Source organism: Topomyia yanbarensis, chromosome 1 (assembly GCF_030247195.1).
Source record: "Topomyia yanbarensis strain Yona2022 chromosome 1, ASM3024719v1, whole genome shotgun sequence".
In the NCBI taxonomy this organism is placed as follows: Eukaryota; Metazoa; Arthropoda; class Insecta; order Diptera; family Culicidae; genus Topomyia; species Topomyia yanbarensis.
Window position 1 is genome coordinate 185,878,397 of NC_080670.1, and position 121,557 is coordinate 185,999,953.

At 39.0% G+C, this 121,557-nt stretch overlaps 6 protein-coding genes across 8 annotated transcripts in view; 5 read left to right on the plus strand and 1 right to left on the minus strand.

The window, feature by feature from the left end:
- The window catches only part of LOC131684370 (uncharacterized), a 3,434-nt gene extending 1,429 nt beyond the window's left edge, over positions 1 to 2,005 (plus strand). The window contains exons 3-4 of one of the 2 annotated variants that reach the window (XM_058967197.1): positions 366 to 538; positions 835 to 2,005. In XM_058967197.1, the coding sequence (XP_058823180.1) occupies positions 366 to 538; positions 835 to 957 (296 nt within the window). In that variant the 3' untranslated portion in view covers positions 958 to 2,005. Of the gene's footprint in view, positions 1 to 365; positions 550 to 834 lie in introns of both variants that reach the window. The other variant, XM_058967206.1, reaches the window with a different exon arrangement.
- Positions 2,006 to 22,170: 20,165 nt separating this feature from the next.
- On the plus strand, positions 22,171 to 80,477 carry LOC131684360 (corticotropin-releasing factor-binding protein). Of its 2 annotated transcripts, none has more exons than XM_058967175.1 (6): positions 22,171 to 22,680; positions 23,619 to 23,966; positions 59,369 to 59,435; positions 70,311 to 70,751; positions 70,819 to 70,970; positions 79,885 to 80,477. In XM_058967175.1, exons 2-6 carry the CDS (start codon positions 23,910 to 23,912, stop codon positions 80,149 to 80,151), a joined length of 984 nt encoding a protein of 327 aa, XP_058823158.1. In that variant the 5' UTR covers positions 22,171 to 22,680; positions 23,619 to 23,909; the 3' UTR covers positions 80,152 to 80,477. The 2 variants fall into 2 exon arrangements, with proteins under 2 accessions (XP_058823158.1, XP_058823167.1); XM_058967184.1 differs by having other exon boundaries at positions 23,641 to 23,966.
- LOC131684307 (sphingomyelin phosphodiesterase-like) lies at positions 80,358 to 82,590 on the minus strand. Its single transcript, XM_058967049.1, has 3 exons — positions 82,390 to 82,590; positions 80,885 to 82,329; positions 80,358 to 80,826 (listed from the first exon to the last, which is right to left on the minus strand). The coding sequence occupies exons 1-3, from the start codon at positions 82,502 to 82,504 to the stop codon at positions 80,491 to 80,493; spliced, it is 1,896 nt and encodes a 631-aa protein (XP_058823032.1). The 5' UTR covers positions 82,505 to 82,590; the 3' UTR covers positions 80,358 to 80,490.
- Positions 82,591 to 97,003: 14,413 nt separating this feature from the next.
- On the plus strand, positions 97,004 to 99,201 carry LOC131684318 (sphingomyelin phosphodiesterase 1-like). Its single transcript, XM_058967074.1, has 3 exons — positions 97,004 to 97,250; positions 97,319 to 98,763; positions 98,820 to 99,201. Exons 1-3 carry the CDS (start codon positions 97,160 to 97,162, stop codon positions 99,162 to 99,164), a joined length of 1,881 nt encoding a protein of 626 aa, XP_058823057.1. The 5' UTR covers positions 97,004 to 97,159; the 3' UTR covers positions 99,165 to 99,201.
- Positions 99,202 to 102,021: 2,820 nt separating this feature from the next.
- LOC131684353 (trypsin beta-like) lies at positions 102,022 to 103,585 on the plus strand. The gene is made up of 3 exons (XM_058967161.1): positions 102,022 to 102,273; positions 102,332 to 102,735; positions 102,798 to 103,585. Exons 1-3 carry the CDS (start codon positions 102,234 to 102,236, stop codon positions 103,431 to 103,433), a joined length of 1,080 nt encoding a protein of 359 aa, XP_058823144.1. The 5' UTR covers positions 102,022 to 102,233; the 3' UTR covers positions 103,434 to 103,585.
- Positions 103,586 to 113,345: 9,760 nt separating this feature from the next.
- On the plus strand, positions 113,346 to 115,776 carry LOC131684298 (sphingomyelin phosphodiesterase-like). Its single transcript, XM_058967036.1, has 3 exons — positions 113,346 to 113,565; positions 113,923 to 115,355; positions 115,413 to 115,776. The coding sequence occupies exons 1-3, from the start codon at positions 113,451 to 113,453 to the stop codon at positions 115,770 to 115,772; spliced, it is 1,908 nt and encodes a 635-aa protein (XP_058823019.1). The 5' UTR covers positions 113,346 to 113,450; the 3' UTR covers positions 115,773 to 115,776.
- Positions 115,777 to 121,557: the final 5,781 nt, after the last annotated feature.

Sequence of the window (121,557 nt, forward strand, 5' to 3'; positions counted from 1 at the left end):
TGATATTGATTCCTTGTTGTCCGATTCCGTGAGAGACAGTTGCCTGGATGTTAATTATCGTCTGGAAAATGAAAATTTTAATTATTACCATAGAAGCAATTGACGTCACTGTACACTACCTGATGGTATGAGAGATTGACAATGATACGATTTCGTAATCTCCTGATTATTACCCCTATATCAGTGATTCAGACTTGTACCCAATTCCGATGCTTCCTTTACTGATTGATCTCGCCATCTCACATTTCACCCTGCTAGAGGTGGAAAATGCAGAACCGGGATGCGGTCATAATGTGAAATCCAAGTTTATTGCCTTCTCACGTTTCCCCACCATACCATACATTCATTCCTATATACATTTTCAGGCCGCCATCGGCATCGCCGGCAACAGATGATACCGATGATGATTTTCGGCGTAACGGTGTTCGGAATGTTTGTCATTCCGATGGGATTCCAATTTCTGGCGGCACTCAGCGGCAAGGCATTTCTGATGGCGAAACTGGCTCTGCTGCTGGCATCGATCAACGGACTAAAAAGGGTAAGACTTCCGTAAGTATATGTATGCAGGGGTAAGACCGGAGACGTCGTCTTATTGCATCTTGACGCTGGGGGCGCGCACTCATACCGAGCACCCGCGTTTCTTGTGAAGTGTGAACACTATTGCCGGTTCCAATAAAATTACGATTTCTGACAGAAATTTGATTATTGGGAACACTTCAAACAACTGGCATTTTCATCAATATTTGTTGGATTGACTTTCATATTGGCTGACATACAGATTTAATTTAGCTTGGGTGTTCGGTTCAACTAGCAATTGATATGATTGTTTTACAGGTAGCGTCAACTGGCGTTCACTACGGACTGTACGCCGATCCGCACCATTTGCCACACGCGCCGGCCGTATTCTACGACCGCGATTCCAACTTTGGTCCTCGCAATTTGCCACCGATAGAATAGCAGCTAAGCAGTAACCGTAGAAGCAAACGTAGCCAGATCGAGAAAAGATTTTTTAAGCTATCCAGTTCATCCGATAGTGAACAGCAGCACCCGCAAACAACCGCGATGACCGCACCTACTCCTGCTCCGGAGTTTTATCAGCTGTGGGGTCAAGGACAAAACTTACCTCCACTGCCTGGACCACCACATCCACTCTACTATCCACACCAACCGAATGGTTTCTATCCCGGACTGGTGCCACCTGCCGGACCTCCAGGACCACCTATTTGGACACCTCTAACGCAATATCTAGCTCTTATGTCCAATGCAGCGACGGCCAGTTTCCACATGTACATGAACTTTGTGCGGAGCATCTATGTCAGTTGTCGACACTTTATGTCCGATCTGTTTTGGTCCAACGTGAGAACTTTGATGCCTTATTTTGCATCGCCGTGGATTATGCGTTGGTATAATGGGGGTTACCCGGGTCGATTGCCAGCTGGGGCTTCGCCGCCTCATGCTCCGGTTCCGTTTAATGAGCAGTATGGTTATTATCAACCGGGAATTCTGACCGGTGCCGTTGCCCGGAATGGGGTTGTTGAAGAGATAGGACATTCGAAAGCTTTTTTAGCCTCTGAGAGTCAACAAACGCCAGCAACGAAAGTGTTTTGAATCAAAAACCAAGAATAATTGGATCGTTTTAATTTTGCTAGGTTAGGTCGCAGTGATATGTTGGAAGGTTAATATTTCAGTAAAAAAGACCTAGTTGCATAAATTTTATTTAATATCGGGAACCTCTTTGAATTAGAATAATCCAGTAGTTCGTGGATCATCAAGTATAAGTCAGATAAATAGTATCAACACAGATACATTTTGTGGAGTAAACATGTAAAAGAAATATTGAAAACTGCGACATCAATTAGATAGTATTTTCTCGTAGAAATTTGACGTAATGGTAGTGTAATAACCTATTGATAAATGCGAAGTATCGGTGTTTATAGTGCCCGAATTTGTTGTACTGCATTAGGATCGATTCCTTAGGTATAAATAGTGATGCAAGTTAGGTATACTGGATTGTTTTAGTTTGCTAGTTTACAAGAAAAAAATCATTTAAATGTAGAAACATATCGTCTATCGAGAATTAAATATTTAAAACGTATTTGACAGTTTTTGGTTATCATTAAAATATCGTTTCCGAAACATGTCCTCGATCCCGAAGTTTTGAAGTTGAATACTTCTAACGTTTCACTACAGGGGCCCCGCTCTGAAAATTTCAACAGCATCTTATCTTTGAAAATGAACCACCATGGTTATGCAACTATTTTTCTCGATATTATTTCATTGCAAATAAGTAGTAGCCTTCATTCTAGTATTATATGTCTTATCGTATGTAATTTAATTGTGTATAACTAATTCAAATTGCATTTAATGTGCGTGGGAAATGCGCATGGTCTTGTTTGAGTGGAATAATGACTGTTCAATCATGTACAGGAAAACTGCTAGTTGCGTACTTTTGCCTAACCATGCTCTAAAGAATTTGATCAGTATTTCTTACCGACTTCATTTTACAGTTCAGTTTGCCCCGATTCTGTATCAATTCGTTCTTTTGCATAGCACTCGTTAAATGTACCGTAAAGACAATAAATGAATGGCTGGCGTCCAAAAGGGGCTAACTCACATTTTTTCCGTAATTGACATTTTTACCTTATTTTAATAGTTTAAAGTAATCCACGTGGAATGTTCAGTTGAGGAATTTGAAAATAATTTTTAGATTATTTGCTATTATAATAGCAGTTAATTAGCAGTCAAAGTTGACCAAGGAGGTAACCCCAGTACTAGCTGGCGTCCAAAAGGGGCTACCCCACATGGTGTCTTATGTTTTCTGAGGTTTTTATGATTTTTTGATTCCACCATTTTTTTCTATTTTTTATGAAAATGCAAAATGCACTTACATATCACAGATAAGTATTTCGGGTATGACTCGTCGTCGTAGACGAAATACGTATCTGTGATATGAAACCGCATTTTGCATTTTCATAAAAAAAAATTAAAAAAATAGTGGTATTAAACGGAAGAAATCATAAAAAAGTGTTTAATCATTCCAATCATTCCACTAAGTCGCTCAAAAACAGTGCTTTTTTAAAGAAAAAGTAGTATATCGATTCGCCATCAGTAAATGTGATGCTGTAGTTCACATATCGGTGATATAAAACTGATTTTCGTTGGATTGCATTATAAGTTGACGTTTCGGCCTAGACAGTCGTTCCTGAAGGTGAGTGCCGTTCACATATTTGCTATGTATGGCTATTTTCTATCTAATATAATACATGGATCATTCCACGTCAGATTTACAACCAAAATTTTGATTTGTTCCAAAAAATTTTCTTGCATTCTTTAGCTAAAAATATATGACACGTATTTTTTGTTTTTGCTGAATATGATATTTTTTCCAAGTTATTAGTTTTTGAACTTTTGAAGTTTAATAAATTGAACATTTTTCAATCACTGATAACTCGGAAACGATTCGATATATGGAAAAAAATATTCAATAAAAAAAGTTGCATTTTCAAATGAGCTTACCAAAAAAAATCGCGTAAAAATATTTTTGTTATATCTATCTATCTATATTCTATACATATTCCTATTCATATATATATATATATATATATATATATATATATATATATATATATATATATATATATATATATATATATATATATATATATATATATATATATATATATATATATATATATATATATATATATATATATATATATATATATATATATATATATATATATATATATATATATATATATATATATATATATATATATATATATATATATATATATATATATATATATATATATATATATATATATATATATATATATATATATATATATATATATATATATATATATATATATATATATATATATATATATATATTCCTAAACGGCTTAACCGATTGCCGTAAAAATTGATACGTAGTAGGCATTTGTTATGGAGCGTGTTTGTGTGCTATTGGTTGGGGATTATCTGTTCGTCAGATGGCGCTACGAAACAAATTGTGTTTTCCTCCTATTTCGTTGAAAATCGCAGCAACGCGCGATGGGTATTAGCTGGTAGCTTATAAAATTTGCAATTATTGGAAACAAATTGATTTTTTTAAAAGTTGGGCCAAATTTTTTTTACATATTTTTTTCTTAATATATTAAGAATCATGTTAAAAAGATTATATAAAAATTTGGGAGGGGATATTAAAATACTTTGCGAGATATTACAATTATAAACTTAAAACAAGGCAATTTTACACTAAACGCCCAGTTTTAAACCTGTTAAAATTGAAATATCTCGTAAAATACTTCAAGTTCCATTCTAAAATTTTCAAATAATCTTCCTTGTATACTTATGTTATCAAAAAAATTGTTTTCAGGGCAGCTTAAAAAAATTTTTTTTGCTTCTAACACACCACCAAAAAATGTTGAATTTGTAGAATTCAGATTTACGTTAGATTTACAACTACTATTTTAATACCCTCCAAGTTTTTTGCATTCTTTAGCTAAAGGTTATTGACATGAATTTTAGGCTTTGGTTAAATTTGATATGTTTTTCAAGTTATGAGTTTTGGAACTTTATAAAATATTTAAATTTTATAAATTTAATTAAACTGAACATTTTTCAATCCTTGATGACTTAGAAACTATTAGATTAGTGGAAAAAGCATTAAACACTAAAAGTCGCGTTTTCGCATGATTTCACAGGATTTTTTTAAAATATTTGTTTTTTATGTAATTTATGTATTCTGCAAATGTTAGAAGCTAAAAAAATTTTAGGGCCACGCCAAAGAAAAAACATTTTTTAGCCTTTTCAAATAATTTATAATTATATCGAGAAGATTGTGTGAAAATTTCAGAATGGAACTCGAAGTATTTTACGAGATATTTCAATTATAACAGGCCTATCACTGGCGTTTAGTGTAAAATTACCTTGTTTCAAGTTTACAATTGCAATATCTCGCAAAGTATTTTGATATCCACTCCCAAATCTTTTTAACATGATTCTTAATATTTTAAATTTAATATTTTAAATTTGGTTCAACTTTAAAAAAATTCAATTTGTTTTAAATAATTGCAAATTTCATAAGCTACATAACAAAAAATAATTTTTATGTAAATTTTTTCGGTAAGCTCATGTGAAAACGCAACTTTTTTTATTTAATATTTTTTCCATATATCGAATCGCTTCCGAGTTATCAGTGATTGAAAAATGTTCAATTTATTAAACTTCAAAAGTTCAAAAACTAATAACTTGAAAAAAATATCATATTCAGCAAAAACAAAAAAATTCGTGTCAATTACTTCTAGCTAAAGAATGCAAGAAATTTTTTTGGAAGGAATCGAAATTTTGGTTGTAAATCTGACGTGGAATGACCCATATATCGTACACGAATGTATATTGTTGAGCTTAATTTTTCGAAAATTCCAGTGCCAGTGTCAAGGGATCAAGAGAAAAATGGTACATTGTGGTCGAAAAGTTAAAAAAAGTTTTTTTTTTTCGAGAGTTGTCCTACTGGAGCTGTAGAGCTAGGTTCTCGGAAGGGCTCCCCGTCAGAATCACATACTACAATTTGCAGACGAGACAGGCAATGTCGCCCAATAAAACACTGCAATAGGCCAATTGTAGCGGGCCGTGATTCTGAATGTGATATTCTTTGTACGCTTCAGGCATGTGCGGGCGTAGGGACTCGGAATCGCGTGTATCATCGCGAAGGGCTCGAATATTTGTACGTTAACGTGCTCGATCGCGTGTGCGTTTGTATGTCGCGTGTGCTAACGTGTAACTTCGCGTGCATAAATTCTATTTCATAACCGTGTGCCTTTCGCATATTCGCGTGTGTTCTAGAATGATCGCGCGCGGACCGTGAATCTGATACTTAATTTTTTGTGTACGGTTCAGATTCCAGAAGGAAGTGGGTTCTTCCATATCATTAGAGTTCCCAATCATGTCGTCGTAGAACGCGTGGTCTAGTGGATATGAGCTTTATTTTTTTTTTTTTGATTGGTCCAACTGAATGTATGGACCTAAATTGCTATAATGAAGGTTAAAGATTTCCGGACGTGACCGATTCATGATCGCGCGCGTTTGCAGGTTCGCGTTTGTAACTTCGTAAGTACTAAAACGTTCACACAATTGCCGGAGTGTTATCAAGTTTACGCGATCGCGGGCATAGGTGTGTGTAGATGATCGCGAAGGGCTTAAGCGTTCGTATGTTGACGTGTTTGTCGCGTGTGCTCGCGTGTATGTGACTTCGAGTGTATAAATTCGATTTTGAAACCCTGCGGCGATTTATATATTCGCGGACCGTCATTCTGATCTTTAGTTTTCGGTGTACGGATCACATTCTGACAGGGAGAGAGTTACCCCATATCACTAGAGTTTCCGGTCATGTCGCCATGGAACGTTTTGTCTAGTGGATATGGTAGTTATTTTTCAATTTTATTACTTTTTTAATAATTAACAAGGACCTAGAATGTTTGTACCGAGGATAGATACTTCCGGACGATCCCGATTCATGATGGCGCGAGCGCGGGAGTTTGTAGGTTGACACTTGAGATCGTGTTGGTAAGTTTATGAGTGCTGAGATTTTCACCTTATCACCGGGGTGTAATCATGTTTGCGAGTTCGTAAGCTGCTTGGAAAATCGCGAGGGGCTCTAACGTTTGTGCGCTGACGTGATTTTGTAACGTGTGTTCTTGAATGGTTGCGCGAACCGTGAGTCTGATATTAAATTTTCAGTGCGCGGTTTGAATTCTGGCAGAGAGTGGGATCGTTTATATCGATAGGGTTCCCGGTCATGTCGCCATGAGACGTGTTGTCTAATAGGTAAGGGCGTATTTTCTTAATTGGTCCAGCTGAAGGCATGGACCTAGGCTTCTAGGATCAAGGATAGACTTTCGGACGTGACCGATTCGTAATCGCGTGCACGATGGCATTTTTGTAGGTTCTCGCTGAGACCGCGTTTGAGAATGTGTGAGTGTTAAGACGTTCACTATAACCATCGTTGTTGTTTCAGCTGAAGGCGGGTGTAGAATGGCAGTATAGGACTCGAAAAGAAGAAATAAAAGACAATATATGAGAGACGTAATAGATTAGATAGGTACAAGATACAGCTGAAGTTATGATCATCACATGAGACATACATTAGTACTTCAAACACTACTAATACTTGAATAGCCAATCACCACACATAGCACATCCTTTCTCAATTATCTATTTGTTACTGGTTGATTGTTGGTTATGAGCTGGTGAATAGAGGAAAGGTATAGAACAGACAAAAGGCTCATATCAGCCCTCCCGGCCTCCTCGACACACCACTATCGAGGCGTATTGTAATCAACATCTTGAAGCGGGCTTCTTATATAAATCAAATCCTCAGTAGTCATAATGTTTGGTGGATTATTAACATGAGAACTAATTAACCTCTAGTAGTAGAACTTGGTGCAAATAAAAACTAAAAAGAGCGAAGGTTCTTATATTTAGATAACTCTATTGAATATATAGTGGCTTGATGATGTTTACAATACCGTCAATCCCATCAACCTGCGATAGGGGTCGAAAAGTTAAAAAAAAGTGGAATCAATTATTATCTTTCTTTATAGAGTTATGGTGTCTTCGCAAAAGATGCTGTAGCGCTTTATTTGGTTCAAGCATACTAGTTCGAAATTCAGTCGATATGGTGGCGCTGCTATCAACATTTTAATAAAGCTAGATAGAAATGTAGTGTCTTCAAAAAAGTTGTAGGTCCTATTATTTTAAATAGATTTTCTAAAGATGCAAATTTTGTAGGTAATGTATGTTTCGAGATAGAGCATGATTTGGTTAAAAAAATTATTTACAGATTATGTACTTGCGTGTATGCGCTACTTGTAGAACCTACAAGGTTAGTATCTTCAGAAGATATACTTATATTTACCTGACATACAACTTTATCGAAGACACCATCTTTCTGTCTCGTTCTATTAAAAAGTTAATAACAGCGCCGCCCTAGCGACTGAATTCCGAACTAACATGAAAAGATCCAACAAAGCGCTAGATGCCATGCAATAACTTCACCAAAGACACCATAACTCTAAAACGAAAGATAAGGAAAAGTCGTGTGAATTGTGGGTTACCCCCTTTTGGAGTACCCCCGGGGTTATACCCTCGAACTACGAAAATGCTCATGAATTGAAAGGTAGTTCATGTAATGATCTTATTTTTTCTAGACGCCATGGGTCCATAAACTACTAATAAAATTGTGTATTTTTACGATAAAAACAATGTTAATTTGGAAATGCGGAAGTTTTCCATTTCCTGTAAAAATATGCATTAGCCCCTTTTGGACGCCAGCCATTCAGTTGGCGATAAACAATTTTCAGAATGGGGCACACGATGGACATTCGGAAAGGGGTACATGGTACAAAAAAGGCTGAAAACCACTGATTTAGAATGTCAGGAAAAAGTTTCTCCATGTGTCACTTGTGACAGAGTACCCCTCTCTTTATCTCAACGTGAACCTTTTAATGGGTTGCATGTTTTTCTTTACCAAGAAGCTTTCTGTATCGGTAAAATTATTAAACGTTATCAGTATAAGATTGCGTGTATGATGTAGATGTATGTAAGACATTTCCGTAAGCTCAAGCTCCACTGGCATCTTTATCAACTATTCCACCTCGCGTACTGTAGGTCTAAGTTATGCGTGAAATCAATAGCGCTTGTGTTCCTCCGTAATGGGCGCACATTATTTTTGTCATTTCACGCTCAGTGAAGTGGAACGGGACGTTGCTATTTCTACAGTGTATTTTAATACATTTTTAGCTTTTGGTCTGTACAAGATAAAAAAACGCAGACTGAGCCTCTGGTAAGGTTAAAGTGAATTGTTCTTCTCTACCCAAATGGCTGGTTCCTCAAGCTCGTATACGAATTCTATGGAACCTTTTCGAAGAACTAACTACGCACAGTGGTCTAGAACTGCGAATAGCGGGCCAAAAGTAATTATTTCGTGAAATTTGCATTTGGGGTGTGTTGGGGTGACTTTAAGAAAGTTTCAGCGTAAAAAAGTCCCCATTCTTGGTGTTGACATATCAATAGTTAATCCACCTAGTAGTGGCATCTAAATTCAAATGTTTAAAAATGTTCATATTCAGAATTGGTGTCCTCGGCAAAGTTGTAGGAATGTTACACCAAAAACTTTGCTGACGACACTAAGAGTCCTCCGTCAATTTTCGTGGAAAAATTCTAAAACAATCATATTTTTCAAAACTACTGGGTTGAAACGTTCTACAAAATGATTCAAAATATTTCTGCAAATAAATTTAATGATATAAATGATATAGTACGTGAAATATAAAATATTGATTAAGTGGCAAAAAAATTGTATGTCACGTAAGTACTATTTGCAACAATTCCTCACCACCTCCTACTACGAAAAAAATAGGTTCAGAAAATTTGACTGTAAAAACGAGTATCTGCGCTTCGATATCTATTATTTTTTGCGTTTTGGGATAGATATATCTCGCTTGGATGAATTTATAGATAGAATATGTCTACAGTGAAGTTACTCAAAATAAACTCACTGATACTAAAAATAAACTATTATATAAGAAGGCAAAAGAAAAAAAATGGAAAAATTTATTCTAACAATAGGAGCTCTATCTTAAGAAAAATTAAGGAATCTACCCTAAAAGAAATGCAACGCAAGTTGATGACACTTTATCCCAAACTGACATCAAAACAAGGTAGTGTGTTCAGAAAAGTTGTGTAATCTGCTGGTATCTAAAACTTTCATGAATAAACCAAAGTGAGAGATACAAGGTGTAGAGAAAACGTTGAAAAACTGATTTGAATGTACTCCTTCAAACAATTTTTTTAGTTGTCCTACCGAAGCTGTAGAACTGGATTCTAGCAAGGGTTTCCTGTCAGAATCAATCACTACAGTTGCAGACGAGACGAGACACGTTATCCACTTAAAACCCAGCTGAAGGACAAATGCAACGGGCCGTGATTCTGATTGGGACATTCCGACGTGCAGGCGTAGTGACTTTACGATCGCATGGGCCCGAACGTTTTTTTTGTTCGCGCTTGAGATGACGCTGGGCAGACTATAAGTGCGTTTTCGTGTTTGCAACAGAGCTTAAAAAAATTGCCATCCCTGCGTCAATTTGAAAGAGAGAAACAAAATTCAATTCATGCCCACCATGATGAAATACGGATAAGAATTTAATCGAAATTCTGAAATAGATTCCATTGGAATGCTAAGCAAAATTTCGATCAGAATCCTGGAATGCATCCAAACAGAATCCTGAGAAGCATATCATCATTATCCGAAGAGAGTGCCAGAAACCGACCGAGCAAAGTAGGTATGGTGGCATTATTTTTTGAAAGTTGTTCAACTGGAGCTGTAGAGCTAGGTTCTCGGAAGGGCTCTCCGACAGAATCACACACTACAATTGCAGAGAAGACAGACAATGGCGCCCACTAAAACACTACTTTAGGCCAATTGTGGCGGACCGTGATTCTGTATGTGATATTCATTGTAGGTTCAGTTATGTGCGGTAGTAGGGACTTCGCGATCGCGTGTATTATCGCGAAGGGCTCGAACATTTGTACGTTAACGTGTTCGATCGCGTTTCGTTTCGTTCTTGACGGTGCCGCTAAATATTATCTGGTATTTCTATTTTATTTATTAACGTTAATTAGTTTTCAGGAAATTTGAACGTTCACTATGTTTTAGAAAATCAAAGATGTCTTTTTGGACACAGATCTTTTTAAAAAAAGAACACAGTATTCAGGCACAGTATTTTAACGCGTAATTGGAAACAGTATACTAAGATTAGGTGACATGTGCTTTCAGGCCCCTTAAAAAAAGATAGCGACAGAGAGAGAATGTTAAAGGTAGATATTTAATTTATTTGAAGTAAATAAAAGAGTAGTGTCTATGCAGTCTCTTTCCAATTATACTTATAGATTGTAATTTATTTCGGTTGGACTTCTCTTTCCGGAGATATGAATTGATGGGCCCTATACAAGCCAATGCCATGAAAAATACTACTAATTGTGACTGCCACTGAAACTTTAATTGAAGCGTTCTTAGCATAGAGCAACCATGGGTAACTGAAACTTTCGCTATAGGTTAGAAAAAACAATATACTTGCATCCTGCGAGTCGAGAGTTTGTTTGCCGGATGTATCATATCAAATCATCACAAAACAGGCATTTTGATTTTTCAAATGACAAATTTGAACAAAGGTTTCATTCAATAGAGATACGAAGAGTTTGAAAAGCACGTGGAATGCCTCTTTTCAAAAATTTTATCTTCAAACTTCCATATTACCCAGTTAAGTCAAATATTTTTTTATGAAATGCGCAAGGATTTTCTTAACTCTAGTATATATAAACGCGCAGTATAAAACTGAATTAAATTAGAGTTGATTTAGTTTTCGATTTTTTGATCACATGCCTTCCCATAGTGCAACGTTTCGAAGGTCATCTTCAAAGGGGAGGAAAATTTGAGCATTATGTAGTTATGTATACTAAAATGAAAAAAAAACTATTTTCAGGCCTGAAAGCGACGGAATTCCCGTACTAAAACTCTAATCGAAGGCCCTACTTTTCAATTACTATTTGATTCAATGTGTTAAACAAAGATGGCAGCAGTTGCTCTTTTAACCAACGGCTTCAAATGAATAGGGTGACAAAAGAAAAAGTGTGAAAATAGCATCATTGCATATTTTTCAATCAATTACATCCCTAGTTGGGAGAAAATTTCATAAAAAACTTTCATCTGAGTGACGCTGATTGGATGCTGCTCATATTAATTTTTTTGTTAAGTTGCAAGCACGAATAACCTTCCCCGCACAGTTGATCAACTAAATTTCATCCCTTCACTATCTCCCAACTGAAAAGTAGCGTTTTGCTTGCAAGGTTTATTTCCGGATTAATGTGCAACTTTTGAACTATGGCTTAAATGAAAATTTGGCCAAAACTTTCCCCTTCGGTTTTACGGCCGGAGTATTGCAAGCGTTGTCTTTTAGCATCGTTTAAAATGCTTAGTTATTGTTCTGCACTTTGGATGGGAAACCAAAGTTGGAACAAGTCAGCATCCAAGCTTTATACTCGATAATGGAATCCGCCTAGCGTGTCTTGCAAATTTTCGCAGCATCATGAAATTAATAGATCTAAACGATAGTAGGAAAAACTCTTCCAGATAGCGAAGCCAAGTATTTTTAATTTATATCTGGCGTTTTCGAACGAAAAACTGTGAAAATCTGGCATGCAGAAGATACAAAAACTACTTTCTTGCTTGCAAGCGATATGATGTTAGATTGGTTGATTCTGGGGAATTCGTCTTATTTTATCTAAGAACTCATTATCTCGTGGATATTACATGAATATTTCTATAGCATACACATTTCTGCTCCCAGAAGTAGTCAGAGCACATGAATGAAAGTAAAACGATGTTTAGTCGCCGTTATATATACTGTTTGGATCTAGAAGCATTTCATTAAGTTTTTCTTTATTTTTTGACTTTGGTGAACCACCACCGTGTCCGGACTTCGCACTGTAAATAAGTGTCCCCCAAAAATCCAGCAAACCATTTGCGCTCTGAGACAATGGTAAAATTGCTCAATTTTCCAAATATATAGTAAATACCATACCAGGTGTAACGTTTTTGAATGGACTCGGTTTCCAGCTACTCCCGAAACAGCTTTTGATCTTTTGCAGGAGAGTTTCTTAAACCACAGGAAATCCTGTGCTTTCCATTTCGGTCAACCATTGACAAATCTTCTTTTCCTCTTTCGGTAGAAGCACCGTTGGGCATCCCTTGGGAATTTTGTTACTCAGCTTTTCCCACAGGACGGTAATCAACAGTAAAAAATAATATTCTAAACAGGTCCGTAGCCAGAACTTTGTTTCGGGAGGGGCTAAAAAAACTATTACAACGATGTATTAGTTTTTATGGCTTGAGATAACTAGAATCTAAATAAAACTGAATAAAGAAACTGAATAAAATTTTAAAAAAAAACCTTTAAACGATAATAGAAACTATAAATCCTAAAAATACTACTATCTGGAACAGGAAAAACTATAGTACATCGACGAATTATTGATTTTGAATTTGGTTTTTATTATTTATTGACAAGTTACAATTTACTCTAGTTACAACAATGGATAGTCGAGAGTTCGAAGTATTTATGGGTTAACCGAATATGACAATCCTTGAGGGTGCTAGAAAATGCATTGTATTCTATAGTACACGTTTATAAGGTGTATAGGACACCAAATCGAAATGAGTAGAAACATATCCAGGAAACGTTCAAATGAAGAGACTGTCGAAATTTCCTCTAAATCTTCTGATCTGGCAGGCAATTTGTAGATGCGGAGAAACAACTCAATTCGTCTTGTCTTGATCTGGCGTCTTGCCCCTATTATCAGTACTGTGGCATTAAGCGGCATTTGGAGTTAATTATTTTTTTTGATATTTTCAATTTATTAAATGAAACTAAATTTAAGACTGACTCTGGCCTGGCGGATCAGAGGGTAAGGCGATGGTCTCATAAGTCACTCGTCATACGTTCGTGCCCCAGCTAGGAAGGATTGTTAGCTATCAGTAGAATAGTAGCACTAGCTCGGCAATTGTCCTGTGCATTACGAATAGGCTAGGAAGTCTGTTGAAATAGAAAGTCAAGCTCCGCTACGGAATGTAGTAACAAGGCTTTGCATTGCTTTTTTACATACCAGACTTTTGTGTACTTTTACACAATACGTTCGGCGATTCAGACTAGTGAGAGGAACTATTTATTTATCGATTTAAATATTCAGATTTTTGCAGATTCAAAATTTTTATTAAATTGATATTGATCACTGAACTTAGGAATTAATAACATTACAGACTGTTTTTTTAGGCAAGAAGAATTTTTAGATCACTGAAACAATAGTAAAAGGCAGAACATTAATTTTAATTGTAATATTCAACTGGGAATGCATGTATTCGAAACAGCCCCGCTATTTTCTCTACAAAGCAAGAATAAGAACTTGATAAGATTATCCAGCAAATCATATATTTAGACGATTTAAGCTTGTAGGCCTCCCGGTATATTTACCAACAACAATATTTATTTCGGAAAATATGGAACTTTGGACAATGCAATATGCAGATTTCAATGAACTAGTCTACTATCCAGAATTTAATCTACTAGTGGAAAATGCCCAGAAACTGCTTACAAATCGAAATAAAATCATTTGACACTGATTACTGATACCTTCGATTTAACATAAAATGTGTTAAATGTATCATTGATGATACCACCAAAATAACTAGAAACTATAAATATGGATGATCTCAATAATTTCAACATCACTTGCATCCGACACATGGAAGAGAACGCATCGCACTTACTTCCTCTTTGCCGATGAGCATTTCTTTGATATTTCACTATTTTTTTAAATTACTGAAATTTATCCGATTCCTGTGAAACTTTTGTCAGCAGTGTATATTGCCATCTTTCTAGTTCCTTCTAGCAGAATGGATTTGCTATGATGATTTCCGTCAAATTTTCAATATCTTCAATCCTTCGAACAAATATAGATATGACACTCATCTGTTCAGTAACTGGTTTGTTTTAAGATTACAGAATATAGTCCTAGATGTTTTTTTTCTACAATCATTATAATAATTGGAAGAGAAGTTCATCTACTTGCGGTTTCGGAAACAGTTTCAATTAAACTTGTTCCACATAACGCATCGAAGATGCTTTCGAATGTCTTTTTATTCGAACCAAAATGAGAGGAGGATAAGAGCGCAATTCCGAAATCAATTGATAGATTCTAGTTTGCTTCTCTTTTTGCCCATTTTATTCCACAACGAACAAAACCAGAACCAGAGAGATTCTCAAATACTGAAGACATAAAATCCAAACTACTAATCCCAGATTCAACCAGCCCCAACATTTTAGTCGCTCTACATGATTGCCTTTTGATGTACGTTCGCTGCATCGTCGCGTCATGGACATTGATTGGAAATCATCATAGAAAGTGACAAAAATGCTGGTTGCAAATTAATGATCATTATGATTGATTGACTTGAGTGTCAATAAAAATACTATTGCATTAAAATGGCGCGAAAACAAAAACTGTTTTCTCGGCTATATTGTTCTCAGCAAATTACATTTTTTTTGTTTTTTATGCTTGAGTGTGTTGCCTGGTGTTTATACTAGGCGTACTAATACGCTTATAAAACTAACTTTTTAGAGTTTTGGTGCTCAATTCTCTGGAAAATTTCTTCTACTTTTTATCATTTATTTGACACAATTCAGTGCTTTAGCGAAACGGCTCCGTGGGTCTTTTATACATTTCCGTCATATAAACAATAAAAATATTAACACGTGTTTTAGTAGTTATCCGGCAGATCTCGAGCGAGCGACTAGACATTACGCGTGGAAACCTACCTGTTTACGAGGCGAGGATATATTTTCTTTTCACTAGTTGAGTCTGTACACAGAAAAAAATGTTAATAAAAATAAGAGTTTTTCACTCTTAGCAAAATACAACTAACGCATACTCTTAGTTTGAAAATGAAACTTTTATGTTGATTAAAAGGAAAACTTTTATTTTGATTATTATTCTTGATTAATTTAAAAGTTTTACTTTCAACCTAACAGTACGCGTTAATTGTTTTTTGCGAAGAACGAAACACTCTTACCAATTTTTTTTCCTGTGTGTGGGGAGTCGTTCATTTCTATCTCGTACACTTCCGTGCCACCATCGTGGTTGCTGGCTGTATGTTCGCGAACACTTGATTTCCTCCTTGCTTCTTGTATTTACCGGTCACGAGTGTAAATTTCCTCAATTATGGTGTTGGCTGTTGATGTTGAGGTACTTGACGCAGCTTTCAATGTTGTCAATATTACCTGAACAGCTGCCACAAATTTGGAAATTGCTTGTGGTTCAGGTATTGGTTTTGGAGACTGTAGATGTGCAAAGAATTTTTGCACGTGTTCTTTATAATCAATTCCATTTCGTTCAAATGTGGCAATGGCGCAAGTAAGTAATGCCAGATCTTGTAGCTGAACATTGATTTTCTCATCGTCCATATACATGAGGATCTTGGTTATAGCATTGTCACACTCAATCACGTTAAAACATGGTAGATCTCGATAAAGGCGACATCCGTAACCCTACGGCAAGAATTAAATTAAACTATTTCTTCACAGCAAAAAAATATGAAAATTAACTTCAGCGTATTTCCTGATATCGCAGAAAAACTATTCGTGTAATTATGTTTCACGAATAAATTTACGCTATATATCGTGCACATAAAATGACCCCTGAGAATCATGCAAATCTGTATGTTCCTATGGAAATTTATATTATTCTGCTCGAGACCTGCGCGCTATTCATTCAAATTTCAGATAAAATATCTTAATTTTACACGATTTTATACGAAACGGTGTTGAGAAGAGAGAAAGACTAACTGCGTCACACATGCATGCACGAGCCGCAACTCAATGCACTTGGATCGTCCACGCTCAAGCGAAGCTTATGTACGCCACTTTGCAGTCACGTTATGTGTCGCTTTAGCCTAGTCCATAAGGGGGTGTCTCTGGTGAGTCAATGATTGTCGGTTCAAGTCTTGGTATTATTAAATGGATTTTTTTTGATGTCGATATCGTCACCAATACATACGTAAGATCTTTATAGTACGATTTGTGGCCAATGTAAAATTAATCACTCGCATAATTTTACACTATTGGTCGCGTTCCCTTTATGTGCAGTATAGTTAGCATAATTTTACATGAATTTTTTTATCTGTGTTTTTTCCTCGGACATGGCACACAATATAAAAGTAACTGTTTTTGTCGTTCGCATCTCACTGGACCAGACAGAAGCAGGAAGCACATTGAATGTCGCGAACGTTATCTTTGGTGGTTCGAAATAGAAATCTTTTTCAACATTTTCTCATTAATTTGTTCGAATCAATCGAGATACAAAATTGTCCCGGAAAAACATGGGTTTTCTTAAGTTCATTTTTGAAAAATTTCGGGGGCAGATGTCGTCCCCAATGCCCCCCCCCCTCTCCCTCCTCTGGCTATGTGCCTGATTCCACAATTCTTGATGGCACGATTAGTCGACTTTTCTCTGCTGTTAACCGACTCTAAATATTTCAACTCTAATAATTGAATAGTACCATTTTTTAGAATAAGTATTATTTTAAAATGCCGCGGTTTTTGTTTCCACAACCCTGTTACACTCCTCCAAATTGAATTAACTATCTTCCAACTCTATTTTCACATACATGAAGGCGATATTACACCAGTAAGTACATACATTCAAAACCAATCATTGGCAGCGTAAAAGCATACACCCAGGTTTTTTTACGCGGTTTTTTTTCGCGAGGTTTTTTACGAAGTTTTTTTTACGCGGATTTTCCAATTAACGCGGTTTTTTTACGCAGATTTTCCAACTAACGCGGTTTTTTTTACGCGGAATTTCCAATTAACGCGGTTTTTTACTCAGATTTTTCAACTAACGCGGTTTTTTTTTACGCGGATTTTCCAATTAACGCGGTTTTGCAAAAATATTCTAAGTCCTTTTGAAAGCAAAAGACTTAGAAGATTTTTGGAAAGATGGAAGAGACGGGTTTGGAAGAGTCCTTATGGCCCGCACCCCACTAATATGGGTATTTTCGGAATGGACTTGAAGAGTAGGTGCTAGAAATTTATGTATGACGCCATTTTGAATTCCAAGATGGCGACTTCCGGGTTAGCCACATTCACTATAACCCAGTCAATATGAGTGTTTTTGGAATGATCTTAACGAGTAGGTGCCAAAAATTTATTTTTGGCGCCATTTTTAAATCCTAGATGGCGATTTCGCCATCTAGGATTTAAATTCGCTATAACCCAATCAATATTGGTATTTTTGGAAGTTGAAGTTGTAGTACAAATAGTTTCAATTAAACAGTTGGATTTACTTAAATTTAAGCAATATGTTTAATTTGAATAAATTCAAACCCCCAACTCACACCACATACGTCTCTTTCTTCTCTCTCTTCCATTCTCACCGCACTTTCCTGGATGAACACATAAAAATATTTTACATTTTGCTGGTTTATGATTAGACCTTATATTTGAGGATGATTGGGTTACAGAGAATTTCGCTAAACCGGAAATCGCCATCTTGGATTTCAAAATGGCGTCAAAAATCAATTTCTTTCTTTCGCCATCTTTGATTTAAAAATGACGCCAAAAATCAATTTCTGGCACCTAGTCCTCAAGACCATTCCAAAAACATCCATATTGTGTTGAGTTATAGCGAATTTTGCTAAACCGGAAGTCGCCATCTTAGATTTCAAAATGGCGTCAATGATCAATTTCTGGCACCTACTCTTCAATAACATTCCGAAAATACCCATATTGTTGGGGTGTGGGCCATAAGGAGTCTTCCACACGCGTCTCTTCCATCTTTCCGAAAATCTTCTAAGTCTTTTGCATTCAAAAGGACTTATTTTTTTGCAAAAACCGCGTTAATTTCGAAATGCGCGAAAAAAACTTTCAAACATATTCTAAGTTTTTTTACGCGGATTCTCGAATTAACGCGGTTTTTTAACGCGGATTTTCCAAACAACGCGGTTTTTTACGCGGTTCGTATCCCCCGCGTGAAAAAACCTGGGTGTACCTATGTAATAGAAGATTTCGTACTACAAATATTATTTATGGTTTAACAACTTTGGTAGTTATAAAGCAAATAAAACTGGCGTTGGCGGTGAAACATGATGAAGAGTTATGTTCTACCATAGACCATGCGGTAAACTTGGGTGCAATGCCCAACTCCTACTTAGCAGAAGGCAAAGTCACATTTCCTTTCAATTATGTCCATATGAGCCTGCCTAGTCCTAGTTTTCCGTTCTAAGTTTGTAACTGATTCGCTCTAGAATACCTATCCGTCTTTCAATTTCATTGCTTTCATTTCTCTTAGTCTCAAATTTGCCGAAAATAGCCAACAAAATCGATACAGTAGAACCTTGCGGTAATTAAAACATAGTAACATAACAAAGCAAATAAAACGACAGTTATAAATTGGTTTCTTTCTCCGCGCACTATTGAAACTACCGAAATACCTAAAACAACTATCTTTGTATGTCAAATATACAACCGATGTCGCAATTTTTTACACTAATTACTAGAACAAGATTGGAGACAATAAGAACGAAAAAAACTGTCACCTTTTACGTCAACAATTAAGCTAGAATATTTTTATACTCATGAAAAATTTGATTAACATGACAATCAATAATATAGAGCATGCACTACTTCAAAGTATATGAAAGTATTCAATACAGTGAGAACAATAAATTTAATTGATTTAATTGATTTATTAACCCAATGAATATGACAATGAAACATGTTCTTAGTGCTGATAAGACTGCTGCAAATTGGTAACTGGCTTCTGATTCTTCACGCAATTTGTCAATTCTCAACCCTCATACTCATGATTCAACAGTCATTATTTCACTCAGACAAAACCATGCGTGTTCCCCAAGCACATTAAATGCCCAGTGGGTTAGTTTCCTAGTTAGTCAAATAAACACTAAAAAAGCAAAGAAATTAGTTTGCTCAGTCTAAATGTCAGCTCGATTGGTATCAACCGGCGGATACGTATTTCTTTACAATGCCATCAAATCAAATAACACTTAAAATTACATACGATAAAATATATGCAATTGTAAATGCAATGAAGACCCGATTTTATCAGCCCACGATTTGATCAGCCTCATATGAAAATTGATAGTTGGTAGTTTGATGGGCTCTAGCAGACGAACCAACACTATGCTATATTTCCTCCTTGGGAGAAAAAAAAATAGATAAACAACAAGATTTCTCCCTAGGGCGAAAATTTTAGGTGAAACCACTTTGTTAAGTTAAGATTTGTGCCCTTTATGTCCAAAGCGTGGTTTCACCAAAAAAATTCGCCCTAGGGAGAAATCTTGGTGTTTATCCATTTTTTTTCTCCCAAGGAGGAAATATAGCATAGTGCTTTCGTATTGGAATGCTAAGCCAAGACAAGTTTCGGCTTCACTGTGTCTCATAAACAGAACTTCTGCTCGGACGGGACATCACGTTTGACTAGTCATTAAAAAAATAGTATTTGGTAAACACCAAAGACGATGCTTTAGATATAAAGACACACGGAGAGAAAAACAGTGAATTTGGCTGCACGGTTTAACACGTTGTTTTGTCTGCTAGTTTTGGCAACCAGGAGTGTTATGTAAACAGCGAGTGACTTGTTGTTTCAATGAATGCTTGACGAATTTCTTTTGAGAAATATTTCGCAAAATACTCAATCATGCAACTCGAAAATGCATCGATTCACGTAACTGAGCCTGTGTAAATGTGTTTCGTTGCACTAGAGAGAATATCGAAAATACAGTTGATGAGTTATAGCGATATTGTCGCATAGTTGGCCCTTTGCGGATGCCATTCAATATTAATATTTATGACGAATATCACGATAATATGAGAAAACTAGTCGGTAAGTTTATAATGTTCAGACTTTGCATCTACCGCTGAGAAACTAGAAATCGATCAATGGCTTTGTAATGTTGAAAATGTGTTTAAATTTACTCGTATTAATTTGTATCATAAAAGTTATTTAGTATGTATGTATGTATGTAAAGTTTACACTCGTCGTATGTAAACATAATTACATGAATTTCTTTATATTTCATTCTCAATACTCCCCACGAGTTACTTCCTAAATCCGTCATATTTGTTTGCATTGCCCGTTAAGTGTCGTCTACTGGGTAGGCTATTTGTTTCAGGATGTTTTTACTGAGGTATATCATTCTTTCTTCTTAGTACAACTGGGTACCCAGCTGAAAAACCAAAACTAACATATTCCCCTATGACAGAGACCACACCGTCGTCTGTAAAGTGCGTTAGCGATTCACAAGATTTGAATCAATGACTTTCACGTAAAAATCCTGAGCCCTGGGAGAGACCCATGTAGTTAAATCGTTATGTTATCAAATCGTCATAAAGAAAATTCACGACTGTTTTGGACAACAAATTTAGCCACAAATTGTTTTAAATCGGCGAAAACCCAAGCTGGTACAGTTTTTCTGAACGAACGATGAATCAAAAATCTTCTTAAATATTCAAAAGACTTCATTGCTATCTGCTCTTTGCTAGCAAAGGTCATTGGAATTTCCGTTCACATCAACGCTAGACAATCGCTCGCCCCTTCCCCTTCATCGGCCTATGCAAGTTGTGATCGGAGGCTGGTTTTCCTGCTTTTGAAATAATAAATTCTTCCAAAATTCAGCAAAATTCTTCAACAAGTCTGATTTGATTCTGTCTAGTCTGAGGTATCATTACTGTACGACGATAGAGCAACAACTCCCCTATCGAAAACTGTGATCGGTTCGCGATGTCGCGGGAAGACTCGATCCGTTATTAGGAGTCTAGAAATAGCTTCTTGGCGAGATCGCTTTGAACCCATTGCTTCGTTTACCTATACGACGGGTCCCGAAGAATGCCCATCAATGTTTCTCTCGTTAACCCGTCACCAAACCGGTGCCAATAATTGGAACCGTTGTTTTGGGTTCGATTGGAACCTTTCGGCTTCAGTCTTCGCGCACTTCTATATAATCATCTCTGGTAAAAACTATTTTATTTACATCTTGCGTCATATACACTCTAAAAATTTCATTAAGATTTGAGCAGGAAATTGTCAAATTGATATTACTGATAATTTAGCCATAATTTCCAACAAAAAACCTTTCCACCGAAGTAGCCAATTCGAGACGTCTTTGGATGCATTCCCCCGCAAAATTATCTGGAAGCACTTTCCACCGACGAAACCGGCGGAAAAACCTAGTCATTTCCTCCCTATACAATATTGCCCTATCACATAGTACACGATAACGTAAAACCGAACGAACGAACGAACGAACGCATTCAGCCCCCTGTTTTTCCAACCCCGTTCCACCGATTGAGACGGGATGGAGTGAGCTGTGCATTCGTCGGTCGCGCGCGGTTCGTTCGCTTTTCGGCGAAGGTTGGTAGGTGGCTCCGCTCGGCGGTCGGGTAAGGATCCATTCCATTCCAAACAGCAGTCCAGCAGCCAACCGAGACAGAGGACACTTGCTGCGTGCGGTGGTGTAATATAAAAACCGGAGACCCAACGGCAGATACCGTCATTCCTCGTGCTTCTGCTAGGGGTTGATGTTGATGCACGTGGTCCTAACTAACCAACTAACTGGAAGAAGGAAGTGAATCGCAGTGTGTCGTCAGTGGTGCATTTTGCCCAGTGCAGTCGCGTTGTTGGCGGACTTGAACGGTGGTCTCGTAAGATTGGTTTGGAAAATCGTTTTGCAGAAGGATTAAAAGTGAAGGCGGCAGATTATGTCCTGTGATAAGATTGCGCGGAAAAGATTTTGAAATTATTTTTCACCGGCTCCAGTAAACTCAGAGCGGGGGAGAGTAGTTAGTAGTGAAACGTGATGAATGGGAAGAACGGTGATAGCAAAACCATTTCCGACGACGCTGCCCTTTGTTGACTTTGTTAATTAATTCTGTGAAAAAGGACGGTTTGGAGCAACAAGTGGCGTGGCGGTTTGATGGACCGCGAGTTTAAGTGGCGAAACTCAGGATTGGTTATTGTGTGAAGCGATAATTGTGTTGGACAGAGGTTCGTTTCGAGTTTAATAGATTCATGTTCTGACGCCAATCTGTTTTTGAGTACCGGAATGCTTTAATTGCGATAAGTGTTTCTTGTTTGATTTCTCCAAAAGTCAATCGTGCGTTGATGAGAACTATATTCTACAGATGTTACTCAAGACTTGCAAGACTTGAATTTGCGTTTCGACTTCGTCTCGTCAGAATCCGACACTAACTTAGTGACAGAACTAAGCTAGCGCCTGATTGACACAATTTGTGTTTCTAAGCAAACCGCTAGTAATGTGATGTGATGTCCTGCAAGAAAAGGAGTTCATTTTCAGATGATGGGAAACTAAAGAAAAATCGAAACCTTTGGTTTGGCTTAGCAAGCCATTCATTAGTTTCTCTTCAGCTTAAAATGAGCTTCTTTTTCTTGCGGGACATCACGCCTGACTACGGGTTTGCTCATCAGGAACACAAATTCCGTCTCCGTTTTTTGGAGCTAGCGTCAATGCGGTGCTAGCTTAGTCCTGGCACTAAGTTAGTGTCGGATTCTGATGAGACGAAGTCGAAACGCAAATTCCATAACCAATTTAGTTATAGGTTTTGTGTTTTTCACACGCAAAGATGGTTTTAAACAATTTTCTCCCTAATGGAGAAAAAAAAAATAGTTTTTACCAAAATTATTCTCCACTAAGGAGAAATCAAGCATAGTTCTAGATTTGATTGTATATTTCAAAATTGTATATTCAAAACTCACATCGATTCCATTATTTAGAATTTAGTCAGTTTAATTCTTGAAAAATAGAAATTCTACTCGACGATGCTGATACAAAAGGCCAAAAATTCAATTACCCAGGATCAGATTCTCATTAACTTAAAAAATCGAGAAACACTTATCGAAAACATCGAAAGCTCAGTACCAGATTGCAGATCAACCTACAGAATAAAAACAAGCTATTATTACAGTCATCAAAATTCCACTCACAAGCCGAAACCAGCTCAATTAATTTGAACAACCGGTGGTCAAGTTCCTAAATCAACAAAGCCCCGCCAAATCCGTAATATATTTGGTGTAAAAACACATAGCATCATCAGTGCACAAATAATAGTGATAAAACAATTCCGCGAGAAAGCCGCTAGCAGGGCAAAGTTAAACAATCCCGTGCACTTCTCGGACGGCAAAACTCCGTCATCGAATCCAGACTTCTCATCCTATTCGTGCTCAGTGCTATAACCGTGTGATAGCAAGGCAACGCCATGAAAGGAGTCCTGGCACTGTGCCTTCACGTGATGGTACTCAGCTTTCAAGCAAAGGTAAGAAGGATTATGTTTGCTTTTGTGCCTCTCAGCTCCGGAGGGGGGGGAGTCGACCCCCTTTCGGGCCATAAATTATGCTTCTGTTGGGCAGCAGTGCGGCATTTAGCAACGATTAGGCGGTGGGAATGAGAGCAAATGTTAAGTGTCGTCTACCGGGTGGGCTATTTGTTTTTACTGAGATATATCATTCTTTCGTGGGTGTTTTGTAATTTTGATGGGATTTGTTTTGTTCAACAAAAGTTTTTCGTGCAACTGTTTTGGTAAATTTAAGAATTTGCGTTTTGGCCTAGTCTCATCAGTATCGCGGCAGACCGACTTGGCTGCTAGATGCACACTTAATTCAAAAATAGAAACACTACTTGTGTTCCCAATCAAACAACTTGTTACAAATGATGTCCCGTAAGTACAGAAATTCTGTTTGCTTCTCATAGAAACGGTGAAAACGGAACTAGGTTTCGGCTATCAGCTAATGCGTATATTTCCCCACGAAAAGAAGGAGAAAATTGGATTCAACCATTTCGTTCTAAAACTAACACATTACCTTATGATAGAGACCACGCCGTCTGCAGGACCGTCTTAAGACCATTGGGGGCCCCTGGGTACTATTGAGCTAAGCCGTCAACAGATTCAGAGTAACATTCCGTGAATTAGAGTAAGCGTCACATCACAGAGATGAAATCAGTATATCGTATTTTACTTCAAGAGATTTCTGTCTATAAATTAGCATAACTAGAAAATATATAGCTAAGCAAACGTAAGGAAATTCAACTTACATATCGCAAGAATTCGAAATTATCCCATTGCAAACTTAGAAACGATTCGGGGCAGCAAACGCCACGTTTTCGAGAGCATCTGATATTTACCGGCAGAGATAAATTTAATATCGCGGCAAAGTACAAACAAACAATAAATCGAAATTGTCCAAGATTTGTTGGTCTGGCAAGCAATCTGCAGCTGAGGGATTCCATGAGAAACCGGCCGACCGCAAAATATGACCATCGTCGATTCGAACGAAACTTTGCAGGTGTGTTCGCTGTATGAATCTTCATTATATTCTCTGGCAATTGGAATATTTTGATACAAGATTAATTTTTCAAAAGGGCGTAAACGTTTCTACGTGCATGAATTTCAAAATTTTTTTGTTCGATTACTGTATTTTATACACCAAAACTATCTGAGAACAACTTACAGGGAATGAATATTTCTGTCCGAAAAATATACACTATAAAAAAGTTGTGTCATTTTTCAAAAAAAAACAAAAATTTATGATAAAAATTTAAATTGCGAAAAAAACCCATTTTTTTAAATTTTTTATATTTTGTTACCAAAAACCTAAAGAGAAAAGAAACATTTTGATTGTGATTGCATGATGGAGAAAAAATCGGTAAAAAAGTTTTTCTAACAATAACTTCGTACATGTTTTTAAATTTCATGCTAATTGACATACAAAATTGTAATTCTATTACAAAATATAATTCTAAGCAACATTCAAAATCAAAATGCATTTAACAAAAATCTTCCAAAATGCGATAGTTTTCGAGATATTTGAAATTTTGCTACTTCAAAAACAATTAATTCGTGTAATTATGCTCTTTTTAAAAGTTATTCGCGTTACCCCATCAAAAAATGTCAAAAATTGAATGTTTATCGTTTTAAAGACGTAAAAGTAACCTTTTTAGTGTATTTGGATCATGGAGAAGCTTTCAATAAAAAAGTTTTCCTAACAACAACTTTTGACATTTTTTTATAATTCTTACTATTTGCAGTCAAAAATACAATTTTCTTTTTGAATATGATTCTAAACGCCCTTTTAAATCGAAATGCTCTTAACAAAAATTTTCTAAAATGTAGTAGTTCTCGAGATATTTTAACTATTGTTTTAACAACACAATTATTTTGTTTTAATACGACCTTTTCATAAGTTAGTCGCATTTCTTCATCAACAATAATAGGTTTTTCAAAAGGCCCATAAACTTTCGTGCAACTTTCTCTTTGACATCAAGGTGATATTGTAAACCATTTGAAAGTTATATGAAAGCAACCAAAATATATTTCAACCATAGGGTCTGTTGATTAAACTATATAGTAGGGTGTCCCAAAATGACATCATGTTAAAAAAGTCATCGGGCTCACTTCTTAAATGAAAGGTTAGGGTATTAGGACCACTTTCTTCTTCGGAGTGAGTTTGCTAAAACGCTTTCTACTGGTGGCGACTTTTGATTTTTTGAAAAATGGGCCGATTTTGGATAAAATTTCAATTTTATGCCTGTTGAAGTGGTCCTGAACTGTCTTAGATTTTTTTTCAGAATTTTTTATTTTTTTTGGAGATCTAAACGGAGAAGTTTGGTTAGTTAGTTTGCACCAATTTTGAATTATAAGAGCGGTAGAGCCATTAAAACTTAGTAAAAAGTGAAATTTTTGGTGCTTTTCAGTATTTTTTCTTCAAAACTGGGTATCTACAAAATTTGAAAAGTACAGAAAACACTTTATATAGTTGAGCCGAATTCAGGAGCGTAATTTTGCTGAAGAAAGTGTATAGCTACGGTCAATGGGGCATAAGTTATTTAAGTTTTTGTTAAATAACCTTTTGGCATTTTATGATATTTCGTCGCTGTTGTGCTATCTTATGACAAGCGCCATTTTGTACATTTCGAGAAAAACGATTTATAAAGTTTGAGATTGAATATCTTGAAACTTATAAATGGTATAAACAATTCAAAGAAGACAAATGATGCTTCTATCTATTATGCATTAATCACTCAAATATTACGAAAATCGGTTAACTACATTGCGAGTTTACTTTAAAAATGTAAACAAAGGTCGGTCTCACACGTGTCATAGGTATTGTATTGATGACAAAATTTGTATGGCGTGTCATAATCGTGCATGGAAAATTTTCCATAGAAAAAAATCATCAATTATTAATTTTTATTCATATCTTTGGCTTCATTTGGTCTATAAACAATCGGTGAGATGCATTTTGAAGGAAATGAGTCAGAGAATCTAGAAAAAATAGCTATTTTTGGTTACAGTGTTGCCAAATATGCTATATTTCCAGTTTAAAACTTAAATTGCATTTTTCTCACAGTTCGTGCATTTTTGTTTCGAAAATGATTATTCCATTGTGTTTATCAGATAGTTATACATATAAAAACATCTCATACATAAAAATAATTAGAGCCAATCCCCAGAAACAGTCACTTGAAGCAAAAAATTAAAAATTTCTCAGCACGTTTCTCGCTATATCTCAGTAACCAAGCAGAATGTCAAAATTCTGTAAACGCCACTTTGTAGAGATTTTTTAAACAAGTAATGTGGCATATCTAACTCAGTTTACCCTAAAATGGCGTTTGTCATAAGATAGCACAACAGCGACGATTTATAAAAAATAACACTGTTCTACAAAATAAAACAACTTTAGTGGACTTAGTCCGCATATTATTTTTTGGAAAATAGAAGGAAAATGATGAAAAATGGCGTTTTTCGCTTGTCTCTAGTACATCAGAATCGGTTTTTATGAGCATTTGACGATTTTTTTTAAAATTATTTTCTATACTAATAGTCACCTATCGGGTTTGAAAATCACTAAAATTAAACAAATGTGTCGAGTTAATGGCAAGTTATGGCGTATATTTGAAGGCTGAATTGATTAACGTACTTACATTTTGTATATAAAGTCTTATTTTTATGTTAGGAACTTTGAAGTGGAGAAAAAAGCAGAAGAGTGAGATAAGTGTTGAAAAACTGATATTTACTGTTTAAATCACAAAATTCCGAAATAGTCAAATTTGGGGTAAATATCCTCGAAAAAGTTTTGCAACAGAATACAGCGCATCTTCTGACACAATCGTTTTGTTGAAGATGCCTCCTAGAAGTAATTATGGAGAATTAACTCTTCTTCAGAGACTTGGCGTCATTAGCAAAGTTATTATTTTTATAATTTAAGTTACAAAAAAAATCATCAGATGCTCATTAAACCTCGTCCTGACATACTAAAGACGTACAGAAAACGTCATTTTTCATAATTTTCCTTCTATTTTTCGAAAAACAATGTGTGGTCAAAGCACATTTGAACTGATTTACTTTTTGGAACAGCATTATTTTTGATAAATTGCTAAAAATGTCAAAGGTTATCTAACAAAAACTTAAATAACTCATATCTCATTAGCCGTAGCTATACACTTTCTTCAGCAAAATTACGCTCCTGAATTCGGCTCAACTATATAAAGTGTTTTCTGTACTTTTCAAATTTTGTAGATACCCAGTTTTGAAGAAAAAATACTGAAAAACACCAAAAATTTCAGTTTTAATGGCTCTACCGCTCTTATAATTCAAAATTGGTGCAAACTAACTAACCAAACTTCTCCGTTTGGATCTCCAGAAAAATAAAAAATGCTGAAAAAAAATCTAAGACAGTTCAGGACCACTTCAACAGGCATAAATTTGAAATTTTATCCAAAATCGGCCCATTTTTCAAAAAATCAAAATTCGCCACCAGTAGGAAACGTTTTAGCAAACTCACTCCGAAGAAGAAAGTGGTCTCAATACCCTTACCTTTCATTTAAGAAGTGAGCCCGATGACTTTTTTAACATGATGCCATTTTGGGACACCCTACTATATAGCTGAATCATATGTTGGTTGTTTTCATGTAACTTTAAAATGTTTCACAATATCGCCTTGATGTCAAAGAGAAAGTTGCAGCTAAGTTTACGTGCTTTTTGAAAAACCTATTATTGTTGATGGAGAAACGCGACTAACTTATGAAAAGGTCGTAATAAAACAAAATAATTGTGTTGTTAAAACAAAAGTTAAAATATCTCGAGAACTACCACATTTTAGAAATTTTTTGTTAAGAGCATTTCGATTTAAAATGGCGTTTAGAATCATATTCAAAAAGAAAATTGTATTTTTGACTGCAAATAGTAAGAATTATAAAAAAATGTCAAAAGTTGTTGTTAGGAAAACTTTTTTATTGAAAGCTTCTCCAGGATCCAAATACACTAAAAAGGTTACTTTTACGTCTTTAAAACGATAAACATTAAATTTTTGACATTTTTTGATGGGGTAACGCGAATAACTTTTAAAAAGAGCATAATTACACGAATTAATTGTTTTTGAAGGAGCAAAATTTCAAATATTTCGAAAACTATCGCATTTTGGAAGATTTTTGTTAAATGCATTTTGATTTTAAATGGTGCTTAGAATTATATTCTGTAATAGAATTACAATTTTGTATGTCTATTAGTATGAAATTTAAAAACATGTACGAAGTTATTGTTACGAAAACTTTTTTACCGATTTTTTCTCCATCATGCAATCACATTTAAAATGTTTCTTTTCTCTTTAGGTTTTTGGTAACAAAATATAAAAAATTTAAAAAAATGGTTTTTTTTGCAATTTAAATTTTTATTATAAATTTTTGTTTTTTTGAAAAATGACACAACATTTTTTTCAGTGTATATTTTTTTCAGACAGAAGTATTCATTCCCTGTAACTCGTTCTCAGATAGTTTTGCTGTATAAAATACAGTAATCGAACAAAAAAAATATTGAAATTCATGCACGTAGAAACGTTTACGCCCTTTTGAAAAGTTGCTCTTGAGTCAAAATAATCTTATTACCTGTGGAAAATATTTAGTCTTGCATGACGGTGAAACGTGTAAAGTTTCATTGGAATCTAAGATGGTCGGTCACGATTCTAAAGATTTTCGTGGAATTCCTAACTGTCTATAAATTAGCATAACCAGAAAATATATAGCTAAGCAAACGTAAGGAAATTCAACTCACATATCGTAAGAATTCGAAATTATCCCATTGCAAACTTAGAAACGATTCGGGGCAGCGAACGCCACGTTTTCGAGAGCATCTGATATTTACTGTCAGAGATAAATTTAAAATCGCGGCAAAGTATAAACAATAAATCGAAATTGTCCAAGATTTTTTGATCTGGCAAGCAATCTGCAGCTGCGGCAAACGAAGGTCTTGTCACAATCGGGATTATGAACCAGGGAAGGGAATTTATCACAAAGAGTGCCTTCAAAAACATAGACTATCTCTTTTAGACAAGACTGTGTTTTAATTTTTTTTGCCTGATTTGACATCGTGCCGCCGTTATGCAAAATCAATTTTAGAGTTGTATAGAGTCATCAAGATAAATTTTGTGATCAAAGACTGCAATACATCAAACTGCCCGGAACTTCAGTCTATTTACTACTAGAAGATACTAGGCAATTACGAAGCTGCCGCTAAAAAATCAGATGCAGTTAAAAATTAAATAAAAATGTAACGAGAAAGCCTGGAGAGAAGTGTATGTGCCGAGGATTCGTTTCGTCTGTTCCAATTGACCATGCACGACAATATGGCTGACATAACACAATAACAATCGCCGAAAACCAAGTAACAATATACCAATAACATTCAATTTTTAAAAATATACCTCAATTATGTTTCGACACGAATATGTATTTAAACGAATGAATTTTAAAAAAATCCTTAGGAGCTTATAAAAGTTCATAACATATTGAATGTGAGCAGTGCCACGTTTCTGATGTGATGAAACTGGACATAATGTGGCTTTGAAATCAATTATTATTGCTTTGGCGAGTCCGCTTCAGATGATTTAGAATCAGGATGATTCAAAGCTTGACGTTTCTTGCTGCAAAATAGGGAATAACAATAACTTTCGTTGTTGAAGTACCTGTCGTCGTAATTTGTCTTTGCGTTTGACATTAATTTGGTTTAACCAAAACTGAAATCACCAGCTCAGCGCTGCCAACAGCTACTATGATTTTAGGCGCATATCATCGCGGGACCCCTAAAACCCCGAGGATTCTGGCCCAGGCCCAGTGTGCCCATGCGTAGAGACGGTACCGGTCGTCTGTAAGGTGTGTTAGCGAACCACAAGATTTGTATCCATGTCCTTCACGTAAAAATCCTGATCCCTGGGAAAGACCCATGTAGCTAAATTGTTATGTTATCAAATCGTCATGCAGAAAATGCACGATCTTTTCGGACAACAAATTTGACAAAAAAAAATGTTTTAAATCGGCGAAAACCCATGCTGGTACAGTTCCTCAGAACGATCGTTAGATCAAAAATCTTATTTAGGACTGGTGGTATCCAACGGGGAAAAACGATCGGAAATGGTGAGTGAAGCTAAGCAATCATGTGAAAAAAAAATTCCCCACCCAGAGGCGAGACTCGAACTCGCAACCTTTGAGACTCCAGCCCAATGCACTAACCCTTATGCTATCCCTGGGTATGGTGACTTCCCAGAAAGAACATATGGTTATCCCACTGGCGACGGTGATCGTACCCTGCCTGCAAAGCGAGGAATCACACACAACGGCAGCTGATCACCCCAACACATTTGATCTATTTAATTTCCCCGCTAGATACCAAGGCCCGGGTTTTTATAATCGTCTGATGTCTAATTTTAGTTCATTACCCATCGTACTTCGGTGGGTGACAGAGCTAATGAAGACTGTCGATTTCTGGTCCCTTGCCCAGTGAACAGAGGTATGACGGGAGCGAACCCGCCCGTTCGAATTAAACTAATAATTCAATTTTTTGGTCTTTTGGCTTAAGTGCCAATACCTTATTTAGGACTGGTGGTATCCAACGGGGAAAAGCATTGGGCCGGAGTCTCAAAGGTTGCGAGTTCGAGTCTCGCCTCTGGGTGGGGAATTTTTTTCACATGATTGCTTAGCTTCACTCACCATTTCCGATCGTTTTTCCCCGTTGGATACCACCAGTCCTAAATGAGGTATTGGCACTTAAGCCAAAAGACCAAAAAAATTGAATTATTAGTTCAAAAATCTTCTTAAATATTCAAAAGACACTGTTGCTATCTGCTCTTTGCTAGCAAAGGTCATTGGAATTTCCGTTCACATCAACGCTAGACAATCGCTCGTCACTTTCCGTTCATCGGCCAATACAAGTTGTGATCGGAGGTTCCTGCCAAATTCAGCAAAATTCCTGTTCCTGCCAAATTCAGCAAAATTCTTCCAACTTCCTGCCAAATTCAGCAAAATTCTTCAACAAGTTGAATTTGATTCTGTCTAGCCTAAGGTATTGTTGTTGTATGACAAGAGAGCAAGAACTCCCCTATCGAAAACTGTGATCGGTTCGCGATGTCGCGGGAAGACTCGATCCGTTAGGAGCCTAGACATACCTTCTTGGCGGGATCGCTTTGAACCCACTGCTTCGTTTACCTATACGACGGGTCCCGAAGAAAGCTCATCAATGTTTCTCTCGTTAACCCGTCACCAAACCGGTGCCAATAATTGCATTAATGTATTTCATCAAGCTGTTTATTTATATTTCTAGCGACGCAAACTTCCTTCAGCTTTCAGTGTGAGAAACCGTCTGCGGATGTTCGCACCAAGTACAGCAAACTGAACTTGATTCGTGGCGTCAAGCACTTGTACTCTTCTGTCGGAGCATGCTTTCGAGTTTATGCGAGTTTTCGGATATCGCTGTCACGTAGCTTTTCCGTTTGAGTATCATGATATATCGTGTGATGTCCTGAATCGTTAGCGATTAAAATTATGGTAGGTAGAGGTCACTACTTTAAAAATTAGGGATGTAGCAATGGTCGCCATTTGATATATCAAATGCTCATTTGCAGTACAGCAATCCGTGTCATTCCATCCGTTTTTAAAATTGTCAAAATTACATTGCAAAAGATGTTGGATCAAAGTAAATTTATTGTTATCGTGAAGAGAAGCCCAAACCATGTCGTGGGAATTGAGGTTTCCGAAGGCAAACTGATTCCATCGAAACAGCATCTCAAACAGTTTAAATAAAATTTTGAAATACGGATCGAATGACACGAATGTCTGCAAGGAATGACCTGCTTTAAAAAAGTTCTCACACTAGAAACCGAAGCTAAAAAAACACTGCACACGAGACCAGGACACACGCCACAAAAAATATTCGCTATGGTTTTTGTGCTACCTATTCCATCGGAATAGGTAGCTTAAAGCTCGTACAAGTTGGATTTTAGTAAATCATGCACCAACCTGTTAGGACAACACAGTACACAAGAAATTCTTCAAGTGATGGCAAAAAAACCGGAAAATAAAAAGAATAGCGATCACCCACCGGAATAAGTTGTCAGAACAACGAAAAATTACCTTTTAAGAAACATGGTAAGTCAATCAACAAAAAAATGTATTCTAAACTCAATTATCCACAGTATTTTGAAGAAAAATAACGTGATTTATCATAAATGTAAGTGAGCACCAAAATAAACAGCGAAACAACTCGAAAAATACCAATTTGCTGCAATACACTACACCGTAAACACTTTTCAAATGAAAAATTCATCATTTTGAATGATGAATCGTGCTTAACGTGCTTAAACATGCATAACGAACCATAAAATAAATGGAAACGAAAGTTAATACACTGACAACATTGAACATCAGACGATGATAAATGCGCCGAAAATTTTTCGAAGGTGTAATTTAGTGTAGTTTGGGCAACCATTACTGATACGGGCTTCCAGTGCCTCTGATCTGGGTAAACAAAGCTAACACACGGTCGATGCAGATGTTTGTATCAGTAAATTTAAGCAATTCATCATGCGCCGAAATTGAAACAATTCATCAAAAAATATCACGCACGTGAAGAAATTAGGCTTCGGCCCGATCTTCCAAGCAGTCATGATGCGAAAAAAAACAAAAGATTGGCTGAATAGACAAAATACCATTTGTGCCGAAAAAGGGCAATGCTCCAAACGTGCCAAAATAACGTCACATTGAAAATTTCTCGATCATTATTTTTTTTAATTCGTTTATTTGGCACGGCTCAAGGCGTTAGCTTCACGGATCCGTGGGTCTTTTATATATTTACATGATGTAAACAATAAAAATAACAAACAATTAATTTGTGTTTCGAATTCATCTCGTCAGTAACTAGCACTATCTGGGTGTCTAGTTAGACGATGTATCTGAACTAGTACCCAAATTAGCACACTTCCCGGGACATCACTCGGGACATGTGGCTTTAGGCGTTCACATATGTCGTGTGAACTGTTTGGAATTTTTTGTGTCTAACTAGTGCTAATTTGGGTACTAGTTCAGATACATCGTCTAACTAGACACCCAGATGGTGCTAGTTACTGACGAGATGAATTCGAAACACAAAAAATACAAAACTTAATTAAAATTAGGTCTTGTGCCCTTAACGCGCAAAACGGTTTAGTCCAATTTTTATTGCAAACAATTAATGCTAAGATCGATCCCGTACGCGCGACATGCCAGTTTGTGGTACTTGACGCGGCTTTTGCAGTTGTCATTATTGCTTGAACAGCAGCCACAAATTTGGCAACCGTTTTTGGCTCAGGGAATGATATTGGAGACTGAGTGTTGGTATTTCTTTCTGTAGATGAGCTTTTCTTAGCGGTTTCTGGGCAGGGTTGTCCGTAATGTGCCGTTTGTTCACAGAACTGGCACGTGTTAGTTTGTCCTTGATATGTGCATAGAGTTCGTTGTATAACGGTATCACCCACTTCTGTTGTGTACTGCAGGGTAAGGTAGGAGGGAATGGGTTGGTCTACCCGCATTCTCACCACAAAAACACCATTTGAAATACCTGGAAAGCAGTTCCTCCACGTATCCTCCGTAATTGATTCCACTTCTCCGAAATACGACATGAATCTTTTAATGGCCACTTTGCAAGTACGTGGTGCCAAATCATGTAATTTAACTTCCACGTTTCCGTTATCCATATACACAGGGATCTTGATTTTTGCGGTGTCACAATCCAGAACGTGTTTCAAGTTGTTTTGCAAAATGAATCTTTTTGCCTAGGCGAATTTGTTGAACGTTATCAGCACCGCGCGGGTCTGACGTGTTCCAACTGAATGAAACTGACGTCTGAAAACCGAAGCTGCATTTTCTCCTTCAGCAAATGTTCCACATCATAAATACTCGGTCTTATGCGGAAAGACCGGTAGTCAATGGCCACCGTGTTGGCCCGAAGAATCACATTTTGCTGTCGAGACTCAGTCATCTTGATAGAATAATAGTAACGGTTCCCTTTGTTCTTCAGACAAAGCACACAAGAAAAAAGCAACTGCTTGCGCTGGCTTGGGTAGCAGCAGAGAGCACACTGGTATTGTGACTGATGCCTTTGGTGGTTGAGAATAGACTGCAATTTCTCGATTATTATCAAGTGTATGGTTTTGGTGACCACACCATCGATTTCTACTGTCCGAATAGGTACGTATACGTGATATTGCTTCGTAAAATTATCACACAGCCTGGTCGAGGTCATTCACTATAGCACGTATCTTGGTAGACATCCGCAGAGTCTATTTGAACCAGCTGGATTTTTTTTTCGTAATCGATTTTTCTAATCAAGCGAAGATTAGAAGAAATCGATATCATATTGGTCCAAAATCTAATTCGAGGGGTTCATAGCACACTGCATAAAATCAATTAATGATTTCGAAATGGCGTACCCTAGAATTTAATCTAAAACCTTTCCGAACACATGTTGGTCCTGTACTGGCTTCGGATTCATTTTGTAAAAAGACTTAATGTTTTGGTGCCCTGGAAACGGTAGGGTACTCTTTGTTGGAACTCACTGTTTTTGAATCCTTATGACGCCTCAGGATTTACAAAAAATGTTCACTCTGATGGTTCAACATTGGACTCAACAAGAAGTATCCGAGCAAAAAGTTTTTCGGAAAGGACAGGTGGTGAGCCTTCTAATAAAGCGCCTAAAATCAACCTTATGCAGCTAGTACGCAGTACATGATGTAAGATCATGCGTAGACCAATTTTCAGTCTGTTTTCAATAGAAATCCACCCCAAAATCTTCTCAAGCTTGCCGCCCCGTTTCTTATTAGCTTCTTACGAAAGATGCCTGAGTTGTCCACTATATGGATTTGTGGCAGTTCATGACGCGCTGCACAAACACGTGAACAGATGGACAAACCTTGTCCAGAAAAAGTCTCTTCTTTGCTATAGTTGCAGCCATAGAAGCAGTCACCTCAATACTTCACCAGGTCTTTGTACTTCAGACACGGCTCGGTGAACACCGTCGATTTCCACTGCAGGATTGGGCATGTATACGTGCTACTGCTTCGCGAAATGATCACAGAAAACAATTTTGTTTTGCTTTGGTCGAATTCATGTGCTTTAATGCGTATCTTGTTTGCCCGAGAACCTGTTACCTGGGTTACAGCAGTTTACTGACAATATTGTATGATTTTGAGTTTGTCCAGAAGTAGACATCTCTAGAATTTCTTAGACCAACCGGCAGCTCAAAAAAGCCAGAGATCTAACGGATCTACATTGTCTGAAGTCACTGTATGGTTCAATCGTGCATACAGTATTAGAAAATTCGTCGGATGTGGAATCTAAGAATTGAGCGGTTTATTCGACTTGCCTATCTAGGCGTCTATCGTGACATCATCCTTTGAATCTGCCTTTGTATTCCGATAGATGTCGACTGATTGGTTTAGAAATCCTTGAACAAAGGTCGCAAGATACAATAAGCAACCTTCGTCGTTAAATTTCCTATTGTTGCTTGGTTTTTGTACAACAAGTACGATGACAATACAAGCAAAATTTCACCGAACTCAGTACGAATATTATCAACTAATGAGCGTTGAAGAGTCTGTAAGTTCCTACCTAAATGATTTCAAATCACTCCTTCAAAAACCAAATAATCAAAAAATTAATATTGCTAAATGATCAATTTCTGTGCACATTTATCGCAGAAAACAATCTAGAATTTGCTGCGCACTTTGTACTGTAGCCAGATAAAGCTTTTCTTCGGGAGCATGCAGACACGGGATTTCTACATGGGTGTATGCAGGATCAATTTTTGAAGTAGAACATTTGAGTGGTTCAATGCGGGGTTCCCGTTTCAAAATTTCTACTAATTCCGTAGAATGATCAATTAGTGCAAATAACGAAAATAATGGATTTTGTGAAAACAATCATTATTTGCACCATGATGGTCCGTTTTATTCGACCGATAGTGCTAGCGTCATTAGTACGGCCCCTTTGTCGTCAAATGAACTGCGATACACGTATAACTCGTGATCCAGAAAAAAATTCACCAGTTTGCTTTTTGACGCCATTGCAGCTGCAGCATGGAATCAGTTGCCCGTTAAACACAGATCGCTCGTTGGTTGGTCAAAGCCGTCGATATAGGGGGCATCTGAGACTCAGTCAAATACGTGAAGTTATGAAAAGAAGTACATTTGTATCATTCGTCGTTCACCTGCCAAACGAGCAACATCCGTACGGTACGATAAGTGGTTAACTGTTGTGTGTCCGATGCGGTACCCGGGTACATTCTTAAGTTTCAATTAATGAAATTGCCATGTTTTATCCATAGCTGGAAATTGAAACTTTGTGGCATCTTAGAACTTCACTAAGTCAAGCTTTTGGGTAAATAATAGTGTTGATATAGAAAGGGGGACTGAGGAGGGGCTCCGGATTTTTTACTACGTAACAGGCCGACATGGGTACCCGGGTACCCACAAAACTGAAATGCCAATAACTAAGGTAATTTCCAACCGATTTTGATACTTTTAGGTGTTTTGGATTCAGGAACTCATCCCCTTTTAGACTTGGTAAAAATTAATCGGGTTCCGGTGAATCCGGATTTCCGGAAGCATGTTCCAGTGCTGGGATACTATTTGTGAATTTCAATGCAACACCGGCAACCGGCATACCGCATGTGCGTACCAAAATTCTTGGAATTGCATCTGTAGGCTGTATCTCGTGGTTTTGGAACCATTTAGTGATTTGACCCCGGAACGGTTACTCCGGAGCAGGTTCCCGCGAGGCCGTGAGTGACCATTCCATTACAATACTATTTTTCAAATTGCCATAAGGTCCCGTAACAATAAATAACAGACTTCCGAGACAATTTGAAGAGTTTTGATACTCATATTGCAAGGACATTATTAAAATTTACAAATCATACCCTAGTACTGGAACATTATTCCAGAAAATCCGGATTACCAAGAACCAGATCCATTCATCCGGTTCAATTTTTTCGAATCAAATAGTGGACGAGTTCCTGAATCCAAAAATCTAAAAGTGTCTAAATCGGTTAAAGGAAGCCATAGTTATTAGCATATCAATTTGTGGGTACCCTCGTTGGCCTGAGGTGTTTTTTGTTGGACACATAACGGGTAAACACCATTAACCATGTTCGAGTTTGCACTCGTTTATAGTTTGCTAAGCTTATCACAGGCGCGATTTGAAACGAACGAGTAGTAATGCTATGCCATGGCTCGAATCGTGTTCACTCGATGATTTGTAAAATGAAGTGGGTAGGGTGGGGTTGGATTGAGATCGGCACACTGCAGGGTGTGACGTGTGTGTGCTGCTTGTTAGTTGGCGTTGGAAAAATAATTTATGTTTATGCTTGTGTGTGCGTTGGACTGGTAATTCTCATATCAAAATGCTTTTGGCGGTTTGAGGATACCTAAGGTAATGACCTGTTTCACGTTTCATATTACGGAGGCGTTTATATAATTTATTTTCTGTAGGTATTTCTAAAGCACGGGCGAACTCAATTGCATTTGTGCTTACTTAAAGGCGGGGCTACTTGGAGATTTGGGTGGGTGAGGAGATTGAGTTATGTTAGAGCAGGGACCAAGTTTTTATTTTCATCATAGGTTCGTGAGCATTAGTTTTTATACCGATCAAATTCACTGAATGCGATGGTATTTTTTTAAGAATTTGATATTACACGATTGAGATTTTTGTGCACAAAATTTGAAAAAAAAAATCATGCCAAACGATATACTTAGAGTTTTTGATGACAACTTAGCGCACAAGTTAGAAGGGAAAACCTTAAATGTATTCTACTTCATTGCGGTTATGTCTCTGACATTTTCAACCCATTTTTTTGTTGTCGTCTTCCATCTAGCACAACTTTTTACTGATTATATCAAACTTTTTCTTTTCCCACCGAAACACGTGTATTTTCCAAGCAAATCGCTTCTAAAACTTTCCAAATCTAACCACTAGAATAGACCATTTTTACAGAATAAATCAAAAATGTCCGAATTCTAAGTGCTACATGTTTTAACATTAATGTCTCCTTAAATTGTTTTAAGCCGATTTGGGCACCCTACTAAATGTACCGACCTTAACTGTACATATCTTATGCATATGATGAAATAATTATTTACCATGATTTTTCCATCCTGATGCATCCCGGTTCGATTATATATTCTCCGATCATCGATGTTGAAATCCATTTATTATTGCAAGAAAAACAACGCACACACACACGCGCGCGCGAAAAGAAAATAATCTCTCATTTCCTGCTGTGAAGCCCAGATTCATCGGTATCAATTAACGGAAATCCAGGCAGAAGTAAGCCTTTCCGGCTGCCGCCATCCATTGAGGAGTGCACAGGCACACGTTCGACACTGTTGTTGCTGGCTGTCCAGTAGACACTGACTGGTGAATATTGATGAAGGTCGCTCACGGGAAATTATGCCTCCGCATGATTTAGTGGAAACGCATGGTGATCGGTTCAGTTGCAGGAATTCGTTCCCAGTCGTCGCGAGATTTTTTACTGGGGTTGGATCGTGAATATTTGCCAATGTACCATTATTTCGATTAAGGTGGGTATTCCATTTCGACACATGTACTCAAAATCACTTTTTGGCTGATGGAATTAATGTCAACTGAACATCAATACACAGAGATCAAGGCCAACTTCGGTTTTCGGTTTAGAGAATAGTTCCCCAGTTTTATCAAAATCAACTTCTCAAACAATTCTCGACCATGCTAACTAAAAGGGCGTAAAAGTCAAACTGTCAAAATTTATTTTGAGGGACTTTCCGGGCAAACAGTTATTAACCCTTTCATGCCCAACTTTTTTCTTGTGCAAGTAGGGTTTCAAAACTATTTTTTAATTGAAAACGGTGGGGTCAAGAAATACGATAAGCCCTTTTTCATAAAGATAGATGCTTTCCCTGCAGTGCTAGAAGCTGCTCATTTTTTACCTTCCAATGCTCAATGCACTTCTCCTAGAATATTTACAACAGTCCAATTGCGTGGAAAACGTAGCCAAAGGTAGTCTAAATTGATGAGTTTTATTAGTTTTTAATAATATTGCAACATAACGAAGATATATGAAAAAATCATTTTCCGTCGTCAACGTAAACTGTCTCTGGCAACACTGCTTCATCGGAATCCAATCAGACTAATTGCAATAACTTCAGTTCTAGAGCAGATCATTGTAACTGTTAATACTCAAATGAAAGACAACAGTCACGTTTATTAGCGTTACTTGTTTTTGTGAGAAAATATTGCCTCAATCAAAAGTTATAGCTGTTTAAGAACGTTGTTGTCCACAAACAACATGGGCATGAATGGGTTAGTGCAAAGATTTTTCACATAACTTTTTTCCTTTAAAGTGCCCAACTTGAAATTTTGACGGTAGGTAGGGAACATAATTACCTATTTTGGAACACAATTTCATCCAAATCAAAGATGGTTTTTTTTTGTAAATCGACTTCAAATTTTTAAAATCGATTTTTTTCAGTGTAGGAGTCGATGCAGAACTCTTTCAATATTTTTATTCAAAAATATGACTAATTTTGTGAAAATCACTCCTACAATATTTTTTTGCAGGATTTATCATTTTTAGACCATAGCCATTTGAAAAAAAAGGTAAAAAGAATGTCTAGGACATAACCGGAGTGTCGTGGCTACTCGTTTGACTTGTAATTCAAATTGAATGATACTCAACGAAATATGTGCGAATGTTTCAAGTTATTCTTTATAATAATTATGGTGGTTCTGAAAAGAGCCTTTGTTGTTGGCATCTGCGTTGATAGGGGATGTGCTGGATTCTAAGCACATTCATTGTTCATGAAATGTTAAAATCTCTCGAAACAACCATCGGAATATTTTTCCTAGCGTACAGAAATGAATCACGCTTAGCGAAAAACAAGGAGCGGGTAATGTCCGGGACATAACCGCGATGATCATATTCTTAAAATTCTGCTTGTATCTCTTTCAAATGGCTAAATTTTACGCACTAAGTTCGATTCACCGGGCTCAGCGACATTTTTCCGTTTGTTAATCTATTCAGTAAAACAATTTCATTACCGAGTTCTCCGCATTGAATACAGGTCAATAATTTCATATAATGATTTCAACAAGCAGACAATGTACTTGTATGACAGGTGGGAGTGTTTTGAAGTGGTTTTAGTGGATGTAACAACATAAAATCGTGTATTGGACATTTTACAATGATTCTACTCAACTCTGCAAAACCACGGGGTTGGCAGCAGAGGGTTAAGTTGTTTGGAAGAGATGACAGTTATTATATGATAACTAAAAATATAAAATTATTCTATAAATTGCAGAGTTATTGCCGTGTTAACCTGAAAATTTGTCATTTCATTCATATAGGAACAATCATTGAAATTATGTCAATTTATGCTTTGCAAGATTTGGTATAACTTCTGTTATATATAACCCCTGGTTATGTCATATACATTACCAACCCATCTTTTCCATTATGCTTTCGTTCTGATAAGGACGGTTTGTAGATAACTATGGTGATACAAGACGAGAATCTTTTGAAACGATTTAAACCTTGTCGGCGATTTGTTTCTACTGCGTACATACATATGAACATTCCCCTTTCGCAGCTCACACCGAATGAGTACGCTTTGCAACAAGGCGTTCCTATTCATTAACTTTTCGGTGCAGATGGAAGGCCATCCTTTTGTGCGATAAATGAAAATATTTTAATCATTCGTTTTGGTGTAGCTTTCGCTTAGTGGCAGAGTTGCCACATTCACTGATTTTCTTGGAAGGATTTGCAAAAACCTTCGGGTTTGTAGATTAATTTGAAAAATATTTTCTTATATAATTATTTTTAATTATACAAATTAATACAAGGAACTTCCTAATAAAATTCTTTTTCCATTATATATTCATCCTAAGGACGGTTTGCATATAACTATGACACAAATCCATCCACAATTAACAGCGCTAACGGAAAATAAGCACCACTAATTCTTTACAAGTATTTTGTTAATCCTAAAAAGGACTGTTGGCAACATTAGAGACGCGTGAATTTACTTATCTTCTTCGGGCAACTTTCTTGGTAGGTTTGGCGGCCTTCTTTGGCTTTGGAGCGTTCGGCTTGTTCGCTGCAGCCTTCGATGTTTTGGTGGCATTTTTAGTGGCAGTTGCTACCGCCTTTTCAGTGACTGCGTTTCTTAGCAGCAGCCTTTGGCTTTTTGGCCTTCTCGCCGCCACCACCTCCACCAACGTTTTTCTTCTTCTCTCCAGTGGTAGCTGATTTGATTGGTCGTCCGATGCAGCTTCTCACGACCTAACATCTAGCACGCACGTCCGTTATGTACTGCGTCTTACATACGTCTGGCTTTGAGAAAAGCTGCGACACCCCTATTTATAGGTTTTATCATTAATGTTCATTTTCATTTAAAGCAGTTTTTGAACTATTTAAACAAATTGTATATAGCAAACAACGTGTCGGTGGCAAGCGTTGAATGTTTTCCTTCTGATTTATGAAACAAGATTACCAATCCGTTTAGTAAAAGGAAAGTTATTAAGGTTCAAAATGTACGTAACGCTTTCGCTAATATGCACTACTATCGCTTTCTCGCTCGTTCTCGTGCGATCATGAGCCTTTCCTTTCCGTCCGCCTCTAATGGCATAACCAAAACTAATATGCCGGCTTTCCCCACCAACTGCTCTCGTCAAGCAACCCAATACGAATAATCATAGGAACAAACATGTAGTGGACCTATATTTAAAATTTTTCATCAATTTATTGTTCGGTTGGTGCACCATATTGACGGCTCTGCGCGGGATGGACTGAAAATTTTCACTTTTCCGAGTCTTTTTCGAAAGATTTTTCAAATCACTATTTTTCCGTTGATAATAAATGTCCTACATATTCCAAAATTTAATACAACATTGGTACAAATATTTTCGACAAAATCCCGCAGAAATTGATTAAATCCATTCGGTACAACAAAAGATATAAGGGTTCAAAATCTTACATCATTTTTCTTCCGAAATTTTGAAAAGGGGCCCCTATATTGAAAGGTAAGTCGTTAGTCACGACAAAAAAAGTTTGACCCTTTTCAAAAGACAGTTTAGATCATTTTTTGGAAAAAAAAAACAAAGTATGCAAAAGAGCTTTTCATGACAAAATCTTCATGTACAAAAAGTTTCAAAAAAAATCTGAGTGGGTGCTGCCAACTCTGAATACGATTTTGCGTGAAATTCGTCATAATTCAAACGAATTTAAAATTCTTGGAGGAGAAATATTTCGGCAAAAACAATTTTTTCTCCACAAAGGAAAAAATTGATAAAAACTACCTTTGCGCGTAAAGGGCACTAAACCTATAACAAAATCAGTTATAAAGGTGCGTTCCGAGTTTCTCTCATCAGAATCCGTCACTAACTTAGTGACAGGGCTAAGAATTAAAAATTTTCAATTTTTAAGACTAATGCTTTACAGCTACCTATGCACGTGGGTTCAACCGCTTCTCAGCAAGTGTAATATGTTAGGGGCTGTACTGTTAAGTCTTCCTTTTCACTAGATATTTATACACGCTCCACACAATAGCTATTTATTTCTGGTTTTTTTTCTATAACAGGTATCTAGCACAACAAGATCCATTGAAATACTGGCTGAGGTCAGCTTCAATGCCTGAATCTGGTCAGTGGGTAGCATATGGACGCTGATTCGGTGATGGATGTGTTGTATATCTATTGCGAGAAGCACCGCGAAAAGCATGTTCGGTTCGACATCAACGTTGCCCACTGCAGTGGGCGGTTCAGATTGAATGGCATTGAACAACTGCTTTGCATCATACTATGTTGTATGATTTCGAAGTGAAAGCAGTAATGAATATTAAAGGTGGTTTTAGTTAGAAAACAAATTGAGACTCTCATATGAAGGGAGAGGAGTTGAAAAATATTTATGATTAAATTTATGATATAACAACTTTAATAAAATTATTAACGTAGGACACGAAATTAGTGACGAAATTATGACAATATTAATTAAAAAGGTCTGATCTAATAATGTATTTATGTTCCATAAAATCAAAAATAACCAACTCTGATAAAATGATTAAGGAATTTGCGTTTCGATTTCGTCTCATCAGTATCCGACACTAATTTAGAACCGAGCTAAACTAACGCCGGATAGAGCTTACATCAGTCCGGCTCTAAGTTAGTGTTAAATTCAGATGAGACGAAGTTGAAACGTGGATTCCATTACTATTTTAGATACAGTTGTGGTGTACAAAACAGGTTTTATCCAATTTTCGCTTTAGAGGAAGTTGTTGAAATATCCTAGAAAAAAAATTAGTTTTCATACAAATTTGTCTTCTAAACATAGTGAAACTTTGATAAGTAAATGTATAACTCCGTTAAGTATGGCTTTCTTGGTGGTATTCGACGGGGAAAACAGATCAAAATGGTGAATTAAACGGAAGTAATTCTGTGAAAAAATTCCCCCAGAGACAAGATTCGAACGTGCAACCCTTGGGACTCCGGTCCAATGCACAAACCCTTATGCTATGCGTGGGCTATGATGCCGTCCCAGGAAATGCCTCTAGAGAGAGAGAGAGAGAGAGATCACACACAACCATAGCTGCTACCCAACACATAAAATATTAGCGCTTGCGTCAAAAACCAAAAAAATGAATTGTCTGTTAAATAATTTTCTGTGATTTTTTGTTTGGTTGCGCATTGAAATATTGGCAATGTTTACCTTAATGTGTGATTTCGTTGCCAGATAATAAAAAAATTAAGGATCAATTAAAGTAGAGTACAAAAAATAGATACATTCTGTCATATTTTGAAAAAAAAAAACTACTAGAATATTCGGTAGACTAGGAATACAAAGTTACAAAAAGAAAAGCCTTGATATTACATTCGGTTGCAGAACCTATGTTTCCACAGACTTCTCAAGCGATTTCTAATATACAGGGCAATTGCAGGGCTTGTGCTATGTTTCTGCTAAATCCTAAAGACCTACTAAAGCCTGATTTGGGCTCCAACACACGACAAGTAACTTATGACACCAGCTCCTTACCTTGTACACCGCCAAACAAGGATACTTAATTACAAGAAATTAAATCTTCAATGACCAAAAATTCTCGAATGAAACACAACCGAATTTCTTCCTGAACTTTCAGTGGGGAAACTTTTATTATTGATTGAATACTAATCTAGTCTAGTCGGCACATATACAGCCAATACATAGAGGGGTCCTGGAAAATTACAGATGTTCGCCTACAATTTTTCTTATCAATATTAATGTGTGTGGCACAAATGAAACAACCATTAAAGCAGCCAGGCCAACAATGCAGCGTACAATGTAGAAGATGATTCAAAATTATACAGCAATTAAATTATTCATTTGAAGAATTCAATCATCGAACCATTTTGAACCTTGAATAAGGAAGAAACGTGGACAACCGTACCAACCGTTTTGATAAATCGTTGGGAGTGACTTAGCTAAAAAGGTGGTTAATGACACTCCTTTGGTCCTGGGATGGGACAGAGGTATTTAGACCTGTCCTGGCTAATACGCCTAGGTTGTAGCGTCTTTATTCGCTCTCTGAAATAAAGAAAAAAAATCGGAACGAGCTCACCAATAAATGAAGGGTCCAACATAATCTATCTCCAATAGCTACCCACTGGTATTGTGATAAGATACTTCGTCCGGGGAAACTTCAGAAAAAGAACCACCGGTACTGACAGATTTGCTGGATCCGACTGGAGCTTATGTGTTTATTTTATTATTGATTGAATACGTTCAATAGCTCCACTAGAACCGAAATCAGTTGAAATGTCATAATATAATTTATCTGGTGGAAAAATTGCTCGCCGGAACCGCTCTCTGGTACGCGTGGGAGTATTAATTGTTCCTATTCACTTGCGTCTGAATAATAGCTCTCGAATATATTATGTGACGGTCGATAATAATCTGATTATTGGGCGATAAGATAGTACTGTTTTCACCGTACTTTACCCGAACTAACAGCTGTTCTGTGCGACTCAAAATATTAAACGTTAATCAATATTGGTTTGTATTTCTTTTTTCGTTCATCTTATTTAAATCCAAAGCAGACCTATTATCAAATAGAAATTCAGTAGAACTAAAATAATTTTGGACTGCATTTTCAGTATAATATGAACATAGTGTAACATCTGGAAGGAGTTGCTTATCTTCTGTCCCGGCTCGTCACATCGTGTAATTAGGTATACCTAATATGTCTATCTATGATTACGATGTGACACCTGATACTTCGTACGAACTAATTAACTGACAATCCACTTTTGTTCTCTATTGATGGCAGCAAACAATATTCCATAACGAGTGTGGGTAAAGGGTGAGCACAAAATTATTAACGGCACTTTAAACTGGCTGTAACTTTTTCCCACTCTGCAGAACTTAACCAAATTGTACACTGTGCAGTTAACATCCTGTGAATTGAGTAATTATTGTTTACGGCCAAGGTGGTAGGGAGTTAAATGGAGACATGAAGTGTGGTGGAAATTTACACGCTCAATTGTAAAATTATAGGTCGGATATCATCCATATGTCAAAGTTGACCTCCAAAAAATATCAGAACATGAATTTTACATCAGAAAAGATAAATAAATAAGCCTTCTTCATCGTTATCGCACATCGTCAGATGATGTCCTCGTTTACTTTTTGTATTAGCGAAGTACGATTGTATTTTCGTTTTCATTGATGGTGCTGGTGGTTCTAGTTGTTGGTTTTGAGGTGCTAGACGCAGCCGTTGCCAAATGGGCACAGGTGGGACAACCGAAAATGGTTTAGCTGACGATTGTGACAACTATGAGCTGGTTTTAATTTTACTCGCTGTTTCTTAGCAGTACTTGTGCACGGTTTTCCGTGATGTGCCGTCAGTTTATAGTTCTGACGCGTGGTGGTTGTAACGAATCAAAATAATTAGTCTCATTTAAATGTGATAAATCAGTTATTATCAACCGAGGTGTGTTCACTCCCAGAGAATTAGATTACTTCAAGGGTGAATTATGAAGGATAAACTTTAACATTTCCTTCAGAAATTTGTATTTATATATTGTTTTAGTGTATAAAGAATTAAAATGCTGGCAAAATCTGGTCGGTTTACCAACTACGCTATGGCCTAGGGTTACTAATCTCGATCCTTTTTAACGAGTACCGGTTCTACGCTACTGAAGCTCTCAGTACCGGAAGTATCGTTAAAATATTGGTACTGGAATATTTTTGTAAAAAAACTAAATAACACCAGAGCGAAATAAAATCTTCACAAATTTACTTTTATTGGTAATGAGCCATACACAAAAGGCCCAGCTTTTTCCGGGGATTTTCGAAACCCTACCCCCTAGTTGCATTTCGAAATACAAATTTCGAGCCTAACCCATTGGAAATAATTTATCTTCTGCCAAGACCCCTCTCCCCAAACGACAGAGAGTTTCTCCTATCTTTTTGTATGATACTCTTAAATACATTGCTTAGAAATTTATTGAATGCGGTTTTCAACATTTAAAATTGTATATAAAAACCGTCCTTTTGAGGACAAAAACATTGTTAGAAATTTGCAAGGATTTTTTTATTTCGTGGCATTTGATGATATGTTTGTTTTTAGTTGACTGCCCCATAATTGCTGCAATTTTGCTGCTAATGATTCTGAGGTGTCCATGCTTTGATTTTCTAAGACAAAAAAAGAATACTGCTACCAAACGTTTAAAGTTCAATAACTAAGAAGGTGAATTTTAGTCTATCTACGCTAGAATCTTTTTCTGCTGGAGGAACCGTATCGAATAAAATCAATTTCCATATCTTTGTTGCTTATCCACTGCACAAACAGTACAGTATCGTTCCTACGGCTGCGCAGTGAAATCAGAAAACCGCAGAATTGAAACATGCCTCTACTGCGTGATTTACCATTGTGACTGGCTGTATATCGATTAGCACCGCGCACTAGCTTAGAGTTTCTTAAAGGAATCATGTCGAAATAACGAGAAGTGGAATGCATTATTTGACGAAACTTTTCCCATGTATTTCCAACAGTTTACATCGTGAGAATCCAGATGACGGAACATGTTCCTTTTGATCTAACTTTCATGCAATCAAACAACGCCGATCACATACTCAGGTCAGATCGCTATGTGCCCTATTCGGATAGAACTTAGGTATTATGTCGGCGTTCGTTCTTTTATAGGTTAATATTTAACGTTACGCACGAAACGTGGTCTGAGCAATTCTTGATATCAGGTAGGAACGGATTGCTCAAGCTAGCTATATATTCTCATCGCACTAATACTTTCGAGAACACCTGGAAAAGTACTTTCTGATACTTGAATCAAGATACGCAAGGTGAAGTATTTCATCTTAACCAAAAACCTACGCGATATGTATTCCGAAATAGAGATACAAAACCGTGATCAACATTTACTATGGGATAGCCGAGGAATTTAAGGACGTAATTGTGCCTACTTTGATCTCTGAAAAAGCCTTCGACCGAACAAAGTATGTACGCTACCATTCGATTAGAGTTGGTTGTCATTTACAGCTGCCAAACCAGGGCGACGTTAGCTGACAAAGAAGCCCTTAATGTTTCGGGGTATGTGAGCCGTTGTGAACGTCACGTTGCACTAGGATGACGGATGAATATGAGGAAAGCGTGTGAATCGACAACAGTTGATTCGACGACCAGCCAACGCGTTCGCACTGTGAAAGTTGGGCGACTGCGGTTTGCTGGGCATGTCGTCAGAATGCCGGACGTTGACCCTGTAACAATGGTTCTCAAAACTAAGCCGATAGATACGCATCGAGCATGGTGGATCAACTAAGTGGTTATTGCATTACACCTCGATAGGGGTGCATCGAGGAAACCGAGAGGGCTTATGGGCCTTTTATGTTTTTTTTTAATTTTTCATAGCCCTAACTAATGATGGAAAAGTAGAAACCTGTTAGTGTTATTGTAGTAATAGTTGTAGTTTTTACTAGTAATGGACAATTGTTCTGTGCTAGTTGTATGTCTAGCTGTGCATATGTTCGTCTGAGTATTTGTGACAGCTGGATCAGGGAATGGATGCATAACTGGCGTATATGATAAAATAGTGGGTAATCCTTCCTAGAAATTGTTGGTCGCTTTTTACCGGTGTTCAATTCGTGCATTCGATTCGATTCCTTCGGGAAGATCGGGTTGGATAAATTAAGGTACGATTAATTTACCAACGCATGTGAATCATCCATTCCCGGTCAGCATAGGATGAAAAAATTCTACCATTATGCAATTGTCGTTAATGGTAAATTTGCCGCATTTAGACGACATCAAGTAGTTTTATTGCATGTTACACGTGTTCTTTTCTTCGAATTCATTAGTCTGTTTTTGGTGTACTTCTAGTAGTTTGCTTTTCCACTACTCATGTATACCAAAAATAATATCGATCAATTTATACACTTCTAATTAATCATTTTGCATTTTTTCATTACTCGGCAAGTTATGTTTCCCTTTATTAGGAGAGACCGGGGATAATTGGCGGTGTTTTTAGCTTTCATTTTTTACTGCTTAGATGTACGTAGATCTTGCAAAATAGATCACTTGGCATGAAAGGGCAGACTGTTGCCAACGCATCTGAATTTTATCAAAATGTTTGATGATTTGTCCCCATTTTTAGAGACAAAAATATGTGACGCGGAAAACCCGCCGACTTACCCCGACAGCGCTATAATAGAAACGGAGAAAAAGGGATTCCGCCAACTTACCACAACCGCTACCTAGCCTCGGGCTCCCCTACCAGCAATCTTAAATTAGATTTATACTAACACTCACTAACACATTCAATTGTATATTCTCTCATATACACTCACAATCTCTCCCATTCCAAACGTACAAACGCTTGTGGCCTTCGTGATAATACAAACCAGATCACTAACGCGAACATCCAATTGCGATCATTCTTACATACTTACGCCCACGACCTCGCCAACATTATAGCATCCCGATAGTTAAGTGAACGTTAAAGCGCCTATAAATTTACATGAGCCGGTTACGTCCGAAAGTCTCTACCCTCGGTCCTAGCAGCCTAAACTAATGTCTTTAGTTGGACCAATTAAAAAAATGACGCTCATATTCACTAGACAACACGTTGGAAATACACTAAACAATGAACACGTACACTTAAAATTAAACATCAGATTCACAGTTCGCACTACCATTCAAGATCACGCGAATATGCGAATGGTCACGTGGTTATAAAATCAAATCGATCCATGCAAAGCTACATAGACGCTACCGCAAGTAACAAACACGTTAACATACAAATGCTCGAGCACTTCGCGATCCACGCACACCTACACCAGCCACCTCGCAAACTCCTGGTGACAAAATGAATGTTGTAGCATTTATAAATTTACAAACGCGGTCCCAAGAGTGAACCTACAAACGCCCGTGTTCGCGCGATCATGAATCGGTTGCGTCCGAAAGTCCCTACTCGACCCTAGCAAGTAACAGCCTAGGTGCATGCCTTCAGTTGGACTAATAAAAAATGACGCTCGTATCTACTAGACAATATTTTCCATGATGACAAGACTGATATGGAAGAACTCACGCTTTTCAAGCATCTGACCCGTACACCGAATATTAAGTATAAGATTCACGGTTCGCGCGCGATCATCCAAGAACACAAGCGAATATGCGAATGGACATACGGTTATAAAGTCGAATTTATACACGCGACATACAAACGACCACGCGATCGAACACTTTAACACACAAACGCTCGAGCCCTTCGCGATGATACACGCGATCCCCGTGAAGTCCCTTCGTCTGTACATATCTGAACCGTACAATGAATATCACATTCAGAATCACGGCCCACTGCAATTGACCTTAAGCAGTGTTTTAGTGAATGACATTTCCCGTCTCGTCTGCAATTGTAGTGAGTGATTCTTACGGGGAACCCTTCTGAGACTCTAGCTCTACAGCTCCAGTAGGATAACTCTCGGAAAAAAAGCCTTTCAATTCAGAGTACAATTGTGACCCTTAGATTGTATAGTATTTTCGTTTTCTGGAGCTAGCTTAGTCCTGTCACTAAGTTAGTGTCGGATTCTGATGAGACGAAATCGAAACGCAAATTCCATAACTAATTTAGTTATAGGTTTTTTGCTCTTCTAGCGCAAAGATGATTTTAAACAATTTTCCCCTCAAGGGAGAGAAACTATTTTTTTACCTAAATTTTTCTCCACTAAGGAGAAATATTGCATAGTGCACAAGAAGTCAAATTATACAAGTAATTTTATTATTTTCTTTAGATCCGGACGCCTGATAAAATTAACTATTCAATTATCGCAAAATGTGACATACATCCAGATGCTACCTAACTTCCTATATTTTTGTCATCCACCCACCCAACCAACGCATCCTGCATACCGTTCTCAAAGACTAAATTAATTTCTCAGCTTTCCCCCCACCAGCTAACGAAATTATGTCACATTTTCCACATATGCACCCTACATATTCCCGAAAGTCGCAAATTGAGCGAGAGGGGAGCTTTCTTAGCCATATATTGTATCATTCTACCGCTGGTTCGCGGTTTGACGTGCGTATGTCACAGTTTGCTACCATGCAGTGTGCGATTACAGGGTGCGTTTGATAGTTCTGAGCCATAATTTGCATATTTTTTCAGCGTCTTTTTATAAGGAAAATTTTAAATTTCTGACGGCTCTCTTAGAGATATTGAACGGGATACTTGCCTGTTGTAATTCTATCTTACTAATGGGCTTAAACTACTATTGCTTTAAAAATACAAAATATCTCGACAAACATATGATTACGGCTTAAAAGCCAACTGTCAAAATTCTGTTTGAAAGAAAATACCGGACAAACCGTTACTACTCGAACACAGTTCACAGCAGCTAACGAAAGAGAAAACTTTTCTCTTTTGTTTACTATCAACATCTGTGATTGGCGAGTAACGGTTTGTCCGGAATTTTCATTCAAAGAGAATTTTGACAGTTAGCTTTTAGGCCGTAATCATATGTTTGTCGAGATATACACATTGCGCGTCAAGAAACCTAAAAATGATTACTACTAGCTTGTCATGAGTCTAGCTAATATAACAATATAAAGTATTTTTTAATAAATCCTAGACAATTAAACGAAGAGACTCTCGTCGCTAATATGATCCATGTGTCCTGCAGCAAAGTCTGATTTTTGAGAATTTATGGTATATTGCTCTTGAAGAAATGAGCACAAATAAAAGCGCAACCGATACAGCTCAGGCACCCTGTAAACCAATATAACCTCAATTCCAATGCTAAAACTGACTCCGAAGCGATTTGACGTCAATAATTTCCCCTGCAATCGCGGGGGCGGGTTGATGAAGTTGAACTTGATGCATACATTGAATAATGTACTTCCGACTGCTATAGGAGCGAGTCTGCTGCTCCTCATCCGTTTGTTGTTCCGATGTGTGCAGTCGCTGGGAAGAAACCATCATTAATCTTGTTCAATTAGGGAACATAATGATTCTACTGTAACGTGCTACTGTGCGGATTTTTCGCGATGTTCGGTCATTTGACCGAATGTCATTTGGACGAATCGCTTTTTGCTCGAATTTGCTGATTCTTTAAACTGAGCATTGGATCGGAGTCCCGAGGGTTGCAGGTTCGAAATCCTGCCTTGGGAGGAATTTTTTTCACACAACTGCTTTCGTTTAACTCACCATTTCGATCTGTTTTCCTCGTGAATACCACCCAAAAGACCACATTGGCCCAGTTACATACCAAATTTAAAGAGTCATGCGTCTTGTGTGAACGCCTAAATATCTGTTTTGTTCCGATTGATGTAATGGTAGTAAGCACAGAAGTCCTGGTTAGCTGATAAGGAAACTGATGGAACTTCTGTGCTTACTACTGAGACATCACTCGTAACCAGTCAGTTATTCAAGCGTTCACACAAGACATATGACTTTGGATTTGGTTTTTAACTGGCGCTTTGGTACTCATTTGGACTTATTTACCAAGCATTAAGTTGATGTTAGTTACTGACGAGGTGAATCCGAAAAACTAAAAATTGCTTTCGTAATTTTAGTTGTTCTCTATGCACAATTTTTACTATAATGACGAATGATAAAACCTTTTCTAGTTGAAAAATTGTTCTTGAAATATTTCACAAGTTCTCAAATGACGACGAATTGTACGCTTGGTGGCGATAATGTCATTGATAAAGTAAAACATGGCTATTCCGTGGCGTGCTACATATGATGGAAGTGGAAATGCTGTCTAAGTGGTGCGTATATAAGAAATTGTTTCGGCCTGTTACGATGCGTTCTTCGTACAGTGAAAGGCATGGATTCCATACCGCGCTGCAATATTCCGATTACATGAAATATTGCAGTGAACTTATATGATAATGAAGGAATTGATGGCCTCCAAAATTTAATTACTAATAGAGTGAATGGTTTCCCGTCGATAAAGTGGAAAACTTCCTATAAAAAATACGAGTATTTTGCGGAGATTGATTTTTGCTTAAGGGGACCTTCTCCTGGATTCGGCGGAAAAGTCATGCAATATTTGAGATTTTTGTGTGGAAAAATTAAAGAAAACATACAAACGTTTGCTTTTGATTCTTTCCTTGTTATACATTGATAATCAGAAAATGATTTTTTTTTTGAAAATTCAAAATGGCAGCTTCAGAATGGCGTTGGCATCTGCCCGTTGAAACATCGTCGTACTTTGTCAAGTGCAGCGTCTCTCGTCGTTAACTGAAATGAGAAAAGGATATAATTTTTCAAAATAGATCAAATTCCCGCCATTTTGAATTTTCGAAATAAAATAAACATTTTCTAATTATCGAAAAATAACGAATAGAAGATCAAAAGCAGAAGTTCGTATGTAATTTTCCACGAGAAATTCTCAAATATTGCGTTGATTTTCCGACGAATCCAGGAGAAGGTCCCTTTAATGAAACTGATTGAATACGAAAATCTTGATGAACATGCCATATTCGATTTTTCTTCCATAATCGTATTTTTATCATTTATCATTTGTGCCCTGACTTTAAAAAGATTCTCGGTATCAGTAATAGACTAGGAGAATCAAAAATACTAAAAACCATAGTTAATGTGAGATCTTGTGTCCTTGTGCACAAAAAAATTGGTCTCGTTCAAAATTTTTCCCGCTTGGGAAGTAGCATGAAATCGCAACTTAACCTAGAAATAATGTATAATGTACATCGTCGTTGTATGTAGCACGGCTGAATGTTCTTTTTGGTTATAGTGCTACGGATTATGACTTTGTATACGTTTTCTCAGCCATATGCGTTACTTCCAGTTGTGCTGACTGCTGAATTGGAGGTACTAGGCGAAATCTTGAGAAGCTTACATGTTAGCGTACTGGGGTGCTTTATCTAAAAAAATCTGTCAGTTTTAAGATATATGTCTTGTATCTTGGAATTCAAAAAAAATAATTTAAAATTGCGCTTTGCCTGTGTTTGACTGTTCTATTTTTTCCACTATTCAGCTTTTTATTCATTACTCGAGTCTCTTTTAAAACAATCTAATTTGAGACGATGTTTGACTCCAAATTTCATTAAAAGCATTGGCATCGGAACGGGCTAAGGAGCAAAATAAAACAACTTTTGCGGGATTCCCTAGACATTGTTCTGTAGGAATAACTATTTCGGGTTTAATTTTTGCACCGTTTTCCAAAACATTCTGTTTGTCAAAAAATACCACTATTGGGCACATCATTGGCCAGATCTCGTAAGATGGGCTTAAAATTTTGCCAATTTAGAATCACTATTTTTAGTTCTAGTGGGCATTGTAATTTTTGGATTTTATTACATTTATCCGTCGTTTTTCTCAGTGTGAGTTGATTGTTTACCAGACACTTGAAACTGAAGTTGCAGTTTGATTACTGTTAATAAACTATTCTTAGAAGCAGCAACGCAAGTCTTTCTATGAAATTTCATCATTTTATAGTACTAACACATGCTGTTCTGGCTTTTATACATACACAGTGTAGTCTGAGTAATTAAAGTAGCTATCTTTGGTTGGACTAGTATAAATTTGCGCAAAAATGATTCAGCAAATTCCGTATAGTATAGAACACTTTTGCGGTAAGAAAATATTACAAAGGTTCTTAACATGCGATTGGAACATAGTTATTTTCTTATTCAGACCTGTGTGTGAAGAAATTTCACTAATTTAAGACAACCCAGTCGACGTCCTAGAAATCGTCACTACTGCCGAGAGAATTGATGATTAACGTCATTAAATTTCACGATTGCGGCTTTCGGTATTTACAAAACACTGAAAGCCATAATCAATGTGGATGTCCTTTGAACAGGGGTGGTCAGTAGATGACGATAATCGATGATTGACGCCTCACGGTCAAGTGACAATGAAGATGATTAGTTGAGGACGGAAATTGATGATTGCTACAAAATGCTAAGCCGGCAGATAATGGATTTGTTATCCAAGATGGCGTCTTCTGGTTACCATATTATATTTGAATTCCGTATTAAATTGGTTGTATTTGACAGGAGGAAGACGGTAAATGACAAAAATCGATGCTTGAAATTATTTTGATATTTCGGTCACCATACAACATTAAAAAGTCCACATGAAAATGATTGTTCGTTGAGAGACGATCCGGAAACTGATGTGGACACCATCGATGCGGCTATATCTAGACAGACAAGACAGAAAAATGATAATCGCTTGGTGCCAAAGAAGATACCCCAAAGATACCTTTCGAGTTCTCTTTGAACTAGCAGCACGCACTTATAAACACATTTTTGTCAGAGTATAACTGCGCGAGCATGCTAGATACTTTCGGGAATGAGGTTCTATTTGCTATGAGAGTGACAAGAATGGAAGATTAAAAAGAGAGTGGGAGCAAAGTTCCCAAAACACCTATGATGCTTGTGTTCGTAAGAATCAAATTCTAATCAGCGATGCTTTGGATTATTTTTTCGTTTAGTATTTAGTGAAGAAATAGTTTTTCCCAAATGCTACATTGGCGGATAACTGTTTGGAGAATTCACCCGCTACTTCTTCCAGCACACCGTCTTTAACAGTGTTATGGTGATCGGAAACCGCGGATGATTTCAAACTGGCGTCAATCATCAATTTTCATTATCTACTGACCACCTCATTTTAAACGCCACCATATTGATGATGGTTTTCATTGCTTAACGGTCACCGAAAGCCGGCGATCTTGCGCTTTAAAATGGCGTTAATTCGATAAATCTCATTAGCTACAGTTCCGAATATGGGGCGGACATAGCGTAGTTGGTAAATCGATTGCCTTGTATTGCAGCTCACCTGAGTTCGAATCCCAACCCCGAATATAGGGTTAAAGATTTTTCTTAAAAGGATTTTTCTAACCCGAAGAGGCGAATGACCTTAAGGTTGAAACCTCTATAATCGAAATAAAAAAAATGTTCCGAATATGAAAATTACTATTTTCTTCTCGTATTATTTTCCTAGCGTAAAAATGAGTTAATATTCCATATCTCTCTTGTTCTGCATATTTTGTTGAACCATTTTTGCGCTAATTCTTATTCGGCCCAGTTTTGCCCGAAATTCTGACATATATACCATATTAGGTCAAACAGAACATTCATTTGTAAAAAAAGCATGAAAGTGGTTAAAATGGATTTCAATGGATTCACACTGTACGTCCCCGAAATTTGCAAATTTAAAAAAAACTTTGCGGAAGCAACCATTCTTTCATCTAATCAATGATAAAAATAAAAATATTTTTGGGCTGATTTTTTTTAATAAATGCGGATTTTTGAATTAAGGTAGTTTTTTACGAAGTTAACTAATGTTCATTCATCTGGTCGAGAGGCGATACATTTTTCAAAGGTGAACATAGCGTTAAGCCTTCCGGTCACACTTCTTCAGTTGCATCATACAAGGAATGCAGTACATACCTATATATTTTGAGCAAACATTGTCTTGACTCCGGTAATAAAAAGTCACCCTGGTTAACATCTTATGCGTCATCTACAGATGGTTGTTCTCAAATTCCGCATTGGTTTTCGCCGCCAAATAATTTAGCCGAAAGGCGTATTCTGCTAAACAGAACACGAGAGCGTACCTTATAAGCAATATTAAGGATCGATAGTTATTACACTCGAGCGGATGACCCTAGTTGTAGATAGGGCATATAAGGTCATCTAACTAGTCCGAGAGAATACCTGTTTCCACCCAGATAATCCAGACAACGCAGTGAGTTGCTTCGTATGTACACTCAATAAATCCCAACGCTTAGAAGTTCGACCGACATTCGGACCTTCCCAATGGTCTTAGCGATTTGTGGATCCACGGCGGGTTCTTAATTATCAATCCATATTCTATTTCTCTATTATTCTCAATTCGCCTGTCCGGTCTACAACACTTCCTCAAAACTTTCACGTGTCGTTTTTTGAAATGTTTCAGAAATAACTCAGAGTGTCTGACTCAAACCAGCAAGCTTTTTTCATAAACTATTTTCAGCTCTCCATCCACGCTGTTGCCACTATCTATTTATCTATCCGCTAAAAGCAGTCGGCTCCTCTCCATCTGTCACTCGTTGGTACTCTCTTTCACTTATTTGTCGCTCATTGACACTCAACGCATAAATAGTTATGGTGCTGATTTTTTCTCATGTCGTATCCAGCGTCTCTATGGGTGTTGTACCGACCGTCTAATGGACCTGCTGTCACACTGCAATCAGATTATCTCTAGTGGACCGATCTCCGATTCCGATACTGCCACCACGATTCATTTTCAAGATTGCCTTTATGAAGCTTGGAAAATTCTGGATTTGAGAGCATGAAACAACTGATCTTTTATCTTCTCCTAAAAAATTGTTTTGACAAAGTTACCTCTCTGGTACTTTCAATTTTTAAACTGAGATTCAAAAAATAAACAAAAAAATTGTTTTTTTTTCGAATTGACACCAAAGTTCGACATATCATTGATTTTTAAAGCATTTGGCATACAAAAAAAATAAAAACTGCACTTTTACACTCAAGTGCCATCTCAATTCAAGAATTATTCTTGTACCACAAAGACACTAATACTTTTGGGGCGTGTCCGGTTTGAAATTTCAGGAAGACCATAAATACAGGCACTCTACCGTATGTCAAGTATGCTGACGAGACAGTTTTAGGAACTTAATGTGAAGATAGCTGACCACTTTATTCTTTTACTATTAAATTCAGACTTGTCTTTCAAATTATATCCCCCATAATTTCTGTCTCTTCCTTCCTATTCTTCAGTTTTCACTTTGTGTCTGACTCTAGTGTCGAAACAGATTCGTCGCCAAAGACTCCGAGCTTCCGTATCCGATCTTCTTTCGGATTAAATATTGTCCGCAAAGTAGTCTAATATTACGCAAGACGCAGAAATATTCAGCTGTGCCAGATATCTCAAAAGTTCGCCTAGATAGGTTCAGAGTTGTGATTACAGAAAAGCACACAAAGTACGTTACTGTCGACAGGACTTTCATGGAGAACTAACGCGTTTACATACCCGCTCACAAGGTTGAGATCGATGGTGTAGTTATCGATTCAAACTTGGCCTGCGTGGATCTACTGAAGAACGGGATTGCCTGTTTCAATGAGCTCTTGCTCCAATGAGCGAAGATTTTCAGTGACAATCGCACTGGACGGGACAAAATGGGGTGCCCTCTCAAACTAGTGCCGGGTGACCTTTTGCGAGACAGCTTCGCGTCTTCCTCGACAAGGATCGTCTGCATGGTTGGTTGTTTGTGCCGCGCGTAATGCATGCAGTATTCCACTAATTACAAGCCAATTTGGTGTGCAAAATGGTTATAATACAATATTCCAATTAGGGAGAAACAAATTAAGTTGCAACGCATTGGTTTGTTAACCTAATCATATTTCGTAATGACTTGAACAGCAATCAAAACGGTTTGGATTTAGCGTCTATCTGGTGGCCTAATTGGTCTACTAGATACTGATGAGACGTAGTCGAAACTCAAACCTATGACGAAAGGTATAAGTAGTTATTGTTGGGAATCCATTGATCTAAAGCTCATTTTTTCGATTGATTGTTATCGATAGGGAAGTGCAAGGATCAGACGTTACTCATTCTAAGATGTTTAATGGATAAATCATTGAATCAAACCGTTCAATCATACCCCGATTACTATCACCTGAAATGGTTGAATTTCTCCCGAAGAAGCATATTTCTAACGATTCAATATGTCACAAGCAAGCAGGCTCTGACATACACGGTCAATTTTACAATAATGTAAATGATTCATCTGTGATGGGGTTTCCACTTCCTACCAAAAGCTAGATACAAACACTAATCGGAATGCCTTTTCTCTATTTTTCGTACATTTAGGCCTGGCAAATGGTGCGGAATCCGTTCGAGTTCATCAAGCCACCGGAGAAGATTCATCCAGTGACAGGTGAGGAAAATTGATGGCTATTGTGATGCTTGTTATCGGACTGTTGTAAGTGATAGCGTCCATCTCCGGATGTGAATTGTAGCTACTCTGTTCCCTGTGGTGTAGACTGGTACTCGCTTTAGAGTCTCCTATTAATGTGAATTCTGAAGCGGTAATCAGTCAACAGCAGAGTCCATTTGGTCTTATTCCATAGGGTGGGTGATCAGCTGGAACGGTCGATGGAACGGTCTGAAAATGAAATTGAATCTCACTTAGGTGCTATTGGATAGCTTTTCCACAATTCGGTTTGGAATTTGTAAGCCTTCGTGTGAGATACGGTGGAACAAGTTTGGGTTAACAGTATCAAACCCGTTGTGTTTGCTACGATATTTGAAGATAGAGTGTAATTGGAACCTAATTACAATATGCTATATTACTCCTGAGTGAAGAAACATTTTGGTAAAAACTAGTTTTTCTCCATTAATTAAGGAATGTTTAAAACCATCTTTGCGAGTGAAGAGCACAAAACCTATAACTAATTTAGTTAGAGACTTCGTCTCATCAGAGTCCGACACTAACTTAGTGACAGGACTAATAGACGCTAGCTCTAAAAAACGAAAACATTATTATTCTGAGCAAACCCCTAGTCATGCGTAATGTCCCGCGTCACTAAGTTAGTGTCAGATTCTGATGAGGCGAAGTCGAAACGCAAATTTCTTAACTAAATGAACCCAATTACTGACAAGTTGATGTCCGACTCTTGATGAACAGATTGTTTTAATTATGATGTCTACTCAGACGTACAGTCAGGTATAAGTAGTAATTGTGATATTAACCCAAAGTTTCAAATCGCCAATCGAGCAAAGTTTCACCTTGCTTTCTATACACATTCCCACATTACAAAAGTCCATGAATTTTGTCGTTTAATCTCTGAAACGATAACGACGTGTACTTTCTCACCTCTATAATGGCTCTCGTGCAACTTTTTGATTGCTTTCTGCTTATGTCCATCATCAATTTCGTGCGGTTGGATGGCTAACATATTCTTATGATATGCAAATAGTGATTATTCCTTACATAGTTATAGGGAGACTAGTTTGAATAGGCTTGTTATGTCGGCTTCGTTGGTTCACTTGAATACGCGTTTGATGTAATATAGACGAACTAATAGTACAGAAAGGGTAGATTTTTTCCCACTCGATGTTCTACGATCAAAATATAAATGGCAGATTTCAAACATAATTAATAACGTATTTATATACTCGGTCTCGGTCAAAATTACAACAGTTTGTAGCATACTGCAAGTCCTAAAACAGCTGAAACAGATTCAAATAATTTATTTCGCTTGCCTTGAACGTCAAACCAAATGCAAGTGTGGTCAAACAAATTAAATATACAACCCGGTCGTAAAATGGATCCCTGTCGGGTTCCCCAAACCCCAACCAACTAACTACCGGATTCAGCTCACTTGTCCAGTGGAGCCACTTTCTGACCGAGAAAAAAATAGAAATTTTAATTAATTGCTCGCTAGGATAAAAGGACTGCGGTGGGTTGTAAAAACAAACTGCCGCGACGTCAGACAGCTGTCAATTGTGGTGCGGGAGATTAAATTGCACTTTCCGTTCTTTGATATGCCAGTTGGCTTTTTGATTCCGGTGAATCTATTTAAAGATAAATAAATGTAATATAGGAGTTCCGTTTTTTTTTTGAGGATGTAAAAATAGCATAAATAGTTAAAGATGGCAGATAAAAACCAACATATAGCCTAAGAAGCAAACCAAAGTAAAAATAGAACAAAAAATTCAAAAATACTAAATGAAATGAGAATAGATAGCATAAAATATAAAAAACTCAAACTTTTCAAAAATAATGAAACCGACATCCATAAATCACGTAACAATTTGAACATTTCCTCCGACAATTTTATAGTTTGACCCGCCGATAATGTTGACAATAATCTCCTGAAAAAAAAATTCTTATTATTAGAACTAATTTTTTCTATTAATGTGTTTGTATTCTGACCACAGCTTCAGATACCCTGCTAAATATAGTATTCTGGAGCATACGAGTTGAACATGGCGATATTAATGACATTAGACAACAGATAGCAGTTCACTACTAGTTGTATCTAATGATAATCAACAGAAAATTAATCTATCTTTTTATCTTTCTCAGTCAAGAAGCTTAAAATCACTAATCAGCTAGGCTAACGAACAATAATTTCTCTCGTTGCATTGTTCGCCTATTAACAATTAACAATATTAAAATATCGTTGTCGCTATACGTATCCTGAGATCAGATAAAATAAAAGTGGGCCATCAAAGCAGACTGCGACCAAGTACCGTTGCGGTTGATTTTAAGCATTGTGCCGTTGTGCCCGTCAATTTATGGGGCAAAACATGTACTACAGTTCAAAATAAAATTTAAATTTTGCGGAAATCCACATGAAAGGGTGAAACGATCCAAAATTGGTCGACTTAAATTTGGCGTACTCTTTTCACACGTGCATTTTAAAAACCTGAACACTCCTCTTTTTTGTAGGTGTGTGAAGACGGAATTTTGCCTTTATTTGATTTTGACCATTTTCCATACAGTCATCGAAATAAAGTCGAAGCAAGAGGAACAGCGCATCAAAATTTCGTAAGCGCCCAAGGAAAATCCAAAATATTTTCGCGCGGATTTGGAAAAATCGCTGAAAGTTGTCAAATCGACTGTAACAAAAAGAAGTTATAGAATTGTTCGGGAACGTCGGACGACTGCTAGGAAAACAGGATCAGGAAAAAGCCTGTTCGGCTTTCGCAGTAAACGAAATAAAGGGTGTCCCACATCAAATTACATCACGGAAAAACACTGTATAAAATTACCTAGTGGACCGATCCTTATCAAACTTTCAGACAATTAAATATAACCCATTAGTAAATGGTTGGCATATTGATTTCATTCAACTTCAATACCATAACCGTACGCTCGCACCTTACACTTGACTCTACTCATTAGGTTCTGTACAACATCTGGCTGCAGCTTCTTCTCTACGGAAATCCACTTTTTCTTCATGTCTTCCTCAGATTTGACCTCCTTGGGATTCCTTCGTAGTGCCTGCTTCGTAATTGCCCAGTATTTTTCGATGGGCCTTAGTTCCGGTGCGTTGGGGGAATTCATGTCCCTGGGTACGAAAGTGACCCCGTTGGCTTCGTACCACGTCAGGACAACATTTGAATAGTGGCTCGAAGCTAGATCCGGCCAGAAAATCGTAGGGCCCTCGTGTTGCTTCAACAGAGGAAGCAGACGCTCCTATAAACACTCCTTGAGGTAGATCTCCCCGTTTATAGTCCCGATAGTCACGAACGGCGCACTCCGTTTGCCACATGAGCAGATCGCTTGCCAAATGTATTTATTGACAAACTTTGAAAGCTTCTGCTTTCTTACCTCCTCCGGAACATAAAACTCCTTCCGTTCGATGCTCAGAGTTTGGTAGTAACGTTTAATCTTACGACTCATCGTTGACTGCACGATTCCGAGTTGTTTTCCGATGTTTTGATGAGAGAGTTGAGAATTTCCCAAGTGCTTGCGCAAAATCAATTCGCGACACACTCAATACACTCTAAACTACTTCTACCCAAATTTTCAAGACAAAGTACCCAATGGGTTATTTTCTACAGTGTTTTTCCATGATGCACCATGGGACACACTAGAATTAAATTGTGAAATATCAAAACTAGTAATAATAGAGCAAAAAGGCAAAGTTGAATAAGAGCGAATATAGCAAAAAAAAAACAAAAGCAAAACAGTAAAATTGACTGGTAAATAACAACAAATAGTAATAAGAGGAAATATAGTACGAAGAATAAAAATAGTAAGAATAGCTAAAAAATCTAAAATCTGGACTCCAAGAAGCATTACTCTCCTAAGACTCGGTGAAATTAAGTCTCTTTTTTGTTATTTTATCGGTGAGAGAATTGAAAACCTGAAAACGCTTCATCATTTCTATTTCTAATAGAAAGTTCTTTAAAATAAGGATAAATACGAAAGAATTCAAAATAGCAAATATCGGCAAAGTTGGCAAAAATGAAGAAAAATAAAAAAAAATAGCTGTGAAAGAAATAATAAGATTGCAGGAAAAGAAAAGTGTAGAAAAATTTGTTGATAAATTGCCAAAAATAGTACTCAATAATAATAAAAAAGCAATAATTCAATATAGCGAAAATATCAAAAAGCGAAAAAGGGGCAAAATAGAGAATATGATAAATATAAAAAATAGTAAGAAATTTAAATAGCAAAGAAAGACATAACTAGAAAAAAATAACACACAAATAGCAAAAATATAAAAAAATGCCGACAGAAAATATAAGAAGAGTAAACGGAACAAAAAGTACAAAACTACAAGAAGAAAAGAAAAATTAAAAAAAACATGCGATGTAAACAGCCAAGCTAGAAAAGACAACAACTATAGTGAAACGGAAAATAATACAAAAAGGTAAAAATGCGGAAAATTTACTAAATGGTGACAAAACTAACACAAAAGCATAAATAGCAACAAATAACTGCCCTAAGAGCTAAAAAGGGCCAATTGAACAAAATGGAAAAGATAATGAAAATATTAAACCAAGCAAACATGTAAAAGCATAGCATATGCAAATTAGCTAAAATAGCCAAATAGTAAAAGGATGGTACATAAATGGCAACAAACACCAGAAAGAGCAAAAAGACCCAAATGAACAGAAAGAGTAGCAATAGTAATAGAAATAAAAATACAAAAGGCCAAGAAACTAAAAAGAACAAGAAATGCGAAAAGCAAAAATAATAAAAGTAATTAAAATTAATACAAATTGGCAGATGAATAGGAAACAAGACAGAGAAGAGTAAGAGAAAAATGAACAAAGAAAAATAATTACAAATCAACAGAAAAAAGTAGGCAAAGTCGTGCAAAATATCAAAAAGTAGCAAAAACAACAAAATCAACATAAAAGCAAAATAGCGAAAATAGTAACAAATAGCAGAACGAACCGAAGGCGCAAATAGAAAATAATGCTAAAAAAGAAACAATACAAAGAACAAAATATGAAAATAATAAATCTTGAGAAAATATCAAATAATAAAGAAAGTAAAACAAGAAGAGTTTAAAATATTCAAAGATAATAAAATGGTGGAATACAATACAAGAAAGCAAAAAATGGTAGCTAGCTAGCAAAATAAATATCGGCAAGAGCAAATAGAGCCAAAAGGAAAAAAATAGTAAAAACATAAAGAAAAATCAAATAAACAACACAAGAATGTTAAATATAACGAATTTAGAAAGAAAAAAAAAACAAATCTCATGATAAATACAAAAAGGCAGAGGTAGAAAAAAGGAAAAATAGCAGTGCTAGCAAGCAAATAAGAGAAAAATAATTTTAAATGACGGAATAAAAGGAACAAATAGCAGAAAGTGTAAGAAGAATAAAAATTGTATAAATATCCAAAAATGCCAAAATACAGAAAATTTCTGCAAATAGTAAAAATACTGGAAATAAACAAGAGCAAATCTAGAAGAGTTACAAATTCATCGAAAAAAAATTAAATAGCATAAAAAGCAGTAATGCAAAAATGATAAAAATAATAAAGCTAACAAAATTAACAAAGCTAGCAATTCAAAAAAGCAAATAAAAAACAGAATATTGATGAAGATAGCACAGGAAGAGTATCCAAAGGAACAAAACGTAGCGACCGGTTCAATGATCGAAAAAGTCAAAAAAGCAAAATGGCAAAAATAATAACTAGAAATTGCAGGAAAATAGGAAAAGTATTGAAAATAACAAACCAATAAATACGGTTCAGGTAAGTGCGGGCACAGGGACTTCGCGATCGCGTGTATCATCGCCAAGGACTCGAGCATTTGTACGTTAACGTGTTCGATCGCGTATTCGTTTGTATGTAAGAAAGTGGGTTCCTACATATCACTACATTTCCCAGTCATGTCGCCGTAGAACGTGTGGTCTAGTTGATTTGAGCTTTATTTTTTGATTGGTCCAATTGAATGTATTGACCTAAGTTGCTAGAATGAAGAGTAAAAATTGCCGGACGTGACCGATTCTTGATCGCGCGCGTTTGCGGGTTCATGTTTGAGACCGCGTTTGTAATTTCGTATGTAGGGGAACATGGGGAGACTTGACCAAGCGCAAAATTCTATTTTCGGCTATGGCGTCTTCTATTCGATTCTTAATTTTTTTTCAAAAATATTTTTATACTTGTTTCGATTCCTTAAGGTAATTTTGAAAGTTTGGAGTAAAAAATCCTTTCCTTGCAGAAAATATTACGTGATTAATAAATTTGCATTAAATGATGTAATTTTTTATCAAACTTTGTATGGACATATCTACTCGAGTACTAATTACTATTAAAGGACTAATATACCATCTTAATCCTTGTGAAGCAGTGAAATGATTTTACATAAACTGGAACATTGGAATAGTTCTTACCAGAATTCGCTTGAAATTGAACGCAATAACTAATGTTGGGGAGACTTGACCAAGATTTTATGGGGAGACTTGACCAAGTGGCGATCAGCTGAAGAAAGATACAAAATTCCTAATATTTATTATGCTTTGGTATCTACTGTTAATGTTAATCACGTCATAAAAAATCCCACCCCAAACATAAGTCTTTATATTTTAAAATTTGTAAGCAAAGTTAGCAATAGTAGGGCTGATTTCGTGACGTGTGAACATGCAATGCAAGCAGTACAGTTAATCCTTAAAAAGAAATGCATTTAAAAAAATCAAAATTTATCAAATGCTACCCTTTTATATTTTTTACTGCTACCTAAGGATCTCGACAATAGGGAAAAAAATAATTACAGTATGTTTTATGTAATTATTTTTTGCTATGATTTTTCAAAATTCTCTTGGTCAAGTCTCCCCAGGCCTTGGTCAAGTCTCCCCGCAATGGGGAGACTTGACCAGAAAAAACGATCACAGAAAAACTTTTGCAACTTTTCAAAAATTAAATTAAAAATTCTGCGAAAAATCATGAAGACGCGCAATAACTTTGTGCATTATATCTGAATGATTTTTGGGGGATTGAAGGCTTTTTTAGAGATTTATGCAGTTTTATCTGAAAACCTGGTCAAGTCTCCCCATGTTCCCCTACTAAAACGTTCACATAATTACCGGAGTGTTATCAAGTATGTGCGATCGCAGGCATAGGTGTACGTGGATGAACGCGAAGAGCTTAAGCGTTCGTATGTGGATATGGGAGTTATTTTTTCTTAATTTTTCAATTTCAATTTTTTTTATTAATTAATATTGGATTAGACTGTTGGTACCTAGGATAGAGACTTCCGGACGATCCCGACTCATGATGGCGCGAGCACGGGAATTTGTAGGTTGACGCTTGAGATCGCGTTGGTAAGTTTATGAGTGCTGAGACGTTCACCTTATCACTGGGGTGTAATCATGTTTGTGAGTTCGTGGGCGTAGGTTGCTTGGAAAATCGCGAGGGGCTCAAACGTTTATACGCTAACGTTATTTTGTAACATATTTGCGTGTGTTCCTGAATGGTCGGGCGAACCGTGTGCCTCAAATCTCCAATTTTCGGTGTGCGGTTAAAACTCTGGCCGAGATTGGGATCCCTTATATCGATAGTGTTCCCGGTCATGTCGCCATGATACGTGTTGTCTAATAGGTATGAGCGTATTTTCTTAATTGGTCCAGCTGAAGGCATGGACCCAGACTTCTAGGATCAAGGACAGACTTCCTGACGTGACCGATTCGTAATCATGTGCGCAAGGGCATTTCCCGCTTGAGACCGCGTTTGAGAATGTGTGAGTGTTAAGACGTTCACTATCACTTTGCTGACCCAGCTGAAGGTGGGTGTAGTATGGCAGTATACTGCCTATGATCGCATATGAGTCCCATTTAGATAGGAAATCCCATAGGAAACAGGCCAAGTATGCGATCATGGGTAGTATAGTACACAAAAAGAAGAAATAAAAGACAATATATGAGAGACGTAATAGATTAGACAGGTTTAAGATACAGCTTACATTAAGATCATCACATAAAAGACATACATTAGTACTTCAAACACTACTAATATTTGAATAGCCAACCACCACACATAGCACATACTTTCTCAATTATCTATTTGCTACTGGTGATTGTTGGTTATAAGCGGGTAAATAGAGGAAAGGTAAAAGGCTCATATCAGCCCTCCCGGCCTCCTCGGTACACCATTATCGAGGCGTATTGCAATCAAATACTGGGTTATCATAATGATTGGTGGATTATTACCATGAGAACTAATTAACCTCTAGTAGTAGAATTTGGTGCAAATAGAAACTAAAAAGAGCGAAGGTCCTTATATTTAGATAACTCTATTGAATCTATTGTGACTTGATGATGTTTACAATACAATAAGGGAGAGAAAAAATAGTTTAAAATTACCGACAGAATGAAACAAATTGCAGAACGAGTCAACAGAACAAAAATTATAAAAATATCAAAACAAAATACACAAAAATTGCAACAAATAGGGCAAATCTAGAAGAGAATAACAAATTTATCAATAAAATCAAGATGGTAAAAGGGCAGTAGTCGCAGAAACAGAAAAAATAATCAAATTAACAAAATTGACAAAATAAGCAAAAATTAAACAAAAAGAAAAGCATATTGAAGAAGATACCAAACAAATAGCAATCGATAGAAGAGAGAGTAGCAATATCCAATTTAACAAAAAGAATAAACTTGGCGACCGGTAAAATAGCGACACCAAAAATAAAAAAATGGAAAATGCAGAAAAATAGGAAAAGCACCCAATAAAAATAACAAACCAGTAAAAAAACAAAACAAAAAAGCAAAAAGACACAACGTTGCTGAAAAACAAGCCAAAATATAAATGATGAAAGTAGCATAAAGTGTGCAATTTCTTTTGCTAAAAAAAAAGATTTTTTATGAGACCAAATTTGGCGCGCGATAGCATAATATATAACTTGAACATTTGGCTTTTAGTGTTCCGGATTCTCCTCGTCAGTAACTGACACCAACTTGGAGCTCATTAGATAAGTCCAAACCAGCATCAAATTGGTGCCAGTTAGACACTAAATCCAAAAATTCACCCGCCTTTTGTGAACCGCTGGCTTGTTACGAGTGATGTCTCGGTAGTAAGTACAGAAATTCTGTTTCGCCGAAGGGGAAACTGAAGCCAAAACTAGTATGTTGGTTTGGAAACCAATACATAACTTTCATGTTTGGGCTCCAAGTTGATGTCAGGTACTGAAGAGGAGAATACGAAACACTAAAACCTAGCAAAAAGTAGCAATTTGGTAGTAAAAATAGCAGATTAATAGCAAAAAATTGTGGGAGGGGTAAAAAGAAATAAACAAAAATAGAAACAAGAAAATAATAAGTTTTTTTGTCGGTTGTTACGGTAAAGATAGACACATCTACCTTTATCAGGACACATGTTAGTGAACTCGGGTGATTCGTAGTTATTCTGCCTAAGCTCGACCCTCATTAACAGAAGACAAAGATTAAGCCCGTACGATATTAAGCCTGTTCTAATGACCCTGCCACTTCTAGTTTTCCGATCTGTTTACTTCATATCCTTGTTCTCACTTGAGTACTATGGCTCTAAGTTTCATAACTTTCCCTACCCAGTAATCTCTAGCTAATTGAATTTCGTTAAAATGTAAACAAGAAAATAACAAGAATAACAGAAGATAGTATAAATGAAAATGAAATAACGAACCAAAGCAAAGCCTTGGCATTTCAATTTTTACCATTTTTCCTTTTTAACTGTCTACCTATAACTTTTTACATTTTCTCCTGTGTAACTTTTTACTTTTGTAAGTATTTACTTTGTCACTCGTTTACCTGTTTATATTTTTTCATTCTACTATTTAACTTTTTCATTTTTGCAATTTGTTACATTTTTTGTCATTTTTGCCACATATTCGTGCAACCACTTTACCTTCTTAGTTTTTTACCAGTTTTATCTACATTTTTGTCTCTTATTCTTTTTTCCCTTATACATTTTTGATATTTTTGTATTTTTTATTTTAAATAACCGTCTATTTCGTGAGTTAATTTACCACATTTTTTTTCAGAATTATTCTACATATTTGGAAAATTCCAACTCGATTAAATGCTTGAGAATTAGTTAATTAACTTTCGGTTGATTTCCTCTACACACTATTACAGGCGTTATCCATTAATACTCAATGTATAACCAGATAACACGGATTAGTTGAAACAACAACTTAAAGCAGAAAGTAAATCAAAGTTTAAATTTCCTTTTCTCACAGGTACTGTTCTCATTTGTTATTAGTTTTCTCTTGACAAACTCGTCCGTGTAATCCCGCTTTTAAATCAAACGTGTCGAGATGATAGCGACGAAGGATAACGGAAACTTTTCTGTCAGGTCAACTTGATAAAAAAAAGCATTCCCAACCTCACCAGGAAGTGCTAAGTTTTATAATGTGACAGAATATTCATCATTATAATTCCCTTTCAAGTTAATCTGGATCAGGGAGCGGAGCGCTACGAGAAGTAGGTTCCTTTGGCAACATTTGAATCTGTTAGATGTGCACACCGCACTGTTTCTCACCATATTTATGAAATTGAATTTGAATATATTAAATCTTGGATGTCAACTTGAAACAAACTTTTTGGTGTCAACTTGAAGATGATGCTGCCAACGAAAATTGCCTCAATGAAATGGGGAGAGCCGCCTATCAATAGAAGAAATGGATTTGAAGGACCTACTATCAAATTTCTTAGGAAGTGTTACATAATTACGCCCAAAGGATTTCCGGGGGAATTGCAATCAATGTGCTGTCTGAAAATGACAGCAGAAGCCTATGCTAATGTATGACTTGCTTCTTTCTTCATTTCTATAACTTTCTTTCCCGCCACATTCCAGATTGTATGCATGTGACATCGGAGGAGGGTGAGTACTTCTTCAAGAAAGTGGCTCCAATTGTTTCGGTCCCCAAGCACGGTCGGCTAATTGATATCCTCAGCGCTGCGCCGGTTATGGATGTGTGCGGGCTGTATTTCGTCACCGATCCGGACAAAATTGTGGAAGTTACCGTTAAACATATCGACGTCAACTGTGAGCTCGGTGGACTGATGTCCTTCGTCGATGGTTGGGAACTGAATGGGATGTACTTTCCGACCGAGTACGATCATGGCAAGAGTATGGACCAACGGGTGGAGGAATTCTGCAACGATCCGAAACTGTGGCCGTTCAAACCGGTTCGGAAGGCGTTCCGATCTAGTCAGAATGCGGCTCTGGTGCAGTACCGGATACCGATCAGTGGATCGTTTGTGGTGTCGGTGCGGTATGTTCATAATCCGGATCGTAAGTGATTTGTTGTTATTGGGAGTTTTAGAGATCAAACCAAAGATTTTTTAAATTTCTTTTTCAGCTTGCAATATTATGGCAGAAGGTGTCGCTCCGTTTTACACCCTGAAAAACAATGGCAAACACCGGAACTGTTCGTTGACGGCTGTATTCCCAGCGGTTATGTCTGTTGTTGGTGTGGACATAGGCGAACAAAAGGATGGCGTTAATTATGATGTAAGTTGAAATAATTGTATATGGAATCTACCGAATCATGGCGATGATGATCTCATGGGTTGATTCCATTTCAAATACTATCAAAACATAACGCAGTGGGGTGAGTTTGAACCGTGAGTTTTTTCGTTTGTTTGGGAAACCAAAGGTTTTGAGTTGGTGTTGAGTTTCCAGTAACTTTTGTAACACTCGAGTAGTATTCCAGTCCGATCAGACGGCATTTGATTCTGTTGCAAATGAATCACTGCCGATATTCGAAACATTTCTGCTCGGATAAACGCAGGCGTTGTGATGAAAAATGGTCACCGTTATAGTTACTATATTTATAGTTAGGCGGACACAAAAGCCAGAAAACTGGCAGCTCTTTTTCAGGAAAAAACACTGGCATCCCATGCAAATGTTGAAGCTCTAATTTAGTAGTTTCACTGTTAACGTCGTCAGTAAGAACAAAACAAATTCGATGATGATGCGGTTTCATACTTGTGCGAATCTCTTGGTATTACATTAACAAATACTGTTTATTTTCATACTGCGACATCACTGAGCGATATTGTAGTAGTGCTCATGGAGATCAAAGCAAAGTCGCATAGGATTTCTCCGATCGATCCGCTACTGAAGGGTTCCGCCGGTTAATTCCGCCTCTGATACCGATCCTGATGCCATCTATGATGAGCATCTTTGGCCTACTAAGTTTACTAAATTCTCGTTTTGGTAGTACGGATTCCAAACAGCAGGACAATATTCTAACGTTTGGCGAACCTACGCACAATAAAGTGATTTAGGACTGTTTTCGTCCCTGAAGTTTTTTGCTATTCGGAAGATTAACTCAAGCTGTCTTGATGTCTTGTCCACAATAAATGAAGTGTGTGGTTTGAACGCTACCAAGATCCTGGACGTGAGACGCTTGGAATGCTCGAGTCGAACAGACGGTAATTGAACTGAATCAGATGATGTTTCCGCGTAAACGTGACCATTTAGCATTTGCTCCGGTTTAGAACCATTTTGTTCAGATCACACCACGTGCTGAAGCTGTCCAGTTTACTTTGAAGAAATTGGTTGAATCTTCATATCGTCGGCGAAGGAGAGGCGAGGTCCTTGTAGTTTTATATTGATATCATTAAAATAGAAAAGAAATATTCCTGGGCCAAGGTGACTTCCTTGCGGGAGGCTGGATGTAGCGACAAATGGTACAGATAGATAGTCCTTAATGCTTACCTCAATTATAGCAGTCTTTGAACTCTATTTGAGCTGGCGATTGGTAAAATGAAGGTTTCAGCCTTGGAAGGCCCAGACGGTACACCAATGCTCTGTCGGTCCAATCGAACCCATTTGGCATCAGTTTCAATTGTCGCTAACAACCGGAGTATTTCCCGACCTCTGGAAATCCTCCTTCAGGTTTCCAGTTCATAAAAAAGGTGATAGAAAGGAAGTCGACAATTACCGTGGTATTACAACGCTAAGCGCAGTTCCTAAACTGTTTGAAATGGTTGTGTTGAAACCCATTTTCAGCCACGGCAAACAGTATATTTCCGAGACTCAGCATGGATTTTGCCGAAACGTTCAACATCTACGGCTCTTTTATCGTTCACAACCTATGTGACAGATGCCAATGTCTGACGGCCTTCAAACTAACGTTATCTACACGTACCTTTCAGCTGCTTTTGACAAGGTTAGTCACGCTATTGCAGTGGTAAAGTTGGATAGACTTGGCTTTGGTACTAATATTATCCGTTGGATACAATCAAATTTTAGAAATCGTCGCCTAGCGGTCAAGATAGATGATTGTGTATCCGAAGAGTTCTTCGTTTCATCTGGTATTCCGCAAGGTAGCCACCTCGGTCCATTGATTTTTCTCCTGTATTTCAACGACGTCAACTTTTGTTTAGAAGGACCGCGGTTGGCTGACGGTCTCAAGTTATACCAAAGAGTCCGGAATACTGATGACGCAGCTTTCCTTCAATGCCAACTGGTAACCTTTGCGGAATGGTGCGATTTTGTTTTGTACAGCAGTCGGGAGAAGTGACACCAGATATATGTTCCACATTGCATGTTACACCGACTGGTGAACCACACATAAGTATGCGGCGATTTTTCTGGTCACATTGATCTTTTATTCGTTATTCATCGATAATTAGAAAATAATTTTTTTTTCGAAAATTCAAAGCGGTCTTTCCGCACGAAACATCGTCCTACTTTGTCAAAGGCAGGGCCTCTCGTAGTTAACTGAAATGAGAAATGGATATAATTTAATATTCCCTATGAGTTATACCTAATTTCAATAAATTGTGATAAAAAAAATCAATTTTATAGACGTTAAAGAAAAAAAGTGAAATTTGTCTCTTTTTTTACTCGTCGAGAAATATTGCTTGATTTTCCGCCGAATACAGGAGAAGGTCCTCTTAAGAATATTAAAGAACAACGTCATGGCATCGTTCACGTCGTCGTTGTTGAGGTTGCCGCTCGCGTTATGCAAATTAGTGAGAATGGTCACGATATAAATTGTGGCACTGTATTCCGTAACAGCTGAACGTGGCAGGTTTGGCTACGAAATGGTCCAAGTTCGGCAGTATACCAGAATAGCTTCATCGTCTAGAATTTCTCTATCGTCATTTTGACACCTGGTGCTGTGCTCTATTCGTAGTATAATTCACTAATCTACCCTACATTGCGAGGTTTTGTGATTTCGACCGATCACATCAACCCAAAACCATCTGAAAACGAGAAAATTGTTAGTGTTGCCGAAAAGTGAGAAACCTGAAAGATAGCCAAAGGGAAAAACGAGAAACCGGAAAGATTTCTTGGTGGTGAGCAATGGTAAGGTTTACTCTCTGCCGCTTGCTGTTCATTTCGTCCGCCTTCTTCCTCGCTTGTGTTTGTGTCCATGTCGTCGTCGCTAGAACTTTGGTTTTCGCTGTTACATGTTTGGTGCTTTTTGTATTTTCGAGTGACTCTGGTATAGCTGCCTTTATTCTTGTTTGTTTCTACCATAGATATGTTAACTATCGACTCGAGGATACCGTGGAATATTTTTTGCCCGGCATTTATATTTTGACCGGTTGTCTGTGGTGTACCAGCATATGTCGAAGGCTGTTGATGGTCTTGGTTGAAGAAGATGAATTTTATTTAGTTGTTTTGACGCATAGCTTACCATAGGGTTCTTTGTATGCCATTAACACCTTGAGATGACCTGCCCTTGAAAGTCAAGTGAGACGGTATATGTTGGTTCAGCCGCATGCACACCACCTGAACACCGCCAGAATTCCAGGGGAAAATTTTCTCCAAAGGTCGCTAGAGACAGATTCCACTTCTCCATACTTCGACGTGAATCTTTCTATGTAATCCGTGGTAGTACGAGTGTGCCAAATCATGTAGGCGGAATACCGTTAGAATAAGGTTCATATAAACGAAGACCTTGGTTTTGACGTGTTCGATGTCGTGTTGCATGATGTTCTTTGCTACGAAGCTTTGTACCTCGGTTAAGAAGTTGTACGTTATTAGTACTACTTGTCTCGTATGATGTAGCTGTGTGTGTGAAACTTCCGTAAGAGCAAATTTCAAGTTGAGCAACTGTTATCGACCATGCCGGTTGTTTCGCAAGCGGAGTAAAAGAGGACGAAATTGCATTTTCAAGAACTGGTAAGATGTAGATTAACGGTAGCGACACCACTCAGAATGACTCAAAACTTATGATGTCAAACTTAACGGAGGTGAGAAAAAAAGGTAAACGACCCCATTGAGTTCATAAATAACAATGTGCACACCAAGATCAAGTAGCTAGTGACGAGTATAAAATCTACCACGACAGCAGCTGAACGTGAGTAGAAAGCTGAATCAGCCGAGAAAGTTCATAAGGAAACCGCAGAACACGAAACGTCCGAAATTGACGATATGCAAGTGTGACCGCAATAAGGAGAAGAGAGACAGAGACACGCCGGGAGATCAAGAGGACACAAGGAAATAGACAAGCGATTTGAAGTCCGCCAGTGATCAGAGGCAAGTTGGAAAGGACCACGGCTGGTGCATTTTGAAAAGACGTCGAACGACGAAAGAAGGAAGAAATGGAAAAGGTGCATACAGAGAAACGCCAGCCTCTTTGGGAGAAGTACAAGATACAAGGCACTGATCGTCGAAGCGAACGATAAAGCATCGTACGCCGCTCTTTTCCAGCGAGTTAGAGAGGACTCGGACCTGAAGAAGTTGGCAGAGAACGTACGACAAAACGAGGCGACAGCTGAAGAAGTTTTCTGCCATCAAAAGCTCAGCCTACCGCGATCTCGTTGCTAAATCCTTGGTCAACAAAACGAACGTGAGAGCTCAGTCACAAGAAACCGTGGTCGAGCGTGAGGGTCTGGAGCTGATTACGATCGAAGAAGAATTGAGGGATACATTGATCGGGCAATGCAACTTAGATGTACCGGCGACGATCCGGATTACGACTACCGGTGGATGTTGACAACAAGCTGGCGGAGATCGACAAGATAAAATTCGGATGGTCGAGTTGCTCGCTGAAAGTCGCTTCGCCAGTTACCAAGCAAATGAAGATAGCGGTAACTGGGTGGCGGATAGTTCAGGGATAGCAGCAATCCAACTGATGGACTGTTTCCAAGAGGTGGTGGATAACTCACACCAGGTTTCGTGATCGTAAAGATCAATGGTGTATTTGTATGTCGGTGGACAACAGAGCAGTACAATCGGATGTTGGACGTACTAACCGACTCGTTAGTCGGACGAACCCTGCTTGCTATGTGAGGTGAATTTAACGGTTGGACCGTGGAGTGGGGTGTAAGACGGGGCAACGAAGGTTTCGCTAGCACATTCCGTCAAGAAGGTTAGGAACCCATCATCGACGTAACATTCTGCAGTCCGCCGCGGAGGGATAACATGAATTTGTAAGTTAGGGGGCAGGACACACATAGCGACCACCAGGCGATCCACTACACCGTCAATCGACGGAACTGTATTACAAAGCGGAAAATGGGAACTAGCAAGGGAAAGTGGAAAATAAAACTTGGACAAGGACCGTTTAGTCGAAGTATTTATTAAGCAGATAACATTCATGCAACTCCAACTACCGATGATCTGTCGGAAACACGAGGCTGTACTACCTGCCTAAAGGCCAGCCGACGCGTTCAGAGTGTAAGATCTGAGGCAGACAGAGAAGAGGCTAAGGTGATATCTCAAACAACTTTTAAATGTGAGATACTGCTGAGCAAGTCCACCTGGTAGCTGTGCAGAAGTAGACGCCAAGTCACAGGGCAATGCTTTCTGTGTCGCGTTGGTTAAGATCAAGAGTCCAACGACGCCAGCTGAAATGCGCGTTGACAAACTGAAGTCTATGGTGTAGTCTCTGTTCCCTAAGCACGACCAAACCGCCTAGTCATCTACACCCCAAGTCGATGCAGACGGTGAAAATGTCGGTTTTAAGCGGGTTTTCGACGACGCACTTTTACAGCGGCAAAAGAACTACAAGTGAAGCTCGGATGAGCACTGAAGACTGCGATCCAGACATGTTCAGGATTGTGCTACAGAGATGCCTGGGCAAAGGATACTTCCCGGATAGATGGACAATCCAGAAGCTGGTGTTGTTGCCAAAAACCAGGGAAACCACCAGGTGATCCAGCATCGTATCGATCTATATGCCTGCTGGATACTCTTGGTAAATGTCTGGCGTGGGTCTCAACAGGTTGATGAACTACGCGAAAAAGAGCACGGACTATCGCAGAGGCAGTTCGGATTCCAGAATGGGATCTCGACGGTGGAAACCATCCGCACAACCATCGCTAGCGCGAAGAACGCATTAAAGCGATACAAGGGGTCATCGTTACTGCGCCGTGGAGACGATCGACGTGAAGAACGCGTCCAACAGTGACAGCTGGATGGCTATCGCCGTTGCGCTGCACAGAATGCTGGTCAGGACTATTTGTGCAAGGTTCGAAAAGTTGCTACCAGAACCTAGTACTGGTCTACGAGACGCACATGGGGAAGAGATCGATTAGGGTCACGGCTCCATACTCGGTCCAACGTTCTGGAATATAATGTACAACGGAGTGTTAACACTGGAACTGCCCAGGGGAGTCGAAATAGTCGGCTTTGCAGATGACGTTGTCCTGACGATAACCGGTGAGACCCTTGAGATGTTGACGGTAGAGACAATAGACATCGTGGGAACCTGGCTGGCTGACGCCAGGAAGGAGATAAAGCAGGTCAGCAACCGTAAAAATATTTCAGCGCGTCGTGATCAGCGTCGAGGGACGCTCAATCCCATCTATACGTGCGTTGAAGCACCTGGGTGGGATGGTCGTCTGCCGGCGGGTGTCTCATCCTCATTGTTGAGGTTTGGCGTACCGGCCACGGCTACTTCGCTGAACTCAAAGTGGAACCTGACGAAGTTGACAAGCGTGTTTCGTCTAATGGCTGACCATGTCGCGAGAGCATACAGAACGATATCGTCGGAGGCGGTATGCGTAATTGGCGGGATGATTCGCATCTGAATCTTTTTGGCCGAAGATGTGGAATATTACCGGCCTAGGAATGCACGAAATGCAATGAATCTGGTCAGAGCAGACTCGTTGGCTAAGTGGCAGCAAGAGTGGAACAACGCGGAGAAAGGAAGGGACTCGACCCAAATGTGTCGGTTGGGTTGCATAGGAAGCATGAAGAGGTGAACTACCATTTGACGCAGTTTTTGCCCGGGCACGGATGCTTCCGGAAGTACCTGCCGCATCGGTTTGGACATGCTTCATCAACGCTTTGCGCGGAGTGCGTCAACGTGCAAGACACCGGAACACGTGGCCTTCGAATGGCCTAGGATCGAAGAAGTTCGAAGGGGTATGCCTGGAGAGACAGTTGACAATATCGTGGAAGAGATGTGCCACGAACGGCATAGCTGGGATGCTGCCAACAGATTAGTTACAAAGTATACTGCAAAGAAAGTGGCGAAGGGATCAACAAAGTAGCTCCTTCGACTAGGAAGCCGCTGTGACACCACAAATCGGGTGTCGGGAGAAATTCCGCCGTCGGGAAACTCTCCGCCAGTCTAGACTAGGTCCACCGCCAGGGACCAGTTAAGCATGGTTTGGGTCGTCGGCGTGCTTCACTGGAATCTACGGACCGATCTCGACTCCCTATAGGGTAGCTCGTAACTAGGCTAGAACCACCGCCTGGGATTAAAGCGAGTAGACCGCTTTGAATAGCTACCAGTAGGTCGCTGGGGCACCAGTGAACCGGAAGCTATGCTGGATAGACTTCAGCACTTGCTGGCTGGTACGTTAAGTAAGCTAGGGCCACCGTCGGGTCTAAATCGAGAAGATCGAGACGTTGCAGGGAGCTAAATTACTCACGGAAACGACCATCGGTATTGGGACAAATCTACCGGCGGGGAATTTACAGTAGGGTCGCCAGGGATCTTTCAGTCGAAGTATGGTGAGTTCATCGCCGGGGACTATCCAAGTAGATCTGGATAAGGCTGGGAGCTGAATGACTCACTGAAACTGGCGACAAAATAGATGGAGACGGAAAGAAAGAGAAGAGTCGAGAGTTAAATGGCTGATCAAGCGAGGCTCCGAGATAGCTTTTGAAGGTCTTCAAACCTTACTTTTTAAAAAGTTGCCAGGGTGTACTAGTTATCTAGTGAGAGATGTTGGTCCTCTAATGTTCCAGTTTTGTGAGTGGCCGGTGCTGGAAGGGCTCGGTGAGTTCATCCAGGAGATGGTATTTTCTGTCTATCTGGAAAGGAGATCACGGTACTACTCTGATCTTGATGGCGGTAGCTGAGCACCCTTGCACCAGTGGCCACCCGAGCTTCTTCGGTAGAAGACGGGATGTTCACGGATAGGACGCGTGTAGCGGAGAGGACTCTCTCCATGATCAGGCAGCATTCTGTTTCGGATACTATGTTGGGGACTGTTACCCCGGCCAAGCTGCCAAGTTGGGGACTGTTACCCCGGCCAAGCTGCAGATGATGTTGTTCAGGCCGTTGATGTCTGTTCGAGTGAACAGGTGGATCGCTCTTCCAGTGATCGTTGGGTATGGCCAGGGGTTCGTGTAGATGTGTCGTTGTTGATCCGTTTGACTCTTGTTGGACGGCAAAGGCCTGTGCGGTAGTCTAGTTTTGCTGTTGATCGGCGAATATACCGTTGTTGGTGGGTAGGATCTAGAGGACTGGCGAACTGCCTTTCCAGTAACCGCAGAAGGTGTGACCAGGTTCCACTACTAAGGAGCTCGGCACTGAACTGTTCATGATATGTGGAATAAATAGATGAATTTACAAGGGAGATAACCGGGCCCTGCATTAGTAGCCGCCGAATGGTCGTCGGTAGCGGTTGATACATCCGCGGGCAGAGTTGGTGCAGGAGAAAAAGCATTACCCCAGCGCTCCTGCACTTCAAGCTGTAAGTTACGTGGTGTCGTTTGTTTGTATAATTCCGAAAGGTTGGTGCTGAGTTGTTGGGATGTGTGTTGTGTTCCCTATCCTATCCTGGTGGACTATAGGATTGCTCTTTAAGCGAACGCGATCGATGTGGTAAGAGGTCCGCTTATCCTCGATCATCCAGCGATTGGGCTTAGTGATCGTGGAGGGTTCACTGACGACCTGTATACATAGCCGGGGTCTCGTCGCTGAGGGTTGATACTACCCCAGATGAGGTCGTTCCGGGACCTTCCTGGATGTGGTTCGAACGGGGCGGACTGCTTGCACTGTTAACGCGAAACTTCTGCTACGTTCTAAATAAAGAACACGTCCGATTGCACTTGTAAACTGGAAAGAAACTTATCTCATGTTTTCTATTCATCCGATCTACTGACAGCAGTGTTGCGCGATTGCGCTAAAAGATTTGCTAAATACACACTAACGTGTAACTAACCACTACAGTGTAACTATAATAGATATCATCTCTTTCTTTCTTCTCTCCCGGAACAGTGCGATCGGCCGGAATTCGCGGACAAGCTGAACATCGGCGGCTCGACCGGCTTGGACTCCTCCGGCATGGACTTGTCCAGTTCCGTTTGCGGCAAAAGCGTCGAACTGGGCCCGGAACAGGCCATCTTCTGCGGCACCACCACGGCTCGGTTGATCTCCAGCGGTCGGTACACCAATCAAGCAATGATCGCCGTTCGGTTAGCGGACGAAAATGACATTTCCCTGGCGACGGTTCTCTGCGATATGCGACGGAAGAAGAAAAAGTAAATCAAGAAAAGTTGTACTCTTTTTCTTATCATACGGACACACATAAACTGTAGAATCATTCAAGATCACCGGAAGGAATGGGTATTGCGAGAGAATGTTATAGTTGGAAAATTGCTCTAATTAGAAAATGTCTGTAGGAAATGTAATTCTGTTTCGGATGAAAGAGGGAAATAAGTAGAAAGAAACGTAAGATCTACAAGAGCCGATATTTATTTCAAATACACACTAATAAGATTGGAGAAAGCAAAACATATAAAAGCACAGGCACCTAGAAGCATCATGTATAGTGAATTATAGAAATAAAACTTTTAGTGTTAACTTTGACAGCCGCAAAGTGTTTCACTTACGGGACCCTGTCATCAGAAGACGCTCACACGCGGCGTCATCGCCGTACTCGGTTCGTACGATAGCGCAGAGAGCACTTCGTAGACAGTTTTGATCACAACCCTCGGTCAGCAGTGGATCAGCGCTTTTCTGTTTCAGTTGCCAGTATTGTAGTAGATCACTTTCAGAGTTGGCAAGTTTATGGACTAAACCGTCTAACGAGTTGGGGCTGAGATCGTTCAAACCATAGTTGGCCTTGAAAGTGTATTCCTTGAACCAATTGGGTTTACGTGTCGGGTGCTGATTGGCTTCCGTTAGGTTGTATATCCACGTTTCCTGGTCCAAAATTTCCTGCGAAGGTAAAATTGTTATACATCGAATCAAACTAATTATTTTATGACGCACTCACAAAGTTCGTCCGATCAACGTAGAACACCTTATAGTTCGGATTCAGTCGGGAGAACGTCGTGGTCGAACCGCCGTTCCAGGCTACGTTCACTGCCACCGATGGGTCATCTTTTCGGTAGTACACATTGAACTCGTCGACGTGCGAATGACCATTGAACTGACCTTCGATGATGTGGGCGAAACGTTCCACAATCTTTCGATACTCTCGGGTCCATCCGATGTAACAATCGTTGTCGTACGATGGCACATGACCTAATATGTGAACTTTTTCTCCAGCACCCTCCGCCTCCAGCAGAGTATCATGAAGCCATTGAAGCTGCTGAATGAAGTAGTCATTGCTGAACAACAACCACCAATTACGTACGAAACAGAAGTTGTTATTCAGAGCGATCACTCGGTGACCCAATGGACTGAGAACTGTGTAATAGCCGCCATCGGCGAGTGTATCGTTGACCGATTCGTCGCGGAGCCATTCTTCCCACTCGTCCGCGATGTGATCGTAGAGATATTTTGTGTTCAAAACCTCGGGAACATCGTGCGGTGCGAACAGATTTGAAGGATGTGCCTCATGATTCCCCAATGTCGGATAGAACGGGACTCCCGCGAATCGGTCCTTCAGCAGTCGGTATATCCTACTCATAGATTCCTTGTTACTTTCCAGGGTAGTATTCCACGTGAAATGATGGATGATATCACCGGTAAAGTAGATAGCGTCGATTTCCGGATGCTGTGAACGAATCTGATCCACAACGTCAACGACAGCATGCCACGGGGAATCACATTTCCGGTAATCTCCCCAGTAACCGGCTGCGTTGCTTGCATCGGCTGGTTCAAGATCAGGTACCACTCGGCAGCAGGAGCTAGATCCGCACTCGGCGTTGACACCCACCACGTATTCCGGATCCAGGTGAATGTCGGTCAGATGAACGATTATCAACGGACTTTGGTTCGTGGGGTACGAGGAAGAGGTTTTGGACGATTTTAGTTCGTTTTTAGACGAACTTATGTACACCTTAGGATACCGATCGCTGAGAATATCGGAACCGGCTGCGACGCAACCGTTTCCTTGATAGGAAACCTCACACATTCCCTCAGCCGTCGGAATCGTTTCCAGACGCTCCAAAATATAGAGAATCATATCTGCGTTGAGTGAAACTACGCCCTCGCAAACGTAACTTTTAAAATTGTACAGATTACATATATCTTGCGCTATCTTAACGAGATATTCTTTTTCCTTGTTCGCAGAGCGTTTGTAAATTTCCAGAAACGTGTTGCTAGCGGACAAACATGTCAAACACACCTTAGGGCTCTTCGCTTCCAGCATCTCGTCCAGAGCGATTACATCATTCGAATTGATAAGGTCCAACAGTCGGACAAAACTTTCCGAGATTCGATCGGTGCTTTGGTAGCGCTCGAACTCAACCAGGAAGTCGGCTAGATATTTCGCTGTAAAACGAACGGTTCAGTATTAAAAAAAAACTTCGGAATTTCGAAGACCTATCTTACCAACATCCACTATTACGGTAGCATGTTCTTGAATGGAATGATCGACCTTGATCAATGTACTACACTGTGTTCCTATCAGGCAGCCAACAAACAACATCAATGGAATCCAACTCATTTTCACAAAACTGGCCACTTAAAGCCGCACCAGAACTAGGCACTCCGTTTTCAACCGTCTCCAATCAGTTTATATATAAGCACACGGTTTCATAATACTGGCGAGCACTTTGGTTAGTAATAGATGTGGTGAATGTCTATCTAATGACAGCTCGGTTTTATCTCGTAAAGATTGTAATGATGATGGAACTCAATATATGGGCACTTATTCGAAAGGTATTTCAGCGACTTTCAACGTAGGACTACGGTATTTGTTTAGCATACTGGCTTGGGTAATATTTCATTTTTAAACGAAACGAGAAACAGTATCTTATTGCTATCGCGCGCTCATCCATCTTACTGATAACTAATAAAAAATAAAAAAAAAAGTTTGGGCATAGGGTTGCCACCTCTAATGAGACTTTAAGCCAGAAATGTTTACTGACCTGGAGGTAGACTTCAAGAGAAATATGATTACAAGCAGAATTTTGAAACATACAGAGTAACAGAGTAACAACTACGACCACGGCTGAATTTTACCCAATTTTACTCACATTCACCGTAGAATGTACTGCTTTAACAACACATAACGATTCAGATTGATTTTTGTCGTTTCTGAGCGATTTATTCGATTTAGTTAGCAATGGAAATTCGCATTCCCTGCCCATCGCAATGAACCCAATTGCAGCAGCCTTTCTCGCTGTGGAGGATAAATCGGAATTCGGATATTCATTACTACAGTTACTAGGTCGGTTCGAACAACGAAGCTAATCTCTCCTTCCAAAAGGCTAACAGTTAAAGACTGCCGCAGAACCTACCAACGACTACAACTTGAGTACCCGATCGTTACTGACCGGACCAGTCAGAAGAGACCACTCACCTTCCCGCCAGCAGATAAGCATCAGCAGCAGTGACTTCATGGTTACAGAACAATAGGATCCCTCACGATGTTCAAGAGCCTCTGTCAAGGCCTGGCACAAAGATATAGAATCGTATGCTACCATAAACACCTTTACACCCAGACCGAGAGGATGTGGAGTTCCCAAGATTCGATTTTTTAGCGTGAGAATTGGTGAGGAATTGACGTAAATTCACGTAAAAATTGTAGAGAAGGGGGTTTAGACATGAGCCCTGGGTAAGACCCATGTAGCTAAATCGTGAGCTAAATCGTGAAAAATGCATGTGTTTTCTAGACAACAAGTTTGGCAAATAGTTGTTAAAAATTGATGAAGACCATGCTCCGAATGAATGTTGATAGAAGCTGAATCAAAAGCTGTTGAGACCTGCGCAAGGCAATCGTTCATCCCTTTGCCCATGTAGAAGCCAAATTGTGTATCCGACAGTAAGCCATTTGCTTTTTTTCCGAGGAGGGACAAGACCATTTTCTCGAAAAAACTTTCGGGTACAGTACAGCATTGCAATCGGTCGATACGAGTTGTGGTCGGAGGCTGGTTTTCCTGGTTTCTGGATGGCGATGACTCTCACTTGTCTCCAATCGTGTGGGACAATGTTACTTTCATGAAACTTATTAAATAATTTCACTAAGCGTCTCCTGGCAGAGACTAGCAGATTCTTCAACAAGTTGAGTTTGATTCTGTCTGGCCATGGGGCTCCACTGAGAGCAAGTGCGAGCTCCACCTACGAAAAAGGTGTTTCATCTCCACGTCTGTTCCGGGGCGGAATACGGGCAAACCTTCTTGGCGAAATCGAATATCCAGTGGTTTGAATATCGCTCTCGTTAGTAGTAGTCAGGCTGCGCTCATCGATGTTTCTCTTGTTAATCCGTCAACGAACCGGCGCCCGTAACCACGTTTCTTAACTTTCATAAAACTCTTCAAAGCCTCGCGTACTACCGATAGCTAGCGGATAACTCATCGTTCTGGAAGATCTTGTAGGCGGCGGTCTTCTCCGCGGTACTGTCTGAGCACTCTTTGTCCCACCATTCCGACCGCGAGAGCTCGCGTCTGGTACTCGTTTAGTCTGAGCTTGAGTCGCGCTGTCGAGAATTAAGCCAGTCAAGAACCCGCACTCTTCCTCCGGAGGAAGCTCATGTGTGGACTCGATTTTGCTGGAAATTGATTGCATTCGGTGGCCATGAGCCGTTAGCAATAGTAATTACGATTGCCGAATGGTAGCTGCCGTAAGGATCAGGGATTACCTTCCACATGCAATCTAAGCTTAGCGATGTCAAGCAGAGGAACAAGTCTAACGCGCTTGGGAGCCGGAATTCGTGTCATTCCATTCGTGTTCAAAATGGTAATATCGCTAAGCTGTCGGTGGCCATCTGAGGGTCTAGGGAGAATGTAGGTGGAAGCGATGCATAGGTCATTGACTTTTTTTTCTAACTTGAGAAGCGGCAACTTCATTACCTGGTGTCGAGAAGAGCTCGATTCGATTGAAAGGATAGCACTTTTTGCTTCCCATACGTTCCCTTACTCCGTAAGAGCCGTTTTGATTGAGGTGAATAACATTAAAATCGTGAAAGTTGAGGTCTATTTCTGGAGTAAGCCATGTTTTGCATAATGCAAATTCATCGCATTCCAAATTATTTATTACATTTTTAAAGAATCGATTTTAATACTTCTGCAATTCCACTGTACAACAGCGATCAGATCCGTGACCTAGTTCAATGAATTAGCAATCAATACAATCGCTGAAAGGAGGGACCATTTCGCTGCATCAACTGCATCAAAAATATTTTTACTGTAAGGAGAAAGCCGATCAAGATGCTTTTAAGAGGATCAACAGAAATATGTAATGCTTTAAAAATACGGTCCACAACGTCAGAGAAATTTAGTAAGCCAGCGATTTCTTTCATTCTTTGGCTTCTTTGATATGGGAACATTTGGGTTTTTTGTTGTCCCAGGAAGCGTTGAGAGCTCTTTTTCTGAGCTCAGGTTTCTAAGACCGGGAGCGACTTGTTTTGGTTTTGCACCAGTGCTTCCTAATTTTGGGGAACCTTGAAGAGACACCTTCTGGCCTTTACAGCGAAGCTTGGGAGAGGAAATGTTCCTCCTTTTTTCTATTGTTACTAGGCACAGCAGATTTTCCCTCCTGAGGTCACAGTCGCCTTGGTCAGTAGACATGTAAGTATACATGTTCGTAGAGGCCGGTGACCAAGCTATCTTTACCATTTCTGCGACTGATGCTAAATGCAAGCGTTTACACTCCAGTATCTTCACTGGCTTAAGCATGGGGTCTTTGAAACAACCAGTCCCATGTGTCAGTAGGTCCTCGCCACATAGACCTGAATCGGAAACGACCCCGCAGACTTCAACCCTGTTAGCTGGTATATATACTCTGTACTCCTTCGTAAAAGGCCCCTAGCCGGCAATATCATATGGCTGATTTAAACAGTTTGCCACCACCCGAAGCTTATCGGGGCGAATTTTTGATATTTCTGTCACGGTCGAATACCTCTCCGTCAGAACTCGAGAAATCTGCAATAGATTCAAACACTTTTTGTATTTGGCCAGGAAGAAGGTGGCCGATTTTGTTCCGACATCCATCTCACCTTGAGATGAGCACAGGTAGTGGAAGTGATTTTTGCATGGGTCTGTTGTCCAGTGCAAGCTGGTATTATATTCACTGCTCACTGGCTGGATAACGGTAAACTCGCAGAAACACAAAAGAGGGGAAAAATACTGAAACCTCGACGAGGCGGAGAGTGTGCAAAATGACATTGGCAGGGGATTAACACTATTCTTTTCAACGTCACACTGCACGGACTGGAAGGATAGACAGATGGGTCCGAAAGTTACAGAACGAGTGGGGAACCTCACATTAATAGTTATACATATAAAGTATACCTGTTATATAAGAGGCCGTTCATATAATACGTGGAAAAAAAAACCCTTAATTTTTGACCCCCCTCCTCCTCCTCCGTGGTCAATTCCTGTACCCCTAGCTCCTCCCTACGATATCCACGTGGACTTTGCCAAAAATACAATGAAAAGTCCACGTGGCGATTTGCCATGCCCCTCCCCCCCACCATGGACAAACGTGGCCTTTCTCGGGACCCCTCCCCTACCCTAAATTGTTCACGTTGTATATAGATGGCCCCTAATGTGATACCCGAAAGAGTACACATCCCCCTCGTCAGTATCGCATCGCGAGTAGTGTGAAGCAAGGCTTCAACCCCATGAAACAAATCATAAGAAATTTGACTGATAATATTGAATTGTAATCAGGTTTACCTGTAGTAAGAGCTACCGCATCTGTCAGCGTTTCACTACTCATTTCTTTTTCAACAAACAAAAACCACCACTTACACGATCATATACTCTGCTTTAAAAAAAAAAAACAATGCCATTTACACTTCAATACACTTCATCGAGGTCAAACTTAGCTCTTGTCTATCTGCAGGACATTTTCCCACAAAAGCCAAATTCGATACCGAAATCGCAAATACTGCATTTATTTCCGCTAACCAGCACAAAAACCATTAATCAAAACGCCATCCCAAGCGAAGCACGCGCTGCCGAACAGCAAAATTTCGCTCTCTTTTTTTCACGTCTCTCCAGCGCCTGCTTGGATTCCTCTTCTTCGACAGCGAATGCACTATCACGATCAAACACGTTCCGCTTCTTTTAAAAATGGCTCTCGCAGTGCAAATCGCGCATTTTTAGCTGACCCACAACACTATTGCTTCGATCACGCACCGATTTGCAATCGGTTGTTTCCGATTTCCGATTCCGAACACTTTTTTTTCCAATCGAAAATTTACATCTTCACTTCACTGCGGTCAAACGTAGCCGCTATCAATTCAGCCAACAATGGTCGCAACTGAAAAAAAACGCGATCGATTTCACTCCTTGGCGGGATTGCAAAATAGCATTAAAATTATCCGAATCGTGATAATATTTGCTACGGAAAAAACACTTTTTTTAAACCCGGATAAACGCAAATTTTCGCGCTGAAAAAGCAAATTAAAGCTGATCGAACCGAACCGGAACGCGATTGCTGATGAACTGAACGAGAGAAGAAACAGTTTGCAGAGCGTGTACGCTCTTATATTCACAAATGCGCCAAAGTGGGAGAGCGAAAGCGCGAAACGTCATCATCATCATCATCAATAACGCGATATCGTCGATCGGTCGCTAGGCGACGTGTTGGTAGCACAGTTAGAAAGTGTATAGGGTGCCCAGAATTGCTTCGCTCAATCAATTTTTTTCGAATATTTAAATCAAACGGATGCTTTTAATTATAGGAATCGTCGTGGTTTGGGTAATTGTGGTAATACTTTTACATAGCTTGATCTACAGATCTTTTTCATCTCCTATTCACTATTCTTCATAGAGATTACAAAACAGAAAAACATGTGATGAAAAATATAACAGGAAAGCATGAAAACTTAGATTTGTTTTGTTGTATTTAACGTGATTTTCCCAGAGAAAAGTAAGCACTTCAAGCAGTGCTTTTACACGAAGAAATGTTATTATGACTTTACAGAAATTGTATTGACACTACGTCTTCAATCGCTTTACACGATCGATATAATCGACAATAACAAACGTCTCGTTTGAGGGCACCTAAAGAAATCGAGAGGATCACACTGTTATGCGAACAGCAACCAAAACGGCGTGCCTGGCATTGAAGGAAATCTTTCACAATAGGCCAGTCTGTAGAAGTGATACATCGAGACCGCAAAAATGAACCCGGACAAAAAACTGTGTCAGAAGTGTCAGAATGTTGTTTTTGTACAACGTTGCCCTTTCTTTGGAACTATCCTTTTCTATTGTGTAAAATGCACATCAAATACATTATCAATTGCGGAACCAGTAGTCTCTTCAGTCGTTTCTACAATCATCGAGGCTCTGAGTAGTGGAAACTCTCATCACAGTTACGTGAGGGAAGTACCAAAAACGAACCACGCCAGCCGAACTGCAACCGATAGCTATATCATCCACGAAAAATCAATTGAATTAACATGCTGACATCTCCCAGCAGTTCTACGGCGAGGGTTTGCGGGTAGAAAGCCAAACAGTTTCGAAATGATCATTCCAACAGAAAAAAATATCTTTGGGACACGATAATTAACTAGATGAATCTCGGTCGCTAATGTTAATTGAAACAAAAAAACCTTTTCTCTAATCATTTTATTGACTGTTTCTCAACCGCATCCACCCTTCACACTCGCCCACAGCTGCATCGGCTTGAACGGATTCCGCGTTTCTAAAATTATAAGTGTTAAAACGTTCACTTAGTTATCGAGGCGTTATCCTGTTTGTGAGATCGCAGGCGCTGATATGCGTGGATGATCGCGAAGGTATTGAGCGTTTCTATGTTAACGCGTTTGTCGCGTGCGCAACTTTGCGTGCAGAAATTTGATTTTGTACCCTTGTGGCCATTCACATGCTAGCTTGTGTTCTTGAATGGTCGCGCGAACCGTGAATCTGATGCTTAATTAATCAGTGAACCGATCAGATACTAGAAGAGAGTTCCCCTATATCACTAGAGTGCCCGGTCATGTCGCCATGGAACGTGTTGTCTAGTGAATTTGAGCGTCATGTTTTTTTGTTGTTGATTGGTTTAACTCAAGGCATGAGTCTAGGCTGCTAGGACCGAGGGTAGAGACTACCGGACGTGACCGATATATGGTCGAGGGAGCGGTGGGATAATACTTGAGACCGCGCTTGTAAATTTATAGGTACTAAAACGTTCACTCAATTACCGGGGTATTTTAATGTTGGCAAGAACGCGGGCGTAAGTTTGTGATTGCAATTAAATGTTCGCGTTTGTGACCAAGTTTGTGTTATCGCGAGCGCCACGAGCGATAGTACGTTCGGAATGAGAGCGATTGTTAGTGATTATGAGAGAATATGCAATTGATTGTGTTAGTATGAATCTAATTTAAGATATAGTAATAAAAGTAATAATAACATGCCGAATAAAGAGCAAAAAGGAAATTAAGTAGAAGCGTATAAATTGATCGATATTTTTTGTCACACATAAGTAGTGGAAAAGCAAACTACTAGAAGTACACAAAAACAGACTAATGAAGCAGAAGAAAAGAACACATGTAACATGCAATCGCGCTACATGACTCGTCTAAATGCCAGCAAATGATACTTATTTACCATTAACGACAATTGTATTCTGTTAGAATTTTTCCATGCTATACTGACCAGGAATGGATGATTCACGTGCGTCGGTAAATTAATCATACCTTAATTTATCCAGTCGGATCTTCCCGAATGAATCGGATCGAATGCCCAAATTGAACACCGCTAAAAAGTAACCAACGAATCCTAGGAAGGGTTACCTACTAATCTATCATATACGCCAGTTCTGCATCCATGGCTTGACCCAGTTGTCGCAGATACTCAGACGAGCACAGTACTAAAACTACAATTATTACAAATACAACCACTAATAGGCTTCTGCTTCTACTTTTTTCGATTGTCCTGCGAACGATGACGTGTCCAGCAACACTATCATTAAACTGTGGAACAATGCCTGCAAACACAGCCCACAACAAAAACCAATCCATCCGCTTCGATCCACCAGTCGGCCTTGGCCAGTGCACGGTTGTCCAGAATGTAAATTTAGCAGGAATTTTAACTTTTTGATAAAATTAAATGATTTAGCCTTACAATATGTTGGGTAAAGTTGTACTTTGCAAGACCCTTCTTTTGGTTTGAACAGAAGCTAGGGTGGCTCTAATTTTGGCAATATTTAAAATTTAACTTTTTAACGGTTCGAGATAGGCCTTGACTGTCTTGGATGAAATTGTAGAACAACATAATTTAGACAAATTTGCTGAAGACTTGCAAGATTTAGTTTTTATGCTTTCCATTGCACGACAAATCAAAATGTGCGCTTTAGGGCGTTCCTTAAAAAATGGTATTATTTCTATTGTAGTTTTTATTTTACACTAAAGTGCCCTTTGGATAAATTGAAGATTATTGTAAGGTGCGTAATTTGCTTAAGAAGACACCAGTTATGAAAACTTTTATATAAAAAATATAACTTTTTTAATAGCATTATCTACAATTAGGGCACTTCACATTAAATACCGTTGCTGTCATATGAAATATCATTCTTTTAGTATAGATCATCAAAAACTGGAAAATACGATATTTGTTTATATCTTGCAATATTTGCTCAAAAAATAGTTCATTTTTAGTAAACAGTATACATAACTTTATAACGAAAGAAGCTAGAGGTTCAGTACATTAAGACAAACTGGCCTTCAAAATATCTGTAAGTCTTCATAATACAAAATCAAAGCTGCAAAAGTTATAAATAAAACCATTTTTAAGAAATAATTCTTCCGGTATTTTTTTTATAAAATGAAAAGTACAACTCATAGAGTTCTAGTGTCTTTAACAAAGTTTTTTTAAATATGATTTTCTTCAATTTTATGGAGGACTGCGAAACTATATCTCGAACCCTTAAAACAGTTTTGATTCTGATAAATTTAGAACCACCTAAGTAACCATAAGCATTAAGCCATTGCACTATATTGGCTATACATTTGCACTAATATTGCATTGAAACTCCATTACAGCATTAACAACGCAATACAGCTCTATATTAGCATCAATAATGCATAACTGCACAGCTGACATATAGCATTATCGCTTGCTCTATATGTGTATATAAAGCTGATATAACGCGTACATGCTTCAAGGATCTTTAAAGCATGTAAGCTTTACAAGTGCATTTGATGCCATTATAAGGCATATAAAAAGCCGATATAATGCTATTGTAATGCTATTGTAATACTGTGGGTTTATTTGTGATGCAACTCTATTTGAAGATTATATTCGGCATATTTCATTTCAATCGAACATATGCAATATAGTCCAGGGAGCAAACGCAGCGCACTTACCGTGAAGGACGAGCAAGGTTCCTCAGTTCGAGACTTACTAAAGGTAATTTTCGTAAACATCCATATCATGTGAGAACGAAAACCCATTAAGGATATTCATTACAATGCATTAGAACAGAGTCAATTACGGTTTTAAACAGAACATTTTATTTGAAAATTTTTCCTTTTTGGTCATCATACCGAAAGGAAACATAAGAAATGGTTTTAAAACCATGGCGGACAATGACAGCCAACCGAAGCTTTTAGCATTAGTAGTGCCAATATAAGGCTTTCAAATTTGACATTTCTACGCTGGTGCTATATAATAGCATTAGTACTGCAGAAACGAGCTGTCAATCTATGCACAGTAATAGCACTATATTCCGCCTTTTCTAGCATAATATCAGCATTATATCAGTATTTAGAGCTTCACGACTTTTTAGGACGGCTTTATATGTGGATCTAAAGCAGATATTAGGCTACGTTATAATGCTTATTGGTTACTTGGGCAGCTACGCACTATTTAAAATAATAGAAGTTTCGCTAAGTGCAAAATTATATCATGACAACGAAAGAAACGGCACTTTCCTTCCTGAGAAATAGGGTTTTGTACAGCACTGCAATTTATGCAGTTTCGGTCGAGTTGTGCTTTACAAAACCCGATCGCTCAGGAAGGAATGTGCCGTTTCTTTCAATGAAACTACATCTGTTATTTTACATCGTCCTCCAAAATCTTTTCTGGATGGTACAATTAATATGATCTCTGAAGTGACACTTTTTACAGTAGAAACTTTTGAAATTAGAATGATTGTCGTGTAAAATCTAAAAGATCCTGGCCGTGACAATAGGCCAACCTTGGCCGTTAAATGCTATCCCCGCAATATGTGCCATTTCAATAGCATGTAAAATTGTACATGAGAAAGACAGATTGATCGGTACTTTGAACTGCACTGTTTATATTTTCGGTGAATTGATGACTAAGAGAAACGAAAGATTCTTCCTATTTCCTTTCATTTATGCTCATATGAGCCAGCCTCGATTTCTCAATACCGTCTTTACGCATGGGTACACTGGACTAGGGTCAAGGGCGCCCTGATTTTTGGGGACTGCACATTTACTAAATATACAATCAGAATAACTACATTTTTTCTGTCACGCAAAAACATGGGTGGGTCAGATACACAATCGAAATGAAGTAGAATATATTTTAGACTATGAATTCGAATGTAGCATTTTTGCGCGCTACAGATAGATTTTTTTAGAGTGGTCCAATTTAAGCTGTAGAGCTTGGTACAATTGCAGACAAGACGCGAAATGTGAAAACCACTAAAACACTGCTTAAGATCAATTGCAGCGGACCGCGATTCCGATTATGATATTGAGTATACGGTTCATATGTGCGGACGTAGGGACCTCAAGATCGCGTGAGAATGACCCTTTATTTATTCGCACTTGAGACCTCGTTGATTAGATTATAAGTGCTATAGCGTTCACCATCGGGGCGGTTTTATATTGGTTAAATCTTGAACGAAGGGTGCGTTGATGATGGCGATTTCATCTTTGTATCATCGCGAATAGCACGAGCGTTTGTACGTTAACGTGTTCGATCGTGTGGGCTTTTGCGTATTGTATCTCCTAGTGTCGTGTGTGTAACTTAGCGTGTATCGATCGATTTTGAAACCGTGTGGCCATTCGCAGATTCGCATGTGTTCTTGATTGATCGCGCGGACCGCGAATCTGATACCTAATTTCCAGTGAACGGTTCAAGATTTCAAGAAGAGTTGTTAGTTACCCCAAATCACCAAAGTTTTTGGCATGGCACCATGGAATACGTTGTCTGGTCGATAGTGGTGTCATTGGTTTTTTGTTGGATTGGTCAAACTGAAGGCAGGAAGGGTAGGGACTTCCGGACGTGACCGTGATTCATTATCCCGCGAACACGGGCGTTTGTAGATTCACGGTTGAGGGCGCGTTTATAAATTTATGTGACAAAACGTTCAGTTTATCACCGGGGTGTTTTATTGCTTGCGGGCGTAGGCGGGCCTAGGCGATTGCGAAGGGCTAGAGCGTTTATACGTTAAAGTGTTTGATTGCGTGGGTGTTTGGATATCGCATGGGCTAGCATGCTTGTAAGTTCGTGTCTAAATTCAATTGTATAACCGTATGGCGTCTTGAAAATTCGCGCGGACCGCTAGTCTGATTTGGAGTGTATGGCTGAGATGCTAGAACCGAAGGCATGTACTTAGGGTGCTATGGTAGAGACTCCGGACATGACCGATTTATGATCGCGTGGGAACGCGCATTTGTATCATATCACTTGAGATCGCGTTTATAAATTGTGTTACTATGTTTTAATTGCCGCAAGGTTCTACTGTATCGATTTTGTTGGCTATTTTCGGCAAATTTGAGACTAAGAGAAAACAAAGGAATGAAATTGAAAGACGGATAGGTATTCTAGAGCTAATCAGTTATAAACTTCGAACGGAAAACTAGAACTAGGCAGGCTCATATGGGCATGATCGAAAGGAAATGTGAAGAATTCTTTGCCTTCTGCAGAGTAGGAGTTGGGCGTTGCACCCAAGTCTACCGCATGGTCTATGGTAGAACATAACTCATCATCGCGTTAGTCGGCGTCGGCGGTAAAACATGATGATGAGTTATGTTCTACCATAGACCATGCGGTAGACTTGGGTGCAACGCCCAACTCCTACTCTGCAGAAGGCAAAGAACTCTTCACATTTCCTTTCGATCATGCCCATATGAGCCTGCCTAGTTCTAGTTTTCCGTTATAAGTTTATAACTGATTCGCTCTAGAATACCTATCCGTCTTTCAATTTCATTGCTTTCGTTTCTCTTAGTCTCAAATTTGCCGAAAATAGCCAACAAAATCGATACAGTTTATAAATTGTAGGTGTTAAAGCGTTAACTTAATCACAAAGGCGCTTGTATGTCCGCCAGATCGCGGGTGTAGTTTTTCGTGGATGATCGCAATTGAATCCTCGAGTTTGTGACCAGGGTTGTATTATCGCGCAGGACTCGAGCGTTTGTATGTTGGCGGGTTTGGTTACCGTTCACATTGTCGCGTTGAATTTTCGCGCGAACTACGAATTTGAGTGTACGGTTCGGATCTAAAAGCGAGTGGATTCCCCCATACTACTAGAGTATCCAGCCTTGGTGCCCTGAGACTTCTAGTACAAACAGTGGAGACCCGATTTTATCAGCCCCCGATTTTAACAGCTTTTTGACCCGATTTTGTCAGCCTCATATGAAAATTGATAGCTGGTAGTTTGATGGGCTCTAGCAGACGAACCAAGTTGAATTCGAGTAAATCCTTTCCTGGGCATATATTTCTTATCTTAGAGATCCGAAATACGCAAGAATTTTTCATTTTTTTTTTTTAAATTTTGCGCTCTCAGACCCCCTTAAGGGAAATTTAAACTAAATAATCTGAAAGGGCTATATCTAGGGACTAAAGAATAATATTTTAAGAGCTTCTGTTTTATAAAAAATAAAGATAAATTTATGTCTCGATTTTATCAATGTCAGTCTAAAATTCACTACGGGGCTGATAAAAATGAGACTTCACTGTATCGGTATATTTTGCGACCACGATTGAAGGCCTTAGGCTGCTATCTATAGCTAATCTATCTCGCTGGGGTCCACAACTATAGCGCCCTAAGACTTGTAGTGTATATCAGCTTCGTATTTCAAAATGGTAGCTCCCGGACGAGCAAGTTTCATTACCACACGAGACCGAGCGTTTGTATGTTGGCACATGCGACCGGGTTTTCTTTTAATCTAAATTTCTAAACGGCTCAATGCGTTAGCACAACTGAGCCGTGGGTCTTTCATTTTTTTTTTTTCAAATAAGTAAAAATCAAAAAAAAAATAAGAATGTCGGTCTGCCAGATCTTGTTGACGCAGTTTGCTGCTGCGTGTTGAGATCCTTTTCCTTGGCGGCGAAGCCGCTTGGGGGTCTTTCAGTCTGTCTTCTCTCCCGTTATTGTTCCCGTCCATGTCATCATCGGTACTGCTCTCTTGCTGTTCACGATCAGAGGTTCTTATTTGTTTCTTGTTCTTAAGGGTCGCTGCTGTAAATCCGTCTTCATCTGTATTTGCTTCTTTATGGGCGACGCTAGTTGTTAGTTTGGGAACGGTTGTTGTGGTCGTTGTACCTGCATTATTGGTTAATTGGATCGTTGTTTTTGGTTTATCTGAAGGTGTCGGTGGCTGCTTGTTAGAGTTGGCTTGAATAGATGAGTTTTGACTAGTTGCTTCCGCGCATGTTTTTCCATAGTGGGCTGTATGGCTACAGAATTGGCATGTTAGGGTCTGCCCGGGATATGTGATTGGCGTTGTTTGCTTATAGGTCACGCCATCCTTCGGTGATTTTCATTCGATAGTCATGTAAGAAGGTATTGGTTTAGTAACTCGCATCCTCACAATATGAACGCCGTTGGGAATGCCGGTGAAAAAATTTCTCCAGGTGTCATTCGTAATAGATTCTATTTCTCCATATTGCGACATGATTTGATTGATGTAATCTTCCCTAGTGCGCGGTGCCAAATCATCGATGCGCACGTCCACCATGTCGTTTTCCATTAAATTCGTCCTCGTGTGGCATGCACTTTAACTAATTGTTCCACTTCCTGAACTGTGGATCTAACATGAGTTTTATTAAAGTCGATCGAAATCGTGTTATCCCGTAGCATGGGCACTTTTGTTTCATTTGGCAAACTCATTTCACTCCGCAACCGGGGGCAACGATACAATTTATTTGTGCACTGATATAGAACAAAAGCTGGTTTGATTCACTGGTGCCCATAGCCTGCTATAGCGTAGCGATTTTTCTGCTTTTGCTTTGTGCGAGATCAGAAGATAGACTGTGACCGGGTTTGTTTTATCGCGAAAGGATTGAGTGTTTGTATGTTACTGTGCGCGTTCTTTTTATCGCTTTAAGCCTTTGTATAGTATTTCGTTTGCATATTTTCGTGTTCTTTTCAGTGTGTCACCAAGAAAGATACAACAATAGAAGAAACAGTAAATTAATTACATTCCTTTATTAAAGGTTGGATTGGCTTACGACTCGTATACAACATATTAGAGCAAACCACTTCATTCACAAATACAACCTTAACCAAAAAATAAGGTATGCAACATTTTTACTGCCATTTACAGTCAACTTTGAATGGTGAATATGCGTTCTACCCACCCAACTCCATCATTACTCACTGTTAGCCAAGGCACGCTGTATCCCCAAACGACGATATTCATCTATGAGGCCAGATTACAACGTGTCACTTCTGTCAGTATACGCAGATTTCGTTTTATTTGTAGTTTAACAATCAGACAAAAATAATTGATGTTTAAAAACAATGAGTTTGGATACCCGCTATCGATGCATATGAAAAAATGAGAGAAATTTTCCAAATTGAAGACCATTATTCAGAGAATTATTTTTCATTAAACTACGACTTGTCTGCAAATACTTCGGTAGTTTGATATTCCTACCACACGAATAAACCGAAGAGCGTAAATTTTGCAACCTAAACGAAGTGAGTTCGTCATGTTTTTTTCTCCTCTATGAGACTCTAAGATGAACAATGAAACAATCTCTCTGCTCTCCTCTTCTACCCCTACCTGTTTCTATCCCGTCCGGGTTCACACGACGATGTGACTAAATTAGCATTCAGTTTTAATTTCGGCTAAATACTCTTATCAATAGTAGCCGTCACTGATCGTGTATTGTTTGATTCCCCTGTAGTCGTGTTAGTGCTTTACCCGACTGGTACTTAAGTGGTTCGATCAGTTGTTTTTGAACAGCAGACAACAGACGATCGGTCTCCAGTTTGCGGTGCAAAAATGAGGTCGACTTTATTTTTATTGTCTGTTTTGACCGGCTTCCTGACAGGGCTGACCAGAGCTGATAATTCCGTTCGTGAAGTTGCTGTTGGTAAGAATAATAATAAAATTACATAGTTAAGTTAATGTTTGTTAAAGAACTGTTTTTTTCTGCAACAGCTGATCATTTGGAAAACTTTTTGCAGGAGTTTGAGGACTACCGCATCACTAACCGAATTTCGGCAAAATTAGATCAGCTGTTGAATGTTATCAAATCAGGCGATGTCAAGATAACGCTGGACGAGATGCCCCACGCAAAGAACCCGAAGTTGTGCCTCACCTGTTTATCAGCCAGCCACACATTTCTTCAGATTTACAAACAAGCTCAAATCAAAGAGAAAAATACTCTGATCAAACTGGCTCAGGATATATGCCATTTGTACAGTTTGAAGCCGTACGTCTGTGATGGTTTAATCGAACTCAATGCGGATATGATACTGTACATGCTGGAACATCTAGAAGTATTACCAACCGCTAGACGTGTTTGCGAGATTGCTTACCAAGGAGAAGATTGCGTTGTGTCAGGATCCGATATACTAGCTGATCGATACCCGAAAGTGAACGTTAGCTTATCCGACAAAGTATTAAAATCATCCAAAAAATCTTCCTCACATTCGAACCAAGACCCGCTGGTAATCGTTCATCTGACCGACATTCACTTTGACCCGGACTACGTGGTCGGAGTGAATGCCGAGTGTGGATCGGAAGCCTGTTGTCGACCTGTTCCTGGACTCGTACAAGCAGATTCAACCAACGCAGCCGGTTTCTGGGGAGACTATCGTGATTGTGATACTCCGTGGCACGGAGTTGTTAATGTTGTTAACCAGATTCGCACGCAGCATCCGAAAATCGATGCAATCTACTTCACCGGAGATATCATTCATCATTTCACTTGGAATACGACACTTGAAACGAACGAGGAATCAATGCGTAGGGTTTTTCAGTTGCTGAAGCAAACATTCGCTGGGATCCCGCTCTACCCAATACTAGGAAATCACGAAGCACATCCCGCTAATCTGTACGCTCCTCATGACATTCCGGAGGTTCTGAACTCTAAGTATCTTTACGACTACATCGCGAATGAGTGGGAAGAATGGCTCCGCAACGAATCGGTCAACACTACGCTCGCCGATGGTGGATACTACACCGTTTTGAGTCCCCTCGGTCACCGGATTATCGCACTGAACAACAATTTCTGCTTTTCTCATAACTGGTGGCTAATGTTCAGCGATAACTATTTCCTGCAGCAGCTTCAGTGGCTTCATGACACTTTACTAGCGGCTGAGAGTGCTGGCGAGAAGGTGCATATTTTGGCACACGTTCCATCCTACGATAACTACTGCTACGTCGGCTGGACTCGAGAATATCGAAAGATTGTCGAACGTTTCGCGCACATCATCGAGGGTCAGTTCAATGGTCATTCGCATGTTGATGAGTTCAATGTGTACTACAGGAAGGATGATCCATCGGTGGCGGTTAGTGTGGCGTGGAATGGCGGTTCGACTACCACGTTTACCCGATTGAATCCAAACTATAAGATTTTCTACGTTGAACGGGATAATTTTGTTAGTACATTTTTGACGTTTATTGTTGCATAATATTCTAACTTTTGACTCAACAGGAAATTCTGGATCACGAAACATGGTTCTACAACCTGACGGAAGCCAACCAGCACCCCGACCGTAATCCCCTCTGGACGAAAGAATACAGCTTCAAAGAACAGTTCAATCTAGCGGACTTGAGTCCAGTGTCTTTGGATGGATTATTGCAGAAGTTTGCCCACACTGAAGCTGAGCTGCTGCAGTTTTGGAAACTGAAACAAAAGCAAGCTGACCCGATGCTAGCCAGCGGTTGTGATCGAGTCTGCTTGCGAGAGACTCTTTGTACTATAGTGCGTACGGAGTACGGTGATGATGCTGCATGCTCGCGTCTTCTGGCGGCTAGATCTCATACTGATTTAAAATGAAACTTTTTCTAGTTAAAATGTTCAGCTGTCTTTAATTGATTGTTATGTTATCGTAAATTTGTTTCGCAAACTGAAATTCGATTAATAGTTTTGTCTTTCACATATAGAAAGGACTCTGAAAATCTTCAACCGAATACTGTACATTTCCAGGTGCTTCTCGTGATTCTGTCATGGTTGGTGAGCCTTTCTCTGTAATTCAAACTAATCTCCCACGTCCTAGGGTACACCCAGATAATTCAACTGGGCCATGAATGGTGGTCTTTCAGCCCTAACAAAAAAATCGCAATTCTAGAGATCTGGCGGCGTAATATTTGGTCGTGAAAAATACCTGCCACGTACGGCCTAATCAGGAATCAGAATATATTGGCTTAAATGGCACGTTCTCCGTATGTAGTAGAGAATTTGTGCCTAGTCACTTGCACGTTGCTGTTGGAAATCGGAAGCAAACGTGATTGTGACTGTCGCTTTATGTTGAATTTTATTGTCTACATCCCAGCGTGTGATGTGGAGATAGATGGCGTCGTATTTGTAACAAGTCTACCTGTGATGTCCTGCTGAGAGACGGAATATGTCGTTTTAAAAACCCTTTTATTTCAGGTGCTATGCTATGCTGTATTGCAATCAATTGCACTATGTCGGAAAAAGGATGCAAAAAAGGACTACGTTAATCCCATCAATAGAGCGTCCCAAAATGACATCATGTCAAAAAAGTCATCGGGCTCACTACTTAAATTAAATGTTTATTGGGACCACTGTCTCCTTCGGAGTGAGTTTGCTAAAATGCTCCCTACTGGTGGTGACCTTGCATTTTTTTTTTAAATGGGCCGATTTTGGAAAAACATTCATATTCATGCCTGTTGAAGTGCTACTGAACTGCCTTAAATTTTTTACAGCATTTTTTAATTTTTTTGAAGATCCAAATGAGGAAGTTAGGTGAGGTATTTTGTTCATTTTTTTTATTACAAGAGCTGCAGCGCCATTAAGACTTAGTAAAAATTGTGTTTTTCATTATTTTGTCCTCAAAACTAGGGATTCACAAAATTTTAAAAGTACAAGAGACACTTTGGATAGTTGGGCGCAATTTTGTTGAAGAAAGTGCATCGCTACGGCTAATGGGTATGAGTTATTTAAGTTTTTGTCATATAACCTTTTGACATTTTTAGTAATTCTTCGAAAATAACACTGTTCCAAAAAATGAATCAATTTATGTGCATTTAGATCACAAATTGTTTTTCGGAAAATTGAAGGAAAATAATGAAAATGGCGTTTTCCGTTTGTTTTTAGTACGTCAGAATCAGGTTTAATGAGAACTTGATGATTTTTAGTTGCTAATGACACCAAGTCTCTTTTTTGAAGTCAATTCTCCATCATTACTTCTAGGAGACTTTCTCACCAAAATTTTTATATAAGAATATTTCCTGACAATTTCGGATTTATGTGACTTAAAACGTAAAGATATATGAAGAGGATCTCCAACAAAACATAAATAACTCATACCCCATTTGCCGTAGCTATACACCGTCTTCAACAAAATTACGCCCCTATATATATAACTCTACTCCCAAGTAACAATTGAAGTTTTATAGTACGCTACAAGTGCAATCTAAGTTTTATCAGTGGCTATAAAACTATCATAAAACCACAATTGTTACTAGGGCTATATGAAGTATTTCCCATACTTTTAAAATTTCGTAGTTATTCAGTTATGAAGAAAAACTAATGAAAACACAAAAAAATGGCTCTGCCGCTCTTATAATCCAAATCCAACAGGCATAAATTGTAAATTTTACCCAAAAGCAGTTCTTTTTCAAAAAATCTAAGATCGCGACAAGTAAGGAGCGTTTTAGGAAGTTCTCTCCGAAGAAGAATGTGATCCTAATACCTTGACCTTTCATTTAAGAAGTGAGCCCGATGACCTTTTTAACATGATATCATTTTGGGACACCCTACCCATCAATCTATATCCCAGCTCGTGACGTGGAGATAGAGGGTGTCGTTTCCGAAATAAGTCTCACCTGCGAGGCTGAGACTGCTGAAGGATAGAATAAGTCGTTTTAAAAGCCCTTTAATATCAGTCGCTAATGTGCTGCATTGAAAGCAATTGCACTCTGTCTGGAAAATGACTGCAAGAAGAAGTACGTCAAGTCGAACTTCGAACGTCGAAGTCTTTTCGCGTAACTTTCGCTGGGTCAATTTTAGCTAGCCACGTTACGATGGGAAGGTTTCGTCTACCTGTTCACTTGTTTGTACCTGACTGCCTCAACTGCAAACAGCTGGGTCATACGATTGATCACTGTAGCAACAAACCACGGTGTGGCAAATGTGGAGAGGCACACGAGGGTGAATTCTGCAGTAAGAATATTGAAAAGTGTATTTACTGCAGGGACGGTCCTCATAAAGTAAGAACGTGTCCTGCGAACAAGCAGCGCAACATAAGCGCTCCCTTAAGGATCGCTTAATGCGCTCTTTCGCAAGAGAGAAAGAGAGAGAGAGAGAGAAAGAGAAACATCAATAAACACTATTTGGGGAATCCCCCGACTTATGCGAAACCGAAGCAGTACTAACGAAAATGTGGCATATTCAAACCGTTGGATAGTTGATTTCATTAAAAATTATGCACCGAAACAGAATATAAATCAAACCGACCGACTTTATTATTTACCTTGATTAATATTTATTTGAATGGAAAGCAATAACTCAACTTACATTTTAAAGGTTTGAAAAATATGTAAACATTATCCTTATCCTGTTTACAAAACTAATATATAGATATCGCTGTCGGTGATGATTATTCTCTACATCGACGAACAGATGGCGCTCTGTGCAATACATATTGCATGCATCGCATCGAAGTTTTGATATATTATCGTCCGCTCGTCGCAATATCTACATTCGAGACTTGAACCGCTTATCGAAGATGTAACGAATAGTAGGTCTATTTTTAAAACGACAGAATATCTTATCAGTGCATCAGTGACCAGATAAGACCTACCACAGCGGCTATCGATTCCGCCGTCAGTGAATCAGTTGCGTGCGGCCAACATTTCGAGGTGCAGTGAAAGTAGTCAAATGGAGCTACTGGAAATTTGTCTGCTGCTAATTACAATCGGTAAGCTCTATTGTTAATCCTACTAGTCCCCAATATTCACGTGACGATATATTTTCAGGTTCCATTTCAGCTCACCTGACCAATGGAACATTTCACAATGGGACCTACCATAATGGAACTCTGCAGCATCCGTTCCTAAATAACACAAACATTACGCTTCCTGTCCCGCTTAGTACTGGTAGTTACCTTCCTCCATTGGTAACGGTCCCGCCGCAGTCCCGCCCTTCCGTTATTCCACTGTACAAACATCCGCACTATGATGAAAGTGGGACCGCTCTGTGGTTCCCTCGAATTGTCGGTGGAACACCGGCTACCTTCGGCGAATTCCCGTCGAAAGTTTCCATACAATTGGTACAAAACTCAGCGCACTTCTGCGGCGGTACCTTGCTCACTATGAAGCACGTGTTGACAGCGGCACATTGCGTGACCAACGACGAAGGCATTCCGTGGAGTCCTTCTAGGGTAACTGACAATAAGTTTGTTTACTTCGCGTTGACTGTGTTTTTTTTTTGTTTCATTGACAGATTCAAGCTATGGCCGACGACCTTAACGTTCTACCCAAAATGGCCAGTTCAAGTCGTCAAATACGACAGGTCAAACAGCTCGTAATCCACGACAAATATCGTCCGTCAACGCTGGAAAATGATATCGCCGTTGCGAGGCTGGTTAGCGAATTCACCAAAACCAACTCGCTTTATCCGTCCAAACGAGTTTCCAGCGTCCCGGCAGCTGGCGAGCTTTGCGTCTTGGCTGGCTGGGGAGTTACAGCGGAACACTCACAAACGGTTAGTCCAACTCTGCAGAGAGTCAATCTAGCGGTGGTCGACTTCGATCGCTGTAATCTCGCCTATCAGGGATCCCTAACGAGGGGTATGATGTGTGCCGGTGCACCCGGTAGAGATGCTTGTCAGGGTGATTCGGGCGGGGCTCTGATGTGCCAGAATCGGGTAGCCGGTGTGGTGAGCTTTGGTGCTGGCTGTGCGCATCCGGATTTCCCCGGGGTTTACATGGATGTGGCGCACTTTGAGAAGTGGATCGGGAAGGCTCTGAGCGGCGGGGTCGGGCGATTGGCTGTACTTAACGGTTGGAGTGCACTTGTTTTTGTGGTTGTTTGGATAAAGATGCTGACGCGTGAGTGTCTTTTTCGCGACTGGTGTTGAAAGTGTGATAACAAAATTATATCAGGTTTGTTACATCATTTTATTTTAATCTTGGCTTCATAAAAAGAAAATTCTGGTTGATAATGTAATCATCGCTGACTAAGCAACTAAGGACATATACAACACACTCGAATAATAAATTAGAATGATAAATAGTGACACTTTCTTTAATTTTTATTTTGGAACAATGAAACTTCTGTACAACGTATAATAAAAAAAAATATCCATCAACGCCAAATTAAATCATTTCTCTTTGCTCTTGGCCCTGGTCTAGTGGTTCAAAGGGTAAAGTCAAGCCATTTACCGTAGGTTTGTACCCCAACCTGGAAGGATTCTTAGTGATAGATTGCCTCCCTAGCTAAACATAAAATACAGCTAGCGGAACAACTAAAGGTAAGACCCAGAATATCACGGCCATGGTTGTCCCGGCCAGTCGGAAAGGGCAACAAAATATAGTATCCTCGCTGCTGGCAGCATTCAGCAAAAGAGCGTGGAAAGTTTTATCGTATTTTTTTTGGGGAAGCATCTTGGCCGCCCTGACACTTAGGGTCTGGTAAAGAAAGGATCAAAGTACTACTTAAAATACACAAAGATACATTCACACCTGTACATCTGAAATTCCAGGTTTTCAGTTTCATTTGGGTCAAATCGGATGGATTGAGATTGAGTATTCAATTTGGTCAATCTAACACAAATAAAGTCCAAGCATCTAGCCCTTGAAGATATCCTAACTACGTATAGGAAACCTCCGCTTTGGTCAGGTTTGGTTGGGAACCAATAAACATAACTTTTTTTTTATTCATTTCGTTTATTTGATAGGCACAAATGCGTTAGCTTGTCGGTGCCAATTTTTTTTTGTTTTTTTTTTTGGATTTTGGATTTCTTCAAACTAGGTGGTTGTAATGTCGAAATATTTTTTTTAAAGAGAAATATTTTACAGCTATCTTAAGACTAGAAATAAGATTGTATATACAAGAGAGGGGGCAAGATTTTTTTTTATTAAAAATTTTAAAACAAGGAATTCAGTTTGATATACAAGAGGGGGAGTAATAGTTTTATACGAAATATTTTACAGTTATCTTAAAACTAACAATAGAGTTTGGTACACAAAAGGAGGGACAAATATTTATGAGAAATTTCACAGATGTCTTTAAACTAGGGATACAATTCTATTTAAGATGGGGACAATAGTTTTAATAGTTTTTTTTTAATAGTTAAGAGTAAAAATTACAGCTATCTTAAAACTAGGAATACGGAATACAAATTTGATTTTTTATCGGAGACTTATGCTTGGTCAAGATATTCAGAGGGGGGCTTATTTCCAAAATTTGGCCGAAATGACCGATTTGGCCGAAAGGACTGATTTGGCGAAAGTGTCTTTTGGTCGAAAGGGCCATTTGGTCGAAAGGGCCATTTGACCGAAAGGGTCATTTGACCGAAAGGGCCATTTGACCGAAAGGGCCATTTGGTCGCATGTCAATTAGCCAAATGCCATCCGACTTAGTCCACCTAACAGTAATATGAGTTATTTGGCTGAAAGAACCGACTTGGCGAAAGGACCGATTTGGCGAAAGAGCCGTTTGGTCGAAAGGGCCATTTGGCCAAAAGGGCCATTTGGTGGAAAGGGCCAATTGATCGAAAGGACCAATTTGGCCGAAAGGACCGATTTAGACGAAAGGACCGATTTGGCCGAAGGGACCGATTTGGACAAAAGGACTGATTTGGCCGAAAGGCATGATTTGGCGAAAGCGTCATTTGGCCGAAAGGACTGATTTGGCCGAAGGGACCGATTTGGACGAAAGGACCGATTTGGACGAAAGGACCGATTTGGTCGAAAGGACCGATTTGGACAAAAGGACTGATTTGGCCGAAAGGAATGATTTGGCGAAAGCGTCATTTAGTCGAAAGGACCGATTTAGACGAAAGGATCGATTTGACCGAAGGGACCGATTTGGACGAAAGGACCGATTTGGCCGAAAGGACTGATTTGGCCGAAAGGACCGATTTAGACGAAATAATTGATTTGGCCGAAGGGACCGATTTGGACAAAAGGACTGATTTGCCCGAAAGGAATGATTTGGCGAAAGCGTCATTTGGTCGAAAGGGCCATTTGGCCGAAAGGACTGATTTGGCCGATGGGACCGATTTGGCCGAAATGGCCGATTTGGCCGAAAGGACCGATTTATACGAAAGGACGGATTTGGCCGAAAGGATCGATTTGACCGAAGGGACCGATTTGGTCGAAAGGACCGATTTAGACGAAAGGACCGATTTGACCGAAGGGACCGATTTGGACGAAAGGACCGATTTGGCCGAAAGGACTGATTTGGCCGAAAGGACCGATTTAGACGAAATAATTGATTTGGCCGAAGGGACCGATTTGGACAAAAGGACTGATTTGCCCGAAAGGAATGATTTGGCGAAAGCGTCATTTGGTCGAAAGGGCCATTTGGCCGAAAGGACTGATTTGGCCGATGGGACCGATTTGGCCGAAATGGCCGATTTGGCCGAAAGGACCGATTTATACGAAAGGACGGATTTGGCCGAAAGGATCGATTTGGACGAATGGACCGATTTGGACGAAAGGGTCGATTTGGCCGAAAGGACCGATTTAGACGAAAGAACTGATTTGGCCGAAGGGACCGATTTGGACAAAAGGACTGATTTGGCCGAAAGGAATGATTTGGCGAATGCGTCATTTGGTCGAAAGGGCTATTTGGCCGAAAGGACTGATTTGGCCGATGGGACCGATTTGGACGAAAAGGCCGATTTGGCCGAAAGTACCGATTTGGTCGAAAGGACCGATTTAGACGAAAGGACCGATTTGAACGAAAGGACCGATTTGGCCGAAAGGACCGAATTAGACAAAAGGACCGATTTAGACGAAAGGACGGATTTGGCCGAAATGACCGATTTAACCGAAAGGACGGATTTGGCCGAAAGGACCGATTTGGCCGAAAGGACCGATTTAGACGAAAGGACTGATTTGGCCGATGGGACCGATTTGGACGAAAAGGCCGATTTGGCCGAAAGTACCGATTTGGTCGAAAGGACCGATTTAGACGAAAGGACCGATTTGAACGAAAGGACCGATTTGGCCGAAAGGACCGATTTAGACGAAAGAACTGATTTGGCCGAAAGGAATGATTTGGCGAAAGCGTCATTTGGTCGAAAGGGCCATTTGGCCGAAAGGACTGATTTGGACGAGAGGACCGATTTGGACGAATGGACCGATTTGGACGAAAGGGCCGATTTGGACGAAAGAACTGATTTGGCCGAAGGGACCGATTTGGACAAAAGGACTGATTTGGCCGACAGGAATGATTTGGCGAAAGCGTCACTTGATCGAAAGGGCCATTTGGCCGAAAGGACTGATTTGGCCGATGGGACCGATTTGGACGAAAAGGCCGATTTGGACGAAAGGACCGATTTGGTCGAAAGGACTGATTTAGACAAAAGGACCGATTTGAACGAAAGGACCGATTTGGCCGAAATGACCGAAAGGACCGATTTGGTTGAAAGGACCGATTAAAACGAAAGGACGGATTTGGCCGAAAGGACCGATTTGGACGAAAGGACCGGTTTGGACGAATGGACCGATTTGGACGAAAGGACCGATTTGGACGAAAGGGCCAATTTGGCCGAAAGGACCGATTTAGACGAAAGAACTGATTTGGCCGAAGGGACCGATTTGGACAAAAGGACTGATTTGGCCGAATGGAATGATTTGGTGAAAGCGTCATTTGGTCGAAAGGGCCATTTGGCCGAAAGCACCATTTGGCCGAAAGGGCCATATGGTCGAAAGGGCCATTTGACCCAAAGGGCCATTTGCTCGAATGTCAATTAGCCGAATGTCATCTGACTTAATCCACCTAACAGTAATGAGATATTTGGCTGAAAGAACCGATTTGGCGAAAGAGCCGTTTGATCGAAAGGGCCATTTGGCCAAAAGGGCCATTTGGTGGAAAGGGCCAATTGATCGAAAGGACCGATTTGGCCGAAAGAACCGATTTACACGAAAGGACCGATTTGGACGAAATGACCGATTTGGACGAAAGGACCAATTCGGCGGAAAGGACTGATTTGGCGAAATCGTCATTTGGTCAAAAAGGCCATTTGATCGAAAGTGGCATTTGACCGAAAGGGTCATTTGGTCGAATGTCAATTAGCCGAATGCCATCCGACTTAGTCCACCTAACAGTAAGATGAGATATTTCTTACAATCATCATTGTCGGATCATTCATTAGTTTGTAGAACTCATGTGAAAGTCTCGAGCTCTGCACAAATAATACCTCGAATGAACTAAATAAATTATAAAAAAATCAATAAGATAAAGGAAATTTAAGAATTATCAAAGCAGAAAATTTATAAAAGGATTAACGAAAATCAAATTACAAAAATAAATAATTATTTAAATCATTACAAAAAAAGTTAGCATAAATAATTACATAAATTGATTCAAATTAACAAATTGAATGTAATGAATACAAATAATGACTGAACAAAATCGATAAAATTAATAGAACTAACAAACTGAATGATATGTACGAACTGGATTTTTTTTAAATTAATAAAATCTATAAAATGGACAAAATGAATAAAATGAACAAAATAAATAAAATGAATATAAAATTTCATTTTGTTCAATAACAAAATTGAATAAAATGTATAAAATCAATATAATGAATGAAATGAAAAAAATACACAAAATGGATAAATTGAAACAATTGAATAAATTTAATAATACAAAAAGATAAATTAAATGAATAAATTATACAAATAAATTGCAAAGTTTTGAATTTGAAACTGGAATTCTCGTGTCGGAGATATGGAAAAATGAGTCCTACACAAACCAATGCCATGAAAGATTACTAATATGTAGTGACTGCCATTGAACTGAAACCTTCGCTATAAGTTATAAGAAACATTTTTTTCTTTCCGAGAGTTGTCCTACTGGAGCTGTAGAGCTAGGTTCTGGGAAGGGCTTCCCCTTCGGGATCACATACTACAATTTGCAGACGAAACAGGCGAATGACGCGCACTAAAACACTGCTTCAGGCCAATTGTAGCAGGCCGTGATTCTGAATGTGATATATACATTGTTCTGGTTCAGGTATGTGCGGGCGTAGGGACTCGCGCTAGCGTGTATCATCGCGAAGGGCTCGAGCATTTGTACGTTACCGTGTTCGATCGCGTGTGCTAACGTGTATGTAACTTCGTGTGTATAAATTCTATTTTATAACCGTGTGCCTTTCGCATATTCGTGTGTGTTCTTGGATGATCGCGCGCGGACCGTGAATCTGATACTTAATTTTCGGTGTACGGTTCAGATTCTAGAAGAAAGTGGGTTCTTCCATATCACTAGAGTTCCAATTCGATGTCGCTATGGAACGTGTTGTCTAGTGGATATGAGCTTTATTTTTTGATTAGTACAACTGAATGTATGGACCTAAGTTGCTAGAATGGAGGGTCAAGATTTCCGGACATGACCGATTCATAATTGCGCGCGTTGGCGGGTTCGCGTTTGAGACAGCGTTTGTAACATCGTAAGTACTAAAACGTTCATATTGTTACCGGAGTATTATAAAGTTTGCGCGATCGCGAACGTAGGTATGATCGCGAAGAGCTTAAGCCTTCGCATGTTGACGTGTTTATGGCGTGTATGTGACTTCGCGTGAATAAATTTGACTTTGTAACCCTGTGGCCATTCTCATATTCGCGTGTGTGCTTGGTTGGCCACACGGGCCGTCGTTCTGAAATTTAGTTTTTGGTGTGCGGATCACATTCTGACAGGGATTGAGTTACTCAATAGCACTAGAGTTCCCGGTCATGTCACCGTGTTGAAGGCATGGACCTAGACTTCTGGAATCGAGGACGTGACCGATTCATGAGTGCGAGGAACTGTAGGTTGACGCTTGAGACCGCGTTTGAATGTTTATAAGTGCTGAGACGTTCATATCATCACCGGAATGTTATCATGTCTGCGAGAGCGCGGGTGGGTGTAGGTTACGTGGATGATCGCGAAGGGCTCAAGCATTTGTATGTTTGTTTGTCGCGTGTATGCGACTATAAATTTGATTTTTATGTCGCCATGGAACGTGTAGCTTAGTGGATATGAGCACCCTCTTTTTGATTGGTCCACCTGAAGGCATTGGACTTATGCTACTAGGGCCGAGAATAGGGGCTTCCGGACGAAACCGATTCATGATCGCGCGAACACGGGCATTTGGAGGTTCACTCTTGAAACCGCGTTTGTGAATTTATAAGTAATAATCCGTTCATTTAGTCACCGGGGTGTTATCCCTTTTACGAGATCGTGGGTGTGGTTGTGCGTGGATAATCGCGAAAGACTCGAACGTTTGTATGTTGTCGTTTTTGTCGCGTGTGCTAGTGTGTATGTAACTTCGCGTGGACACATTATTTTTATAAGCGTATGGACATTCGCATGTTCTTCAATGATCGCGCGTAGATGTCTTGTCTAGTTTTTATTTCTATTGGTCCAACTGAAGGCATGAGTTTGAGTTGCTAGGATCAAGGGTAGAGATTTCCGGACGTGACCGATTCATGAGTGTGCGAGCGATGGGTTGATGCTTGAGACCGCGCTAGGATGATTGCAATCCCATGTTCGCGTTTAAGACAAGGTTTGTTTTATAGCGACCGCCACGAGCGTTTGTACGTTTGGAATTAGAGATATTGTGAGTCTATATGAGAGAATATGCAATTGATTGTGTTTGTGATTGTTAGTATGGATCTAAATAACATGCTGAATAAAGATAAAAACGATGCGAAGAGATAAAATAGAAGCGTAGGATTCGACCGAAATTATTTTTGGTATAGATAAGTAGTAGAAATGCAAATTAATGGAAGTAGAACAGAAGCAGACTAATGAAGAAAAAGAAAAGAAAACATGTAACGTGCAATCAAACTACTTGAACTCGTCTAAATGCCAGCAAGTGATATTTATTTACCATTAACGACAATTGCATTCAATTAGAATTTTGTCATACTCTGCTGACCGGAAATTAATGATTCACGTGCATCGGTTAATTAATCGTAATTGATCCAATCCAATCTTCCCTAATGAATTCTCGAATTGAATACCGGAAAGAAGTGGCCGATGAAAGGAAAAATAGGATGCGAGGCAATAAATTGCCCAGTATTCTATCATATACGCCAGTTCTGCTTGATATAGTTTCGATTTCGCGATAAAATTTTGCACTTTGCAAGACTTTAATATTGCTTTCAATAGGAGGTAGGATGGTTCCAAATTTATTAAGAATGGTTCGAGATAGAGTTTCGCAGTCTTTCAGAAAATGGAAAAACATCAAATTTAAAAAAAAACCTTTTCGAAAACAGTAAAGTTTTACGTCTTGTACTTTTCAGTTTAGAAGTAATGTACCAAAAAAGATTAGGGTGTTTTTTAAAAACATGGTTTTATTTATATAACTTTTGCAGTTCCGTTGAGATAACCTTAGAAACACTTTCAGATATTTCGAAGGAGAACAAGTTGTCTCAATATACTAAACCTGTAGCTTCTTCGTTAGAATGTTTTATATACTTTTTACTGAAAATAAAAATAAATATAAAATTATCATATTTGCCATTTTCCGGTGATGTATACTACAAAGTATGATATTTCATATGGCAGCAACGGTATTTAAGTGCCCTAATCGAAGTTGAATGATATTTGAAAAGGTTATATTTTTATGGAAAAATTCTCATAATTTGGAAACGAAAATAGTTTAGTAATAAGTCTATATGAACAAGAATAACTTTGAAGTTGTCCAAGGGTTACTTTATTGTAAAATAATGACTACAAAAGTTATGCAAATAAAACCGTTTTTTAAGGAACACCCTAAAGCTTACATTTGGATTTCTCGTGCAAGGGAATGTATGAAAGATAGAGCTTGCGGGTTTTCAGCAAATTTGTCTAAAATGTGTTATTCTACAACTTCATCGAAGACAGTCAAGCTCTATCTTGAGCAGTTTAAAGGTTCTATTGTAGATCGTGTTAAGATTAGAACAGCGCTAGTTTCTGTTTAAACGGAAAGAAGGGCCTTGCTAAGTACTATTCTTTTGAGCATTTGATAAAGATAAGTTACTTAGTTTTGGCAAAAAGTTGAAATCCTGCTAAATTTACATTCTGGACTAAGGGGCACATCGAATATTTCGTTCTAGTACCACGTCTGCACTGTAGTGGTATCGAGAAGACAATGGGCGAAGTACGTACTATGACGCATGGCAGGTAACAGATACGGGTGATCAGATGGTGGCCAATTAGTAACTGTATCTGCATGTTGGGGCAAAAAGAAAGTTGTGGGAACTGTCAAGTTTGGGAAGGAAATGCTCTATGGGGAGAAGAGTCTATTCCAGCATGGTATCAGACTCGCAACGCGGTGAATATAATGGTCACATAAGTGTTGGGTGCTACACAAAGATATCAGATAACAATTGGGTCGATGTGAAATATTTAACAGCGGCAAACGTGAAAACCCAGGCTAGGAGCCGAATGCTTGCAGCGTCTACTTGTCACAACGTTATATATTGACGATTGTTGACTTCTGACGGACAGAGCACTACTGTCTCTTAGTATTTAGTGGTGGAATCAATCTGACTTGAATCCGCCAGCTAAAATAAAGGAAATCGTGGTGAAAATCAGAATTCATAGCTAATCAGAAACACCTTTTTCCCCGTGTAAATCAAACACTTCATGTGGGATAACGATTTATTGTGCCTTATTGTTTAATTTACCTCTTCAAATAAGCTACGAGATTAGTGAGTTCAAAGAACACTTCATCGGAAGATGTCGGTATAAGCGAAACCATATTGATAATCAACCATAATATAGTCACGCGATTAGATTTATGGGACAATAGATGTTCACGTGTTATAGATAAAAAGACCAACCTTAATACACGCGGGATACTTCCCGTTCTCTTCTTTCGGGCTGTCAGCGAAGTAGACGTCGATGTGGTACTATGTGGTACTATGGTGGTACTATGCGGAATGATATTCGACGCGCAATCCAGCACTAAGCTCTTCTTATTGGATTAATCACACGTTAAAAAATTGTTGTTCCAAATAGTGTAAAATTTTGGTTGTTGCTGTTGGGTAAACCCACATTTGCGCGTCAAGATCAGAAAAACTATAACTAAATTAGTTATAGAATTTATGATTCGATTTTGTCTCATCAGAATCCGACGCTAACTTAGCTTACTCCTGGCACTAAGTTAGTGTCGGATTCTGATGAGACATAGTCAAAACGCAAATTCCATAACTAATTCACATTTTTTATCAATAAAAAAACGTTACCAATCAATGCACATTAAAACTGGGCAATTCACGGTTTTCAATATTTAATGCCTTGTGCGCCAATATAATTTGTCGCATCAAAATAATTTAAAGGAACGTTTCTAATTGGGGATATCCCCAAACACTTATTTTACAGCCCAAAAAATTTGTCCGCTCTCGGAAGTAAACCTCAACTTATCAGTTCACCCCCCACGATGCTGCCTAACGGTCAATGTCTCTTTGTTGATTGAAAGCAATGTATGTAAACATGTCAAATGAGCCAAAAATAAGCAACATGCGAGCCTCTGTATTTTCTACCAACCCTGACATTCGTAGATAAAATCAATCGTCGCCTGCGCACGGGCAATGTGAGAAACCGACGTCGATAGACGGGCGTGACTGACTGTCCACAAACGAAGCAATAAATTATCGAAAATATGTAATCTTTCTCTTTCACCGCGCATGTTCCCTTACGCGCGGCATGTGTCTCGGAAATCTTGATAACACGAATAAACTGAAAAGTAAAAACAAAACACAACACGACAACCGGGCAAAAGAAAACAGGTTTCATTGGCCTATATAAACGGGTGACAGTGGGATATTGGAAAACGAACGGCACTTCTTCTAACTCATGTCCAGCAGCAGCACCTGTTAATCTAGTCGTTGTTTTTTGCCCCGCAAAGTTAGTCTGTGAATTACCGCGTCGCGGAACGGCGGCACTCGAAATGAGTTGGATTAAAGTTTTTGCACTTGTTGGTCTTCTGTTTGGAGTAGTAGCTAGCTACCAGGTCAAACCAAGGAACTATGACAAGCTAGTTCAACAACAAAAGAAATTCGATGGTAATTTGAACAATTATTAATAACTTTGAACGGCTGCATCAGTCATCAAAAAGCGAAACGAATGTTGTTTACTGCCCGACGTTTCGGCCTTTGGTGTTGGCCTTTTTCAAGGGAAATATGGTCTTTCGTTTTTTGTGCGACAATGTCCGACATGAACCACTTAACAAAAAAAGAAAAACCGTAATTCCCCTGAAAAAAGCCAACACCGAAGGCCGAAACGTCGGACGGTAAACAACATTCGATTAGCTTTTTGTGGACTGAGACAGCCGTTCAAATTCATCCAGATCAAACCATCCGAGACGTCATAAACATAATTATTAATAATTTCAATTGGTTCATTTATTTTTTTTTCTTTAGAACAATTCGAGCAAGAATTTCTCGTCGAACATCTGAAGTACGCCCAAACTGGAAACAAATCAGCTCGACTAGAGGAAATGTTCGAATATCTTCGCCACAAGCCCGACATGTTCCGATTGGAGCTAGACGAACATCCTATCCCGTACCAAACTACGGAGTGTACTGCCTGCCGAGCATTGGTCACCACCTATCTGATGTACCGCCGAGTGCTGAATTGGGACCGCGAACGAATCGCCGCTCAAGCTGCATCTACGTGTGAATCTTTGGAAATTCTACTACCGGAAAACTGTGTGAAAATTATTGACAAAAACATTGACGTCCTTCTGTACATCATCGACAATAAGCCGAGCCTTTCCGCGCAAACCGTTTGTGGTGTCGTGTTCCAGTCCGGGTCCTGCGTTCTCGAAGATCCCGAATTCCTCGACTGGACCATCAACATTTCCCCGGGTGGTACTCCGATAACTGCATCAAAAACCGGTCCAAGCCGCAGCGCTAGCGATTTTAAGATCATCCACGTGACTGATCTGCACTATGATCCTCACTATCGCACGGGATACAATGCCGTTTGTGGTGAACCTTGCTGTTGTCGCGAGGGTCAAGGCATCCCGGCCAATCCTGCCGATGGTGCGGGAGAATGGGGTGATTATCGCGATTGTGACTCCCCATGGAAAGCGGTCGAGGATGCGGTTCGTGAAGCCGGTCGAAAGCATCCGGATGCAACGTACGTTTATCATACGGGGGACATCATAGATCATGGGGTTTGGGAGACGACCATCGCCGGGAATATTCGTTCCATAACCCGTACCAGTAGTCTACTGAAGGAGGTTTTCCCTTACAAACCGGTGTACAATGTGCTTGGTAACCACGAGATCACTCCAACGAATGTGTATGCTCCTAGTCATATCACAGCACCGGAGTTTTCAGCCTCTTGGGTATATGAATTGGTTGCTGACCTCTGGGGTGAGTGGCTCCCGGCTGAGGCAAGGCAAACTATTACCCGAGGCGGATTCTACACGGTTCTCGTACGTCCAGGATTCCGAATAATCGGTCTTAACAATAACGATGCCTACACCTTTAACTGGTGGATCCTCTATGACCCAGCTTATCTCCGGGGCCAACTTCAGTGGCTACATGATACCCTACTGCAAGCTGAAACGGCCGGAGAAAAGGTTCACATTTTGGCACATATCCCGATCGGTTCCGGATCAACGCTCGTTACCTGGGCTCGACAGTATCGACGTATTCTCGATCGCTTCTGGGATACTGTAACGGCTCACTTCCACGGTCACACTCACGCCGATGAGTTTAATATATTTTATTCGGCTGCCAGTCCACAGTTCGCTATAAATGTGGCATTCAACGGTGGAGGTACCGTCCCGTTCAGCAACTACAATCCAAACTACATCGTGTACTATGTGAATTCACAGACCTTCGTAAGTTTTGGATGTTAGGATAGAGAAATCACAGGTTAAAAAATTTCTACCTTACAGGAAGTCACCGATTACGAATCGTTCTACTTCAACCTAACGGAAGCCAATCTGCATCCGTTAAGGGATCCACTGTGGCAGGATCTGTATTCTTTTTCGCGGGACTTTAGCATACCGAATGTTTCGCCTGCAACTCTGGACGGGCTGGCTCGTCGGTTCGGATCTACGCCCACAGATCTTCATCGCTACTGGGAATTCAAGGTGAAACGTGGAGATCCTTTCCTGGAACGGGGCTGCGATGGTAGCTGTCTGATAAACCAATTATGTGGGATTGTTCGCAATGAAGCTAACGACGATCGGAAGTGTGACGAGATGATTGCGATCTATAGGAAGGGGGAGGATGATCGGTGGAATGAAGAATAATAAAATGCTTGTGAAAAAGTTGGATTTTTTTATATTTCAGGAGAGTATGTGGAACATTGTTTCACAACCATTCCGTAGAACTAAGAACCAACTACGAAGCCCTACAAAACTTCCGTTGATTCCGATGGTTTTTGTGGGAGGGAGTACGATCGGCAGATGATCGCTATTGTGGGGTTCAGGGATCATAACATGTAATCAAACTGTAGCGAAGTAGAGTAGAGGAATAAATCTAATGCGCCTAGGTGCACTGGTGGGGAAGGACACCGTGCCAAAATTGTAAAATTAGAGTTATCGCAAAGATCGTGGATTAAGGTAGATCGGTTATCATAAAGGCAACTCCGTACCGAACCGTGAGATCTACCGTCTACTAGAACTATTCATGGTGCGTTTACGTGTGCTGTGATACTACAAAGCGTTCGGTGCTCTAAAAGAAGTACTTTGATTTAGGCTTGACATCCGACAACTTCAATACCTCGATTCGATTGAAGAGTAGCACTTTTTGCTCCTCAAAACAAACGCGACTGTTTTGACCTGCGCTTTACGATTCATGTCAACATACCATCACGTGATGTGGAAATAGATGGCGTAGTTACCGAAAAGAACCTGCCTGACGAAGACCTTTCTAACCCATACTGTTACTTTTAAGTATCCGGGCAGAAACACAGATGACTTCGTTTTTCGACAGGACTTTTAATTCTCTTAAATTTCGTGGTGGACACTGATTAATTTTCCGTTAGTTTATGGTTCCCAAAATATCCTGTGCGTAGAAGTGGTGCTGAACACTTCAAGATCTGGAAATCCTTTTCCAAGTAGTTCTGGCAAGAACTGAACAGTTGCACAGTATGTGTCTGGATGTTTCTTCCACGTGAACGAATGCATGAACTACTTACTTTGGTTTGTTAAAATTTGGATTGCAAGCAATTGCTTTCAACAGTAGTGAAAGATGGCAGCAAGGTTTATACCAAGACGGATTCGTTTCGTGTAACCTTCGCTGGATCTTCCCTTTCTGGTATTTGGAACATTCTTTCACAACCATTCGATAGAACTATTAATCGTTTACGAAATCATACAAAACTTCTATTGATTTCGATGGCCTTGGTGAGTGGGATGACGATCGGCAGATGATCGCTACCATCGGGATCAGGTATTACCTTACACATGATATCTAATTGTAGCTAAGTCGAGTACAGTGATACATGCAATGCGATTTGTTTTGTTGAAGGGCTGTGGTTCCGTGTCATTTCTCGCATGCTCAAATTTACCAAATTGAGGTTAACTTAAAGATTGTGGATTAAGGTAGATCGGTCATCATCGTGAAGGTAACCCCGTGCAATACATGATAGTACAAAATACCTTGATGTAACTGCGATGCTGGTACGTGTTCTGTGATACTACAAAGCGTTCGGTATCCTACCGAGGAATGTACTGTAGAAAACCTTTTGGGCTTGACATGCGACAACTTCACTGCTTCCAAACGAGTTGATTCTATTGAAAAATAGCACTTTTAGTCTACAAAATAAACGCGACTGATCCTGACGATCGCTTCATGATTAGACATCATGTCAACATACCCTCGCTTGATGTGGAAATTAATGGTGTAGTTACCGAACGACTTTTTGAAGAATGAGGTATGACCTGTTAATGTTGATGTTCCTTTATCACTCAGTTTCAGCAAGCACTGAACAGTCGTACGGTATGTTTCTGGATATTTCTTCCACTTGAATGAGTAAATGAACTGCCTACTCCAATCTGTTAGAACCTTGAATTGCGAGCAAATGCTTTCATCCGCTTTGAAAGATGGCATAAAGGTTTACGCCAAGACGGTTTCGTTTCTTCGTAATCTTCGCAGGATCTGCCCTATCTGGTCACGTTACGCTGGAAAGACTTCGTCAATCTCTCCGACTGTTTTGTATCACAGGAGAGACTCCATGAACTTACATTATGAGCTGCATACAAGCATCGCGGGGAAAAAATTAAGCTATCCATTAAGGAACGCTCAAAGCGCTCATTTATTGAACTTCTTTAAAGGCCCGCCACCTTTTAAAAAAATCTTTTGATACGCCAGAAACAGTTCGAGTCGGATTCTGACGATCTAAACGAATTCCTCCGTAAAAGTTTTCTTTATCTAAGCGAATGATATAAAATTCTGTTTACTAAAGTGGAAGGAAAAATTTATGACCTCATCCGAAAAATTAACCATCGAAACATACCACCGTTCCAAGGAGTGGCCATTTAGCTGTCATTTGCTTCAAAACTGTTTGCACTGTAGGAAGAAAAGTCATCGGAAGGTTTTTGAGCGTGTCAGTAAAGTTGAAAGTTGAAAAAATTCCAGTCCACGGTGTCTGAAAATTGCACTAGTACAGAACTGAGCCAAGTCACTGTTTTCAGAATTCGGACACTTGGGGTTTTTGAAGTTCCTAGAAATGCTAGGTACTCAAATATCCAAGTCAACGAGCACTTTGGCTTCGGTTTTGTGGAAGCACTTTCATTAATTTAGTTCGATCGATGACGTTTGTGTAACCACAGAAGGTATTTACTTTAAAGGACCTACCTACGTACCATCCTTTAAAAAGTTCTGGCAAGTAAGATCCATTTCGATAATGACACCATCTATTTCCACATCACGTGAGGGTAGGTAGACACACATGATATTCAATCGTGAAGCATATGTCAGAAACAATCGCGTTCGTTTTAAGCTGCCTTTTACGACAGGCAATCGGTTGCATAGCCCGACGTGCAAATTTCTATCAGTGGCGTACAGGTTCTCGGAAGGTCCCGAACAATGCGGAATATGAACTGATTAAATGGTTTTTATGATTCGAAAGAAAAATGAGTGGACAACTTTTATCGATACAGTTCGTTTTATTTCGATTATAGAAGTTTTACCCTTAGGGTTATTCGCCTCTTTCGGCGGGTTTGAAAACACTCTTTGGAAACATCTCTAACCCTAAGAGTTTATCCGAGGGTAATGCACTGCTCCCACAAGCATGTTCAAAGCTTAGCCAGATCGAAGCATTCGCAACGCAATCGTCCTGTATTCTAAGCTTCGGCAGCGAAGTCTGTTGAAACAGAAGATAGATTTCCCCAAAGGCATGTAGTACCAAGGTATGGCCTTGTTTTAGCTGTCGCCCCTACACACGCTCAGGTTTTTCAAGGGTCAATTTTTACGTGACAAAATTATGATCCCTATAGATGATAGGTCAAAACCAAGCATCAAAATTGCCGGAAAGATACCCGACTCGTTTGTGACGTAAGATGGATTGAAACAGGACAATGCATTCTCTAATCTAATGATCAACATAGAGCTCAAAGTTGCGCTATGGAACGGAACCATTATAACGAGATCTCACGTAATTCTTGGCTTCGCCGGCGACGACGATTTCCACATCATTGGTGTTGACCGCAGAGCAGTGGAAGAGCCATGTTTGTCTTTTAGAAGGTAGGCTGCGAGAACCGGACTGACTATAAGCAGGAGCAGGAGCAGACCCCGCACTCGCTGGCTGTGTGCAATCGAGGAAGATATTCGTGCGGCGGGCGTTCAACTTGCCTTTATTGCGTACAAGACAAATACAGGAATAGTGCATGGATCCAACTGATGCCGAAAATTGTTCTTAGTTAACACAAATATGTTGGAATATGCTTTAAGACAGAACAGATTATGTAAAAAATCTAATGTACCATTTTTATTAATATTTTTGTACACAGTCAGTCTTATTTGCCACAAAAGATTAGTATTTTATTTAGTTTTCAATATTCTAGTGAATGAATTGATAAAAGTTCTTCGAGTTTTCCTTCATCATTACCGCTGTAGTGCAGCTTCTAGCGCTTACAGATTATGAATGTGTATTAGTCTAATGGTTTTTCGCTGGGGGTGCTGGCTGTGAGATTGGAGGTACTATGCACAGTCACCGCTAAAATTGCACTCATTGGACAATATTCAACAACTCCATTGCTCATCGAACAAATTTAATTTTGATTATAAGTTTTAGGATGAAATAAACTCGAAATTTATGACCAAGTGCGCCAACCTAAGGAGGGCGCTGAAATCTTCATATGCCTCATATGACAAGTCAGGATAAGAGTGCCATTTTCAGGTAGACAGTAAATTATTGTTAAAAAGTCTAACTGAAAAAGAAAGCAAAAGGAAAACACCAAAAGAGTACACAGTAGAGACTCTACCGAAGGCTCCAAAAGATTACGTTACGGCCCTGTCATTTCAATTCTAATTTATTCACATTAAATGGTGTTGATCTCAAATTTCAAGTGGATAGATTAATAAAAAAACGAATGTGAACTGAACTAATTGCAAATTTTATCGCTCGTTTTTACGGTTCAATTGAAACATATGTGGCACAGATATGTGCTCATTAGGGCATTGCAAAAAAAAGTTTTTTTTTGAATTCTCAAAGGCCCCCCCTCTCATATTGTGACAAATGTCAAAGTAAGGTCAGATGCCAAATTTCACATCATTTGGACAATTCTAGACCCCCGCCCACTTCGCTTGAAATTTTTAAAATATCTGCTATGGGAAAAATGGAGGAAAAATAAATTAAATGCTATAACTTTTGAAATAGCACTCAGAAAATTACAATTCATACCTTTTTTCAAACGGAACAATCTTACTATTTGAATGGAGATATTTTTGTTTCTCGAAAATACGGGAAAGTGGGGTACTCGGCCATTTTATCCCCAAAATCCCCTGTTTTTAATAAATTTTCTGCTCCGTGATGCAACTCATACATATTTTTCAGTTTTTCTAATGTGAAAAAATCTCAGAAATCGAACGGTACCTTGTTGACCTTTGTCTGAATACGGGAAGTTGGGGTTATAGGGCCTTTTGTCATTCATATTAAATTTTATAATTTTCTATTGCATATATCTCTATTATTCTTAACTCAATTTTAATGAATTGTACCTTGTTAAACGTGGAAAAATCTTAGGAACAAAACAAAAATAGATTCGTTACAGGTAAAATTCATAACTCATAAACATGAAATTTTCTGACATTTAGTCTCGATTTCACATTTTTATCATTATATCGCTCATATCAACTCCATTTAACAATAAATTATTATTTAATTTACTACTTTTAGTGTAAAATATTCTTAGGAATCACATGAAAATAGTTTCATTCCTGAGAAAATAGGGGAAGTTGAGGTATTAGGACATTAAATGAAAAAATGTGATTTGTAGAGTTAATGTCAACAATTTTTATTTTTCTGAATTTTACCGGTAGCGAATCTATTTTTGATTTATTCCTAAGATATTTTTACGTTCAACAAGATACATTTTATAAAAATTGATAGAAGAATACTTATATGAACGAGAAAATGATCAAATTTAATATGAATGACAAAAGGCTTTATAACCCTAGCTTCTCGTATTCGGACAAAGGTCAAAAAGGCTCCGTTCGATTCCTGAGATTTTTTCACATTGGAAAAACTGCAAAATATGTATGATTTGCATCACGAAGCAGAAAAAAATATTAAAAATAGGGGATTTTGGGGACAAAATGACCCATTACCCCACTTTCCCGTATTTTTTGATAAATAGAAATATCTCCATTCAAATACTAAGGTTATTTCCTTTAAAAAGAGGTATGAATTGTAATTTTCTGAGTGCTACTGCAAAAGTTATAGCATTTAATTTATTTTTCCTCCATTTTTTCCCATAGTATCAATTTCAAAAATTTCAAGCGAGGTGGGCGGGGGTCTAGAATTGTCCAAATGATGTGAAATTTGGCATCTGAGCTTACTTTGACATTTGTCACAATATGAGAGGGGGG

Excerpts from the sequence above, each read along its gene's own strand:
- LOC131684360 (XM_058967175.1), top strand. The coding sequence starts at position 23,910 with ATGAAAGGAGTCCTGGCACTGTGCCTTCACGTGATGGTACTCAGCTTT. Across the intron at positions 23,967-59,368 it reads TACTCAGCTTTCAAGCAAAG|GCCTGGCAAATGGTGCGGAA; the intron begins GTAAGAAGGATT and ends TCGTACATTTAG. Across the intron at positions 70,971-79,884 it reads AGGATGGCGTTAATTATGAT|TGCGATCGGCCGGAATTCGC; the intron begins GTAAGTTGAAAT and ends CTCCCGGAACAG.
- LOC131684307 (XM_058967049.1), bottom strand. The coding sequence starts at position 82,504 with ATGAGTTGGATTCCATTGATGTTGTTTGTTGGCTGCCTGATAGGAACA. Across the intron at positions 82,330-82,389 it reads TACCGTAATAGTGGATGTTG|CGAAATATCTAGCCGACTTC; the intron begins GTAAGATAGGTC and ends TTCGTTTTACAG. Across the intron at positions 80,827-80,884 it reads ACGTTGATCGGACGAACTTT|GAAATTTTGGACCAGGAAAC; the intron begins GTGAGTGCGTCA and ends TTACCTTCGCAG.
- LOC131684318 (XM_058967074.1), top strand. The coding sequence starts at position 97,160 with ATGAGGTCGACTTTATTTTTATTGTCTGTTTTGACCGGCTTCCTGACA. Across the intron at positions 97,251-97,318 it reads CGTTCGTGAAGTTGCTGTTG|CTGATCATTTGGAAAACTTT; the intron begins GTAAGAATAATA and ends TTTCTGCAACAG. Across the intron at positions 98,764-98,819 it reads ACGTTGAACGGGATAATTTT|GAAATTCTGGATCACGAAAC; the intron begins GTTAGTACATTT and ends TTGACTCAACAG.
- LOC131684353 (XM_058967161.1), top strand. The coding sequence starts at position 102,234 with ATGGAGCTACTGGAAATTTGTCTGCTGCTAATTACAATCG. Across the intron at positions 102,274-102,331 it reads TCTGCTGCTAATTACAATCG|GTTCCATTTCAGCTCACCTG; the intron begins GTAAGCTCTATT and ends ATATATTTTCAG. Across the intron at positions 102,736-102,797 it reads TTCCGTGGAGTCCTTCTAGG|ATTCAAGCTATGGCCGACGA; the intron begins GTAACTGACAAT and ends TTTCATTGACAG.
- LOC131684298 (XM_058967036.1), top strand. The coding sequence starts at position 113,451 with ATGAGTTGGATTAAAGTTTTTGCACTTGTTGGTCTTCTGTTTGGAGTA. Across the intron at positions 113,566-113,922 it reads ACAACAAAAGAAATTCGATG|AACAATTCGAGCAAGAATTT; the intron begins GTAATTTGAACA and ends TTTTTTCTTTAG. Across the intron at positions 115,356-115,412 it reads ATGTGAATTCACAGACCTTC|GAAGTCACCGATTACGAATC; the intron begins GTAAGTTTTGGA and ends TCTACCTTACAG.